This window comes from Cryptomeria japonica, chromosome 5 (genome assembly GCF_030272615.1).
Source record: "Cryptomeria japonica chromosome 5, Sugi_1.0, whole genome shotgun sequence".
NCBI classification, from domain to species: domain Eukaryota; kingdom Viridiplantae; phylum Streptophyta; class Pinopsida; order Cupressales; family Cupressaceae; genus Cryptomeria; species Cryptomeria japonica.
Window position 1 is genome coordinate 103,715,652 of NC_081409.1, and position 144,179 is coordinate 103,859,830.

General features: G+C 36.6%; 1 protein-coding gene across 2 annotated transcripts; it reads left to right on the forward strand.

The window, feature by feature from the left end:
- The first annotated feature begins 30,129 nt into the window (after positions 1 to 30,129).
- On the forward strand, positions 30,130 to 103,733 carry LOC131067525 (histone acetyltransferase HAC1). 2 transcript variants are annotated; one of them, XM_058002569.2, is made up of 18 exons: positions 30,130 to 30,498; positions 59,917 to 60,414; positions 60,857 to 60,962; positions 63,055 to 63,862; positions 64,003 to 65,870; positions 66,963 to 67,259; positions 67,342 to 67,620; positions 74,115 to 74,243; positions 74,368 to 74,568; positions 74,901 to 75,043; positions 75,351 to 75,657; positions 75,764 to 75,903; positions 101,117 to 101,195; positions 101,394 to 101,786; positions 102,486 to 102,703; positions 102,914 to 103,230; positions 103,319 to 103,433; positions 103,526 to 103,733. In XM_058002569.2, exons 2-16 carry the CDS (start codon positions 60,272 to 60,274, stop codon positions 103,014 to 103,016), a joined length of 5,214 nt encoding a protein of 1,737 aa, XP_057858552.2. In that variant the 5' UTR covers positions 30,130 to 30,498; positions 59,917 to 60,271; the 3' UTR covers positions 103,017 to 103,230; positions 103,319 to 103,433; positions 103,526 to 103,733. The 2 variants fall into 2 exon arrangements, with proteins under 2 accessions (XP_057858552.2, XP_057858545.2); XM_058002562.2 differs by having other exon boundaries at positions 102,914 to 103,433.
- The last annotated feature ends 40,446 nt before the right edge of the window (positions 103,734 to 144,179 follow it).

Below are 144,179 nucleotides of genomic sequence, written 5' to 3' on the forward strand. Positions count from 1 at the left end.
ATGATGGAGAAATCACTACAAGCAAAGACAAAGTTGGTATGTTAATAACCGACTCTCCTTCTCCTGATCAAATGAGCATTGAATTAGTCCCACATGATGAGGTTGAGTTGGATTTGGGTATGGATTTGATTTGCAAAGAGGTTGATTCAATAATGGATGATTTCTTGGACAAAGTGGTGAATGATAACCTTTTGTGTTTGGAAGTTGATAATGTTGATCTTTGTATGGACTTCATAAGCAAGGAATGTGATTTTAGGGCAGATTTGGAAGTGATTGAAAACAATGATGATGAGTTCACTTGTTTAGACAATGGTGATGTGTTTGAGAATGTTTTCATGACCAAGGATGATATGAGTTGCTTATTGGAATGTACAAGTTGTGTTGATTTGGTTGAAGAGAGTATTAGTGATGCAAGGCAATGCAATATATTCTTGGATAAAGTAATGGAATACCTCTTCCCTTTTCGTAACAATGACTCAGATGTTGAGACTTTTGATGCAAACGTAGAAATAAGTAAAAACTGCATTCAAATTTGCCAGAGACTTTTTGATGAATGTTTGGATAAAATTTATGCTAGTCATGAGAGAAAGTTAGAAGTTGTGATAAATAACAATGAAAATGCATACATACATGAGACTGACCTCTTATTGCAACAAAGTATTTGTGATATGTTTCAGGTTGAAGGAGTGTGAGGAAGTGCAAAGTGAACGCAAGAGACAAAGTCATAAATGGAAGTGATTCACCAAGACCAACAACATGAAATAGGGAAGTCTTCATTTGATTTCACACATCTAATGAACTTTCAAGAGAAATCTCTTATTCATTAGTTACTCATAACTCAGATAATGGAGTTCCTAATGTTGGTGACTATGTGCAGGGAATTGATGTCATACATCATGAAGAGGAGTTTCAAAATTTGCAAGGAAAAGATAGCATACAACTTGCCTCAGTAGAAGAAATGGAAAGGACAATGAATCTCGTGTTGGAACTGGTCATAGAGATGAGTAGTCATAGTTACTCGTGTAACATGTTGGATTTTGCAATATGTGATTCATGTAGGATTCATCCTTTGGAATCACATTTTGAGGTAAGTTGTTTGGATTTTGCAATGGCTTGGGATATTGCCATGGTAGGTAATGTTGAAGGTGAACATTTTGCTCTTAATAATCTAGAGAGTGATGAACTTAAAGCTTTTGATTTACTAAAAGAGAGGTTTGAAGTGAATAGTTCATTGAAAGTTAAGTGTCCCAATTCACCACTTGGGATTGTTCTTCATGATAATGATGTGTTAAAAATTAAAGTTAATATTGATGATAAGTTTGACACATCACTAATGAATGTTGTTTCTCTTGACTTGTATGAACTTGAGCGGGACGACAAGTTCTACCTCGAACCGAGACCTCGTAATGATGAAGTCACTATGCGAGAGCATGCACCTACAACACAATCAAACCAGGTGGCTTCCTTCCTTTTCCCTCCATGTGTTGATTACTTTATGTTTAAGTATGAGGTGGGGGAGATTAAAAATTGTTTGTGGGTAGATCATGGTCAAAATGAAAACCCACAATTACTGATCTTTAAAGTTTTGTGCTCTCAAAATGAATTAAAATTATTAAAACTTTACATTTCTAAGTACAAAAATAAATCTGCTAGACTTAGGACTTGGCCAACTAAGTTGTTATTACTGAACATAATGAAAAATTAGTCAAGAAGTGGTCAAAATTTGTGTTGTCCTATTTTGTTAAGATCGAGTCTTAGTATCTTATTGTTAGTTTAGGCTAGCTAGGTAGGATTAGTTTGGTTTTTTTTTTTTCATTGCTTTTCCTTATTGTTTGGTCTTCCTTGTCTTTTGGTCTTCTTGTTTGTCAGTGTTGTGTCTTCTTTTGTTTCTTGTGTTTTTGTTTTGTTCTCGTGTTTCCTCCTTTTTCCTTGTTCTTTCTTTTCGCTTGGTGTTGTTGTTCTCTTGTGTGTGGTTATTTCCTATTTCCTTGTTCGTTTCTTGTGTCCTTGTTCCTTCCCTTTCTTTTGGGGCTCCCAGTTCTAAGGTGAAAGCCTTTTGAATCTCTCACTTAGTTCTTTTATGGGATAAGGCCAAGGAAAAGAACGGAGATCATCATAAGTTTGAGAGGTTGTGGTTAGGTCTTATCAGATTGCAGAAATTTTAAGAGAGAGCACTTTTAGGTTGAGCTCCTTGACTGGATAACTTGTACCGTTGCTCGTCAATGGTCAGTTCCTCAAGCATTACTTCAATTAATCCTCAGTAGAGCTGGACCTTTTGTGCTATAATAGTTTAGTCATTTTATTTTGGTTTGTTTTTTTCTTGGGTTTGCCCGTTGTTTCTTTAGTTTTGTTTTGGTTGCTTGTTTGTTTTCCTTTTCGTTTCTTTGGTTTGTTTTTTTGTTCTGTTCATTTCGTTTTGTTGTGTTGGGCGTGTGTTTCTTTTCAAGGTTTCTAAGGAAAAGATGTTCTTTGCATAGAAAATTGAGAAAATACTGAGAGACTTCGACTCTTTTCTCTTTACAACTTCATTATCGTTTGGTTAATCTTGAAATCTTTGTCTACATTCGTCCAAAGTGATATATAATGGTTTAATTATGATTTGAGTTCTTGTCTCTCAATTGGAAAAAGGCTAACCTGATTTCTCAATGCCGCCATCACACTAAGTCACATCAGAAAATTTTGTAAGACATCAGAAGAACTTGTTTCCAAGTGAAAAATCAAAAGTCAGGATGTTTCATGTTGTCCACCATGGCTCCCAGCCCAATAATCAGATTTCAATGTTTGAAAGTTTCTTTAAGGTTATGAAGAAATAATTGTTCTCCGATGTGAAAAATGATCTAAAAAAAGAAAAAAAAATAGAAAAAGAAATAAATCACTTGCAACAACTGAATTTGGGTGTTGCAATTAATCTCCATCGGGGCTATGGACGCCTGGCTGGTAGTGGAGCACTGCTTGACGAGAGGCAGATGTATCTCTGTCGAGGTTATGGATGCTCAACTGGAAGCAGAGCTATGCCTAGGAGGACCTTGCATGAAACACGTTGATTGACTTCACCTATGTAGCTTGGGCCCAATTCCCTTTGTTTATCTTCATCATTGAGGAAGATGGAGTAAGGAATCATGCGCACACACTTAAGATTTGATCTTGTTCAGTTCTAGATTTGGTTGCTTGTTCATTATTTCACTCATCTTTTCGCTCTTATACATTGTTTTGAATGATAGTAGCCTTAGGCATCGGATAAACCAAATATTTTGAAGTTCTAAAATGCCTAGAGTCATTTTTCCCAGATAGCCGCCATTTGTTATGCCGTACATATCTAGTCCCATCATTTTCTATTGCAAAAAAATATGGGTCCCCTTTTTTTTGTTTTTGCTTTCTGCCTTTTTGTTTTATTTCCCTCAGTTTTTATGCTTTTGCTTTGGTCACTTCGGGAACTTCGAGTTCTCGAGGTACCCATTTCCTTGTTTGTTTGTTCAAGATCTAAAACTCGGGTTCCCGAGTTCCTGAATTGGTTGTTTGTTTTAGTTTTAGTTGCTTCATAAGTTGGGTTTTCCAATTTGTGATGTTTCTATTTTGTGTTTTTGAGTTCCACCTCGGAAACTAGGGTTCTCGAGTTTCCAGGTTGGTCTTTGTTTTTGTTTTTGGTCAGTTGTAATCTGAAAACTCAGGTTCCTGAGTTCCTGGGTTGTGGATGGCTTGTCAAGTTTGAGGAAGTGTTTGACTTTGGGAACCCGGGTCCTCAAGGTCGCATTAATTGTAGTTTGGGGGGGGGGGGGAGGGGGTATGTATAGTGGTCGGTGGCCCTTTTGGGTTCATTTGTGCACCCAGGCAATAGGATTTTGAGCTCTAACCCCACGATTTTGCTTTCCTATGCTTCCGGCTTCCCGTTTTTGCGTGTTCATTCTGCCAGGTTGGTAGAATTTCTCTTTCCTTATTTTTTGATTTTAGTGTTTTAGTTTTGTTAGCTTAGATTTCTTAGTTTTTCACAGATTAGGGCTTTTTCTGTTTGTTTCTTGTTTTGTGCCCTAATTCAGAAACCCTGCTTTGCTTGCCTCGTTACTTCAAAAACTTGGTTTCTCAAGTTCTTGAAGTAACGTTCCTTTTTGTTTATTTTGAAGTTCCTTTGTTTTTCATAGTTTTTCCTTCAATTCGGAAACTTGGGTTCTCGAGTTCCTAAGTTGAAGGTTTTTTTGTGTGTTTGGTCAATCCGAAAACTCGGGTTCCCAAGGATCCCTTTTTCTTTGTTTTTTGAGTTTTGGTTTCCCTTTTGTCAAACCCTGGAACTTGGGTTCCCAAGTACCTGGAGTTGATTGTTTTCTGAGTGGTTCCTCATCCCGGAAACTCGGGTTACTGAGTTCCCGGGGTGGGTGTCTTCTTTTGAGTTTTCTTGTTTTTTCTGTTTTGCCCAACTTCGGAAACCCGAGTTCTCGAGTTCCCAAAATTGGGGTCGTTGATTTGTTTTCCACCACTTCGGAAACTCGGGTTCCCGAGTTTCCAAAATGATGGTTTTGTTGGTTTTGGGTATTTGTTTGAACCAATTTGGAAACCCGGGTTCCCGACTTCCCAAATTGGTTTCTCTTTTGCCTGTCTGTTCCATTCGGAACCTCGTAGTCCCAAGGTCCCGAACCTTCTTTTATGCTTCGTCTTGGTAGTTTGTCAGGACTTCGGTTCTCTGAAGTTCCATGTTGCGTGTTAGAGTCCAACCCTGGAACTTCGGGACCCCGAAGTTCAGGTTTGTTTTCCTAGTCGGTAGTTTGACCACTTCGAAAACCTGGGTTCTCGAGTTCCCAAAGTGGTCCCCTTTTATTTTGTTTTCTCAACTTGGGACCTTGGGTTTCTGAACTACTGGGTTTTCTTTGTAGTTTATTTTGTTTTCTCACCTCGGGATCCCATTGTCCCGAAGTGAGTTGTTTTTATAGTGTTGTTTCTTTGAGTAGTTTTTGATGTTTGTTTAGTTTGTTTTGCAGGGTTAGTAGTGTTAATGGAATCTTCTCGAAAAGTGAAAAATCTTGAGAATATGCTGATCACAATGAAGTACCAATATCAAGGGCGAACATACACCTCAAAGCTGGAAGATGCAATTTAGTGGGTAACAGACATAGAGGTCAGGCATATTGAGCTCGAAGATATTGAAAAGAAAATTTTGAAGAAGTTTGAGTTCCAGATTCGTATGTTGTTGATCCTCTTGAAGACATAGTTGCATGTTACATTAGTAACTATAAGAGCTATAAAAGGAGTGGAGGATGAACATATAGTTGTTGCACATGCAATTTTGACTGCTTTTTGAAGATATTTTTTATTACCACAAAAGATGAGAGTTCAACTGTTGCACCATACCAACTTTAGTTTTTGGGTAAAATTTTACATGGCTGTGATGGTCAATTTCAGGAACGCATGTTTCATAGTAATAGTTAATTGGTAGTTTCGCTGGAGTTTAAGGCAGAGACTTGCATGTCAACTCCAGCTCCTAGTTTTTGTAGCATTTAGTTTGGATAGCGTTTAATTCCTAGAATTTAGGACTTGAGACTCTATAAATTAGACATTTTGATTCATTGTAATGGTCCGCGAATTGATGATTTGAGGTCCAATTTAGAGATTCTTTTAGAGATTTTGATGCATATTTTTATGAGTTTAGAAGATTTTGTGATACTCTTTGAATTTTAATAAAAAAAGCATCTTGTGGATTTCCTAATCTACTTGTGTGTTCTATATGGTTATGTTCTCTGTTATCTGGTAACTTTTATTATTTGAATCAACAACTAGTTCCTTTGGATACTTTTTTATTTTATGAATCATATTGTGCATGTAAATGGTATATGAGGATTAAATTGATAGAGTGATTATTGGTTTGATGATATTCATTTTCGTTGGTATGTGAAGTTGTCTGACTTTATATATTTTCTGGGGTTCGTGATTTGAATGCTGATTTAGTAATATTGATAATACTGGTTTATAAAATTCTAACCATGTGGATCATTCAGTTGTTATTGTGTTGATTTCATTGTTATTTCCTTGTTCCACTTATCTATCTTTTTTTGTTTATTTTTGAGAGAATCTAAATCAAAAAATACAAAAAAGAGAGTAGGTAATTTGAAATTGTTTCAACCAGCAAGTCCCTTGACAGGTACAATCACATCAACCATTGAGCTACCCATCACTGTCGAGACCTGACTATAGAGACCTTGGAGTAGTTATTTTCCCAAAACTCACTTCTTTTCAGGAGAGGTGGGGAGTGTTTACATAAACTACCTGACCGTTGGTGTGTGTGTCAAAACTCCCATCAACAAGTTGGTGCTTCCAATGGGTTGGTGCTCACAAACAAAGTTAGGGGTTGACGCCTCTAGTAGGTTGGTGCCTACAAACGTTGTAAAAGAAGAATTGTGTAAAAGTATTGAGTTTCCATGGTTTTCTCCTGTAAGGGTTTCCACGTATATATCTTGTGTTCTATTTGTGTTCATAATAGTTAGATCACATATGAATGTTGGTATGCAATAAATATGTTAATGAGATAAGTTATATACTTGTGACTGATGTTGAAAAAGTTTAAATTGATTGATATACTTATTCACACCTCCTCCTCTCAGTATAACTATGCGCTCTTCAATTGGTATCAAAGCGGGTTCCTTTGAATATAGCCTTACAACTTAAAGGAATATCCTAAAGAGCACTAATGACAGATAATTATGCATCAATCAGAAACCCAATCTTTGATCCATGAGACAAATTATGCATTTTGGAACATTAAGATGGAAGCCTATTTGAATGCACTTGGATACGATGTTTGATAATCTGTGGTAGATGGTTACACACCTCCATCAACTACTCTAACTAACCAAGCAGGAAAGAAGAAAAGTGAAAACCATGCCAAAGCTAAACATGCTCTTCTATGCAGTCTTGCAGATCCTAAGTTCACAAAAGTCATGCATTGCAAATAGGCCAAAGAGATATGAAACAAAGTAAAAAGTATTTATGAAGGAAATGAGAAAGTAAAAGAGGCTAAACTACAATCCCATAGAAAGAAATTTGAAATTCTTAAAATGAAGGAAGATGAAGATATAGCCACCTATTTTCTGTGTGTGGATGACATTGTAAATGCAATTAGAGGACTAGGTGAAGATCTTGATGAAAAATTAGTTGTTTGAAAATTGTTAAGGTCCTTGACAATGAAATTTGATTCCAAGATATCAATATTGGAAGAAATGAAGGATTTCGGCAATTTTATAAAATATTAATTGCATGGAATTCTTGCAGCCTACGAAATGAGAATAGAAGACCAATAACCACACAAATAAGTATCCTTCAAAGCATAAAAAAGGGGGAAATATAAAAAATATGAACCTAGTGAAAGTTCTTGGAGTGAAACTGATAAAGTTGATGACTACTTTATGAGGAAATTGAAAAAGGATAATGGGAAGTATAAAGGTAAATTTTCATTCAAATGTTTCAATTATGGTGAAATTGGACACTATGCTTCCAAATGTCCTCAAAATGAAAGTGAGAGTAGTATGGAAGAAAAGAAAACATATGTAAAGAAGAAAGGAAAGACAAGCTTGAAGAAGAGCTTTTATTCCAAGAAAAGTTCCAGCTCATCAGAAGACAACTATGAATAATGTTCTAGTAGCAATGGAGAGGAGATACTCTTTATGGCAATGAAAGTTGAAGATGATGGTAATGAAGAAGAAAACGAACAAGATGAGGCATGCAATGAAGAAGAGGATGTAGATCTCATGGAAGAACTGTTGGAATCGAGGAACACTGAGAGGGGGGGTGAATAAGTGTTCTATAAATTTTAACTTTATTAATTTGTTCTTTCAACCACCTAATACATTGAACCAAAAGAAAGATGCAAGAACACAAAATAATCAACCACGACACCATAACACAAAGATTTTATATGTGGAAAACCCAGTCAAGGGAAAAATCACAGTGGGGATGAGACCAACAAATGAGTGTACTCAAATATAAAGTTTTACAATGGAATGTACATGCATTCAGGCACACTGCCTAGATCTCATTGCTCCAACAAAGAAGGGATACAACCCTAGGAAGGCTCACTGTCTTACAAATCAATTACAATAGATCACTAAAGTGAATGAACTAAAAAGTAGTATCTACAAATGCTCAATTATAGTTCTGGTTAATCACATTACACAAACTTTTCATATTCCTCTTTATACTGCTCTATTCCACTGTTTTGCTCTGATTCAGAGCACAAATCTCTAATTTGTGCACATGCAACTATGCACAATCAATCACAAACACCTTTTATATTCACCACACACACTAAAATGATCAAATACATCACTTACATATATCCACAACAAGATATTAGATCAACCACATGTCGGCTTCAAGAACACTTAGCATATTATGAAATGTGTACATACTGTCAGCTAAATCCAAAATCAAAATACCTATGCAGATCAAAACAATTGTCCACACATTGCCACAACCATCAGAATAAACAATTGGACCACAAAAATAATCACCAAAATTGATCCACATGATCCACATAAGGATTATCCACACGCGTCGGTTGTCTTGTACTGATAAACTGAAAAATGATACACCGAAGCTTCTAACTCGAACACTAATCACCATCAGGGGCTAAAACTCTGGAATAAGGCTATCTAGACATCCATCAAGCTTCAACTAAATCCGCAACACAAGATGATAACCATAAAGGATTTTAACAACCAAAATGCACAACACTGTCAGATGCTCTGTTCTACCTTGCCAGACTTGAGTCAATCTTGAATCTAACTTCTAGTAGGATCACATACAAAAATGCAGATAGGTGCATTGACTTGGGTTGCCATCAATGAAAATACCAAATAACGTATGCAGTGTCTCTTGCAAACAATCTCCCCCTTTAGCATTGATAGCAACACTTCGTGAAAAATAACTAAATGTTGGACCAAATATGAACACACTACTAAACTCAAAAAATCAAAATTCCAAAACTCTCAAATCCCCCCCGAGATGAATATACCATTTTTCACTACCCTACACTCCCCCTTTGACATCAATGGAAAAGACAAGGATCTACATGCCAAAATTCATACAAAATTCCTATGAACAGACTACATATGTATAAACAGACTCTCCTAACTTACATATATTTAAATACATCTGCAAAAATGTTCTTTAATAAGACCAGATCATTGTCCCAACCTTTCTTGAGACTCTCCAGAATTGAAATTTGCCCATTGAAAAGAAATGTCTACATTTCTGTTGTCTAAAGGTCTGAGGGCTCGTTGAGTACCATGGCATCTTGGGCTTCTTTCCAAGCACTGAGTAAAGTTTCCAATTTGGGGCCAATTAGGCTCTGAATTTCATTAACTTTACCAACAATCCTATCCTTTTCATGCATCAGATTATTGATCTCATCAAGAAAGGAAATGACTTGACCTTCTTGACAAGCCACCAAAATAGTCAAGGGATCAAAGGATTGGGATATGCCTGCCAATAGCTTCTCATTCTCTTTAATTTGCTTCTCAATGTCCATAATAAACTTAGAAAATAGTAGACATGACTTGTAGACATTGCCTCCTTCTGATAAAGCATTTTGAATACTCTTCATGCAGGTGTCTAACAAGATTCTATCATTTGCAATCATATTCTTCAATGAACTAAACTTCTTGACATCAAATTCATTTCAGACCTTAACCTCAACTGACTTCTCAAGTGACTCAAAATGAGAACTTATCAAATTTATTAGGCTTTTTAGCTAACCAGAGGGAGTATCTGATTTGTCCTTGACATATGAAGGCATGATCTTCTCCAAGACATCGGATGCAAGAGTAAGTAGCTCATTGTCCTTAATATTAGACTTCAACATCTCCTCCCTTGCTTTGGCTTGAGCAAATGATGCTAGCTACAATTTCTTGATGGGAGAAAGAGTGGCCAGATCAATAAGCCCTTGGGTCAACTCAAGATCATCTAGTTCATGCTTATCCTTTTTAAAAATACCTTCATTGCCTCTGCAGTGTCTCTTGCTTCTGAGATTCATTCATTCTTAACTTCCACCACCTTCACTGCTTCCTCACTAGATGGGACTTCATTTTCACAGATGTCTTAACTGATTCTACCAGAGGATTTTGAGTATCCTCAACTACATCTTCTTTGACTGATTCCTCACCACTTTTGATAACAGAAGGAACATTCACCTCAACCTGTTCATCTTTAGATTGCATTTCATGATCTTCCGGAACATATGACTCATCACCAACAAGAGCTTCTTTTGAGACAACATCAAAATTGTTCCTTAGCATGACTGATTTTGAAATCTTCTATGATTCTCTAATTACTTCCTCAGTCTTCCCAATCATTAACTTATTTATCCTGGTCTTGCTTCTCAACTCGCTCTTGGTTTCTTTGAGGATTCTATTCACTTCTTCTATCAAAATCACAAGACAAAGATTTACCAAGGAATGCTCTCTAACTCTAATATCTTCTTCCTTAGCACTCAATCTTCTCATTTATAATACATCATATAGGCTTATAGGAATCTCAGACATAATCTCAACAAGATCCCTATTGAATATATTCAAGTACTTAATAGTGACTTCTTCTAGATTTCTCTGACCGACTTCATCAAATTTATCATAACATTCTGAGAGTGGCTTGAGTTTACCTAGAGCAGTGAGAGACTTTTCAACATCTTCAACAAACATATTGGATGGATCTAGCTTCATCTTCTTTCTTGCTTTCTCTCCACCAGAGGGCTTATCCTTAGAGACTTTTGATGCTTTGGTGCCCTTGGACTTTATCTCCTTCACAACCTCATCGGATTCAATCTCTTCATCATCCTTAACAGTAACATATACCCTTGTGCCCTTATCTTTCTTCCTCTTTTCTCCTTTGTCAGATGATTTGGCTTCTGATTTCACAGAGATGGATGGCTTTAGAGAACCAGAGGAGGGTATAGAGCTCCTGAATTGCCTTGATTTTGCAGAGGAGGCTTTCGAATTAGCTTTCTTAACCTTGACTGGCTCCTTTGTAGTTGTCATATTTCTCTTCCTTGCCTCCTTGTTCTCCTTCCCATCTGATATGCAACATATATAGCAGTACCAAACACTAAATTTTCCCAGCTGGAGTGATAAACTTTGTATCCGATAACCATTGAAGTTAATTTCACATCTGACTCAACAATATTATTTATTGTCATAGCCCTTTTGTGAAACTTGGAATCAGTTGAATTTGTGACCATCTGTTTCTTCACAAACCATAGCATGGGCAAACCATTGGATGAGCTTAAACTAGTTACAATTCTAATTGAATCCTTCATGATCTTGAATGACTAGCTCAACCATACGAATTTGGCTCAAAACATATCAGACCCACTCATTTTCGTCAAACATTGAAAACCTAACGACCTGCATAAATTTATTTTCCCTCAAAGCATTGTATTCGGGCTTGATCTTGAAATCCTCTCCTAATATATGATTGGTGTACAAATTTAGCAACCAGGAACCTCCTAACTCTTCAATATTTGCATGAATGTATGCATTGACATGTTCGACATGAAGAACATCGTACAAAACTGATGAAAATGTGTCGTGTGAATCATCTTCCACCGATTTGTATGGGTGCTTCTTGAACTTTGGGTGGGATCTCTTAGTTATATCAGCTACCAAAGGTGTATCCATTGTGGAGATATCAAATTTACAAACTTCATAGAGAAATACCTTACTTCGTCGAATTAGGGTTTTCATGGTGAATCACCTTCACACTTTGATCACTCAGAAATCTTCTCGCAAAGCTTGCTTCCACTCTTTGTTACAAAATGCAAAGTGAAAAATCAAAGGTAAAGGTTGCCTTTTATCATTTACACTTTTAACTTTTTGTTGTAATAAATGCACTTGCCCTATCCTTTCCGGACACACTTTTACCATAGACTATTCACAAAAGTTCTACTGCAGATCTCCAATTTCGCTAAAATACTTTCGGAAATCCTTCTAGATGATCTATAATACATCAATGCAACTACTAACAATCTGTCGCATTCCGGCACCAACTTTTGGCAGGGGAGGAAAATATTTTCTTGAAAACTCCCCTAAGCCAGATGCCTTAAACTAATTCTTGGAAGAATTTCCAACACCAGATTTAGGTGCCGATCCATTTCCTACATCAAAATTCTTCTTCTTTACCCATGTCTTCTTCATCTGATTCCTAATCTCATCCACTTTCTCTTTTCCTTTCTCCTTATCATCTTTCTGTACACTTTTGTTCTTGTCTCTCAAACCCTTCCTGTCCACATTTTTGCTTCTACAATTTTTTCGAATGTGATTGAATTTGTTGCAATTATAGCACATAATATTTCTTTGTCTAGGCTTGTAATTCCCTTGATTTCCTCTTGATCTGCACTGATTAGAAATGTGACCAAACCTACCACGTAAGCATAACATCTAACATTCCTTTTATTGAAAGAGTTATTTGTCATACTTCTGCATTCACTTGATCTATGACCATACTCATTGCAATTAAAACACTGACCGGAGAAAGATGGACCATTTTGATTCATCTGATTTCTGTATTGACTAGCATTATGACCAAATTTATTGCAAACAAAACAATTTCCATTGAACTTTTGAGAATTAGGTTGTCTTACCAGAGATCTTTTAGCTTTGTTCTTTTGATGTTCTAACTTAGGATTGCTTTGACCAAATCCAAAGCTTTCTCCTTTCTCATATCCAAGATCTCACTTGTCATCTTCATTCTTCTAACTATGCAACATCACATCAAGTTTAGCTGAGATAATCTTGAACTTTTCCTTGTACTCATTTGCAGTAACAAGTTCATCCCTAAGAATGACAATCTGCCTTTCAAGCTCTTCTTCATTGTTTTTGGATTGTTTCAATTCAATCTTCAGATGATCATTTCATAATTGATTCTGCAACATTCATCAGATCTTTCTTTCAAGGACTGATTAAGGTTCTCTTCATTCTTCTTTCTTCCCTCAATCTCCTTTGTCAACCTCATTACTATAGATTCCATCTCATTTTTCTGGATTACATTATCTCTAGAAAGCTTCTCACATTCTTCTATTTTCTCCTTCAAATCTTGATTCAATGGACCAACATCTATGCTTTGTCTTTCTTTCCGCTTTAGATGATCAACAAGTTCCTTTCTCTTTTACTTGGACTTATTTAGTTGCTCCTTCAATGATTGAATAAACTCTCAACATCCTTAAGATTCGGTTTCAATTCTCAGACTTCAACTTTGGAATGATCAAGATCATCAAGTGCAACAAAAAGATGATGTTGAAGACCACCAAAATTCATGGCACCACCTTCCCGAATCCTCCTCAAGCTATTAAATTTATTTCGAGGAACTAGGCTCTGATACCAATTGTTGGAATCAAGGAACACAGAGAGCGGGGTGAATTAGTGTTATGAAAATTTCAACTTTATTAATATGTTCTTTCAACCACCTAATATATTGAACCAAAAGAAAGATGCAAGAACACAAAGCAATCAACCATGACACCATAACATAAATATTTTATACATGGAAAATTCGGTCAAGGGATGAGACCCACAAATGAGTATACTAAAATATAAAGTTTTACAATGGAATGCACATGCATTTAGACACATTGCCTAGAGCCCATCGCTCAAACAAAGAAGGGCTATAACCCTAGGAAGACTTACTACCTTACAAATCAATTACAATAGATCACTGAAGTGAATGAACTAAAAAGTAGCATCTACAAATGCCTGATTATAGTTACAGTTAAGCACATTACACAAACTTTTCATATTCTGCCTTATACTGCTATGTTCCACTGTTATGCTCTTATTCAGAGCATAAATCTCTAATATGTGCACATGCAACTATGCACAATTGATTACCAACACCTTTTGCATACACCACACACACTAAACTAATCAAATGCATCGCTTATATATATCCACAATAAGATATTAGATCAACCACATGTCGGGTTCAAGAACACTTAGCATATTATGAAACGTGTACATATTGTCGGCTAAATCCGAAATCAAAATAGCAATGCAGACCAAAAAAATTGTCCACCTGTTGCCACAACCATCAAAATAAATATCTAGACCACAAAAATAAGTATCAAAATCGATCCACTTGATCCACATAATGATTATCCACAAAAGTCGGTTGTCCTGCACTAATAAACTGAAAAACGATACACCAGAGCTTCTAACTCGAACACTAATCATCACTGGGAGCTAAACTTTGGAATAAGGCTGTCTAGATATCCATCAACCTTCAACCAGATCCGTAACACAAGATGATAACCAAAAAGGATGTATCAACCAAAATGCACAACATTGTCAGATGCTTTGTTCTAGCTTGTCGGACTTGAATCAATATTGAATCTGACTTCTGGTAGGATCACATACAACAATGCGGATAGGTCCAATGACTTGGGTTGCCATCAATGACAACACCGGCTAACTTGTGCAATGTCTCTTTCCAACAATAACTTCATTATGCTTACAAGGAAAATGAAAATCTTAAGAAGAAAATTGCAAAATGAAAGGCACAAATTCAAGAATTGTGTAAAGCTCAAGAAGAATCAAATGAAATAATTGAAAATGTGAAAGCACAAATAGAAAAGGCCAAAAAAAATGAGGGTGTGATGAAAGATAAATTCAAGGAAAAGAAATCAGATTGTGGTAGATTAAAAATTGAAGTCGACTCCTTAAGAAAGGAATTGGAAAACTCAATGAAACAATTAGATCATTCAAAAGAGGCTACCAGCTCTAAGGATGTGAACTCTACACAAAGAGAACATGAAAAACCAAGAAACTACATGAAGAATCTTATGAAGGACAAAAAGGAGGAGATTAAGAAATAAATTAAAATCCTACCAAAGACCAATCCACCTTTAAAGGAAAACATTGGCAATTGGACAAAGCCTCTTCATCAAAGACAACCATATATGACTAGGTCTTAATATTATTTTAATGGATATTGTTTCTCATGTTACAAATTTGTGCACAAAGCAATAAATTGTAGAAGTCATAGAAGAAATGTTCTAAGCTTCACTCAAATGAATTATAATTCATTTTCTTCTTTAATGAATTATGATATTATGTGTTACAAATGCAACAACTTTGGACATACATCATGTTTTTGTAGAACCATCTTTGTTGAGCCTTCTAAACAAAGCAAGAAGGAGAATGTTTCTAACAAACAAAAGGGAAAACTTATTAAAGTTTGGAAAAAGAAGATAACAGGAAGAGAAGGAGAAAGCAATGCAAGTGCACACTTCATATACCTCCTAGTTCATTAGGAGAAGCATGATTTTAGGGGGAGCCTATAGCTGCACTATCATTTAGCCCTAGAGAAAAGACAAAAGAAGTATTCTTGTTGGCAAAGCATGTGTTGGAAAAAGAAAAAGAAATTGATAATGGAAGGTTGAATAATTGTGCTTAAGTTCAACTTCACATTAAAGGAGTTATGATTAATACAATGATGTCTTAGAAGACATGTATATGTGATTAGCATTTCTTCATGAAGAATATCAAGGAAGAAGAAGTAAAACAAAGATAGAATGATGAAATAGATAGTTGCAACAAAGAGGAAATGATTGCATTGATGTCAAGAACCATGAAAGGAACTTTCAAATAGAACTTAAAGCATTAAGAGAAGAATCCACTTGTACATTACAATAGAAACAAGTGAAGAATTGGTACATACAGATTCAAGATTCTAAATGATAAAAAAAAGGATTGCATGCTCTTAACCTATGCAATAAATTGAAGCTTTCAAAAGAATCAAATAAGTCATTACTTGAGAGAAAGAGGACCATTGAAGAATCCTTGACAGGGGGAGCACTAGATAATCTTCAATAAGGGGAGAAGTGTATTGTTTATGTATTTAATGTGAGTTTGCAAACAAGTTTTTTTTCTAATAATCCAATCACAGACATAAGTTTGATAGCCATCCCTTTGCCATTGATGTCGAAGGGGGAGAAAAATAAGATGGGGGAGAGTTAAAAGATTTTTATTGCCATCAATGACAAAGGGGGAGATTGTTGGAAATTTTATCATTGATGTCAAGAGGTTAGTCATCATCTTTATGAATGAAAGAATATGTTAGAATGTTGTTAATATTGTCATTGATGTCAAAGGTACTCAGTCGAGATTGTTAAGAGTCTATCATTGATGTCAAGGAATAAGCATTATAGTAAAGATATTAGCAATGTGAGAAGATAACTGAGCAATATACTAATTACCTCCATCCATTTAAATATGTTTGTTGATGCACATTGATCTAGAGCCCAATCAGGCAGACACGCTTGAGGGCAAGACACTTTGCCATTGATCACTGCATCACTCTTAGACACTTGATAGAAAAAATGGAACACTAAAGGTGAGGAAGCTTATAGTTGTTTTGTGGACTTTAAGAAATATTTTGACATGGTACCTAGAGATAAACTATGGCATGGAATGGAAGAGGTAGGCATACCAGATGTGTATAGAGCTGCAGTACATAGACTATATGAGAAGGTTAGAGCTAAAACTAGAACAAGTGAAGGCATGCTAGACATTTTTGGTAGTGACATTAGAGTTAAGAAGGGCTGCCCTCTATCTCCCACACTTTTTGGTCTATACATTGACAAGTTAGAAGCATGGTTAAGCAAGACTGAGGGAGATGGTGTTCAGTTGGAAGGTTATGTGGTGAAACTACTTTTATACATTGATGATCTTATCCTAATTTCAAAAACAACTCATGGGTTAAGAGATCATTAAAAAAATTAGAAGACTTTTGTCAAGAGGTTGGGATGCAAGTGAACATCACCAAGACCAAAATCATGATTTTGTCATTAAAAAGAAAAGATAAGAAAATTACCTTTGTTTTTTAAGGCAACCCATTGGAAATAGTGAAAGAATACAAGTACCTTGGGATTGACTTTCACTACAAGCTCAGTTGGGAGACTTTAGAACAAAAATGATACAAGGAGGTTGGAAAGCCTCATACTTACTTCAAAATAGGTGCAGAAAAGAAGAACTTTGGGATTAGAAAACCAAGAAAACCCTTTTTGGTTTACTAGTCACATCAATTGTCCTTTATGGTTGTGAAGTGTGGGGAAGCAGTATGTCAAACTATAGTTGGAGACAATTAGAAAGAATCTAGAAAAATTTAATAACAAGCAATCTCAAAGTTGAAAGCACAACCCTGTATGAAATTCTATTAGTTGAAGCAGGTACTTTTCCTTTGGAAGCATCGACATTAACCTGATTGATATGTTACTTAAAAAAAGTTGAGAACATGGATAAACATCACTGACCTAAAATGGTTGTGGAAGAGATGCTAAGATGAAGGAAGAAAACCTAGATGTAGCAGAACAACATTTGGTTGAACAAGTGGAACATAAATTTTCTTGAGTGTCCTAACTCGAACTATGAAATAAAACGTTATGTTATTGAAAATTTTCATTCTGCCATGTGGACAAAATAGATTGGGCGGAAAAAAAATACTAAATCAAAGAGTTTAACACAACAAAGGACCACGATGAAAAAACATATTTAGGGCCTATTAAAGGGAAATCAAGGATGCTAGTTGCACAATGAGAATTGGGTCACGCCACCTTAGATGTGAGAGCGGTAGGTGGAAGATACCCAAGGAAGCATGGTAGAAAAGAGCTTGCATATTCTGCAATAAAGGGGTCGTGGAAAAACAATGACACTTCACCATGGAGCGCATGACTTATGAGGACATTCGCACTCAGTATGAAAATGGGTTGAGGGTTAACAATATGCACCAATTAATTGAGGAAGATAGAATTAACCAGACTGCCAGCCTCCTAATCAAAATAAATAGTAGAAGATTTGACATCGAAAAGAATCTGTAGATTGATTAAGGATGCTATCTTTGGTCCCATAGACTGTTTAGTCTCATGGATGTCATTAAAATCATTCATTCATTAATTCATTCAAGGCCAAGCCTCTCCCCAAGCTACTGCGAGTGAGCCAACATGGATCTGTGTTAGTTCTATGAGAAAGTGGGAGCATGCCACATATCTATGGGACTTGACATAATGCAAAGAGATAGTCTCTTCTTGTTCCACAGGGGAGACCATGTGGGACTAGATGAAGCCAATGGGTTCACGGGTGGAGAAGAATGAAGTCATGTTGCATCCATCGTGTAAAGGAAATGCATAGTTGGAAAGTTAGTAAAATCCAAATCAAGTCAAGGCCGTTAGATTTGGAAGATCAATGACTCAAATTCAAAATCAAGCACGACTAACCAATTGAACTAATGTTTGCACGAGCTAATTAATTGCAAACATGACTCAATTAGGTGCTCTCCAAGGAAAACAAATGTCAATTGGTCACATCAAATCATTCATTTTGCATCCGAAAAAGAGAAATTTGAGATCTTTGTGACCAACAAAGCATTTTCTCCAACAAGTGAGGGTTTTTAGTAATCGATCAAATAATAAGTACCTTTAAGCTTTATACTTGGTATTTTGAAGCACTTAAAGTTTGTAGCTGAAAAAGATAACTAGAATTAGGTATATTTTGTGTCACATTGGCTGAGAGAGTGCCCTAGAAGTTTTAGTGTGTAAAACCTAAGTTCCCTTAGACCAGTCAGAATGAGTTAGATAAGCCAAACCTTGACCCCTGCTGGGAAGAAGTGAACCCTACATCAAGACCTTTTGGATCTCCTTCCTGAAATGAACATGAAGTTTCTTGTAGCTAAAAACCTATGGACATACTCTTGTTAGATGTGTTATGATGCATCGGTCCCCATCTCAAGGTGAAATTTGTTTCAATACTTCTTTGGCAACAATTTTTTAGAGGCCCTTGTTAACAATGTATAAAACTGTTCTAGGAAAGTTCATTGTGCCCAATGTGTTTATGAATGTTGATTCTATGAGAATATTGGATAGGGAATATGATCCAAATGTTAAGGTAATTAGGAGGAAAGATGGTGCACCATTAGTCACCCTTAGCAAGACAAGGATTTTAGATGCTTTAATGTTGAGCAGGGCAACCATTGTGAAAATTGATTTTGAGGACCTTAAGGAAAAATATAAAATGCAAAAAGGTAGTTTAAGATATGGAGAAGTCTTGTTACATAGGCTAAAGGGGCACAAGAATTGGCCTATGCTTATTCCCACTGAGGAGGAGGAACCTTTTCTAATTACAACTTTTGACAGATATTTTGTCAAAACCTATCAAACACTTTGCTAGGTCCTAGGAAGGGATGGTGAGAAAACAATGCCAGTGGATCTTGTGTACATGGCCACGCACATTCAAAACCTTTTATTAAATGTGAAATTTTAATATGCCTCCTACATTATTAAAGAAATCCATGAAGGATTGATCAGGATAAAAGAGAATGAGATAACAATAAATTTCAAATTCTACTCTCTTTTGTGTCACTTTCTACTGTATGAATGTAGGGATGGTTGGGATAAGAATTTTCAACTTCAAATGGTAGATGAAAACAATAGAAGATTTCCCATCCAATGTTGGACAAATATCTAGGATATACATTGTCCTAATGCTAATTATGCCATATTTCATAATTATTTTGTTGTGAGGATTTTTGGTTTTCTTGGAGCAATTTTGGGGAGATTTCTTACATAGATTAATACATTATTAATACAATTGGAAAGGAGGCCCAACTCCAATGATGCCCACAATTGAGGTGATTGGTTTATTCATTCTAATTATATTGTTTTTTAGATTTTATGGTTGCCCTATTGCAGCTCACAAATCAATCAATCTTGGTTGACAGTGGAATCCAATTGATAGGTATAGCCCACCATATTTTTCTTGTAAGTTTTCTTTTCTAAGTCCTAATGATAAACCTAGATCTTTTAGGGAGGCACCCTCTTTTGAGGAAAGTGAGTCTTGGATGTAGGCCATGCAGGTGGAGATGACAACTATGAATAGTTGTGACATTCAAGATCTTGTTAGTTTTCCCAAATGAAGAAAGCCTATTGGATGCAAGTGGGTATTTAAGAATTTTTGTGCAAATGGTTAGTTAGAGTGGTACAAGGCTAAACTAGTGGCCAAGGGCTATTCCTAGAGAGAGGGAGTTGGTTTCGGTGAAATATTATCTCACGTTTCTAAACTAACCCCTATTAGATTCCTATTATCTATTACTACTACTTGTGATTTTGAGATTGAAAAAATGGATGTTAAAATTAATTTCTTTCATGGGGATCTTTAAGTAGAGATTTCTATGCAACAACCTGACAATTTTGTTAAAAAAGGGAAAGAAAATTTGGTTTGCAAGTTAAAACAATCATTGTATGGTTTGAAATAGTCACCTAGGATGTGGTACTAGAAGTTTGATGCATTTTCATTAAAGCTGGGATATGTTAGAAGCAAAGAGGATCATTGTGTTTATATTAAGGTTATTATTGATTAGTTACTTAATAATGTCTTCTATGCTAATGACATTTTGTTTATTGGTAATAGCAAGGTGATGATTAGAGAGCTCAAAACTTAGCTTTTTGGCATGTTTGATATGAAGGATTTGGGGGCCGCTAGATATATTCTTGGAATGGAAATAAGGAGGAATCGGGTTCACTAATATCATTAATTAAGTCAGAGCAAGTATGTTAATACCATTTTGCAAAGATTTAACATGTAGGACTATAAATATGCAAGTATACCATTTCAGGTTGGTACTAATAGTCGAGTTTAGACATGTGTCCTAATTCTAATCACAATATTGAAGACATAAATAATGGTCCTTAAGCTAGTTTCATTGGTAGTTTAATGTTTGCAATGGTTTGTACTAGACCAAATATAGCCCAAGCAATGAGAACTTTCTAAGTAGGTTTATGTCTAATCGAGGTAAAGAGCATGTTGGACTTTTGTTAAAAAGGTACTAAGGTACTTCTGACTATTGTTTGGTTTATCATGGTATTGATGATGTGGAAAGTCATTGGGACATACATGGTTTTGTTTATGAAGATTGGGCAGGGGACTTAGTCGAAGGTCCACTAGTGGTTATGTGTTTACTTTGTTGGAAGTGCATTGAGCTGGATGAGTAAACGACAACCTACAATTGTGATATCCACCACTAAAGCAAAGTATATGGCTTCTACACATGCCTCCAAGGAGGCTATTTGTTTTGATTGTAGGATAGTGAGGATTGGATGTGACAATCAAAGTGCCATATGTTTGGCCAAATATCCTATGTATCATGCTCGTACTAAACATGTTGATGTCCAGTATCACTTTATGCAAGAGATGATTGAGAGTAGACATGTCTTGATTGAAAAAGATGACACTTTGGATATGTTGCAGATTCTCTCATGAACCCAGTAACCATGGATAAGCTCTCTTGGTGCAGGAAGGTTGTGGGCCTTGATCACTATACATAATTTGGTATCTCTATGGAGTAATTTACAATGTATGATGTCAAGTGGGAGAATGCTAGGATTTAAGTGCCATCAAGCTTATAAATTGTTTAATTAATTATTTCTTAATTTCATTTGTAATTTACCCATAAGAGGTTAAATTGCTTAACCAATAGTGGTGAAAGAGACCATGTAATGTTGGAGTTACTTTTACCATTTGTCCTTTGGGAAAAGGACAAAATAGCTAGGAATCCCTTTTGGAATCTCTTATTTTGAGGTGCTTGACACTTGCCAAGAGTTGTGAGTGCATGTATGACGATTATGATCGTCATCATGGGTTCTTGTGACAAGCATTTATGACAAAGACTCCTATATTGGTCCAAGGGTGCCCAAATTAGCTAGATGTCATATGATAGTTTTAAGAAGCATCTATAAGAGGCTATTCTAGGAGGCTGGCATGATTTTTTCCAAGTAGTTTTGCTGCCTATTGTTTGGTGATACCACAATGGTATTTATCCTCACAAGTTTCCATAAATTGGGGCTTTGAGCTAGAGTTCTTTAGTCAATCTTGGTTAGTTGTGTATGGTAACAGAGTGCTACTGAATTTTATAGGGGTTTACAAATAAGTGTATTCTGTTGTAACGTTCATTGGATTAGTAATATATTTGTCTCTCTTTTTGTAGTGGATTTTTTTTCCTCGAAAGGGTTTCTCCATGTAATTCTAGAGTTTCATGTGTAATGGTGTTCTTCTTCTTTCTTTTATTTTGCAATCACTTTATTTAGGGTTAACCTTTAGTTTTAGATTTGTAATAAATTTCACTTTAAGCTCATATTGTAAGCTTTCTTCACCTTTTTTTATAACAACTATTTGTAACAAAAACAATATTTTTACATTCTATCTTGATCATTTTTTCTATCTTCTTTTTCAATTGCCATAGGACAACTCTTTTGTTTTGTACTTTTCTCCTTGGGTTTTTCTTAGCAACCTTTGGTTTTTATTTTTCCTTTCTCAATTACTCTTCCTCCTCTCTATTCGGTATGAAATACCTATAAAATGATACTATGACTTTGAAAGCTTTTGATTTACCCTAAAAATATTCAAAGATCCTAATAATTAATATATTCCTTATGGGGATAGTTCCTCTTTTAGCCTCTACATAATCATAAAACATTAGAGAATCCTTTTCAACGTTATTTAGATTCTAGTATATTTCATACCATTTATTAATTCTACTTACATTGTTTGTTTTTAACCTTCTTTTACATAGAGACTTCTAAAAACTTCTCATGATACACACTTCACCCTGTAGGATGGAAATGTCTTGGCTCTAATATTACTATAATATTCCAAATTAAATATTTGCAATCATAAAAATATCTGAAAATAATATTTTATTGGCTCCCAGAACACTTGATTTTTCTTTATGTCGGTAAGCTCTGAAATTGATAATTTCTCCATAGATGCAATGGAAAACCCACACATTTTTAAAAAATAAAAATAAAACTATAATATAATTATAATAATGACATGTTCCAATGTTGCACTATATCAAGTTTGTACCAACTTTAATTCACCTCAAATATTTGCACATTAATTCCTCAAATTTTTATCACCCGATTTCATCGAAATGCATAGAAAAAGAGAAATTTTAAAGTACAACCTATAACATTTGATTTTCATTATAATTTTTAGCACAAAAGGTTTTTTCTATAGTCATTACATCATTCATAAATCTACACATAAATATGGCTATGATTGCACACCATTGCACAACAAAATGGGTAGTTTTCACTACATTGGCACTTACACCTAACAAAACTTCTCCTATTTATTCTAATCAATGTAAATTCAAAAGGGAGATAATTATGAAAACCCTTTGCAAATACACAATAAGCTACGACAAAAAGAGAGAGTTGATATTAGTTTTTGAATTTTTGTCCAAAGAAGAAAGACTGTTGAACACAAGTGCTCTAACAATATGCAAGAGAAAATTTGATTAACAAAAAGAACCCAATATTGTTTCTAGAAAATAATATAAATATGTGAGCATCAAATTTGGCATCCAATAATTCCCACACCAAAATGAAGGAAAAGTTTTGAAACTTTAAAATTGCATGTAACTCCCTCAACCTATGGTTGTCAAATAGCACCTAAAAGCTTGACCAACCAATCTTGTGAAATTGTTGTTACAAACACTCACAAAAAATGGACTATTATGTTCCAAGAGAATCCATTGCCTAACTTATGCTAATAGTAATTTCAGTCAATATTTAAATTTTCAATTAATAAATATTTTAAATTAGGTCAATAAGAAATATTAAATATAATAGTTTCTTGATGTTGTTTCATTAACTGGGATTTACTATTTTTTGGATAGTGGAATCTTCTTATTTTAGTAAGTGCTATTTTTGGAAAATGAGACATGACAAAAACCAATGAGCACAAAATAGTTTTGATTGTGTTAGTGGTCTATGAACCTTTTGGCCCCTAGCAATTATTTGATACTATAGGCACTCTCTTTGCTCTTGCAATGTGTTCAACATGTGAGATAATTTTCGATATATTGCCTCTACCTTGATTCTAATGTTAAGAATATTAAAATCTTAGTTTTCAAACTATAGAATAGAAAAATTCAAATTTTGAACTACAAAGTTTAATTTTGACCAAAATAAATATTTCAAGTTATTTGACATCACTTTAAAAGAGTGTTTAATGTGTAAATCTCTTCAAACTCTACAATATTAAAAAATGGCCACAATGGTCTTTTGGATCAAAAGTTATGACCTTTAAAAGTTTAGCCTCCCACATTAGAAATATAAAATTATATGTGACACGTAAATGAGTTGTAAGAAGGAGTTACACTTTTTGACCAACTTATGACATGTGTTATGAAACACCATAAGATGTATTTCAATAGATATAATAAATCCAAAATACAACATCCAAGTTGGTAAGTGGATAATAATGAACTAACATAGACAAGGAATATGGTATTTTTAGCTTTTGGATTGATTGTAGAATTTGGCTATTGGATTTCTATCTAGATATTTGGGCATCACATTTTATGTGATTTTAACTCTTGGCTTTGTAATTATCATTTGATAATTTTCTATGGATTATTTATTCTATTTATTAGGTGCTTACAATGGAAGTTTTAATAGTGAGTTTTGTAGGTATTGTTATGCTACCAAAAATACTCTAGATCTATTGTTGGTGTACTTGTGTGTTTTAACCCCCATTTACTTATAATACATTGATTTTATTTAGCATGGGTTTTTTCTCCATGTAATTAAATATTTCATGGTGCAGTATCGTTATGTTTATTTCCTTGTAACTATATGATTTATTTAGTTTTGTACTTACATCCTCTTATAGATTGGTGTAAGAAGAATATTTTGCACCTCTCCTTCAATTTTGTCTTTCTTTCGTTGGTGTTCAACAATTATATAATCTATTTAATTTTTCATTTTCACTGAATATTTCCATAACAATACAAACTTTATTACAACCATGATTTTATCTAGTTTAGTGTTTTATGTTTGTATTCATAGTTTCTATTATTGTATCACATATCAATTTTCTATAGTTATTCATATTTAAACAATCAATTTATTATATTTTCATTTTCATTGTTGAATTAATTTTCCTTTTATATAAATATAAAGAAGTAGCATACCTATTAAGTTGTCTTAATTGAATTGAAGTATTAAAAATAATCTAATTAAAACATTATAAGCATGAGAGGAAAATAATCTAAGAATCAATGCCATATTTCCTATTTATTTGTTGTGGTTCTTTTATCTTTACATAGTTAATTTCTTTACAACAAAATTTATTATCACTATCTTATTCTTGTTACTTAATGTATTGTGATTTGATTTAGTTTTACATTTAAAGAGATTTAAATTTTAAATTATAATACCACCTAAATTTAATTTAATATTCTTAATCATTAGAGGTGTCCAATACACACTATTATAAAGATAACTTTTGGCAATTTCCCTATTACCAAGGCAATATTAAGGGTTTATCAAGTATATTGATGGGAATATCAATTTATAAGAGATGGTTAATACTACTGATGCTCTGCGAAATGGACAATGTTAGACAAAAGCCTATGGTTGTATAACACACAAAAACACAAGAAACAAAGGCAAACGTTAGTGTTAATCAACCAAAAACTAGTCTAAGCAGGCATATCAAAAGAGATACTAAAAACATGATAAGATATTTAACTATGGAAGCAAATACAACAAGGCATCTCCAAATGCCTTCTACTATGCTCTTAGCTCCTTCTCCTTTGTTCCTCTCCTCTCCAAGTTCCAAATTAGTGTAGCTCTCAATAGATTTGTGCACTATGGATGCTTATGGAGGTTCAAGATTGTAGATGATTATGAAAAGTATGCAAATGCAAGCTTAATAACCAAATAAGGATGAGTTATCTAAATGCTATTTGTTAATTTTAACCAAAAGAGTGAATATGAGTAAAATATGCTAAATGCTCTCTAAATTTCTCTATAACTTAGATGCACACAAGTTTTCAGGATCTGGATTATGAAGAAATGGGCTCTATTTATAGGAAAAATGGAGCAATGGATGGTTGAGATTGAGTAATCTCAACAAGGGTCAGGATTGAATGATATCAAATCCATGTGAAGGCTTTCAACCCAATCCTAGGATGACAAGTGTCAATGTGAGATAGGTTGAGAGGAGAGGGAATAAGCATTAAATGCTTGACATGACCTGAGAGTTAACTTAGGAGTTAAGGTCAAGGTTGGGTTGAGTGAATAAATTCTTTATTCAATGTATAAAGCTTTTATCCAATGGATAAACTCTTGTGCAAAGGTTAAAGGGATAACCATGGTCAAAGCAATAAATGCTTGAGGATACACATGAGTCACATGAGGGTTGAGTTAGGGGTTAACCATAAATGGTCATGTAAGAGCCATAAGTGGTTTAGAAGACTTTAGAGGTTAAATTGTTGAACACACAAAGCATTAAATGCTTTTCAAAGACTTTGAAGTCTTTGAGAAGTGACTCCAAGTTGCTTAGGAATGTGACAATAATTAGGGGATGGATTAAGCTAATTAGAAAGGGGTTAGAAGAATCTAGAAGGGGGTTAGGATTGCAAGTGGGTTTGGTGGGTGAGGGAAAATAGGATTTTAATTAAAATAAAATTAATTTATTTCAACTTGTGGTTGCAACTTGCATTTGTAGGAAAATGCAAGTGGGGGGAATAATGATTTAAATAAATGTTTAATTTAATTTATTTAAAAGAGGAAAGAGGATTAAATTGAATAAATAGTATTTATTCATTTAATTGAGTGTGAATTTGGTTGAATGAATTAATAAAAATAAATTAAATAATTTATTTAATTAATAGGAGAATGCTTGAAGATGAATTAATTAAATATTAATTTAATTATCTGATGGCTAGTGGATTTTTAATCAAATAAATACTAAATATTCATTTAATTAAAATGGACATATTTATTTGACTACAACTACAAACCATTTTTTTTTGAGATACATGTCATGTGTTACCCTCTCACCATTACTTGAACCTAGTATTCTATGGTTAGGTTCTTGTGTGCCTTCATAAACTCAATCATTATTTGCAACAACTATGCAACTTTAGCTTGTTGGACTAGGCAACTTTAGAACAAAAAAATACACCTCGATAATGACCAACTTAATAGAGGCCCAATCTTAATAGAATATTAAAATTTATCATACAAATTTGGGTTCTATATACTCTAAAAATGCATATTATTTAATACAAGTGGGATTATCGAACAACTTTAGCTTATTACCTTCTTAATAGAGGCAACTTTAGCTTATTACCTTATTTAGCTTGTTGGACTAGGCAACTTTAGAACAAAAAAATACACCTCGTTAATGACCAACTTAATAGAGGCCCAATCTTAATAGAATATTAAAATTTATCATACAAATTTGGGTTCTATATACTCTAAAAATGCATATTATTTAATACAAGCGGGATTATCAACACAAGTACAGAATACAAAATTAAGATAATAAGCTAAAGATATACAACATGGATTAGCAACTCAATGAAAATGTATAGAAAAGTTGAAGTGTGTGTGTACATATATCTATATGTATAATCAATTTGATAAGGAGAAGAGTGAGTGTCGTTCAAGCATAGACTCATGTATGTGTATACATGCAATATAGTGAATGATCCATAAAGACAATAACATACCGAACATGTCTTTTCAATTTATGTTTTGTCTATTGATCATTTGACAAATTTATAGTTCATTAGTTTTATATTAGACACAAGAAAATGAAAGATCATCATAGATATCCACATATTCTAGGCTTATAGATTCACTTTACAAATTTAGTTTGTCCATTGTTAGGTAATTTTATTACACAATAGTATATAGTCGTCCACATACATATAATTTGATCATTAACTTAATAGATTTAGTTTGATTATTGTTTGATGATTTTACACATACTTTACATAGTGAAGGATTGATACAATCATTTACATATTCATTTTATTCATATAATTTATAGTTTTATTTTATCTAGGTTTAGTGATTTTATAAGACAACGATTTCATATACATGCAACAAATTGAATGATTAATATATAAATCGACATAAATATTAAAATTTATATTAAATGCACAATTTTAATTTGTGCTTGATTTGGTAATTTGTAGTCTATCGATCTTGTACACACACAATAAAGTTAAGAATCAATATAGGCTTCCATATATTTGATTTGATAGATGTTTTTCATTTGTAGTTTGTCTATGATTTGATGATTGTATAATACATCAATTTTATATACACTCAAAAGAGTGAATGATCAATTAGTATTTCACATATTTGATTATCAATTTTATTTATATTTTTAATATGTTTATCATTTAATAGATTTATTATATAGTGATTTGACTCACTCATTATTTAATTTATCCATTTAATATATATTTCAATTTATCCATCTTTTGTTGATTTTAAACTCTAATGGTCATAGCTACACACTCAACATACATAAGGAACAATATAGGTATCCACTCAAACATAGTTGAGAATGATCAAACAATAATAAATTTAAAATTTCAAGTTAAATAAAATATTATTAATTTTTTGAATTAAAATTATTGGTATAGAGTCATCACTTTAACATTTGTATGGGCTAAATGATGTATGGTCAAATGCTTTCTAAAAAAGTTGAACAATTATCTTTTCTCCTTTTTGTATTAGGATCAATGGATTGAAAAATATTTGAACAATAAATATAAGTGATTCATAAATGATATATGGGAGTATAGGTGACCATTATGGATACCCAATGCACTTTTTTTACAATTGTCCTAATTATAGTTGTAATTTACTATTTAGTTTTGTGTCTATCTTGAAGTGAGTGTCTTAAAGTAATTATAGATTGACAATCGACATGCTCTTGTTCTAGGCTTGGTTAATTCATACTTATTTCTCTCATGTTGCACAAATTTCCATACATTTGTTCCCTACATCAAGGACACCACTTTATCCTTTTAGTTCGGTTTCAAGAGATGTAGATTTACTGTAGAAACTCTACAATGCATCTAATTCAAATTTCAATTTTCTCACCCCCTTCCTTTTAAATATTATAAGAAAACATAACATATTATGTTTGATGCAACATGTTGCTATGTCATTGTATTTAAAGATATTTATTATTTACTTAAAATAATGCAAGGTGAATTGATAATGAAGATAATTGAAATACATTTTAATTGTAAATAGAAATAAATGAATCACATTTGCATAATCATATACACCATTTGTATATGTAGGAATACTATCTTTGATTTTCTTAGTGCCACTAAGTCCACTAAGGTGTTTGACCTAGGATAACCAATTCACCTATTGAGTTATCAAATTCCTCAAATGTATCTTTAAACATCAACTTAACATATCCAAATATTTGAAAGGTGAAGGTGAGTGAATTCTCAAGTATACTTTCTATCAAACCAGTTCCACATGTCAAATTAGGTCTAACAGTAGTGAATTGATCTAGCACATAGTTAACACCAATATTTTTATCATTGATCCTACAGTTGAGTCCCTAGTTGTTGATTTAATTCATGTTCTTTTATTTAAATTATATGTTTGAGCTCTTATGTCTAAGTTAATGTTTGCTAATTGATTGCATTTATCTAATCATCCTATACAATTATAAGGTGTATTATCTTGGGTGCCAATATAACTAGACTTTAGCATGACTCTCACAAATAAAATGATAATTGGTTCTTCCATCTCTAAAGGTACCCCTTAAAAAAATTTAAATCACATTAATGAAATTCATCAAAGATATACAAATGCTACTATTACGACATATAGAAGAGACACACAAAAATTTAGAAGTAAAACTATTTAAAAACTTATAAGTTGAAAGTACAACACTATTGTTTATGAAAGAAGTTTACTTAAAATATCTCGAAGAGTATATAAAAAAAATATATTCGAAATTTATTAAAAAATTATAATCTCGTAGATTTATAGCACTAACTAATATCAAAATAATATTTGAAAATTCTAAAAAGGAAAAATTATTAAATAATATTCTAATTTATTCTCCCTTCCATTTCTAAAATTTGTCGCTTCGTTGGAGTGAGGGCACTAACATTTTATTTTTTATTTTTTATTTTTGGATCACATCATTCCAAATCCTTTGGAGTGATTTTTTGCAAAAAGAACTAAACCCTTAATCATCCGTACTAATTCTGGCCAATTAGCCTTTAGATTATAATACTATCAATGGAGCACGTAAAATATCTGATTTTCCCGTTAGCACCCTGCATGCTCAAATCCTCTATCAGTTATTTTTGCAAGCAAACCAAAAATCTAACGACTTGCTGAAATGTTAACAATTAAGATTTTGTGAGTGAATGTTACTAATTTTCTGAGTGAATGCATTATCCTACCAATAGCTAATTTTGTGGGGACATTATATCAAATTTCCCATTCCGTCAACTCATTTTAATCTACTGAATGCTTCAATACCCTGTATATGAATCCCACAAAAGTTAAGATGTATTCTTCACTGTGTAGTAGTGCCACTGTTTTCTGTCCTCTGAGATATACTGCGGATTTAATTATTATAAATTTTTTTGGCGGGAGGCTTCGAGGTTGACGAAATACTTCAATAAAAGGTATTTATGGCTCTCAGTTTTTAGAAAGAATTAGGAATAAGAAGAACGTATTTTATTTGTCTTGGAGTTTAGTATGTGCTCTGAAAATTGAATGCTGCTGTTGGATTTTTTATAATTTTTCAGTCGTTATTATTCAATTGAAACCCTATCTTACAGCGGCCATTCATTTACAATGATGCCAGTCCTTTTTCATACGTTTGGAGTAAGTTATTGAAACCCTAGCCTACAGGCCCCAGCTTAATTGTTATAATATGGAGAGTGAATCGAAACCCAGCTTACAGATCTCGCATTAATGCTGTCAACCTATTCCCACATGTTTGGAGTAGTGTACAAGTCTCAACTTATTACCGCATTTTCCCTATCTTACAGCACATTAATGGTGCCAATTCCCAACATGTTTGGAGCAGCTAAGTGAGATTCAAGTTTACATTTTCTAACTTAAACTATAGAAAATAAAAACTTATTATACTTTAAGGTTTAATTATACTTTAAGACGACATTTGTATGTAATTGAACCCTGAGCTCATAGAGTATGCAAAATAGTACTTTTTCTGAACTCTAAATTGTATTGGTGATTCCTATCTATTGTACATGTTTGGAGCAGCTAATTGAAAATATGGTGGTTTATAATATCTGAATTATTATTTTTTAATGATTTAATTGTGGTTTTCATAGAGTTCCACGCCTACCGGAGGAAAACATATACATAAAGGCTTAAAGATGATATAATTGTGGTTTATAATATCTGATTTATTATATTTCAAAGGAATAGGGACACACATCTCAAGCTTAGAAGCAAAGTCTCCTGCTGTTTATGCCTTGTGTGCAAGGCACCAATGCTGCCTAATATGTCCATGCCATGAGTTTTTTGACAAAAGCCCTAGAATCACAATCATTAATCTGGAAAGTGCACTTCAGCCTGAGTTCAGACACAACACCACTGTATGGTAAATCCTGACCATGCTTCCCTTGTGGCATATTGATGAAAATTGTAGAGAGCAACGCCAACCAAAGAAATTTTTTGCAAATGGAAATGACACAACAAAGAGCTAAAGCCAAACTGATATACAAAGAAAACAAACCAACTCAGCTTATTTAATATTTGATTCACACAAACCACACACAGCAGTAGCATAATTATCCTATGTGGACTTTATATGAAGTACTATCGGTGTCCAAGTTTTCATAATACTTTCCCAATGCAATATAAGATATCAAAATGGAGTACGAAAGATAGGAGTGGGTGGGCAGAAAAATAACAGCACCTTGGCTGCAAGGTGGTCTCCAATTTGCCGTTTGCCATAATTGACACTAATGCTAGACGAGAAGGGAAAATGGCAAGCATCAGCATTTGCCAAAATATCTGCTATGTGGTTACTTTTTTCTAAAACAATGAAAAGTAACAACTTTACTGAATATCTTCAAAACTGTCTCCAATTAGCTTTGCTTCCTCAATTATACTTTTTGTTTAGGATGAAAATGGATCAAGGCAAAACTAGGACCGAGACCCACTTTCACTAAAACATTGGAATACAAAGCCACAAAATGGGTGATTGTATTTGACTAACTTTTGTCAAAGACAGTCAAATAATACCTTAGGGCTTCTATTCCTTCGCTGCTTTGGAAAGTGAATGAGTTTGGAATGATATCTAACTAGGATCTAAGTATGAGACAATGAAAGCTTGAAACACTATAGCAGATTGATGTATAAATAGAAACTTCACATCAGGTATAGAAATGAATAGAAAGAACAGAGGTGCACCAAGGTCTAGAATTTGGGCTGATTTCACTGGGCAGGGTAGCTCAAAGCATCTGTGTCTTCCAACTTCTACACATCAACCTAGATCTGAGCTCCTGAGACCTCGAACTGCATGCCTATCAAATCTGGAGCTGTTTCCTAAGGACAGGGTTGCCTAGGGCATCCTTGTTCAGAAAGGGTCATCCAGAGCATCCTTGTCTAGGGGTTTCTTGTCCAAATTTACTGTGGTGACCTGTCTCTGTGCCCTGAGCGTCTCCAGATCTTTTTGTCTCTGCTAGAAACTTGAACTGCACACAAGAGGGAAAAAAAATGGTGTTTGGGTAGTTTATATGGATTTACCTAAGTCAAACCCCGGGTTTGGAAATAACCGTTGAATAGAATTGAAATTGAATTGGAAATGCTTGAATTGAAATGATTGATTGAATTGATTATACCTTCAATTGATGAAGCAATGTCCTTAGGGTAAGTCCTCAATGTGTTGATGCAATAACATGATAAATCACATAAATCCATTATGAAATCTTTATTGAAATATAATTGAAGATGTCTTGATGTAGTTTGTTGCTCCTTGAATCAGATCTGCTCTTGAAGTGTTTCTCTTGAATTGGAATGATAGCATAATGATGAGATGCAATAATGAGATAAGAATGTGACGATGAAATGAATTGAGAGGGATGCCTTATATAAGGATTTCATAATAAAATCACCTTTAGATTGACTTAGAATTATTATTGTTTTGCATGGAGCTAGATTTGAATAGGATAGGACCACCTTATTATTCTCTTGGAATGCAGGGAACAAAGTGTCATACTAGGATACTTGGGGCAACCCAATCACCACAATTTCAGCTTGTTTTTTTAGGGATGTGAGATAATATGGTTTTAATGCAAAAAATTGTAATGTTCCCTTGCCAATGTACGGTGAGGGTGTGACTGTACGGTGTGTGACCGTACGGTGAGGGTGTGGGTGTGGGTGTACGGTGAGCGTTGTGAGGGTGTGTGACTGTATGGTGAGGGTGTGTGAATGTACGGTGAGGGTGATGGTGTGTGAATGTATGGTGAGGGTGATGGTGTGTGACCGTACGGTGAGGGTGTGGGTTGTACGGTGTGGGAACCGTATGGAGAGAGTGCAGGCCGTATAGTGAGAGAACTATACGGTAGTGGAGACTAGTCACCTGAGCCAGGCCATTCGAGGTGTGGTGTATTCAATGAAGTTGTAATAAGGTCTGATGCCAGATAAACAATGAACAAGAAGATTTATATTTCAAGAATTCGCACGAGCCAGAGAATAGTTAGATTAATGCACTTCAAATTACAACAATCTTGGACTGAGAGTAGGGCAGAGTAGGGTGGGGAGTTACTCCCACCAAAACTGCGAGTACCAAATAGGGAGGGTCTTTCACCTCCGAAATGGTGGATAACAAAAATCCAACAAGAATTCACACAACAGAGAAAAATACCAAATTCGCATACCAACACAAATGGGCCATAAATATGGGCTCTGGGAAATTTCCCGAAGGGTTACAAACGGGCCAACATGACCAAAATAAAACTTGACTAATCTAATTAAATAAAGGGCCCGAAAATTTGTTATTAAATTTGGGGCCTTGCAATAAGGTATTTAAATTTATTATTTAATTATATCGGGGACATCACAAAAATAGATTTGTATGAAAATATATAATGTTTAGATGGGGGAAACGTGTCTTGAGATTTGAAATGGGGCAGGATTTATAATAAATCAGGATAATAAAAGATAAAGGGCACACATAGAATTAAGGGCCCAAATAATAAGGCGTTGATGTGTTAAAGTGGAATATGACTCATAATATTGAATTTAATATTAATTAATTACAATGAAGGTCCTATAATGCATATATGAATGGGAAATAATTAAATGGGTGCTAGGATAGTGTGAAATTGGATACCCTAATTAAAGGTGTACAATTTACGATGCTACATTTAGCCCCCAATTTAGCCGAGTATGATCTTACGGTCATACTCACGGTAAAGTAGAAATGAGGGAGCGAGCATCTGAGAGTGAGCAAGACAAGCTAGGGATAGGAGAACACTAAATTTGAGGGATGAGCAAGACCCCGAGCATAGGATCCTATCAATCCATGCAAGTAACCTTCAAATATACACAAAAGCAAACAACGTTAGTACTTGAAACAATAGTTCCAAGTCAACTAGGTGAAGAGACCTTGATAATCAAAATGTCTCATCCGCTAATAACATTCTCGACATTTTATTGCAAGAGCACAAGTGGACTTATAGAAAAACACGAACGTACACCAATTGAAGGGAGAAGAGACCATGATCTAACGCTAGCAAAGTGTGTTTTGCTATGTGTTCATAGGAGATAGAGAAAGGAATATGGATTCCATGTGCTAGGTGATCCATGGAAAAGCACAGAGTCTACGAGACAAGAAGTTGTGTTATGTTGTGTGATTCGTGTGGAAAGGAAGAGTCAAAATAGTCTAGCAAGTCGTGTTATGCTAGTCAACTCATCCTAAAATATTATGCAAATTGAATAAGGAGAGTGTTATGATAGTCAACTCAATCCTATAAATTGAATAAGGAGAGTGCTATGATAGTCAAATCAATCCTATAAATTGAATAAGGAGATTGTTATTATAGTCAACTCAATCATGTTATATAATGGAAATTGTAAAAGGATAACCAAACACTTTGTAAGGAAACCCTATAACATTGAATTGCAAATTAGCAACAAGGAGGCGGTGTATATGCCCCCCCTTAAGATGTCAACATAGCACTATGTTGATATCTTAAGAAAGAAAGGACAATGATAAACACCTTTATCACCGAGGAGATATCCTCTAAGTAAGAATGTACATAACTCCAAGCTAAAGAGGCATAACTCTTACAAGCAAGGAGAATATAGTTGTAAAAGAGATATCTTACAACCAATGTAAAGGGATCCTTTTGAGGAATGCAAGGAGAAAGAGATCTTCACCTAAAGATATCTATCTCCGAAAAATAGAGATCTTTAATAAAGATGACATCTTCGAGAGGGAAGGAGACCAATAATGTACACCTTCCCTATTGCTAGGAAAAGTGGATTCTTAGTGAAGGATTATACACTTTCTATCACTAAGGATAAATTATGCATAAAAGGCATACTGTTTCAAGCGAGGAATAGGTCCTAACCAAGGGACATACATGTACTCACATGAAGGATAATTCTATGCTAGAAAGGACATCAAATTATGAAAGATGCAACTCAATAGAGGAAAAGTGAATCCTTAGAAAGGAGAAATGATTTGAGAAACTATTCTTGCCCTCCAAATGTGGAAACAAGAATACATATCTTATTATGTTGCTCACCGAGTATGATTGCAACTAAAATTGTACCACCACGAATGACAATGAGCCCCCAAAAGGAGCTTCCAATGTCATTTAGAATGGTCATGATAAAGATGCCACTCATTGTGATCTATTACTTGAATGATACCATTATGAATGAATTGTGGAATTTGACAATACAAAGCTTGACAATCATTAGTGGAGTTGTCATAGAGTTGACGACATGCACAAAAAGGAAGATTCTCAAGATCTTGTTTATGTTTTCTTCTTCGTTTGGGCAGAAGAGGAGTAATCAAGTTGGCTTGAAGAAGATCAGACAAAACACTATGTTGTTGTAATGAAACATTGAAGTAAGAAGACACGGATGCACTAGGAAATGGAGCAGAGGATGTTGACAAAGAAGAAGGTTGGAAACATAGACCTTTGTTGGAAGGGCGTGATTTCTTATGACCTTAAAAACTTTGTTGCACATATCCTAAACAATGTCAATTGTATCTATGTGTAGAATCAGATATTGGAATATCTAGAGGAGAGGGTTCATTCTTAGGTTGAATTGGATTGAAATTTAAAGAGCCCCAATCAACATCCAGACGTGTTAGGTTAAGAAGTTTGAGTTATAGATTTAGGTATTTTATTTTTTGCTACGAAAGGAGGGTGTGAAGTCTAAAGACCCATAATCATCCTCCAAGAGTTCCTCTTTAGGAACATCTTTAGTAGGAGGTGGTGTATTTGTTTGTATTGGAGAAAATATTGAAGAGATTGAAGAAGATCGAGATTTTATTTCCATTTGCAAATTTTTATCAGCTTCTAAAGTAATCTCGTCATTGTTATAGATGAACTTGATATTGCGATGAAGAGTAGAAGGAACGGCTTGCATAGCATGTGCCATGAATACAAGGTCTACCTAGAAGAAGGTTTAATGTGAGAGTATTAGGCATGACATGAATAGTTGTAAGTAAAATAATGAGACCCACCTTAATAGGCAAGGTGATTGTACCTAATGATGGTTTACCAACATTGTCAAAGCCACGAATAGGAAGAGAATCGGGTTGAATAAGAGAAGTATCCACTTTGATTTTATGCAACAAGTCAATGCTACACACATTAAGAGCTGAACCATTATCAACTAGGGTTCGTCTTATGGCATTACCAATGATAAGGACAACAATCATGAGAGGATCACATTGGTTTTGAATTTCTATAGGAGGCAACTTATGTTGATAGAACACAATGTTAGGTTGGGGATCTTGCTTATTGTTATAGGTGTGAGCTACCACATGGTAATAGAGTTGATGACTCACTCCACCTTTAACAACAATCATTGGTTTTTGTTGAGGTTGAGGGACATCTTGATGAAGGTGGATAACAATTTTAGGCTTCTTAGCAACGTGAAATGGCATTGATTTGATCTTGATTAGGTTCTCTATTCGTTATAGTTTCATTTTTGGGAGGGAAAACATTGAAATGGAAAGAAGGTAAGGTATTATTAGGAAAGATAGCCACAATATCATCCTCTTGCACCAAATGATCCTCATGGGGGAGATACATTCTAGGAGAAGCGTGAACATCATTCTTCAAAGCTTCATTGTTGGGAGGGAGACCTTTGAAAGAAGTGCTCGTAGGCTTTTCTTGCACCAAAGTGCCCTCATGGGTGGCACCAATTTTTGGAGAGGGTAAATCATAGCTATGGATGAAAGGAAGAGCTAAGTTATCATCATATGCACGAAAGGAAACATCATGAACATCTTGAATAAAACTTGCAAAAGAAGTAACGATTCCATTTAATCAAACGATCAAACAAGATGTTCATATGCCATACTAATCAATAAAGACGTAACCAAAGCAATGTTCACTCAATGTATGCAATGACATTATGCAAAATTAGATTTAAATCAAAAGATATGCAAGTGTAAGAATAGTTGGGTTCACCAAAATGTTTAGGATGAAAATGGAACAAAGTAAAACTAGGACCATGACCCACTTTAACTAAAACATTGGAATACAAAGCCACAAAAGGGGTGATTGTATTTGACTAACTCTTATCAAAGAGAGTCAAATAGTACCTTAGGGCTTCTATTCCTTCACCTCTTTGGAAAGTGAATGAGTTTGGAATGATATCAAACTAGGATCTAAGTATGAGACGATGAAAGCTTGAAACACTACAACAGACTGATGTATAAATAGAAACTTCACATCAGGTATAGAATTGAATAGAATGTATAGAGGTGCACTTGTGTCTGGAATTTGGGGCTGATTTCACTAGACAGGGTCGCTCAAAGCATTTTTGTCTTCCAACTTCACCAACCTAGATTTGAGCTCCTGAGACCCCAAACTGCATGCCTATCGGTTTTGGAGTTGTTTCCTAAGGACAAGGCCACCTAGGGTTCCCTTGTTCAGACAGAGTTTCCCAAAGCCCCCTTTTCTAGGTGTTTCTTGTCCAAATTTATTGTGGTGACCTGTCTTTGTGTCTTGAGCATCTCCAGATCTTTTTGTCTCGCTCGAAACTTGTAACTGCACACAAGAGGGGAAAAAATGGTTTTTGGGTGGTTTATAAGGGTTTGCCTAGGTCAAACCCCATGTTTGGAATTAACCCTTGAATTGAGTTGGAAATGCTTGAATTGAAATGATTGATTGAATTGATTATACCTTCAATTGATGAAACAATGTCCTTAGGATAAGTCCTCTATGTGTTGATGCAATAACATGATAAATCATTTAAAATCCATCATGAAATCATAATTGAAATATAATTGAAGATGCCTTGATGTAGTGTGCTGCACCTTGAGTTAGATCTACTCTTGAAGTGTTGCTCTTGAATTGGATTGATAGCATAATGATGAGATGCAATAATGAGATAAGAATGTAATGATGAAATGAATTGAGAGGGATGCCTTAATTTAGGGATTTCATAATAAAATCACCTTTAGGTTGACTTATATTTTTTTTCTGCACGGAGCTAGATTTGAATGGGATAGGACCGCCTTATTATTCTCCCAAAATTCAAGGAAAAAAGAATCAGACCGGGATGCTTGGGGCGACCTGGTCTCAACAATTTCAACTCGACTTTTTAGGGATGTGAGACAATAGGGTTCTAATGTCGAAAATAGATTTGTATGAAAATATATAATGTTTAGATGGGGGAAACGTGGCTCGAGATTTGAAATGGGGCAGGATTTATAATAAATTAGGATAATAAAAGATAGAGGGCACACCTAGAATTAAGGGTCCAAATAAATATTGATGTGTTTAAGTGGAATAGGACTCATAATATTGAATTAAATATTAATTAATTACAATTAAGGTCCTATATGTTAGTGTTTCAAGCAGATCCGAAGCAAATATGAACTAACAATTATATGAAGATTTAAATACAAAAGATAAAGAAATAAAACAAGACACAGATAACACAGAGATTTAACGTGGTTCACCCAGAATGGGTTACGTCCACCATACACAGCCGTCCAATCTTTCTTATTATCCAGCAAAAACAGTACATCAACTTTCCAATGCCTTAAGCATCCCAGCCGCTTATAACATGCGTTTTTAGGGCAACAAACAAAGTCGGCCTTTTTAGGGTTTTATTACAATGTCGGTTTTTATCAACAAAAAAACGGCAAATTTTTTTTTTTCTCGGGGGCTACTGCCCCCGAACCCCCGTAGCGGGCTTCGCCCGCTTTAGGGGCTGCCACCCCCAAACCTCCGCTCAGGGCTCGGCCCGGCCCCGGACCCCGGCAAGGATACGTGCTAAGTGTACAGTACTTTGCTGATCAGTTGCCACATTTCAACAATCTCCCACTTGGAGACTGATCAGGCTCCACACCAAACAATCTCCCACTGCATGTGCAATATCTGCCCTTGTGCATACCATTGCATACATCAGATTGCCAACAGCTGATGAATACGAGATGTTAGACATTTTCTTTACTTCTTCCTGTGCCTTTGGGCACATCTCCTTAGTCAATTTGAAATGACTAGCCAAAGGTGTACTAACTGCTTTTGCATCCTGCATGTTAAATCTTTTCAACACCTTCTTTATATATTCACTTTGGGACAAATTCAAGGTTCTATTTTTTCTATCCCGTGTAATCCTCATACCCAGAATTTGCTTAGCTGCACCCAAATCCTTCATAGCAAATGACCTGGCTAATTTCTGTTTAAGATCATTTATGTGTTCCATGTTAGAACCAGCAACAAGCATGCCATCAACATAAAGCAATAGGATAATATAACTGCCATTATCCAATCTCTTAAAATATACACAATGATCAGAATGACATCTATGATAACCGTGTTTAGCCATGAAACTATCAAATTTTAAATACCATTGTCGGGGTGCTTGCTTTAGGCCATACAGACTTTTCTTCAACCTGCACACCAAGTTCTCCTTACCTTTGACCTCATATCCCTGTGGTTGCAACATGTAAATTTTCTCCTCCAAATCTCCATGGAGAAAAGAGGTTTTCACATCTAATTGTTCAAGATGTAAATCATCTGCAGTCACAAGACTAAGTACAGTTCTAATTGAAGTCATTTTTACAACTGGAGAAAATATTTCATCATAATCTATACCCTTTTTCTGTGCAAAACTTTTTACCACAAGTCTGGCCTTATATCTTTTCTGACCTCCTTCCTCCTCCTTTAGCCGATAAACCCATTTGTTAGGCAAGGCTTTTTTTTCTGCAAGTACAAAGGAGAGGAAAACCCATAAAAATAAATCCAATCCATTTAATATTAATTCCTTATCTAATTTATTATTAAATCTTGTAATTCCCTTCCCTCTTTTGAATGTAAAGGGTTTTAAAGCGAAATTGATTTGGTGATTTCTCCCTTCTATGTTGTAAATTGCCAAATCATATTTTCCTCCTTATAGATGGTACTCACAGATAAGTCCCAAGTCTTATTTTTCATCAAGGAGTCCATCTCCTCTTTCATGCCTAGCTCCCACTGTTGTTTGGCATCCACCTGCATTGCTTCTTCATATTCTTCTGGTTCGCCAGAATCAGTTAATAATATAGAATACAAAGAAGGAGAAAATCTTTCAGGGGGTCTACTTGACCTCGTAGAACGTCTAACACTTGCAGGAGTTTGTGGGACATTCTGCTGTTGCTGAGCATCAGGTACCTGTGGCATTTCATTTTCAGGAATCTCATCCAACACCACATATTCTTGCTTGTCCTGTTCATGCTTCTTTTCCTGCATCTGTTCTTTATACATAACCTTCTCATTGAATATAACATCTCTACTTCTAGTTATTTTCTTATTTTCAAAATCCCATAATCGATAGCCATATTCATTTATCCCATATCCAATGAAGGTACATTTATGAGATTTAGCATCAAGCTTGGTTTTGTTTTCTTTATCAACATGGACAAAAGCTTCACAACCAAAGGTTTTCAGAAAAGAATAATTTACCTTTTTACCAGTCCATGCCTCCTCTGGAATACCACCATCCAAAGGGGTTGAAGGTCCTCTATTTATCAAATAGACAACAATATGTACAACATTTGCCCAAAAATGTAAGGGCAATCCAGCATGCAATCTCATGCTCCTCGCGCGTTCCATGATAGTCCTATTCATTCTCTCTGACACACAATTTTTCTGTGGAGTTCTTGGAACTGTCTTCTGCTTTCTAATCCCATTTAAGGAGCAGTAATTTTCAAATGCCTTGCTGCAATACTCACCTCCATAATCTGATTTGAGACACTTCAACCTTTTTCCTGTCTCATTCTCAACCAAAGCTTTCCATTTCTTAAAAGTTTCAAAAACATCTGATTTTTGCTTTAGGAAATATACCCATGTTTTTCTGGTTGAGTCATCAATAAAAATAACATAATAACAAGAGCCACCAAGAGATGATACCTGAGCTGGTCCCCATACATCTGAATGCATAAGCTCTAACTTCTCACTCTTCTTCTCATTCCCAACCTTGAGAAATCTGACTCTTTTTTGTTTGCCATAAACACAGTTTTCACAGAACTCTAAATCAATCTTCTTTAGTCCTGGCAATAGATTTTTGGAGTGAAGGATTTTCATCCCTTTCTCACTCATGTGCCCAAGCCTATGGTGCCACATTATCGAATCTGTTCTTGCAACATCTATTGTTGTTGTCCCTACAGTAACTTTATCTGTAGCAGCTAAGGTAGAGTAAGTGTTACCAGTACACAAATATAATGTGCCTACCTTCGCACCTTTAGCTACTACTAATGATCCTTTACTGACCTTCCAGATATTGTTTGAGAAGGTAACTATGCAACCTTCACTACCTAGTTGCCGTGCAGAAATTAAATTTCTTCTTAAGTTAGGAACATGTCTTACCTCCTGCAGAAACCAGTCATTACCATTCTGCAACTTGATCTTTATCTTTCCTTTTCCAACAATTTGACAGGGCTCATCATCACCCAAATATACTTGTCCAAAATCACCTTGAACATAATCTAGAAAATATTTTCTATGGGGTGTAGCATGAAATGAAGCCCCAGAATCTATTACCCAGGAATCATTAACATTATCCAAACATAAGATTAAAGCATCTTGTAAAGTATTACTTGCAATATTATCTTCCTTACTGTCATTTTCATTTTTGTCTCCTTCTTTGTTTTTCCGAGACCAACAATTTTTCTTTAGATGACCAGGCTTTCCGCAGTACCAGCAATCTTTCTTTCCTCTAGATTGAGAGCGTCCTTTCTTTGACTTCCCTCGTGACTTCTCATTCCAAGGGCCTTTTCCTCCTTCCTTTGATCTTCCTCTGTTCTCCACATTCAAAACACTACCCGATGATGTTGGAGTCTCACCTGTGCTTTTCCTTCGCATTTCCTCGCTTAGGATAACACCAACAATATCATCAAATACCAAAGTACTTTTACTAGAGATAGAGTTACTTACAGCCATAACCAAGCTCTTCCAGCTTTCTGGCAAAGAACATAAAATCAAGAGAGCCCTAACCTCTTTTGCAAAGGTAATTTTTCCAAAGACAATTGATTGGCAATTGTATTAAATTCATTTAAGTGCTCCGCTACAGATCCTCCCTCACTCATTTTCGAATTAAACAAATGCTTCATAAGAAATACCTTATTCGAAGTCGAGGGTTTCTCATACAGCTTAGCCAATGTCGCCATCAAATCTACAGCCGTTTTTGCTTCTGTTATATTGAAAGCTACAGACGGTGCAAGGCACAATCGAATGGATCCCAGTGCCTTTCTATCTAAAATGTCCCATTCTTCATCTGACATTGTGGTCGCTTTCTTTGCCTTTCCTTCTAATGGCCGCCACAAATCCTTTTGATACAGGTAATCCTCCATCTGCATTTTCCATAACTGATAATTTTGGCCGTTAAACTTTTCGACCTTGAATTTGGAATCCTCCATTTCTCCCACTCAAATCTGAAAGTCCTGCCAATTTACAGAAAACCTCGCTCTGATACCAATTGTTAGGGTTTCAAGCAAATCCGAAGCAAATATGAACTAACAATTATATGAAGATTTAAATACAAAAGATAAAGAAATAAAACAGGACACAGATAACACAAAGATTTAACGTGGTTCACCCAGAATGGGTTACGTCCACCATACACAGCCATCCAATCTTTCTTATTATCCAGCAAAAACAGTACATCAACCTTCCAATGCCTTAAGCATCCCAGCCGCTTATAACATGCGTTTTTAGGGCAACAAACAAAGTCGACCTTTTTAGGGTTTTATTACAATGTCGGTTTTTATCAACAAAAAAACGGCAATTTTTTTTTTTCTCGGGGGCTATCGCCCCCGAACCCCCATAGCGGGCTTCGCCTGCTTTGGGGGCTGCCGCCCCCAAACCTTGGCCCAAGGCCTGGGGCCCAGCCCAACCCAGCCCCGGACCCCGGCGAGGATACGTGCTAAGTGTACAGTACTTTGCTGATCAGTCGCCACATTTCAACACTATAATGCATAAAGGAGTGAGAACTACTAAAGTGAATGCTAGGAAAGCATGAAATTGGACACCCTAATTAAAGCTGTACAATTTACGACGCTACACTTTTAGTTATTGATCTTTTAAACCATCCTCAAGGAACTTGTTGATCAGTTTTTTTGATACTATGCTACACAAAATAAAATACCAAGTATTTTACCCTCTTTTGAACAAAATCTCCTCGGATGCTAAACTATGTGATCAACTGAGACGAATCCAAGGTTTCTACTGTCAAGTCTTGACGTGTGGATAACTCACCGGTTGATGCGATCTTGTTGGGTACACAAAGGGACTTATGTTCTGCTCTAGGATTGATCAATTCGAGGAAAACTAGCTTTAGGGATGCAATCCCACGATTTGATTAACTTGATTTGGCAATACGAGCACTTGATCCTAATTCTAACAAGGTTTTGAAATAAAAGGGCAAAAGAGGTAAAGGTTTAGAAATCTAATTCTAACACTATCAATCTAAGAAATTGATGACAACTTAGTGAAACCAAACCACACTTTGCTTCGCCATTAGGAACAATTATGCAAAGATGGTGCAAATCTTCTAAGGAATATGAATGATGTTTGAATCACCAACACACATTAATCCCAAAAGCACTGTAAATTAATGAGGAATAAGCAATCGAAGTTAAGTATTTAGGAGTTTAGGCCAACCATGTACTATAACTTGCAATCAACAAATTATAAATGGTATGAACTTGTAGGTTTCACCATCAATTATCAACAATATCATCCATGCAACTATGAAACTTTTACTTAAGCAAATCTACTTTAACTTGAGAAGAAAATAACCATACAAATACTCCAAGATCTCATATAGAATCACCCAACTTCAATGATTTATATCAATTTTGGTGGCATCAAAGTAACAATTCTCCAAATCTCTCTCTTTACAAATGAAATGAGGAGGTTTTATATAGAAGTCTTTATTACAAGCAACAGTCCAGATTGATTTGGAATCAATGGTCGAGATCATCCCAAAATTAGGGTTTATTGAAAATCACTAAATGTAATGCAACAAAAATGGAATATCATCCTCATCACCAACTACGATGAATAAGAGCCAATGAGAAAATTAGATGACACCTAATCATCTAACAAACTATCTTCTAGAATTTGGTTGCCCTTATCCCTTTTCTTGATGGTATATTCAATGAATCTGGTCATTACCAATTCAAGCTCCTCCATTGTGACACTTGGCAAGACATCATGTTGAAGCTCTATCACGTCTAAACTTTTTGTACAGGCATCAAAGGCGTTCTCCCAATCAGCTTCTTGTTTCTGAAGATTGCTTATGTAGATGATGAGAGAAAGAAGATTGTTGTCAGGTAATTACATATGTGTTAATTTGTGTGTTAAAGGTCGGCGGTTAACTTGACGGTTACCTGGTGCCAATTGCCGACAACTGTCAAGTTAACCGCCGACCTTTAACACACAAATTAACACATACGTAATTACACGACAACAAAGATCATCCAACCAGTTTCTTTTGATGGATTCCAACTCTCGAAAATAAATAACTTTCAGCCTCTCTATCAATTCTCCTAAGTTTAGACCATGTGTGGTAGTAACTTCTTGACCCAATAATTCTTCAATTGATATAAGGATCTTCGATTGTATTTCCCTAATCAATCCTTCCATTTCAATGCGATCTTCCTTGGCTCGATCAAATGCTGGTTTCTTCATCACCAAGGAACAATACCAATGATTAAAATCATACATATATCTCCTTCAACCACTCCTCCTTGGATAAATGTTGGCATAGGAATCCTTTTCAATAGGTGTGGAATTGTCTTTTCTTGAACCGTTTGGAAATATTCCCACAGTTCTTCCAAAACTCTGTATTTTGTTCATGAATATCACTGTCTTATCATATACTTGGATGAATTTAGTTAGGAATTCTTCCACTTGCTTTGAAATACTGTCAATCCATTCCCTCACTTCTTGATTTGTGCTCCTCATTGCTTCATAACTATCAATGATTCTTAGGAATGGAAATAGGTGGGGCAAATGTATCATCTTCTTGTCTCACTGGTTTTATTAACCATTTGATGAAATCTTTCAATCTCATGTTTTCCAATTCCAATCTTTTTTTCTTCTCTTCAACTTTGTCCAACCTTGCCTCAATTGCCTTGGCAGTATCATTGAGTTCCTGAAATTTTTGCTTCTTTGTTGATGGTCTAAGGTCAAGTGTCTTAACTTCATAGTCCATCGGAGTGATCTTATGTCTTGGCCTATCAACCATTGGAATTGCCATCTGCAAGATGCATGATCCTTCACTGTCTCTAGTGATTTGGGAGAATTTCTTAGCCTTCTTTTGTTCCTTAGCTTTACCAATTAGAGCTAGGAAATCATCTAAGTCTTGAATTGTTTGAATTTCCTCCATTGTCTTTTTCTTCAAGCTGTTCTTCAACCAATCAGGTATTGTGGATAATTCCATCCCATCCTCAAGTTGATTATCATCATTAACTCCCCTTAAGGCTGAAATGATTTTTTCATCTACTTCCTCATTAGGATTGGGGTTGTTGGATTCTCCCAAATCTTCTCCCATCTCTGTTTCAAAATGATGTATGGTTGGAGAAGTCGGACTTTGTTCCTGATCCTCATGTTGTCTTGATTGTGATATGTGTTCATCATGATCCCCTTGAGGTAGCATCTCTGTTTCAGATTCTTGTCTTGATTCATTTCCTGTATCATGCATATCAATCTCTTTAATGGATGAAGTGCTCAAGGTGGATTGAGTAGTATTGGACTTTTGCTTCTTACGTCTTGATTCCTAGTTGGCAACCTGTTGACGTGTATTTTGTACACTATCAAACACAGAATAAAATACCCAAGGGTACCTTATCCTCTCTTGAGTAAAGCCTCTGAATGCTGAAGATATCGCGAAAATGATCAATCAGGGTGACTTCAAGGTTCTTTGCTGTAGGATCTCTACGTGTGGATAAGCTCTTTGCGGTATGATGTGATTTGGTGGAATCACAAGGGGACTTACACTTGATGACTGAACTTCTGATTTGCTTTGAATATTTGCTGGAACATAGGATTTTACTAGCTTTGACTTGAAAAAAGGAAAAAAGATGAGGGCGAGGAAAGGATCTAATCGTAACACTTAGAATGTAAGAGCAATGAATGATCTTTGATGGAATTCTAACTAAGTCTTGTTTTGACATCCCAGGACCATCTCCACAAGGTTAGTGCGATCTTCGAAGGAAAGCTTTATGATGTTCAAATCATCACTGCAGGCATAGACACCATCAGGTTGATGCATATCAATGAAGAAGCGACAATTGAAGTTAAGCTTAAGCTGAATGATTCCAGTTGACTACACAAGGCAAGTCTGCAATCAACAAACTGCTAGTAGTATGGATTACAAATTTCACCATCAATCAAGCACATTTCTTCCACTCATCTAATAACACGAAATCAAATATGAGAAGTATAAAGACCATGCAAATTGTCGAATCGACCCATAAATTTCACCATTTCTTCAATGAAGTTACAAGTCTTTTACAACAACATCTTGGCAACAATCTTTGCCTTCTCTCTCTACTCTACTCTAATTGCTATTCTATCAACTAGCTAATCACCTTCTAACTATTCTCTATCCACTAACTCCTTTCTAACTGCTTTCTACTTACTCCTTTACAAAATGAAGAGCCGGGGCTTATATAGTGCCCACAATACAATTCGATGGCTAAGATCAATTTGAGATCAATGGCCAAGATTCAATAATGAAAACCCTAATTAGGGTTTGTTACAACCATTACATAACATTTAATGCTCGACCAATGAAATAATTGTATTGCTTGGACACATGTCCTCTCTGGAAAATTCCACCAATGGATAGCCGGGGTAGGTACATCGAAGTTTGTGCCACCTTCCATGAGTTAGGTACATTGAATCTGGACATGCTGAGGTGGAGCACACCGACTGGAGAAGTGATGACTAGGATGCCACCTCGTCTGACACTTGTATCTTGGTAGATATTCAACTTGATGTTGTTGAGAAGCTAGCTTTAATTAACTCTTCTGGAACTATCTGCTCCTTCAACGAACCCTTGCTCTAACTCCTTTTGTCTTTGATTTGCAGGATGATGATGTACCTTGCCTTGGAATGCTAGATTGGAAGAAGTTATTCCTGATGACGTTAGTCCAAAGAAGTCTGTCCTTGTCGATGCTAGACTGGAGGAGGTCGCCCATATCCTTGCTTGACCTTCCAACTCCGGGATCTCCATTTGATGCCTACACCAAATATTAAAGTTGGTCTTTTGAGCATCAAACCTCAAAGCATGAAATTTAAGATCTTTCAAAGGTAAAACTTAAGATATTAATTTGAAAAAAGTCATGATAAATCAAGAATTACACATTTTCAAATTAATAATAAATGGAATTTGGATCTTCAAGACTTAGACTTTACAAAATTGCAATGGGATCACAATAAATCTTGAATAAGAACTTCAAAAAAGTAATTCTTCATACCTTCCTTTGAGTATTTAAGTACAAAACCTTGAAAAATGAAGGAAGAGGACCGGATTTTGTTGGGCAAGATTTATAGCCTTCCCTTGGATGAAGTACGCCTCCTTTGGCCTTCAAAAGAGCTTCACCTTCCACTAGCTTCTCCAAAATCTGGAAATTCACCTTCAAACTTGCTTAATTTCACCTTCAATCTTCTGGATTTCGCTCCTCAAAATATGCTCTTCAAGGTCGCATGAGAGATAATGCAAGAATGATTTGAATTTGCTAAAGAACCTCTCCCATTATATAGAGCGCTTACCTTGATCCTTGTTGAGGCCGACCTAGCAATTAAGCCTTAAAATAAAATAAAAAACCACCAAGAAGAAGGCCGACTTGATAAATAAAGACAAAATAATGCCTTGTGCGCTCAACCTTTAATCTTTTAATTATTTAAATTAATTTTAATACCTCTAAGATGTTTATTTTGATTATTTCAAGGTACAAAATTAATTTATTAAATTGAAATGCCTTTAATTTAATGTGAATTTGATTTAATCTTCCAAAGGCTTCGAAGTGAGCAAATTTGGTGAATTTCAAGGAATGTCAACGTTCAATTAATGCAAAAAATGAAGGATATCATCAATTTCGCCCTGGACCCTTGGTGAAGGACAGGAGCGATTTTTACTTTTGCTTTTATTCCTTCGTCCTTTTAATTGCCAACTCTCATTGTGGGGTAAGTAATGATCTCTTTCATCCATTCCATACACGTTTACTTTGCTTTTTGCAAGGCAAAATAAGTTCTTCAAAGATTTTTGCCCTGGTCCTTCAGTGAAGGACAGGAGTGACTTTTGCATTTTAGCCTAGGATTAGCAAATTTTGAAGTCAAATTTTTGTTCACCATGCCTTAGAAGACTTTTTCATCGTTGCACAATCATGCCTTAGCGTAATCTTGGAGGGAAGTTGTTGATTTTGTAAAAATCGCCCTAGTCCTTCAGTGAAGGACAGGAGCGCTTTTGAGTCCTTTGTGCAAATTCTTGATCACATCAATCTTCAAATTACCTTCCAGGCGTAGAATATCACACTTCACTACCTCTTGAGTCTTGGGAACAAAAATAGCATCTTGAAATGTAAGGTAAATGGGCATACTTGGAAATTTCGCCTTGGTCCTTCAGTGAGGGACAGGAGTGCTTTTCTTTATTGTCATCAAAATTTGCAAATCTTGTATCTCAATTCCACCTCAAGGCGTTTTAAACACTCTTTTCAAACTTATGTCAAGGCTTAGATTTGTCCAAACTTGAAGAGAAAGGGTGGATATTAGGTTTTTCGCCCTGGTCCCTTGGAGAGGGACAGGAGCGATTTTGCAAATCCAAGCTTATCCGTCCTTTGTTAGGCTTCCAAACTATCTTCAACAGGCTAAACATGCCTTCTTTCATTCGTTTCAATCACAAAACTTGTTTTGTCCTTGCAAGAAAATTGCACTTTTGGAAAATCGCTCTGGACCCTTGGAGAGGGACAGGAGCACCTTTTGTCATCTTGGTATATTTCCTTGTTTGTGGACCACTCAAATTATATTCAACGCACAAATCATGTTTTCCTTGATCTCTTCAAATCATAAAATCATCTTGATCTTGCAAAAATAGTGCAAATTTGAAATTCAAGCTCCGGTCCTTCAGTGAGGGACAGGAGCGAATTTTGCCTTCTAGGCCAAAATGCTTCACCTTTCATCACAAAATGTCCTTGCTAGGGAAGATTTCACCTTGTTACATGCTATGAATAAAAGTTCAAGTCCAAGAAAGGTCTAAAAATGTGTATATAAAGAAAATCGCTCTGGTCCTTCAGTGAGGGACAGAAGCGAAATTACCCTTCTAGGCAAAACTCCATCATTTCATTGTCTTTAATCAAGTCTGGATGCTTTATCACGTTCATTTCGTCCTCCACCATGCCTTGGATGTTTCAATTTAACCAAACAAGGTCAGGAATGACTCCAATAGGTTTTTCGCCCTGGACCCTTGGAGAGGGACAGGAGCGATTCACCTTGGACCTCCTGAGAGGGTCAGGAGCGAAATTCGCTCTGGATCCTCAGTGAAGGACAGGAGCGAAATTTGACTTTTTGAACTCTCTATCAGGATAATTTTTATGGAATATAACATTTAAGTATAAGTGACATTTCCTTCTATCTTTCTTCTTTCTTATACTTTAAGTTATATTCTTATACTTTAAGTTATATTCCATATATACTTTCAGGATGTTTGAGAGTGGTTTCAGACCTTCAGGAGTTATATTGCAAAATCTAGTTTTTGGAGGTTTTTCAGTTTCCAGACTTAGTCAAATTTCAGGATCAGGACTTTCAGACTTAGCCAAATTTCAGGATCAGGACTTTCAGACAAGCAGGACTTGCTATCCATGTGATCCCCTTGGCGACACTCAAAATGCAAAGGCTAACGGACAAAACCCTAAAAAGCAAAAAAGCAGGGGTCCCCATTTGCAATGGGGCGATGTGTGAAAACGTCACAACACAACCTCCTTGTCTTTTACTTGTGAACCTTCAGCCATATCCTTGCTCTTTCTGGAAACCTGAATTTCTCTTTCATTGTTTACCACTTAATTACTTTTTATTATTTTATCTTCATCGGAGGAAGATTCATCATCTTCCATTCTTCCATATGTTAAAGGAGTACCTTGTTTTCTTAGTCTATTGATCTGTTGGTCCACCCATTCTCTTGAGTAATCAATCACTTCTCTCATCAATGTGTTTAAGTTTGTCTTTTCTGGTTTTGACCAACTTGGTGCTGGAACAGGTTTGTCTTTTTCTTACTCATATTGAGGATGTATGTGATTTCCATTATCTTTCACTTGGTCGGGAATTGAAAAGAGATTGCACTTTCTCATGAAGTCCACAGACATTCTTGACCACATCTTCCTTCTAACTCCAAATTCATCAGTGAGGTTTGCCCAGTAGTCCTCTAGATCAATTCTATGCTTGTATCTCTTTCCTTCAGCTATGAGGACCTTATGAAAAGGATCAAAATGAGTTTTGGACTTGTATGATCCAAGTTGATAGAATTGCAACTTTGTATTGGTTGTTTCTGCTACGAAGGCTGTAGGGCAAATCTCCAACATTTCCCCAAGTGTGATAGGGAAGTTTATACCGGGTCTATGTTTCTCCCTTTAGATGAAGTCAAACTCAGATAAATGTCTCACTACCTCAAGCAACACTAATTTGTCTGTTGGATACCTCGGAAGTTTATAAGGATGACATGTGCATCCTTGAATCCTTATGTATGTAAAGGTTGGGAACTAGATAAACCACAACCCATATTTCTCTATCAATGTCGTTGCTTCATTGGATAACCTTTTTTGCAATCAACCTTGTAGAAAACGAGTGAGATACATAGCGAATGTATCATTCACTCTTCTATAGTGCCCTTTTTCATGTAATTGCAACTAGGGGTAACAATCGTATACCTTGAGTTGACCTCTCCTATTTCCCACTTCACCCTTGCATATCAACCCTTTATACATTATATTCCTAGCCAACATGTATACCATGTAGGAACTCATATAAAATGTCTTTGTCCTTTCCAAGTTCCTTAATTGAATATCCAAGTTGTCACTTATCATCTTTGCTCAATTTATCATTATCAATCCAGCTGAAATCTCCTCTATGAAGTAGAACATTTATGTTTCAAATAGTGCACCTTGAGGAGTCCCATGATCCTATTCAATAGGAATATCATATCACTATATTCCTCCTTGAAATTTGTACTTATGAGCTTCTTGGATAGCTTGGAATGATGTCTCCTTGTTTCACTGACCCACTCATTGTTGATGAGAATCATACATGCATCTGGCTTCTTCTCAAACATTGCTTGAGATTCCTCCTTAGTCTGAGTCAGCATTCCTTGATAAGGAATTCCAAATGTTTCCCTTATTGAATCTTCATTGAGGAATGCAAGTACCACTCCTTTAGGTGTCGTTATTGTCCTTGATTGTGGGTCATAATGTCTTGCACATTCAACCATCAATTCATTGCATTGCACTGCCGGTGGGAAGCCTGCTGCTTGATATATTCCATTCTTCATTATGTTGACTGCCAAAGGGGATGGCATTTGATTCCGGGTTCCATACACCCTTTGTTTGATCTTGGCCATATCCAATTGCTTAAAGTTGGTATCTCCAACTTTCTTCCACTTTGATGACATTTGAGACTCCGGAAAGAATTTTTCAAGCACCTTCTTCATTTGTGTCTCTCTAGCAACTATCCCGGGCTTTGACCCTGACATGATCTTGTATGAAGCTTGAAATTAATGACCACAAAGAACAATTAAAATGCTAAGGATGATTAATCAATTCCAAAATTTCTCAAGTTCTGATTTTATTTGTGAATTTCAGACATTTTAACCTTCTAAAATCAGAATTTAAAACTATTGATGCTTAATTCTGGAAAAAGACATGATAACTCAGCGAAATTTTAAAGTGGCATCCTAGAAACCTGATTTTTCAATACTTCAATGTGGTCCGATTAATATTCAAAAACCTGGGATATGTCTTTCACTTCAAAAATTCAAGGATGAACAATTAAATCCTGTTAAATTTGCCTTAATTCTGAATGTTGCAATCTTGAATGGAAGGTCTGAAAATCCTTGCTTGCAAATGATAAAGGCTTTGATCTTCGATCAGCCTTTATTCCTTCTACCTTCTGCGATTTTCTTATGGAATTCCTCTCCAAATTCGCTGGTCTGCAAATTATGATTCGATTTGCCTTGAAGAAAATCGATTTTGAAATTGAATGATCATTTTGCTCTCCTTTGATCCTCCTTTATAGGTTGATGAATCATCTCCAATAAGGTCAGCTTATGTCTTTTGATTTCCCTCCAGCTGACTTGTAGTTGAACATCAGTTAATTTGCCTGTTTTGTTTGATCTTTGAATAGTCATGATTGGAAATTCGCATCCTATAGGGATTAGTTTGCCCCAACTTTTAACTGATCCACATAAAAGTTTGCACCCTTTGAAGGTAAGTCAGATTTCATAGGGATAAATTCGCTTTAAATTTACATTGCCTTGGTGGGAAATCGACATGTATAGGGACAACTCAGTCCTTATTAAATTTGCTCTAGTATTTTTATTACCTTCACCACACAAGGAGTGGAAATCTGATCCTTATAGGGACTCACTAGTCCTTATTGAATTCCACATTACCTTTGCACATTTAATTCCAAGTGGAAAATCGATGAGAGTAAGGACAACATTAGTCCTTATAGAATTCACTCTACCTTAGCAACTTTACCTCCAAGTGGATAATCGATGGTGATAGGGACAATTCAGTCCCTATGAATTTCATTGTTCCTTTGCAAACTTATTTCCTTGGTGGAGATCTGATTGGTATAGGGATAAAATCAGTCCCTACATTTTGTTCAATGCTTGCAAGGTATTTTCTCTAGTGGAGATTCGATCTCTATAGGGACAAATTAGTCCCTACTTTGCCCCAACTTTTGTCCTTACTTTTGATGTAATCCCCCTTAGGAAAGTTGATCTTTATGCTCTGAGTGGAAAATCGATCTGCATAGGGACCTTTTGTTCCTTACTTTTATCCCAACTTTTGATGTAACACCCCTTAGGAAAGTTGATTTTTGTGGGGAGGGTAGAAAATCGACCCTCGTAGGGACAAAATGATCCCCTATTTTTCTCATAAACTTGTTTCAAAATCTTTTCATCTCCCACTTAAATTGGAAATTCGATTTCGATAGGGACAAAATTGATCTTTGATTTAATTGCTTAGTGGAAATCTGATTTTCATATGGACTTAATGGATTCTCAACATCAATTTCTTCAATTCAAACCCTCATGAGTGGAAAATTGATCTCCATAGGGACAAATTCGTTCTTCTCGCTCAAATCCGAAGGAAGAGTAGAAATTTGATTTCCATAGGGACAAAAATTAAACTTTTGTATCCTTGACATTGTTGACCTCATAAACCCTAAGATCCATTTACACTACCAAAGGAGACTTGGTGGTTTGATCATACCATAAAGGCAAAATTCATGCGTGGAGCTCAAAATTGATACCTGGCCACCCTAACTCCATGAACCGACACGACCAAAAAGCCAAAAAAAAAGGGGTTCCCCATCTGCAATGGGGTGATGTGTGAAAAGGCCACAACAACACCCATTAATAATGACAAGACAATCTTCTTTGACATCCAAATGCTTACAATTCAAAGATTTCGCTAGTTTCAAACCATCATGAGTGCTAATGCCTCTGCTTCATTATTAGATTTATGGCCACGGAAGAAAGAGCTACCTTTCACAAATGATCCTAGAGGAGAACAAATAATCACCTTCACTCCTGCTTGCCTTTAGCAGCCTCATTGAAATTGGGTTTTTAGAAACCTTTTTTAGGGGGAATTCGATGGCTTGAAAGGCGATTTTTTGTTTTTTCTGATTACCCCATTAATGAGGGAATTTCTGTTTTATTATTATGCAAAATAATCATATGTAATTGGAAACCAAGTTACTGTACCTGCTAGAGAAGGTATTTTTTGTTTTACATTTGAAAATAGTAGTTTGAATATTTGTGAACCTCATTAATTCTTATTGATGGTGCCAATACATACCTTTATGTTTGGAGCAACCAATTGAAACTTAGTTTACAGTTTATAACTTATTTTTATGTACAATAATAATATGTAACTAAAACCCTAGGTCTTAGTGTTTTCAAGAGAAGTACTTTTATTTATTTTTGTTTTCTATATGAAAAGAGTGGTTTGAAAATTTCTAAAGCCAATAGATTCTATTGAAACTTTGATTTACAAAAATAGACATTAATGATGGCACCATTTCATTACATATTTTCTTGAATCGCCATAACAGCCATAGAGACATCCATTACAAAAGATATTAATTACAACATCCTTCCTACACTATGCTGAACACATTTTTTTGTTTACAGTTAGACATATAGCTTTTGATGACCTAGAATATATTTGGAGCTTGGCAGACCCACCTATGATACCTTGTTTTTAGACATCCACGTGTTTTGGTATACATCTCGAATCGTGTGAAAACTGCTCACAAAATGTTGATATCTGTGGGAGGGATGAATGAACACGCTGTAGATCTGTAAGTCACATTTTCATTCAATATGCCTTTGGATTTGATATGTTAAGGAATATACCTAAATCCATCCAGGCCTGACATTATTCATGCAATATGTTTGTTTGCAAGGTTTCAAGCCAATCCAAGATTGATTTTGATATTGGTAGTCGAACTGAGAAATTTGCTAAAACAATGCCATGGGATGACGTGGAATTATTGGGCCTGAAAACCCAAACCATTGCCATAAATGTAATATGGGCTGATTTTATCTTTTGTTCTCTTTGAATTTGCACCTTTTTTATTAAACAATTATTATTGGGGGCTTTTGAATCTAATTTGTTAGTTATAGAGCTTCATTGGATTAATTTTGGCGTTCTAGGGTGGTTTCGCCTTTACCATTGCAAGTTGTGTGTAAATTCATACCCTTTTGATGAACAATGGCTTTGGGTGGGAGAAACCCTAATTTGGAAAGTTTTGATGTCAGCCCTTATCATAAATGGTCTCCTAGGCATGTAGACAAGGTAGGTTAGAGTCATTGTGAAAAATAGTGGGAGTTTCGAAGTCTAGGGCCCAAGGAGGACTTATATTTCATGCCTTTGATTGGGGCTTTGGTAATCGGGGTCACAAGGAACTCATACCATTGAGGTATGCCGAATGGAGTAATTTGAACAGGCAATATCAATAGGGTAATAAATTTTGGAATGTATGGGGTTGGGAGTTGGGCATAACTTATGACAAATACTTGAGGAGAGGGAAGGTCGAAAGTTTGACATGAAAGAGCATTTAGTAGAAAGGTTCGGGAGTTGAGGGGTTGGACTTGGTGAAGGAATTATAGGAAGGGAAAGTCCGAAAGTCCAATAGATGTACTTAGGGAACTTTCTAAGGGAGGGTGTATTGTCGATGACATAGGTTAACTCTTAGGCAGTTTTGGCTCATAGAAGACCCATTGAGACTGTTTCATCAGTTATAAATAGTGGGCTTAAAGAGTGAAGACAAGTATAAGGATGAGACTCAAGAATCCCAATGGGGTCTATGATTACATAGGGGCTGTAGCTTTATAAACATGGGACCCAAATTAAAAGGGGTTTTACCCAACCATGCAAGCCCATAACAAAGAGGGTCTATGGGCTTATAATTTTGTGGACTTGAATAGTATGCGGCTTATACAAAGGTTGAGCCTTTGAAAAGAATGTGATTTATCAAAGTTGCCAAAGGTCATGCCTTAAATTTGCAAGGCCCACAACTAGAATGATGCCCCTCAATAATAGAAATTGTGCAATATATATTTTTATTTAAAAATGTAGAAACTAAATTGATACCTCCAAATATGGCACCAACAATGTAGATGCATGTTTGGATTAAAATGTCCAAGATGCCAATGAATGGACAAGCAATCCTAGGGTTTTGGGCATTTCAGATGTAATGATAGGGTTTGATTTGGCCCACAATCCACAAGATGTTGAGTGAATTGTGGATGTCCAACATAAAAGCCTTCTTTCAAACCCTTGTAGATCTCACCTCTGAAGCCCGAATTAGACAAAATGAAAGGCAAAATGAGCAATCATAGAGTCAAATTGGGTGCTACTCTGAGAGAAGTTGCTTATAAATTCAAATCAAGCTATTGAATGCAGCATTGAGGTCTTACAGGCCGAATTACGGAGAAGGGTTTTCTATTTTACTAAGCTTGTTTTGGAAAATATGTATTTTTGGATTTGCTTGATTGTTTGGAGAAACAGTTGCAAAGGATGGATCAGCAAGAGAATGCATGATGGCCATTGCAAAAAGGCTTGTGAGGAAGAATGCTAGGAAGATAACAATGGAGATAATGCAAGCATATGTACTTGTCTTCTAGCTCTCCTAAAGACAAGCCACCCAGCTTGAAAGCTTTGTTTTTGGAACAATGCAAGGAGAGGAGTGAAATGTTCTTATCTTTCATCCTATACCTTTCCATGCTAGCCCAACAGAGGCCCAAAATATCATGGAAGAAGTAGCTAACCCTACTTAGACTTTTGGGAATGTTTCTTCCAAATCATGCTTAGACCTATGTTGCAAGGTTTGGCCCTTGGGGTGCCGAATCCGAGTCTAATTCGAACGTAGTTTGGATCCGGGCTCAATTCTTTTGCAAGTTCGAGTAGTGTACGCCATTTTGGGGCCTGGTTCGTCTTGGGCAAACCTGGATGAACCCATACGCCTAGGTGCCATAAAAACAAAAAATTGCAACTTTTAAACCTTTTTTGGCATCCAATTTGACTTCAACGCCATGGGAACCCTAAAAGTGACCATTAAAACCATAGAAACGAAACTCGCATAAGCTCACCCAAAATATATACATGAAATATAGCATTTAAAATTCACTTCTTTAAGTTATATTTCATGTATATATTGGCAGGATGTTTGAGAGTGGTTTCAGATCTATAGGAATTATTAATCCAAATTCTAGGTTTTAGATCTTATAAATTTTCAGACTTAGTCAAACTGCAGAAATTAGTAGGCTCCTATTAGCATTTTCTTGCTCTCTCTATCACACTCACTTTATTTGCCTTGAACTCTAGACCTATCTCTCTCCCTATCACTCTTCCTCTATCCCCTCTCTCTACCTCCCTCTATCACACTCTCTTTTCTCTCCTCCAAGATCTAGACCTATCTTTCTACCTCTCTCTCCTCACCCTCAAACCCCCACAAGGGGTGTTACCCTCAACCTCATTTTGGTGTTGTGTTCCTTTTACACAAACAACATGACTACAAGCAAGGGGAGATGAAGATGTGGGATATAGAGCCAAAGCATACTAACTTGGATGCTTCCATTTCTTAGCATATCGCATTTGAGGATTTAGAAAGCAAGAATACTATTAGTGCAAGTGGAACTGGCATTGCTTGTGGTTCATCTAATGTTCCTACATCATCTAATGTTGATGATGATGTTGATGATTTAAACTTAAAAGTTCCAATTGTTGAAAGTGAGAAACAATGAAACTTGAACTCGATATTATTATTTTGATATTGAACTTGAAGTATATGATGGTATGATGCTGTGATTACAAGTTTATAGTGGTTTTGTTGTTTATATGATGCTATGTGATATATATATATACATACATACATACATATATGCATGCATAGATGGAATACTCGTAGAGTACTTGGTGAGTTTGTCAAAAATCATGAGTTTTTTTGCTCAGTAAGTATTTACACCATTGACTTATAGAAGAAACTCACTGAATTTTTGACAAAAACTCAGCTGCATAAGAAAAAGAGGCCCAAACATGTCAAAAAATTATCTATTTTTTTTTTCAAGACAGTTTCATTCTCTTCATTAGAATATATACATGAAATATAATATTTAAGTATAGGTCATATTTCTTATAAAGTTATATTTCATGTATATATTGGCAAGATGTTTGAGAGTGGTTTCAGATCTCTAGGAGTTATAATGCAAATTCTAGGTTTTAGAAGATCTTTTAAATTTTTAGATAGTCAAATTTCAGTAATCAATAGGCTCCTATCAACATTCTATCACTCTCTCTATCTCACTCACTTTATCTGCCTTGAATTTTAGACCTATCTATCTCCCTATCACTCTTCCTTTATCCCTCTCTGTACCACTCTCTATCTCACTCTTTCCTCTCTCCCCCAAGATCTAGACCTATCTCTCTACCCCTCTCTCTCTCACCCTCAGACCCCCACGAGTGGTGCTACCCTCAACCTAATTTTTGTGAGGTGGAGAAGCCACATTGGACTCCTAGGACTAGACCCTCTAGTTCTATCTCTCCCTTGGTTTTCTCTAGAGCTGGGAAGAGGAAGATGTCAAATGTTTTGATGTAGTATTTACTTTTAGTTTTACAAGTACAATTTGCTATTTCATTTTGTTTCAATCTATCAGCCATCGACATTCCACAAGAGGATGCCATTTTGTACCCAATTTGCATTTAAATCAATCAAATATATCTATACTCAGCTTGCTTCATATGTGTACTCATTTATTGACTCATTGGATGCATCTCCTCATTGAATTTTGCAAAAAAAATGCATTTCTAATTAAATTTAAGCAATTTAAGTTGCCAAGTTTTCGCCAAGTGTTTTTTTTTGGAGCCTTGGCAAGTTTTTGCTTTTGTTGAGTAGTTCAACTATGTACACACACACACACACACACACACACACACACACACACACATATTATATATATGATTTTTACATTATTTTTGTATTAACGAACCCAAAACCCATTTTCAAAGTTTTGCCAAACCAGGTCCTTGAACCTGAATCTGAGCCCCAACCCGAACCAGCAACTTAGGCTAAGACCTATGGTAGGCAGGTCCTTGTGAACCACTATTCATGTAATATGAATCAATGAAGACTGACTAGAAACTATGCAGTTGAACCCCAATAAGTAATCATGTTGCTTTTTAATTGGTCACTTAATAAGCAGCAACACAAGCAGTGGATTAAGAAAATAAACTTAAAATTGTCAGTGTCTTCTTTTCATTTCAGTTGTTTTGGTTTAAGGAAGAATAGGAAAGACATTTCTATAGTTCCTTTCAGATTTTTTTGCAAGATGATCGACATTGCTTATTTAATCCTTCTCTTCATTTCTTTATACCTTTTCGCAACAGATGCAAGTTTGTCTTACTCTCATGGTGTATTATTAATGTACTAAATCAGATTCACTCCTTTTTTGGGTGGGATTCTGTTTTTGTAAATTTATCCTTTACAGTAATATATTATCTTGAACTGTTCTTTTTTAAAATAAATGGAACATTTCCAAATTTTTAGAACTCACTCATATCTATTGATTTATTCCATATTGACATTATATGTTTCTGTCAGCAGGCATCATTCATTTTAGGAGAAAATATACTGAATTTGGTTGGAAAGACCTTACGCAAATTCTAGATGAGAACCAAGAGATTATTTAGTAGTGGAATGAGAAATACGGTCATAGGTGGTTCACCAAGGGGTGGCATTTTGTAAGCTTTGGGATTTTGGAAGCTAAGAGCAAACTTTTGTTCACTTAGCTTCAAGATGAAGAAGTTGCAGTTAAGAACATGGCAGTGATTTGGAAATGGATTGGTGTTGAAGAAGTGTTAAATGTGGGTTTTTGTAATTAGATACTGGTGGTAACATTGCGCTTTTTGACAGCCTTGGTTAGTACTTTGGTAGAATTCTAGTGGAAACGTATATCAGAATGCAGGCTCAATCACATATTCCCTGTCCTGGCTTGACACCACAGAATGGAAGCAATTTATCTTCACATATTGGAGGCTCTTGGAGGGCTTGGAAAGGGGTCAGTGATTTGCCCAACATGCGAAATTGTATGTTTGACAAAATGTAAGTAAACAATGGCCCAAAGACAAAAAATTTCATTAGTTAGAGCATGTGTGTGTAGAAACTAGGGCATGCATTTATCCTGGGTTATCCAAAGCTTTTAGTGTACTTCCAACTTGCCTTTGCTTTCTTAAGTGTTGAAATTCTCAATCACGTGTGCCAGACAGATGACACCTTACCAAGTGACCCATATGAGTTTGACTTGTGAAAGACAGTTTCAAGCAATAGACTATTGTGATAGTTTCAAATCCTGTTACATGTGCTAGTTGTTGTTGTTGTTGTTCATCTAAGTGTGGCACCAGAATGAACATATTTTTGAGCTTTCATATTTATCTATATCTGTAATAATGTGCAAATTTCATGAATAAATTTCTTCTTTTCAATGCTTCTCAACAAAATCCCTTTTGCCATTTAGAATACATTAATGGTGTCTTTTCTTGTCCAGAATTGAACTTTTGAAACGGCATAAAAATTCCCCTGGTTTGGAGAAACAACTCTATTATGTTGCAAGGCATTTGGAGGAAGGTTTATTTAAAGAAGCTACTACAAAGGTATATCTATGAAGACAATTATTAAATAATAGTTGCTTGTAAGATTGTTGACCAAAATTTCAGTTCAATGTGCCAATATAGTTCTATATGACATGGTTGCTTATGCATGAAAGAAACTATCTTCAAATACCCCATTCAAAATTTCCTTGTTTTTATTAAATCTCCATTATAATTTTAGATAAAATATGAACAGTTTGAATAGCATATTATCCATACGATGTGTCAACTGGTCAACTGCAATCAAATCTAATTTTCAATTATTTGATTGATACATAATTAACGTTGATACAATAGAGAAGAATTATTTGTTGCCTATACATAACGAAGCGTTGTGCCATACTTTTTTGTTGTGTGAATGATGCTTGATAGAAAGGAGCTACCAAGTTCTTCTTAGAGTAGTTTTGTCTAGTATTTCCTGTACAAGGTAATGCTCAAGGTTGCCAAAAGAAAAAGACATTTGGACTAATTAATTTAGGTGTAGTGCTTAAATTCGGCCCTTGAAAGGCATTGTTGCAACAACTCCTTTGCTTGTTTTGTTTATTGTTTAGAGATCTAACCCGGTTGGGTTGGTTTCCCTGCCACAAATGGAAATCATTTTTTTTAGGTGAATGTGAATTCTGCCTGAATTCAGGGTTTCTATAAGTTGACAGCTAACCATCAATGTGCGTGGTCAGTTGATCTCAGTATGAGTCTTTCAAGAGCATTTGTCAAAATTCCATAGGCTGTTCTCCATTTTTAGATATCTTGGAAGTGAAATTTGTTTCATTTGTTTGATTGCTCTCTCTCTCTCTCTCCTCCTCATAGTCACCCAATCCTTAAGGATCTGCCAAAAGATGGTACATCAGCAGGTGGAGTCATTTCTGAATTTTCAGTTGTAGAAATGCATGCTAGGAATCAGCAGTAAAAAAACTGCTGGATCCAATGGGGGTGGTTTCGAAACTGCTGGTTTCAAAGCACTATATCCCTGAAGGGGCAATTACAAAATTGCTGGTCTGGACGAAGGAGCAGTTTCCCCAACGGCAACAGAAATAAGAACATGAGGTGAACAATTTGATGTTCGCTCTTCCAATTCCCACTTTAGGGTATTTAAGTAACAAAGGAGGTTGGATTAGATCAATTGGAGACATTCCATAGCCAATGCACCGTCACTTGGAGTATTGGGAACAATCTACCAATCACAGCACATATAGAGTGAGAGTGCAATACATAAAGAAGGAATTCCAGGCAAGATACACAAGTTGTAAGGTTGCAAGTATTCAAAGCTAGAGAGCACTAGGAAAATAGGAAAGGCATGGAATAAGTTTTTCATACTTGTAATTGTTTTCAGTTTTAAGGAAATTCTTGGAAGATGTGCAAATGCCACTTTCAACTGGTTTTAGAGGGTAAAATCCATGTTTCTATATGGACTCATGTATTTCTGGTTTTCTTTCCACTTTGATTGTATACTTTTAACTATGTTTTGAGTAGCCTAGCATATATTAAAAATTGTTTGACTGTGAACATACACAAGCATTGTCTTCCATGTATTGCCATAAGTTTGACTTCTAAGTACAGGTTTTCCCATGGCTGGTACAAGGTGACTAGGAGTCTGCAGGACAGAAATATGACCTTAATGTAATGGAATTCATCAGTCAGTCTTCCATCTTATCTAGCTTAATGAAACATGAGCAGTTTTTGCCTGTGGAGTTTACCAAGCATGGTACAGGTTCGAGTCTTGGCCTGACTCCTAGTAGTCGCTTCCTCTCCTAGAGATTCCCAAAAAAGGGAAACACTCCTGCAAAAATGAAATATGAGTATTTTTTAGAGTACAATAGAAAAAATTTGCCATCTTTCTTTTGTAATATTTCTTATTAACATGCTACACTACAGTAGTTTTTTAATCAGAGCAGAAATTATAATCTGTAGTATCTTGTAATAATGCCCAGTTTTTTTTTACTCCTTAAGTGAGTCAGATGCATTGATTGTAATTACATATAAGCATATTTATTTATTCCAATCAGTGCAACTACATAAAAGAAAGTATGCTATCTGCTATGAGGTCCACTTATATTTGTACTGAGCATTTTGTATGCGTTCTATTTTCCCTTACCAGGAAGAGTACATGGACATTAGGACTCTGGAAACACGATTGCAAGCTTTTGCCAAGCGTTCCCAACATGGTAATTGTAACCAAAGGTTTGTCCCACATTCTGTTTCTTCCAATGGAACTGTGGGAACAATGATTCCAACTCCAGGTATGTCAAATACTGGATTTGGACATTCAGTGATGGCAACTTCCAGTGGCAACATTTCCATGATGCCAGTTCCTAGTTCAAAAACTTTGATTTCTAATCCTTCTGGCATGGGATGTATGTTACCCGCTGGTAGTGGGTTTGATCATGTACATTCTAATAAAATGAATGTTTTGGCTAATTCTGGAGACAATTTGGCATCTGTTCCGGGACCCCTAGGCAACATGCCTCAATGTCAGCAAGTAGTTGGAGGCATGTCCATGGGTGCAGCAAAGCAGATAATGTCTACAATAGGTTTCAGGAGTCGGATGATTCCAACCTCTAGGTTAGGAAAATCTCCTTCTGGTGGAATGGGTTATTCGAGTGTTAACTACATAAGAACTTATCCACAGAAAATTAGTGGGGGTGCAAATGGGCACTTCTATCAGAATATGAGTGGTCAAATGGGCGGTAATAGCATGCAGCAGAAAAATTCTTCCTATGATTTAGTAAATGGAAGCATGAATTGTGGGATATATATGGCAGAAAATAATCAGAATTTGATGAATGGTACCACAGAATTATCCAATTCAGGAGGCTACTCAAATGCTTTGCAGTATGGTAATGTGCAACTGCATGCTTCCTCAGACCAGAATACCACTCAGCAGCATCGACAAGGTCTTATGCAGTGTAAGTTGTATATTGCTTTCTTCAAATTTTTTATGACTTCTGGTGATTGAAATTTTTGCATGTTTTCGAGGATCATTATAATTGTCTTGAACATTTTGATTTTACTTGGTTTTAATTCATTCTAAACATCGGCATTGCAGCTGCAATGACCAATCTAGTGGTTCCAGTATCTGGTGATGGTTATGCAATGAACGCAGCTGATCTTGAAGGTTCTGGAAACTTATATGCACCTGTATCATCCAGTGTACTTTCAGTAGCATCTAGCTTGAATGGGAAATCCTTAGGGTTACAATCAACACAAATGATACCTGTCCCTGGATTGCCTTCACAGCAACAAATATTGCCATCACTACAGCAATGCCAACAGAATCAATCACAGAAAATGAGTAGTCCGCATGGGTTATCTTTCTTGCCAAAGGGTCAATCAATTCAGTCAAAGCAGCAGAAGCTAAGGTATCAGCAACACCAGAGTCACCATCAGCAACAGCTACATACATATCAACAGACACACATGCATCAACAAATACAGCGTGGCCAACAACAACAGCAACTACCTGTAGAAAGAAGAGGTGCACTTCACAATCAACCTGAATTTATGGTCTCTGGTCAGAAACAGGCAGGTACTAAAACACATCAGAATGGAGCACTAAAGAACGAATTGGAAGAAATAAAAACTCTTTCACTACCAACAAGCCAACAACAGCAGCGTACTGTAAACTTTAAAAATTCTCAGCATCTCAGTCAAGTACAATCTCAGAAATTGCACAAGCGACAGGTCTCATCAAGTCAAGATCAACAAGAAGAGTCCAATAATGTTTATAATGATGTTGCAGCTCAAGTTATGCCAGAAGTTTTGTTGCAAGGGGAGCAGGAGTTGCAAGCACAGGAGAAGCATCATCTTCCACAGCAATTTTCTAGTATAATATTGCAGCAACAACCATCCCAGGAAAAATCGCGACAGATAATGGATCAAGATATGGTACAAGAACAGAAACCATCACAAGAAGTTTCAGGTATTGCTATTACTTCAACTACAACATCCCAACCAAGGCCTGGGACTGCTGGATCCGCTTCTGGTAATATGCAGCCCAGTGTTAGTTCTGAACGACAGAAAATGAAATACTATAAGCAACAAATGTGGCTACTCTATTTGCATCATGTCAGTAGATGTAGAGTTCCAGAATGCCAAACTCCTAATTGCATTGTAGGGCAAGAGCTGTGGGCACATGTTACCACATGCCGTGACACACAGTGTAGTTATCCATGTTGTCGTGGATCTCGAAAGCTACTAATTCATTGTCAACAATGCAAGAATAAAAGTTGTCCTATTTGTGGACCTCTTCGCCATTCTATTATGAAACAACGTGCACATGGTTGTGCTCAGTCATCAAATCTTGGGGCAATAGATTGTGTTCCAGCAAGTTCTGTAGTTTCTATACGAGACTCAACACAGGAAGAACAACGTCCAAGTAAAAGAAGAAAGTTTGAACCTTCCTCTCCATGTTATGCACATCAGGAAGCTGAAAGTGCAATGGTATCTGTGACAAGTCCAAGTGCGGTGCAAGCAATTATCCAAGTGGATACTCAAGATTTTCATCCAAGTGGACATGATGCAGGTATGATGAAATCTCATGTATTAAAGTCATCCAAAGTAGAACCAATATCTGTGAAGATAGAGCAGGCTGCAAGTCCACAACAAGGATCTAGCCAAAAATCTTGGGAATCCAAGAATGATATTTGTCAGAATCCACATGCTGAACATGGGCATATACAAGGGCAACAGGTTAAGGCAGAACCTGCAATGCCTTCTTCTGGAAATGTCCCTGTGCAAGTTAAGCTAGAAGCTGTGCAGGTTAAACAGGAAACTAGAATTGATATACCCCCCATTGATAATTCAGCTTCCGAAAAATTTGATAAGTCAAAAATCAAAGGTGTTTCTTTAACAGAGCTTTTCACCCTTGAGCAGATACGGGAACATGTTGAAGGGCTACGACAGTGGGGTTGGCAGGTCAGTATAAAAGCTTCTTGTTAGGATGATATTTGCTTCTTGTTCATTGGTGTATAATGTTGGCTATTTAATATAGGTCTTCTCTAATGCTACTCTCAACCCATACATAAAAAAATTGTTATATTCAATTTTGAGGGAAAGTGCTGAAGCTGGTTTGGTGAAAGTTTTGGATGCCCAGTTCCTCCTCTATATGCATATTATTTTCCATAATATTGAAAAATGCAGGTGAGTGTTCCAATGTCTGTGGTTGTAAGCTTCATATGCTAAATCTTTGGAATCTTGGAAAATGATAGTATCCTGATTAAGTTTGGTAGTGATAATCTGTGAGTCAATATCGACCTTTGGATTATTGAGGTTTGACTTTGTAGTCACCAAGAGATCTTACCATTTGCCCACAACTTCCACAAAGTTAGTGGATGTGGATAGGAGTTCCAATTGTAGCAGGAACCAAATCAGCATCACCATATGCACATTTTGCCAAATGACACCCACTCCTTGTCTGGGCTACCTGTAGGATTCCCATTATGTTTAATTTAAACCAGCTGGGGTTTTGAGTGGATTACATTTAACATTACTCTTATCTGTTTTGGCAAATCCTGTCATGGGTAACACTAGAAACTTTGTTATGCAGAAAATGTTCAATTTTAGGCGAGTCCCGTAGGAGAATGTTTTAAGTCCAGCAATTGCTTAATTGTCTGAAATTATTTTGTTTTGACAATTTATATTACCTACACAATAAGCATAAGATATCTGAGGGAATAGCAGATGAAATTTTATTTTTAACACAAGAAAATGTGGATTTCCTTCTCAGCCTGTCTTCTCTTTTACTTAGTTATTCTTAATGATAATTGCATCCATATTAACTTATGTTAATATAAATGCCAAAAGTTGATAGTGGAAATCTAGAGAATGCTTTTTCTTAAATTTATTAATTACAGAATTTAGTTAATTTTTTAAAAAGGGCCACTTGAGTTTTAGAATAGAATCTTTGTGTGCCATGGAGCTTCATTTTCTACTTTGGATATATATTTTTGTAAATTTTGTTTCTGTTTTGTAACATTTTACTAAGATTTTGTTGTTTTTCTATCACAGAGCAAAGCAAAGGTTGAAAAATATCAGAATATGGAGCTCCGAATGACTGGTGAAACATGCCAGTTATGTAATTTAGATACAATTACATTTGATCCATCCCCTATTTATTGTTCACCATGTGGGGTCCGCATCAAGCACAATGCATTTTATTACCTTTTGGAAGCTGGTGATACAAGACATTGTTTTTGTATAGCATGTCATAGTGAAAGTCGAGGTGATTCAGTCAAGATAGATGGAAACACATATGCAAAGTTGAAGCTTGAGAAGAAGAAAAATATGGATGAAATTGAAGAATCGGTGAGCATCTATACACATTCATATTTTTAGTTTTGGAATAGTTAATATAATTTTGCTGAACCTAGCTACATTTATTTTGCAGTGGGTTTGTTGTGACATTTGTGAAAAATGGCAACATCAAGTATGTACACTATTCAATGGTAAAAGGAATGAAAATGAGCAGGCAGATTATACATGCCCAAACTGTTACATGGAGCAGATAAAGAGAGGTGTACGGAAACCATTACCGCAGAGTGCTGTTCTTGGTGCAAAGGATTTACCAAGGACTTGCCTGAGTGATCACATTGAGCAAAGACTTTTTAGACGTTTAAAAGAGGAGAGACAGGAAAGAGCAAAAGCCCTAGGCAAGAATTTTGAGGAGGTAATAATTCAATTGTTATCTATATTGAATATTAGACGAATTTGACCTGAAGCTAAAATGATGAAATGTTTCATTTTGTTAAACTAAACCTTGCTTGGAATTTGATGGTGTGACATGATTATATTAGTTTATTGCTAAATACTTAACATATGGTCTGGATAATATTTTTATGTAATTCAATGTGCAATTACAATGCCCAATGTCATTGACCATCCAATTCTATTGTATATGTCAAACTCAATTATGGGAGCTGGATTAATTTTGAGAGAGCCATATAATTTCTTTGTATGAGTCATTTTCAGCACTGTCTTATGGGCTTTTTTTATTATACAATGTAATTAGATCTCACATTAGAAGTGGCATTAAAAGTGGTTTGAGCTGTTATCTGTATCTTATTTATTTCAGGAATAACTGATTAAGAATGTAATGTCCCCTTTTGGGATTTACCGTCCTGAAACAACATTTTTAACTTAAAGTGAGAGTTGTAATATATTAATAAACAAAACTTTATCAAAATTAAGTATATTTTCTTATAATTTTTAGCTTAAAATTATGAGAATAGTTTATAGGATAGACTTATCTTGATAGCTTCTTATGAGTAGATGATACATAATCCGAATCTCTTGCTGTTACTTCTGATATTTTATTGACAACCCTTTTACCATTAGATGTAAATAATGACTATCCTCCCACACATACACCACCCATTTTGTACCTTTTGATTGTTTAGAGTGGCACTGTCTTATGGGCTTGTGTGATTATACAATGTAATTAGATCTCACATTAGAACTGGCATTAAAAGTTGTTTGAGCTGTTATCTGTATCTTATTTATTTCAGGAATAATTGATTAAGAAGCACACATTTTTTTTTTATATTCTTCTTGTTGACATGTTTGTCATTGATGTCACTGTCACCCTGCAAGCACAGTTTGATAAAAATCAGACCATTACACACAAAAATCTATACACAGAAATTCGTTCAGATTGATATTTGTAAATTGGGATCAGTACTAAACCATTATGTCATTCCCTGTGTATGCTACGCTCAACTTTGTTGTGTTCTCTTCATATTTTGATGAAGGAACTGAATGCATCAAAGTTCCTAGACTCGGACTCGGCTCGGACACGGCAAGGCCGACTCAACTCGTGACTCGGCTATGACTCGGCAAAATAAAAAACCCTTGAAATTTAGAGATTTTTAATGATTTAAAACTTGTTTCATGCACCCATTATTGAATAAAGCTTAAAGACACTATAACATCATCAAATAGAAGCTAATTTGATCACATACATCCATCACATGCGTATAAATGTAAATTGTAGCTGAAGGAAATAGAAAACATAGATATATAGAGTTATAAATGTTGTCAAATGTATATAAAATCCATGACATCAAATGTTCCCAAACATATATATAACTGTAAACAAAAACAAGTCTATGGCTCAGGCTCTAGCTCATCCTCAGCCTCAGAGTAGTCTGTCTGCCTCCTACAAATGCGTCTAAGGTAGGTCCTGGATGACTGAGAAGCCATAGTCTCCGCTTGTGAGGTGCCTGTGCCGGATCGTGCTCTATCCTCCTCCTCTGCCATAGCCACAGCCTCAGCTTCTCTGTCTGCCTAGTCAACCCACTCATGGTCCTCCTCAGTGAAGACGGGATCGGTAGACTTAGTGATCCACTCAGACTCTGGATTGATCTCCGCTAAAGTGATCGGAGAGGAGTCAGTGTCCAAAATCTGTCTGGTCCTAAGAGGGAGGTTGTAATGAACAAAAACAAGATCATTCAACCTCTCCACAGACAATCTATTACGCCTCTTTGAGTGGATGTGCTCGAACATGGACCAATTGCGCTCACATCCAGAAGCGCTGCATGGCTGACTCAAAATACGGATGGCAATTTTTTGAAGGTTTGGGGTTGAGGGCCCAAACATTTGCCACCATCTATTTGAAATAACGAAAAAGAAAAAAAAATCAAACTCATTTCCAACTTTAAGGCTAGACTATAAAATCAAAAATTAAAATGCATAAGCCATAAACTTAAGAATCTTAAGTTTACATATATTTCTACTTGGCTGCAATTGTGTTCGAGCCTCTATGCACATGCTGCTTGCGAAGATTGCCCCTTCTTGATTATTATATTTATCCAGCTGGAGCGTTGTGCTTGAGGCTGTGCCATCAGTACACAACTTCTGAACCACTGTATACAGGCCACTAAGAACCTCCTCATCCACCTTGAAGTCATCACGGAATTGAAATGCTGGATTGAGGTAATAGGCTGCTGCATGGATGGGCCTGTGAAGCTGGTTCTGCCATCTCCTATCAATAATCTCCCAAATGAGGCCATACTTATCCTCATCTCCTGCATATATGGACCTAATGGCCTCCTTGGCCCTATCCATACCCTCATATATATAGCCCATAAAGGGCTTCTCCCCATCAACAACTCGTAGGAGAACTACGAGGGGCTCAGTGACCTACACATAATGTTAAACAAAAACAATTAAGTCACAAATTAAATAAAAAGAAAAATAAAAATTGCAAAGTTAAATTGTTAATAAATTAAAATTAAATTACTAAATAGTAGATACTAGATAGTAGATACTAAATGTTAAATTGTAATAAATTTACCTACACGGTTTCTCCACAGGGGGTCCAAAAACCTGGCTCATCAAAAATGCAATTTACCACATCTATCCCTGCAGTGGTTGTAGCATAGGATGAGGAAGTCCACTCCTCACCAACAAACATACGCCTCAAAGCCGCCTTTGATTTTATCAAGGATTTCAGTGTGAGGAAGTTTGAGGCAAACTTCGTGATACTAGGACGAGCCAACTCCTTTTGCCCCATGTATTGCCTCATAATGCTAAGGACCAATGCATGATTGTAGACAAACTTGCTGATATTTTTGGCCCTTTCAACTATTGATTCCACCCATTCAAGCTTACCAATATCCTCCAACATGAGGTCAAGGCAATGGGCCGCACAAGGAGACCAAAAAATTTTCGGGTGCCTCTCCATCAAAAGTTTACCTGCAGCAATTTTAAGTTAATTAGAAATTTTGCTGTGTTAAGAAAATTTTAAATAATCATAGATGCCTCTCCATCAAGACTTGAAAAGTTCAAAATTTACCTGCAGCAACATAACTTGCTGCATTATCTGTCACCACCTGCACCACATTTTCTTCCCCCACCTCTTGTATGACTTCCTCAACAGCCTCACATAAGTATGTGGCATTTTTCACATGTGAGGAAGCATCAATAGACTTCAAGAACATGGTGGATCCTGAAAATAGAGTTTCAAACTTTCAACAAATCAAAATTTAATTTATTCAATGCATTTAGGGAAGTACAAATTAGAATGAATCATGATCAATCACCTCCGCAGGAAACAAGAAAATTTAGGAGTGCCTCTTCGTCCAACCATCTGTCATGATGGTGCAACCCTTTTGGCTCCAAGACTGTCGGTGGTCCTCTAGCTCAACTTTCTTATCCTCAACCATTTGTAACAAGAGGGGGCCACTTAACTTAGCATCAGTAGGGGCTTTAAACCCCGCACCACAAATGGTTATGGAATACCATGCCTTGCCAATAAGGAGACCTGTCACAAATAGATTATGATTAGACAAAGTAGAGTTCAATTTCAAACTATAAATTTACTTTTAAACTTAAAGCAATCAAATCAAAAAGAATTACCTGGCTGCAATAAATGGAATGTTGCAAAAGTACCAAAACTTGCAAATTTGTTTTCTTGCAGCATCATGAACCTCCTTGTTCCAACCCATACTCTCCAGCGAGGGTTGTGCCCCAGGAGTACTATGCAGCATAAAATAACTATCCAACCTGGATTTTCGAACTCTAGGGCCAAAGTTAATAGTGCCACTAGGAGTAGAAGTAGAAGCACTAGCACTAGCAGAAGCACTAGGGCGAAAGGGAGGCATGGAAGAACCCTCTCCAACACAGCCTGCGGATGTGGATGCGGATGCAGATGCAGATGCGGATGCGGATGCGGGTGCTTGGGAGCCAATAGCACTTAACTCTTCCAATTGCCTCTTCTTAGTTAACTTTTCTTGTTCATGTGTTTCTAATTGGACATAACAGAAACGTTTTGCCTCAAGAGTTTGTAATTTGCATACCTCAATATCATGGCCAGGTATGCCGGCAAAATGGTATTTAAATCTATTGATGCCACCAAAATTAATTTCTTTACAAAAAAAATATTTAGTTTGATTTTATTGTCTGCCAATAAAGTCTTCAGTATATTTCCAAGCCTCATCCGTTTTAGGCATTGTGAAAAATGATTGTTTTTTAAACGTGAAGGCTGCTGCAATAAGAAAATTTAATAAAGTTATAAACTAATAGAAAAAAATCAGCAAACCCTAATTTAAAAAAAAATAAAATTGTAAATACATGTTTACAAACTTTTTCTAAAAAAATGTAGGGTTTGCACTTTGCTATTATTCTGCTTCGCTCATTGAAATTAAGCTAAAAAATAAAAACATTCAAGATTTGGAAAGTTAACTGTTAAACTAAAAAAAATTAACAAACAAATGAAAAAAATCCATTAACATACCTAAAAAAACCAGCAAAATCTACAAAGTTTAACACTTACCTTCTTTCAAATGAGTTGAGAAGTCTTGCTTTGGACTCCTTGATGCTCTCAATGCAAGCCTATGGCCTCCCCAATGTGATTTGTGGTCTCCTTGATGCTCTTCTTCCCTGCTGGTTGCAAACCTATGGCCTCTTGTTTTCCTTCCTCTCTCTCACTTTTCCTCTCTTCTTCTCACAACTAACAATTAGAAGACCTTTTAGGGTTATATGAAAGAGAAAGTAAAAAAAAAAAAAGTGAAAAAGCTTTTCTTTTTTTTGTTTTTTAAAATCGAAGTTAACCATTGCTGCAGCCGAGTCTTGGGGCTCGGACTTGGCGAGTTTTGCCCAAAACCTGCTGAGCCCAAGCCCCGAGTCAGCAAAACTCGCCGAGCTTGGCTCGACTCGCCAACTCGGCGAACTCGCCTGACTCGCAGCGAGTCTGGGAACTCTGGAATGCATACATGGTGGTCATCTTTTATTGATAATGCTATTTGAAAAAGTTTAGTTGATCTTAGTATGGCGTTACACTCATTGAATCGGTTTTGGTATTTATAAATCATGTGGCAGTTATAACTTAGTTACAACTGATTTTTACCAACTGATATATATTTCTCCTCTAACAAGTTCACATACATACTTGTTTCTTAAACACAAACTTCACTGAACATGATATATGCTTCTTGGACAGAAAAGTAAATAAGATTTTTCTAAAATGAGTTCTAACTGTTACAACTTACAGGTAGTTTTCAGTTTCTTCAAACTGTATGTAACCAAATCATAACCTCCGCCTTACCTGGAAATATTATAAGGTAGTTCGAACAGGCATGTTGGTGATGGGTTGTGTGAAATGTGCTGAAAAAGAATACGTATTTTCTGTTCTGAGGATTGTTTAGTAAATCTCTGTCCATGTGATATAAGAGAAAGAAATATGTATTGAGACTGATACAAAGAGACAACAGCAATTATGAAGATGGTGTAACACGTCAGATGTCTGTATGTTATGCATTCTGCAGAATCTTGGTGAGACTGAATCATATTATTATTTTGGATTAATTCTTTTTGATTCAGAATTGCTACAAATTCTTATTCACGAGTGACAGAATTATATAGTGCAGATTGACATCTTTCTGAGTGTGTTGAGACGGGAGTTACTGAAAGTTGTGTTGAAACAGGGTTTCTAGAATTTGTATGGAGACAGGGTTGCTGAAATTTGTTTTGAGAACAGGGGTTACAGGATTTTGATAACTAGTCTCAGATCGTTATTCTTTTTCTGAGTTGATTTGCAGAGATTCAGAATTTTTTATTCTCATTTTCAGTCTATAACTTTGCAAATATACAGAGACATTGAGTATCTTTCAAATACTTAAACAGTTTCTATTATCAGTGTGCCTCTATTTTCAGATTATTCAAAGAGTGTATTGAGGTTTCAAAATTGTAAAATGTATCTGTATACTTGATTCTAAAAGTGGAAGCTTGTTATGTGACCTAGAATTGGTGCTCTTGGTTGATTGAGTTGGTGCTCTCTTAAGATAGGGGTTTGGTGACTCCTTAGGGTTGGTGCCCTTAAAGATTGTAATTGATTTTAGCTGTGAGGCTGGATTAGGACTGTAGATCCTAAAAGCGTTATTCATCGTGGTTTTTCCCATCTCGGGTTTCCACGTCAAATCTTGTGCAGTTGTTCATGTGTGATTGCTTTGCTTGTTATTTCAGTTTCAGTTTAAAAGCAATCTTACAAAAGGATTTAATTGACTAAAAAGTTTTAAGATTCATTTACTACTGTAGTAAACCTGTGTTCTACACTTCTGATCCCAGTTTTGAAAGCTATAAATGAATCTTTGATCACATCTTACCAATATTAATGCTTTGGTTAATAGTTTACTAAGATATAAATTTTCTTTTGATCTTTGTCAGGTGCCAGGAGCTGAGGCTCTTGTTGTGAGAGTTGTATCATCTGTTGATAAAGTACTAGAGGTGAAACAGCAGTTCTTTAATATGTTTCAACACCAAAATTATTCAAGTGAATTTCCATACAAGTCAAAGGTGCAGAACATGGGTTGTTGATTCATCTTTGTTTCTCTTTCCTTTATGTTTTAGGATAGACAACTATTAGCTGTATTGAAACAAAATATTTTTTTATGTAACAGTCCTTGACACATGGCTACAGGTCCTCATGTTATTTCAAAAAATTGAAGGTGTAGAGGTTTGTCTTTTTGGTATGTACGTGCAAGAATTTGGATCAGATTGCTCCCATCCAAATCAGAGACACATCTATCTCTCCTACTTGGATTCTGTGAAGTATTTTAGGCCGGATGTGAAAACTATGAATGGTGAAGCTCTTCGTACCTTTGTATATCATGAAATTCTGGTAAGTCTGGTTAAAGCTAGCAAGAACATCCTATTACATATGTCAAAAGTTGAGTTATTTTTCAAGTTCATTAAAGATAATAATATATGGGGAACACCTATGCCTATAATGATCAATAATTGCAAGGATGCTCGTAACTCTATGTGATATTTTTATGTATCTTTATGGTTTCTTGCCTTATTCATTTGTATCTGCATTTTTAAGATAAATTGAATTTTTAGAGAGAAAGGTGGAGATACGAACACTTCTATAAGTCCTTAAGATAGTTGAGATCAAATTTGCCATTTAGCTTTGTACAATGAGGATTTCTGAATTATTTGATTCTTGGACAGATTGGATATTTGGATTACTGTAAAAGATGGGGTTTGACTAGCTGTTATATTTGGGCCTGTCCTCCGCTGAGGGGAGATGATTATATTCTCTATTATCACCCTGAAACACAGAAGACACCAAAATCAGATAAACTCCGTGAATGGTGAGTGATGATTCTCTTGAGTGACAATGTATGCAAATTACAAACACAGAAACCCTTATTTCTGATTAATAGAAGTTATGCTTTCAGAAGATGAATTCCTTTTCAGAAATGTTGTGCTTCTATATGTCTATGCTTAACATGTTCCAAGAGGTTCATGGCTATGTTGTATCTTGCTGTGTGTATTGTATTGCCACCATCTGATCGGAGATGAAACTTTATCAATACATAATGTGAATTCCAAATAATTTATGATTATATATGCTGCCAAAATTATATAAAGATTAATTGGAAGAAGTGTATGGGCTAGGTATCTTATGATGCTACGTAAGGCCAGCAAGGAGGACATTGTGGTGGATGTAACAAATATGTATGATTACTTTTTTGTGTCTACTGGTGAACAAAAGGCTATAATCACTGCAGCTCGCTTGCCATACTTTGATGGGGACTACTGGCCTGGGGCTGCTGAGGAAATGATAATGCAGATTCAGAGAGAGGAAGCAGATGGTCACAAATATCAGAAGAACAAAAAAAATATGACAAAGAGGTCCTTGAAAGCTGCTGCTCAAACTGATTTTGCTAGCAACACTTCAAAGGATGCTCTGTTAATGAAGAAAGTAATTTATTAAAGGCTTTTTTTTTTAGAGTTATAGCATTGAAGTAATTGCTTTTTTCCCCAGGAATATGCAAATTCATGATGTCTCTCTGTGCTGTATATTTCAGCTTGGAGATTCCATCCATCCAATGAAAGAAGATTTCATTATGGTTCACTTGCAGCACGCATGTACCCATTGTTGTTTGTTTATTGTTTCCAGCAAGCGCTGGGTTTGCAAGCAATGCAAAAAATTTCAACTTTGTGAGAAGTAAGTATTTTTTTTCCGCTATTCTAAAGCTATAGGAGCAATTTGACATGGTGGGGTTAAATTAAATGTTCATTGTGATGTTGGTTATTTGAAGTACATTAGATTTATTTGAAGTTATTTAATTAAAAAGAATTAAGTTGGTTATTAAGTGTTAATTCGAGTTGTTTGCGTGCATATAAGCAGGGGAAATTCATTATATGAGATTGATAATGGATTGGATTCTCTTTAAAATATAGTTGGAGATAACTAGGAATACTATTGCATTTAATTGTATTTTGTTTGAGTCATGTCAAAGGCTTATGAAAATTAGAAGAGTACATTGCAGCACGCATGTACCCATTGTTGTTAGTTTATTGCTTCTGGCAAGTGCTGGATTTGCAAGCAATACAAAAATGAAAGAAGATTTCATTATGGCTCACTTGCAGCACACATGTACCCATTGTTGTTTCTTTATTGTTTCTGGCAAGTGCTGGGTTTGCAAGTAATGCAAAAAATTTCAACTTTGTGAGAAGTAAGCATTTTTTTCTGCTATTCTAAAGCTATAGGAGCAATTTGACATGGTGGGGTTAAATTAAATGTTCATTGTGATGTTGGTTATTTGAAGTACATTAGATTTTTTGAAATTATTTAATTAAAAAGAATTAAGTTGGTTATTAAGTGTTAATTTGAGTTGTTTGCATGCTTAGCAGCAGGGGTAATTCATTATATCAGATTGATAATGGATTGGATTCTCTTTAAAATATAGTTGGAGATAGCTAGGAATACTATTGCATTTAATTTCATTTTGTTTGAGTCATGTCAAAGGCTTATGAAGATTAGAAGAGTACATTGCCTAAAGTATTCTTTTACCTATCCATTGTCAGCTTCTCATACCGTTACCAACGTATCCTATCATTCACAAGTTTTCCAATGAATCACAATTTAGAAACAAACAAAAAAACTATTCCTTTGCAAAAACCATTATTATTTGAATTTTTATTAATCATGAAAATGTCTCTGATTTCATTGATTTTGTGGGTTTTTGGTTGCTAATCCTTTGGGTTCCATGTGGAATAAATGCCAAGTACAATTTGGTAACAACATTGATGTAAATGCTTCTTCCCATCCATTACATATAACATGTAGCAAGTTGTTGAATTCAATAGTTATTGATTGCCTTGCAGACTCTTTTGTTGTTGATTGTTAAGCATGACTTAGATTGGTACAGATTTGTTTGTTTTGGTATATGGCTATATTTCATCTGTGCCTATATCAAACATGCACAAGTTGCAGCAGCCATAATAGCCTAACATAATATATGTACCTTTTTGCTGAATGTGATGAGCATGATGAGGCAACATACATGGAAAATTGTTAAAAATATTGCCTTTTAGTTTTTTTATATTTAAAGGGCCAATGGGATTATTGGATTAGTGTATTTTGTGTTGATGTCTGCAATGGAACATTGACGATCAAAAAAGCTCTATGCATTGCTCTTAACAAGGTATGGTTAATTAATCTCTCCTTTGCTACAATTTGCACATCTGTTATGGGCAATTTTCAGCCCTGGCCACTGCACTTTGCACTCATTTAATGAGTCGTAGAAGAACTTTGACCTTTAACATATCAAAGATGTTCTTGGAAAATGTGAAAAATGACAATTGATGGAAGTACATCAAATTATCAATTAATGAAATGAAAGTAGCAGCAAATTATAAATGCTATAGGATCGGACAGTTAAAAATGACCAATAAAATCTGCTATATGTTTGAAAAAATAGAAATAAGCATATTTTGATATAGTTCAAAAAAACAAAACTGAAAACTACTAATTGTTCCATTAAACTTGAGAAAATCATATTAATTCAGTCATATGATTCTGCTGAAAATATTGCTTCATCAATCATAAGTAGCCCTCTTCAATCTATTGCAAATTTGAAAATTATATCTAGTAGAAACAAAGAACAAAGCTCAAGCTTTCTCCCAATTACAATTGATAGTAGCTCCTAGTAGGACCAAGCTGGCATTGAAAACAAGAGCTCTAGACAATGCCATACCATTCTCATCCAAGCCATTATCAAACCCTGAAACTATTTGGTAGCAAACAACATGCCAGAATGGCCTTGAGATCCTTGTTAATGTTGAGACATGGACCAGCTAGGACTCGAACCTAGGACCTTCCATACGATGTTGGAGTGCTCTACCACTGAGCTACTGGCCCTTCTTGGACCAATCCATTGTCGGTCCAGGTGTGGCTTATTTCCAACACCAACAGTTAATGGTACTAATAATAATATATATTAACTTTTAAGTGTTCCATATTTGCAGAGCTTGAAATTGTTCTCTTAAAAATAATATTGAGAAAACATACACTTTGCCTCTCTCCATCTTTACAAGAGGTGTTTCTATTCCTTGTATTTTGTTGTCATTGTTCCTTACAGAGTCCTCCATCTCAATTCACAGTTAGCCAATAGTTACCTTGCCTTTGTTAAAGTTGTGAAATACAACCTCACAGAACCCAGTGAACACGTGTATGCAAATAACCTATCACAACAATGGAAGATTTATAAAACACAAAGATTGCTTTGAAAACCTAGAGAAAAAAGAATGCAATTATAATAATCAGATAATGAATTACAAAAAGGATCAATCCTTATAAAAGGAGATCAAACCTATAAGGAAAAACCCTAAAAGCAATTAATAATTAATAATGAATTAATTATTAATATTCCTAAGTTTAGCGTAAGTGAAATAGAGAAAAGATGACTTAATTAATAAATCAATATGATTTAATTAATTAAGTAAACTAATACCTTTTACTCTAACACCCCCCCTTAAGATGAAGTTAGGGAGAAGCTAAAAAAAACTAAGGACTAGATGATAGAAAGCTAAAATGGGTCCCGACAACAAGGTCTGATGATGTACCCAAGTACAATGAAATCTCTGTAAAATGGAGAAAAAAGGAGAAAACCTAGTGAAAAAAAACTCCTCTCCTAAAAGAGATGAAAGCATGCTAAAAATAACATGAAGGCAGGCCTCACAAAGACCCCCCAAGGACAACTTCCTTCACCTCGAACATAGAGCACAACTGAAGATAACGTGGCAATGCCAAAGGTTTTGTGAAGATGTCAGTAACCTGCTCCTCTATAGGAATGTACTCCAAGGTGAGCGAACCATTCTGAATCAATTTTTTGATGAAGTGCATGTTGATCTCAATGTGCTTCATCCGCTGATGCTCCACAGGATTGCAGGAAATGTGTATAGCACTCTGATTGTCACACCAAAGAAGTGTGGGACTATTAGGAGAAAAACTGAACTCTGTCAACAACTGTTGAAGCCATAAAATCTCTTGGTTGGCTAACACCGCTGTGCGGTACTCAGCCTCTGTAGATGATAATGCAATAGCAGATTGCTTCTTGCAAGATCATGTGATCGGACCAGAACCAAGACAACAAACAAAACCAGAAGTAGACTTCCAATCATCGACATCACCAGCCCAATCTAAGTCAGTGAAGCCAACTATGTGAGGAGCCCCTGAGGTGTAGTGAATGCCATACTGTAAAGTGCCCTGAATGTACCTCAAAATACGTTTGGCAGCTTGCCAATGGTTCTCATGTGGATCGTGTGAGAACCTAGAGACAAGGCCAATTGCAAAGGAAAGATCAGGACGCAAATGCGCTAGGTACAACAAAATGCCAACCAACTGCTTGTATAATGTAGAATCTATTGAAGGAGTAGAGAAAGTGGAGGACAGAACAACACCCGATTGAAATGGTGTGGCAAGCTTGCAATCAAGCATGCCAAATCTCTGAAGCATGTCAAGAGCATACTTCTGCTGATATATGGAAATCCCATCCAAAGGTTGAACAACTTGTAGATCAAGAAAATAGTGCAGAAGACCGAGATCTGTCATCTCAAACTGCTCCATCAAAGCTCTCTGAACACTCTGAATCATATAGGATGAGCTATCTGTAATAATGAGATCATCAACATATAGTACAAGAATCAGAAGATCACCCTCTAGACGTTGAATGTATATTGTGGGATCAGAATGACAACGAGTGAAGTGAGAGGAGAGCAAAAAAGAGTCCATCTTCTCATACCAAGCCCTAGGGGCTTGTTTGAGACCATATAATGAATGCCTAAGTCTGCAAACCAAAGAAGTGTCCTGCACAAACCCCTAAGGCTGCTCCATATAGATCTCCTCATGTAAGTCTCCATGCAAGAAAGCACTCTTCACATCCATCTGAAAAACTGGCTATCCCTGTGAAGCTGCAAGTGATAGTACAAAGCAAATAGAATTCATCTTGGCAACAGGAGCAAAGGTCTCGGAGTAATCAATACCCTCAACTTGTGAAAACCCCTTTGCAACAAGACGTGCTTTGTACTTATCTATCAAACCATCTGCATCATACTTGGTGCGGTACACCCACTTGCACCGAACCAACTTTCTTCTCTTAGGAAGAGAACAAAGATCACAAGTATGATTCTTCATCAAAGAAGAATACTCGTCATCCATAGCTCTATCCCACTCAGGCTGACCTATCGCCTCTGAAAACCTCTAAGGATCATCCAAAATGGCATGACTCAAGAGACTAGCACCTAAAGTATGTGATCGTGTACGACGGGTATCTGAAGGGTCACCTTCCATAGATCCAGTTGTCTCTACAGTAAAGAGGGCCCACTTGGGCAAATGTTGTGGATCTGGTGGTGGTGGGGGTGGTGGATCGACATCTGCATCATTCTCAAGAGATAAACAATCCTCAAGAGATGAAGAGGGAGGAGTAGGTAGTGAGGGAGAAGCTGGTGTAGGAGAATCTGTCGGAGTAAGGCGCTCATCAAACTGGATAAATTCTGTTGACGTGTATTTTGTACACAATCATACACAGAATAAAATACCCAAAGGCATCTTATCCTCTCTTGAATAAAGTCGCTAACTGCTGAAGATATCGCAAGAAGGATCAGTTAGGATGACTCCAATGTTCTTTTTAGTAGGGTCTCTACGTGTGGATAAGCACCAGTGGTCGTTGTGATTGCTGTGTCATCAAGGGGCCTTACGTCGCCGAAGATTTTGCTAGACTAAACAAGCTTTTCAAAGAAATATCAAAAGGATAGGGTTTGCAAGAGGTCTAATCTAGTCTAACCCTAAGAATGACTTGATGTGGACTAGACTTGGTGAGATTCAACCAACTTCAATATTGCCATAAATTAACAACTCAATTGAAATTGATGCGATCTTCTAAGGTAACAAATGATTTTTCAATACATCAAAGATCAAGAACACTACCACGAAGGTACATATCCAAGATACAATAACGATTGAAGATTTAAGCGATTCAAATATCTCCAGTCGACCACGCAAGGCGTTCCTACAATCAGCAAGAAGCTAGTGGTTTGGAAAACGAATCCTACCAAAGATCAAGTCCAACACTTTGTCCTTCGAATTAACACACTACTTCGATTGAGAATGATTCAAGGAAAATGAACAACCATGAAGATAACCAAAAGAATTGCAACAAAACACCATAACTTCAATATTTCATTGATCTCAAAGCCATCATGTACAACAATTGCTTGAATTCCTTTCTCAAAACTCAATCTTGCTACAAAAGTAAATTGCTTCTAAACTCTAATCTCTAATGCATCAATAATTTCTAACTCTCTCTCTTTCTAGTTTCTAATTTCTAATGACAAAATGAAATGAAATGAGGGTATAAATAGCATCCTCAATTACAATGAACGGTCCAGATCAAAAGCAGATCAACGGTCAAGTTCATGACACCTAAACCCTAATTAGGGTTTGTTACAAATAGCCTCCTTTTTACTGAACAATATTAAATGCATAGCCAAATATTAAATTTGGCACAAAAACCTAGGAGACATAGACCAATGACAATTAAGATGCCACGTCATCTATAACAACCTTTCATCTAGAATCTTATTCCCTTTCCAATGCTCCTTTTTAGCATATGCAATGAATCTTGATACAATTCCTTCGATCTCAGCAATTGGAATCTCGGGAAGATTCTTCATTCTTTCTTCCAAGTGGATGACCTGATCAAATGCCTCGAGAAGAGCAGCGTCCCATCCAGGTTCAAGTTCCTTAGTCTTTTCAATCAGGAGCATGGTAGCAAACATCTGGTCCTGCTGCTCATCTGTGATATTAGCGTCCTTGCAAAAGGTGACCTTGATTCTATCCTCCAATTCCTGCAAATCCACATCTGTCTCAACTTCGATTCTCCTACCAAGAATGGTACGTAGTACCTCAAATAGTCTGTCCTGGATCGGGTTGATAACCTCCTCAGCATGATTGCACCTAGTACTGATGTCCTCGAAGAGAACTTCCTTCATCTGGAGTAAGGTTGACCACTGAAGCAAACTGTGAGGTCCTCCATCCATGATCTTTTCCTGTGCTAAGACCTTCCTCGATGTTTGTCTGATTACTCGCAAGACAGGAATGATAACCTCTTTGGTATGGGCAAAAGCAGCTACTGTTATCATCAAGTTGTGGATGATCTCAAGAACCTGAATAGCTCGGTGAATGGTCTGCATCATCCTTGTTGCAAATTCCATGGCGACTGTATGAGATTTGTCCATCCAAGTACTCATACGCTGGACCATACTCCTGAATCTCTCTGCCTCACCAATTGATTGAAGGGGAAGTGCCTGTACGGGTGATCTTGCTGGATCCTGACGTCCCAAAGGCTGATTGAGATGACTGAAATATGCTCTCCATGCACCGACCTCTCTCTCAAGCTTTCTATTCTTCTCCATTTCCTCTCTAAGCTTGTCTTTCAAGGCCTCAAATGAATCGGTGGCATCATCCATCGTCTGTTCAGCTGTGGATGGACCTAGCTCAAATGTCTCTATATCATATTCCTCTGCTAGGATCTCACCTTCATACTTGTCCACGGCCGGTGTAGCTATTTGTAATTTTCTGGATCCAGTCTCATCTCTAATCATCTTGGACATCTTGGTAGCCTTCCTCTTCTCTGTCACTTCCTGGGAATGTCCAACAAGGCTCTCTAAATCAATTACGTTGTCTTCGTCCTCGATCACAATCACCTTCGTTAATCTTTCCTTCAACCAATCTGGGATGGCAGATCTTGTCTCTTTAACCTGTATCTCCTTATGCAATGTTTCTTCTTCTCTGGGAGGAGATGTTACTTCGTCATTGTTCTTGTCTTCATGTAACTCATAATCTTGGAGAGATCCACTTGGTGACCCTCGAGGTGCCTGTCCTTCTTTATCATTCTGTACCATTGACTCCATAGACTCTTCTACTTCAAGTGTCCTCTTCTCTTGTCGAGAAGATGTGCCGGATGAGCGATCTCGGTTGGCCCCTTGCTTCTTCTTGGAAGATTCTTTCTTCTCAGGTCTCTCTTTTCTCTTTGAACCTCTTGGATGGAGATCGCCTTCACTTGCACTTCGAAGGTTGCCTTCACTTGCATTTCTGGGATTAGGATTACCTTCGCTTACACTAGCTCCACCTTCGGCTGGTTTCTCTTCCAAAGTGAAAGTCATAGCTATGCCTTGCTCTCTCAACTTCTGATGCTGCACATCAACCCATCTGCGAGTACAAGACAAGACTGGAGCCATCAAAGCATCTAGATCCACAACCTCGGGCTCATTCCAATCTAACCTTACTGATTTGCTTTCTCGATCATAGGATGACTGGAGATGTCTGCCACTGTCCTGAGCTTGGTCGGCCACTCTGTAAATCTTGCATTTCCTGATGAAATCTAAAGGCAATCTAGAATGCATCTTTCTTTTCACTTCAAGATCGTCTAAGAGATTCATCATAAAATCCTCTATCTGAAACTCATGCTTAAACTTCCTACCGACTGTCTCCTCTATATATCCATGTGGATCAAAGCTTTCCCTCAAAGCAAAGAATGAAAAAGAATACAAAGCTAACTCCTTCTCTGCGTCATCCATGGCTAAAGCATTAGGACATACCTCAACTGAATTGCCCAATATGATAGGTACCGGAACTCCATTCCCATGCCTGTGTCTGAACGCCTTCGCATAAGCTGCCAATTGTCTTGTTACCTCAAGTAACACTACTCTGTCTGTCGGATATCTCGGCAACATGTATGGAGGTGAAGGACATCCATGAACTCTAATATAAGTAAACTTCGGAAATTGGATAAACCAAGCACCGTACCTCTTTACTAGTTCTTGTGCATCCTGTGATAGCCTATTGTGAATCCCACCTTGCAACGTCCTGGTGATGTTCATCGTGAAGGTATCATTAACTAACTTGTAGTTACTTCCTGGCGGATGATGCAAGTGAACATAGGAATCACAAACTCTGACCTCGCCGGGTCCTCTTCCAATCACTCCTCTGTGAGGTAGTCCTGCGTACTCGAAGCTCCTGATCAAGGCATAGATGACGTATGAACTCATGTGGAAGGACTTGGTAGCCTTGAGTCTCCTCAACTGTACGTCCAAGCAATGGCTAATCATTCTAGCCCAATGTATTGTTCCTTTTCCCTGAACTATCACTTGGATGAAGTAAAACATCCACTTCTCAAAGTAGAAGGCTTGAGGGGCTCCTGTGACTCGGTTGAGCATTGTAATCAAATCTCTGTACTCCTCCTGGAAATCGATCCTATGTGGTGTGTTCGGGATCTTGCTCAGGCGAGGACGACTCTTAAGCAACCAGTTCTTGTTGATGATGCTTAGGCAAGCATCTGGATCATCTTCGTACATGGACCTGGCTCCTTCTATGCTCTTGTAGACCATATCTCTGTGCTCTGGAAGATGGAAAGCCTCACTTATAGCCTCTTCTGAAAGATAAGCTAAAGTGTTTCCCTCCTTGGACACGATCGTTCTGGACTGTGGATCATAATGACGAGCACACTCGATCATCAACTCATGGCACTGCACTGCTGGAGGGAAGCCGGCCGCCTTAATGATGCCACTTTCGATTATCCTCCTGGCGACAGGTGATGGCTTGCCAATATAGGGGACCTCTCGAAACTTCTTCGTACTGAAGTTACCCAAGTTGGTATCTCCGATGTTGCTCCACTTAGACACGATCTTGGTTTCCACTTCTTCGGTCTTTTGATCTTCCTTCATGAGAGCTGGACGATTGGTGGATGCTCCCGCCTTCGGGGTCGCCATACCTACACAACATTTCATAATAAGCAATAGATTTTGCAATGTATAACATAGATTAGATCAAAGATTAATTTTAGGAAACTTCATGATAAGTCCTTGAGTTATCATTTCCTAAACAACGATTGAGCTATTGAAATTCAAAATTGCAAAATTCAAAATTTAAGGTAATGACGATCAAAATTCAAAATCAAAACAAAGGATTACATCGTCATACCTTACTTGAGATCTAACTGTAAAATGCAAAATAAAGAGATTCGCCTAGGCAAAATCAAAATTTGAAGCTTCCCCACGTGATCTTCCTCAAGCGAATGTCCTTCCTTGCAATTTCGCCACCTTTGGGGGTCCTCAACGTCTTGATGGCAAATTCGCTCAACTCAAACTCGCACTCCTTCCTTTGCTAAATTCGCTCCTTGCTTGGAATGGAAATTCGCCCCACTTTGAGCACAATTCGCACCTCTCCAAATCGCATGTGAAGGATGTTTGAATAATGATTTGAAAACGAAATAAACACCCCCCCCTTTATAGGCGCTTACCTCATGCATTACCTTAGGCCGACTTGGTAATTAAAAGATAATTAAAAGCAATTTTAATAAAAAACCAATGGCCGACTTTGTAAGAATTTAAATCCAAGCGCTTAATTTGATTTTTTATTTGAATTAATAATTAATTAATTAATGCCTTCGTTTTTTATTAATTCGATTTTTTAATAGGCAAAAAATTAATTAATAAATGTCATGCTCTATTTTTAAATGCTATTTAATTGAATTTTTTTTAGCATTTAATAAAAATTCAAAAAAAAAGTTTTAGCGCCAAAATTTGAAGTTGAGAAATACGAACCATATCGCTCTGGTCCCTGACTGAGGGACAGGAGCGAACTTATTATTTTAGCCTGGATTCTCGCCTTCGACGTTCAAAATCACAATCTTCACGTTGAAACTGGCATTTTTGCAAGGAATCTCGAGCTTGATCGACTTGATTTTGTGGATGAGTGCCTCCTGAGGTTGATATCGCCCTGGTCCCTTGGTGAGGGACAGGAGCGAACCTTATGTTTTCTCCTTGACCTTAGCTTCTTCGATCACCGATTTTCATCATGAGGAAGAAACAACGTTAGTCTTTCACTCCACGCTTGCTTCACTTGGCTTTTACGAGGCACATTTGAAGTTTGAAGGATTTTCGCCCTGGTCCCTTGGTGAGGGACAGGAGCGAACCTGGTGCTCTAGTCTAAATTTGCCGTCTTTCAACCTTTGCCTCTTGTCCATCGCCTTCCAAATGATATCTTCGACCTTGTGTACCCTGGCTTGATGTGATCTTGTGGAACGAATGATAGATTTAGTGAAAATCGCTCTGGTCCTTGCCTGAAGGACAGGAGCGATTTTGTCTCCTTGTTCAAATTGATCACCATTTGACGTTTGGTTTCTTTGCACATCATCCTCTCAAGATCACCTTGACCCTGTGTAACCTTGTACATCCTTTACTTAGCGTGATTTTTGAAGGAAAAGGCCAATATAGTGAATATCGCCCTGGTCCCTGACTGAGGGACAGGAGCGAATTTTGGTGTTTTGGGCTCACCTTTGTTCTCATCAACTTGCAATTGCCTTCACAATGTAAAACGAGGTCCTTTGATCCTTATTGAACACTTGAAACGTGATCAGCATTCAAAACTTAAGCCTTCATGAAGATTTCGCTCTGGTCCCTGACTGAGGGACAGGAGCGAACTTGGGCATTTGGTGCAAATCGTTCATCATATTAACTTGTAATTGTCTTCAAAGTGCAAAACGACGTTCTTCACTCCCTTTCAAACATTTAAAATGTGAATGGCAACTTAAATTTGGCCTCATTTGAACATTTCGCTCTGGTCCCTGACTGAGGGACAGGAGCGAACTTAAGCATATAGTGCAATTCCTTCATCTTTGGCGGTCCTTGCAACTTCGTTCTTCGTCGATACACCTCAAAATGTCCTTGCCAGCTTGTATCCTAACTTAGAGTGGTTTAGACTTGGGAGGAAGGCAAGATAAATACCATTTCGCCCTGGTCCCTGGCTGAGGGACAGGAGCGAATTTTCATTTGCAAGCTCAATTACACTTTGCCAACTTCCAAATTTATCTTCAATGGGCTCGTTGTGCACCCTTTCATCCATCCTTGGCCTGGAGTTTGCTCTAACTTGGTGAGAAATTGGCCTAAGGGAGAAATCGCTCTGGTCCCTGATTGAGGGACAGGAGCGCCTAGGCAAATATGGGGTTCACTTTGGTGTCTTGCACTCTTCAATTTGTCTTCAACAGGTTCGTTACGCCTTCTTTGTTTGCCTCAAACTCAAAACTTGCTTGATCTTTGCCCAAATTTTGCCCTATGAGGAAATTCGCTCTGGTCCCTGGGAGAGGGACGAGAGCTACCACTGAATTTCACCCTGGTCCCTGGCTGAGGGACAGGAGCAAATTAGCTTCAAAGTCATGTTTTCCTCATGTTTGCGCTTCCAACCTATATTCAACTGATGAAACATATTTCCTTTGATCTTCTCAAATCGTCAAATTGTTCAAATCCTGCAAGGACAAGGCAATGTTTGATTTTGAGCTCCGGTCCTCCACTGAGGGACAGGAGTGATTTTGCTCCTACAGGCCAAAATATCAAGATTTTGGGAGTTTAATCACTTCACAAGGCAAAAACAAGTCTTTTCCAATGCCCGGGATCAATCATCAAAATTTTCAAAATTTGGTCAAAATTACTCAATCGGACAAAATATCAAAATCCCATCATTCACTCTTAGACAAACTTTGGAGTTGCACTCAAAATTCCGACTGAACTTAGACAAATTCACTTAGCCTCTGGCGAATTCACTTCATTCAAAATTGCATCCTACGGGAGGAAGCTCTCAAAGCTCTCAAGATTGACTGGACTCTGGCCTGAAAATGCAGTAACGGAAACCCTAAGGCTTGACCCTGGTCCAGACAACTAACAAACTAAACCAAAACCCTAAAAAGCAAAGCGAAAGGCGAGCAAAAACGAGCAAAAAGAGGGGGTCCCCATTTAAATGGGGCGATGTGTGAAATGGTCACAACAGATATCCCATCAAAACAAGACCTCTCTGGAATCAGGATCAAACAACCTGTATGCCTTCACATCCTCACAGTAGCCAACAAAAATGAGTGGTCGGCTCTTCCTCTCCATGGCTTTCCTCTGAGCATCAGGAATTAGCCAAATACTTGAAATGTAGAAACATCGGGCTTAACATGGGTCCAAGCCTCCTCAGGAGTTATATGTTGTAATGCCTTATGAGGCATCCGATTCTGAATATAAGAGGCACAATTGAGTGCCTTAGCCCAAAAAGAAGAATCCATAGACCGTGACTCAATCATACAATTGGCCATCTCTCGTAAAGTCTTGTTCTTTCTCTTAGCAACATCATTCTGCTGAGGGGTATAGGGAACTGTAAACTGATGCCGCAAACCATGCTCAGTGCAAAAATCGCTGAAAGCTTGATTCACATACTCCCCCTCGTCATCTGTGTGTATTCGCTTGATAGAAAGTCCAGATTGCTTCTCCACAAATATCTTAAAGATTCGAAATGAATCAAAGACATCAGACTTGTATGTAAGAAAGTACAACCATGTACGTCTGGAGAAGTGATCAATAAATGTCAGCACATATCTAGCCCCTGAAAAAGGAGTCGGAAATGACATGAGGTCACTATGTTCCAACTCCAAGGGAGCCATAGCACGTGGAGATCTACTCAGAGGAAAATAATCCCGGTGATGTTTGCCAAGTACACAACCTCGACAAACACCATCAGTACAGGAAATCTGTGGGAGCCCAATCACTAGTCCCTGTGTACTCATCTGCTGTAGATATCTGTAATTGACATGACCAAAACGCTCATGCCAAAGTCTGCTCACTATGTCTGCATGTGCAATAAGAGGTGATCCTGTACCATTTGTCATGTAAAAGCCATCAAATCTGTATAAGCGAGATGCAGGATCAACACTCCCAGTAGCCACAACCAAATCAGGATCATGAAGGTCTCGAATAACCACATCATGTGGTGAGAACTCAACTGTCTTACCAATGCCAGAGTGGCAAATCTGATAGATGGAAAGGAGGTTTTTCAAAATATCAGGAACAACAAGGACTTCCTGAAGACAACCACCATCCAATAGAACAGGACTTGAACCCATAACGGAAAGCTGTGTAGAGTCACCAACTGCAATTTGTGAAGTGCCACAATGGGCAAGGGCGGTGACAAACTCCTGAGTGTGTGTCATATGGTGAGAAGCACCAAAATCTCGGATCCAAGTGGATCCCAAAGGCAATGCTCGTGCAAAAAGAGAATGACCTTTCCTTGTGGGTGGGGAAGGTGTCTGAGGTGAGGTGATGTGATGTTGCTGCATGGCCTCTTCTAAAGCCTCTAATCATTTCCAACACCTGGATATTGGATGTCCTTCCTTGCCACAAAAACTGCAAGGTTCACCTAATTTCTTCTTAGTCTTGGAGGAAGACTCACCAAACTTAGAAGAATTACCCTACTTAGGGTTGGATTGTGGTTTAGAAGAAGGCTTGGGGTGGAGGCCTAGAGGAACTCTCACTGCCTACTAAATTTGTCTTCGGCTTCTATTTATGCTTCTGCTTCCCCTTAGATGGCTGAGCTACCAATGCTTGGTTCTTAAAACCAAGGAGAGTATCCAACTGTGTGAGATGGGACTGCTCTCGTGTCAACCTATCATAGAATACCTCAAATTAAGGCATGGTAAATTGTGCACCCAAAGCATCCATGGTGGAATAGAAGGTAGAAGAGAATATCTGAAAGGAACCTCGAAGCCTAGATAGAATCAGGTATATACACTCGGTGTCTGTCTTAGTTTTACCACAACCCTATAACAATGATCGCGGTGATTTGAATTTCATCAAGAAATCCTCAATAGATGGAAAAGAATCAGGTGCCAAGGTGGTCAATTCTGCCTCAATGTGAAGTGCCTTGAACTGATTAATGGTGCCAAAAAGATCATGAAACTTAGTACATATAGCCCGAGGAGTTATGCAACCCTCCAGGTGAAAAAGAAGACTATCTGTAACATGCAAGGATATCAAACCCATGGCCTCATCCATTCTGTTCCTATGTTGTAGAACCTCAAAGGGTCTTGTCAAGAGAGGTTAAACCTCATCCAAACAGGACCATAACCCCTTAGACATGAGAAGTCTTGTCATATGTGCTTTCCAGGTATGATAATTGTGTGGTGTAAGACGGCCACATGAAGAAGTATTCGCCATGATGTTTATGGTTTTGAAATGTGTTTAAAGAGAGGATTTTGATTTCTGATATGATAATATAGAAAGCAAGAAAAATACACCCCCCAACAGCACAAAAACCAAACCCCAGTACAATTTTGGAAGCTGGAAAGTTGAAAAAACATAAATAACTTATGACAATTTTCTGTGTACCTGATGAATTTTCTGATAAAATAAGCTACAGATCTGGATAGAGCATTCCAACACCTTTCCAATGCCTATTTGTTTGCAAAAAATGGAGTTCGTATGCAAAAGATATGCCCCCAGAAGTGCCAAAAAGAATTTTTGACTTTGACTGGCAATAAATGTAGCAAAATTTCAAAATCTGAAAAAAAATCCTCCAAAATGGGTCCGGCTCAAAAAGAGCTTTCCAACGATATATGGTTTGTCGAAAAAACGCCTCTGTTTGCTCCTGATATCGCAAAAAAACCAACCCCCTATTTTTTACAAAATCTTTTAAAAAAATACCACCCTTGGTGGTTCCTGGGCGGAGCTGAGGTGGCGCCTAGGCGGAGCGGGGCGGGAGCGACAGTGGGGAGGCAGCCTGTCGGCAGTGGGGGCAACGATTTAAAAAATCGCTCGCGGTTGCAATTAAAGGAAACTGCAGACATTCCATTGGTGGTTTTGTGCCTAGCGGAACCGCTAGCAGTTAAACCATAGTTGAAAAACTCGGACTCGCCACGGACTCCGCAAACCAAAAATTTGGACTCGGACTCGGACTCGTGAAAGACTCGGCAAGGACTCGGCAAAAAAAAAAAACCATAGTTTTACAAAAAAACATAAAGAAATTAATGCATTTAGAGAACATAAGAGCCATAATTGAAACATTACACGTCACATACTCATAGTTTCAAACTTTCAACTCTAAAATGTATAATACCAAGATTTCTTCAATGCTAATTATGCTTTTATATGGAGCCTAATCAGAATCAGAGGTTAAATTTTCCCTACTTCCATCGGCGCAATTTCCCCCTATATTTTTCGACGGGGGTTTGGGGGCAGCGCCCCCAAGTTGGGGTCAAGGGGCATCGCCGAAGGATCTTGAAATTTGACTAAGTCTGGAAAATTGAAGAATCCTCCAAAAACTAGATTTTGCATTATAACTCATGGAGGTCCGAAACCACTCTCAAACATCCTGACAGTATATATGGAATATAACTTAAAGTAGGAAATGTCACTTATACTTAAATGTTATATTCCATACATGAATCCTGACGGAGAGACCAAATTTTTTCACATGTTAAACTCAATTTTAAAGCTTGCATGGCTTTTTTTCTGGGTCGCGCGAGTCCATCTGAAAGACTCGCGAGTCCATGCAAAAGACTCGCGAGTCTTTCAGATGGACTCGCCAGGACTCGCCTTGCGAGTCCTTGGCGAGTCGACTCGTGGCTCCCATGGACTCACGAGTCCGTGGCAAGTCCACGAGTTTTAAAACTATGAGTTAAACCACCGGGACAAAAAAGAAAATTTAAAAAATCCGCCCACACAGTTCTGTACAGAGGGTCGTACGGCCCAGAAAACAATTTTTTTTTGCCTCTGATGCTGAAGTATATCGAATTATATATTAAAATTCGTGGAATCGGCCTCTGAAAGCCAACCGTGATGTTCTTTTTTGCCCAAATTGCTCCAAAAAATAGGTGCCCCCCTGGATCACAAAAAAAGCTGAATTTTCAAACCCTCACAGATCTGGCCCCGTGAATCAAAAATTGACAAACAAAAGGTCAATCTTGACTATTTGACACATGCCGGATTCAATGGTGAGGTCCAAATCAACCCAAATTGCACATAAGACCTGCTATAGGTAGAATCTCCCAATTTGAAAAACAGGAAAGTCTCAGGTCTAAAGCTCTGATACCATGTTAAAGTTGTGAAATACAACCTCATAGAACCCAGTGAACACCTGTATGCAAATAACCTATCACAACAATGGAAGATTTACAAAACACAAAGATTGCTTTGAAAACCTAGAGCAAAAATAATGCAATAATAATAATCAGATAATGAATTACAAAAGGGATCAATCTTTATAAAAGGAGATCAAAACTAAAAGGAAAAACCCTAAAAGCAATTAATAATTAATAATGAATTAATTATTAATATTCCTAAGTTTAGCTTCCTAAATTTAGCTTAAGTGAAATAGAGAAAAGGTGACTTAATTTATAAATCAATATGATTTAATTAATTAAGTAAACTAATACCTTTTACTCTAACAGCCTTAAGAAAACCAAGGTCCTCATTTTATGTCAGTAATTTACAGGCCTATCATTGGGTTTGGATTCATTAGGACTAGTGAAAAACTCAGACTCCGAACTGACAAAAAAACACCCTTGAATCGTGGTGCAAAGAAAACCCACGAAAAAAATCACGTGTTGCAAAAAAAAAAAAACTCGCAATCAGCCCGCGATTTCTCTTCCAAAACAGACGCTATTCCACCTAAAAAATTCACATGATTCTGTAGATGGCACAGGAAAATAATTCTCCTTCACACAACAAACGCCATGATCTTAACAAAAACCCTCAAGTCTACAAAAACACTGAGCCGCAATTCTTGCAGCAAGAAAACCCTTGATTTTAGAAAAAACCCTTCTGCGATGTTTAGGTACAAAACCCTACCCATGAAAAAAAGCTTCGAACTTGAAAACCACATTGATTCATTAAAAAACGATTAAAAAAAAATTCTAGAAAAAAAATCTAGGTAGCCCACAAATTTTTTTTAAGAAAATTCGTCAAAAAACTTAACCCGCTCTAATAACATGTGTCTGTAATATCCCTTGGCTAATCTGACCCTGTTTCGCTTATTTGAACCCCAAGGAATATTGCCAAACACTTGGCATACAATGTTTGAAGCCGCTGTAGTGAATTCTCTATTTGTCGTCTTTGGGTTTGTAGGCTGCAAATGAAGTTATGGAAAGCTTCTAACAATGCAAAGTTGTTATAGAAATGATATGCTAGCTGTTTTAGACCTTACACACACATGGAATGACTGAAATTAACTAGTACAGCTAGTAGACATTAAGACAATCACTTGTCATGCATCCCAAAGTACACCTACAGCCATTAGGCATTTAAGCAAACAGTTGGCATGAAAGCTAAGTGGCTGATCAATGTTGAATGTCACCTAGAATATCAATCGACCCCACTTAGTAGGTGATGAAGGTGGCTACAGGGGTTTGCAGAATGTAGAAGAAGCAGCCAAAGACTCCTTATTCAATCTTCATCATAAATCTGAACAAACATCTCCAATTTGGTCTCCACAAAGACCACAAAATTGGCAAGGTATTGTAGTGTTTATTGTAGCGCAACACTGTAGCAGCAAATAAACCCTCTGTATGATGTTCTCAGTCTGCCATATACATATGCCCTCAGCTATGCCAATAAATCTGAAAATAAATCTCCAATCAGCACAATGTCAACTTCTGGATGAAGCCAACCCTAGGAGCAACTTCTGAGGAATATCTCACCCTCAGATTGCTGATGGAATGAAGTCTTCGCGTTTTCCAATGTTGATACTTTGGACAAGCTGTAGAAACCCCAGCTTCTTCTCCAAAGCCAAGAGACAAGTCTTCTCATAAAAAATAACAATGATCAATCACCTTTCTCTTCTTTTCAAAAGCCTTATATATATTTCCCATGAAGGTTTGATTTTCTCCAATAAGGCATTAAATCAATTAATGATATTAAATGACATTTAGTGATATAATATTTTCACTTTGTCATTTAATATTTCACCTTGGTAAAAGAGCCACAATTAATTAATTAAATGGTCCCCTTTAATGATACTTGGACCCTTACTTAAGTTATAATATAAAATTATATTATAACTTAATAATATAAGCTCAAAACATTAATGTTTATTTAAACTAAATAAACATTAATATCTTCATTAATACTCGACATTCTTGAACGTCGTCTGAGCTGGGCGCTGACACGATGAAGCTGCATATGACCATACCCCTTTACTAAAAATAGAAGGGGTCCATCTCTAACATCTCAAACTTACTATAAATAGTAAGTATAGCAAATGAAGTCCAAATGATACCAAACGAAAGCCAAATCGAAACGCACTGAACTCTGGAGACGATACCAGCCTCGAGAGACCCTTTATCCATACTCATTAGCCTACGAGGGTCAGAATGATAGGCTAATCACCCAAAAACCATGTCTGCTAAAAATGGGGACATTACAGTGTCAATTTAGTCAATAATATTTACATATTAAAATAACTTTGGAATAATGATATAATGGTCATCTTAGTCATTTAATTAGTATTTAGAAACTTCCATTTATGTCTTTCGTCTTTAGTTAGTTTTAGGAAGTTTCCTTTTTGTCTTTCATGTTTCTATTCTCGATCATTTCCATTATGGAAAGATCATATTGTAATTTTCTCTATAAGGAGTATTCCTTTCCTTAATTAATTACAATAACAAATTATCATTTCATGGTATTAGAGCTTAGGTTCTTTTTTGGCAAAAAAATTTAATAAAAAAATTTGTGGGTTTTCTAATGTTTTTCCACAAAAAATCTTGGAAGGGTTTTGCTTGATTTTTTCCACAAAAATTAGGGAGTTTTTATTTCTATTTACTACTCGTGATGGTCGTGAGTAAATTTTTTGAGTAGGCTAGGGGGGTTTTGTACGATTTTTTTCCTCAAAAATCGTGGATGGTTTTTTTAATTTTTCTCCACAAAATCATGGAGGGTTTTGCACGAGTTTCTCTTCAAAAATCGTGGTTTCTCTATTTGATTTTTGCATGATTTTTTCACACAAAAAACATGGGGTTTTTTTTTCTGCTAGAGGGTTTTCTGATTTTCTCCACAAAAATTCATGAAGGGTGTTTTGTTTTTTGAGTTTTTTGACCTTTTTCCAAAAAAAAATCATAATGGGTTTTTTGCACAAGTTTTGAGAAGATGATCTCGGTGTCTTTGGATAAAGGGAGGGATGGCGTTGTTACCCAACATCATATTGAAAAGATTGTGGTAGAAGGTTTATGGTAAACTTGGTCATACCCTGGAATTCTGCAGAACCAAGGAGGGTCTTAGCAGCAGACTCATGTTGCGGAGCATTCTAAAGAGGAGGCAGCCTTCTATGCATTTGTGACCAAATAACTTGCAAATTATGACACATCTTTTGTAGGGTAAATTAGTAGAATGACCATTAAGGGAGGGTATTAAAATAATATTGTAATAATGATATAATGGTCATCTTAGTCATTTAGTTAGTATTTAGAAACTTCCATTTATGTCTTTTGTCTTTAGTTAGTTTTAGGAAGTTTCCGTTTTTGTCTTTCATGTTTCTATTCTCAATCATTTCCGTTATGGAAAGATTGTTTTGTAATTTTCTATGTAAGGAGTATTCCTCTCCTTAATTAATTACAACAACGAATTATCATTTCAAGTGAAAAGATCCCAAACAAATTTTGAGAGAAGGGAGATTGAGGGGTAGAAGAAAACTATAATGGCTTACCTCAAGTCGTACATCTTTGGGGGCAATGACAATAGTTCATCCTTAAGTCGCACTTTCCACATAGCAAAGGAAATCGCATTATCCTTATGTTGCACTTTCAAGGTAGCAATGACAATAGCTGATCTTTAATTCGCACTTTCAGGGGGTCAAAGGAAATTGCCCAACTCTTATGTCGCACTTTTCACATGTCAAAGGAGGTGATTCATCTCTTAAGTTGCACTTTCAAGGGGTCAAAGGAAATTACCTTATCCTTAAGTCACTGATCTAGGCAATCAAAGGAAGTAATCAAAGGCTTCCTAGCAAAGCACTTGTCCAAAACAAATGATCTCAATCAAAGCAATGCAATATAAGACTTAGGTTCGTTGATTGAAGAGGCAAAGGAATACCTGAAATGCTTAAGTCGCACTTTTGAGGGGTCAATGACAGTGATTGAAATGCTTACTTAGAATGTTTGACCTCCAAAATCAACTTGCCTTAGTGTTGACGTGTATTTTGTACACTATCAAACACAGAATAAAATACCCAAGGGTACCTTATCCTCTCTTGAGTAAAGCCTCTGAATGCTGAAGATATCGCGAAAAGGACCAATCAGGGTGACTTCAAGGTTCTTTGCTGTAGGATCTCTACGTGTGGATAAGCTCTCTGTGGTATGATGTGATTTGCTAGAATCACAAGGGGACTTACACTTGATGACTGAACTTCTGATTTGCTTTGAATATTGTTGGAACACAGGATTTTACTGCCTTAGATTTGAAAAAAAAGGAAAAAAGACGAGGGCAAGGAAAGGATCTAATCCTAACACTAAGAATGTAAGAGCAATGAATGATCTTTGATGAAATTCTAACCAAGTCTTGTTTTGACATCCCAGGACCATCTCCACAAGGTTAGTGCGATCTTCGAAGGAAAGCTTTATGATGTTCAAATCATCACTAAGGCATAGACACCATCAGGCTGATGCATATCAATGAAGAAGCGACAATTGAAGTTAAGCTTAAGCTGAATGATTCCAGTTGACTACACAAGGCAAGTCTGCAATCAACAAACTGCTAGTAGTATGGATATACGAATTTCACCATCAATCAAGCGCATTTCTTCCACTCATCTAATAACATGAAATCAAATATGAGAAGTATAGAGACCATGCAAATTGTCGAATTGACCCATAAATTTCACCATTTCTTCAATGAAGTTTTACAAGTCTTTTACAACATCATCTTGGCAACAATCTTTGCCTTCTCTCTCTACTCTACTCTAATTGCTATTCTATCAACTAGCTAATCACCTTCTAACTATTCTCTATCTGTCTTCTATTAACTGCTTCTAACTACCTTCTATTGCCTTTACAAAATGAAGAGTCGGGGCTTATATAGTGCCCACAATACAATTCGATGGCTAAGATCAATTTGAGATCAATGGCCAAGATTTTACAATGAAAACCCTAATTGGGGTTTATTACAAAAAATTTAATGTTGACCAATGAAATAATTGTATTGCTTGGACACATGTCCTCTCCGGAAAATTCGACCAATGGATAGCCGGGGTAGGTACATTGGAGTTTGTGCCACCTCCCATGAGTTAGGTACATTGAATCTGGACATGCGGAGGTGGACCAATCCGACTGGAGGAGTGATGACTGGGATGCCAACTCATCTGACACTTGGTTGATGTCAATTTGATGTTGCTGGGAAGCTAGCTTTAATTGACTCTTCTGGAACTATCTGCTTCTCCAACGAACCCTTGCTCTGACTTCTTGTGTCCTTGATTTGCAGGATGATGATGTACCTCGCCTTGGAATGCTGGATTGGAAGAAGTCATTCCTGATGATGTTAGTCCGAAGAAGGTCGTCTTTGTCAATGCTAGACCGGAGGAGGTCGCCCTTGTCCTTGCTTGATCTTCTTGGAGGAAACCGTCCTTGATCTGGCTTGATTTTCCAACTCTGGGATCTCCATTTGATGCCTACACAAAATATTAAAGTTAGTCTTTTGAGCATCAAACCTCAAAGCATGAAATTTAAGACCTTTCAAAGGTAAAACTTAAGATATTAATTTGAAAAAAGTCATGATAAATCAAGAATTATACATTTTCAAATTAATCATGAATGGAAATTGGATTTTCAAGACTTAGATTTTACAAAATTGCAATGGGATCACAATAAGTCTTGAATAAGAACTTCAAAAATGATTCTTCATACCTCCTCCTTTGAGTGCTTAACTACAAAACCTTGAAAAAAATGATGAGAGAAGACTGGATTTTGATGGACAAGGCTTAGTTTATAGTCCTCCTTTGGATGAATTACGCCTCCATTAGTCTTCAAAAGAATTTCACCCTCCTTAGTCTTCAACACTTAGTAGAAATTCGCTCCAAACAAGCTATATTTCGCACCTCCAATTTGCTCTCCAATTTCGCACTTAAAGGAATGATTGAATGATTTGAAATTTGAAGCAACACTCCTCCAATATATAGAGCGCTCACCTTCCACTTACCCATGAGGCCGACCTAGCAAATAAAAGGTGAAATAATAAATAAAACCTCAAAAGGAGTAGGCCGACTTGTCAAATAAAGGCAAAATAATGCCCTCTGTGCTCAACTTTTAATTTTTTAATTATTTAAATTAATTTCAATACCTCTAAGATGTTTATTTTGATTATTTCAAGGTACAAAATTAATTTATTAAATTGAAATGCCTTTAATATAATGCGAATTTGATTCAATATCTCCAAAGGCCTCAAAGTTAGCAAATTTGGTGAATTTTTTAAGAATATCACGCTCAAATAATGTAAAAATGAAGGATATCACTAATTCCGCCCTGGAAGCTTGGTGAAGGCCAGAAGCGATTTTTCAATTTTTTGCTCAAGATTAGCATTTTTCAACATCCAAAACCTCTTCAAGGCATTCCAACTAGGCCTTCTCACTGACTCGCAAACTTGGTTTTATCAAATTTTGAGAAAAAAGTATGATTTTGAAGTTTCTTGCCCTGGACCCTTAGCAAAGGTCAGGAGCGATTTTTTCTTTTGTGACTAAAATCCTCAATTTTCAAAGGCAATATAATATTCATCAAGTTTCTTGGGGTCCTTTTGCCTTATCTCATCCTTGCCTTAGCACAATTTTGAAGAAAAGTTGTAGTTTTTTGCAAAAATCGCTCTGGGCCTTCAGTGAGGGTCAGGAGCGCTTTTGCAAATTTAAGCTTGTCCATGCCTTGTTGTTTCTCCAAATTATCTTCAACGGATAGAACACACCCTCTTCCATTTATTTTAATCACAAAACTTGTTTTGTCCTTGCAAGAAAATTGTACTTTTAGAATCTAGCTCCGGACCTTCAGTGAGGGTCAGGAGCGCTTTTGCAAATTTAAGCTATTTTCTCTCACCTTTCCCTTTGAAATCACCTTGATAAGGAAGAACTTTCCTTTTTCATGCTATGAATAAATCTTTAAGCCCAACAAGTGATAAAATAATGTGTCTTTCAAGAAAATCGCTCTGGACCTTCAGTGAGGGTCAGGTGTGCCTTTTGTTTTTTTGGGTTGATTTCCTCCTTTGTTGACCACTCAAATTATATTCAACGGATAGAACATGCTTTCCTTGATCTCTTCCAATCATAAAATCACTTTGATCCTGCAAGAACAGTGCAAATTTGAAAATCAAGCTCCGGACCTTCAGTGAGGGTCAGGAGCGCTTTTGCCATCATGATCAAATTGTTTCACTTTTCATCTCGAAATTCCTTGGCTAAGGAAGATGTTATCTTGTTTTGTGTTATGAATAGGTTTTCATGTCCAACAAAGGATAAAATAGTTTGTCCACAAGAAATTCACCCTGGGCCCTCAGAGAGGGTCAGGAGCGATTTTGATTTGTTGCCCAAAATTCATCATCTTTAATGCTTTCCAACCTTCAATTTGCATCAAGTGATGTCTAATCTTCTCTCCGGGAGACCTTGCACAAAACAAGTTAGCCAAAATTAGTGCTAAAATAAACTTAAATAAGATTTTCGCCCTGGAACCTCAGTGAGGGTCAGGAGCGAAATTTACAATCTAGGCTAAATTGCTCAATCTTTTAGTTTCAAACCACTTCACAGGGCAAGGTAAGATCATTTTCAAAGCCAGGAACAAGATTTCAAGCTTAAACAAGGTGGCAAATGAAGTCTACAATGAATTTCGCTCTGGACCCTCAGCAAGGGTCAGGAGCGAAATTCCCAATCTTGGCCAAAATTCTTCATTTACTCATTTTTCATCCAAACAAGTGTTTTGTCCTCAAAGATGCCTTGCAAGTCAAAATTTGGTCAAATAAGGCCAGGAATGAGTCCTAGGTTGATTTTCGCCTTGGACCCTCTGGAAGGCTCAGGGGCGAGATTCGCTTTGGACCTCCTGAGAGGGTCAGGAGCGAAATTTGACTTTTTGAACTCTCCGTTAGGATAATTTTATGGAATATAACATTTAAGTATACTTTAAGTTATATTCCATATATACTTTCAGGATGTTTGAGAGTGGTTTCAGACCTCCAGGAGCTATATTGCAAAATCTAATTTTTGGAGGTTTTTTAGTTTCCAGACTTAGTCAAATTTCAGGATCAGGACATTCCAGACTTAGCCAAATTTCAGGATCAGGACTTTCAGACTTAGCCAAATTTCAGGATCAGGACTTTCAGACTTAGCCAAATTTCAGGATCAGGACTTTCAAACCAACTTGACCTAACTCAAGCAGAACCTGCTATCCAGGTGATCCCCTTGGCGATACTCAAAATGCAAAGGCTAATGGACAAAACCCTAAAAGACCTAAAAACAAACCCTAGAAAGCAAAAAAAAAGCAGGGGTCCCCATTTGCAATGGGGCGATGTGTGAAAACGTCACAACACTTAGCCAAATTTGTACCTCATTTCCATCAAAGCCAGCGAAAAGGTGTGAATCATTGACTCTCAAAATACTGGATGCAAGATCAATTCAAACCCATTCACCCTAAAAGGATCCCTCCTAGCAACTTAACCTAACAAACCCCTAGAACTGAAAGCAAAAGAGGGGGTCCCCATTTGTGATGGGGCAATATGTGAAATGGTCACAACACTACACAGGTTCGATTACGTGTTTTCTTCTAGAATATGCTTTACATGTCTGACATTTGTGTGCTTGCAAAACATTTGAGTTTGTGATAAAAAGGATGTATCGTTGTAACTTCTTCCAAACAAACGAGAGAAAAACTACTGCCAATAGTATATATTTATAAGTTGAGTTGTTTTTCTATCTTCTTTTACTTGTTCAAATATTTATTTACTATTGTCAACTATGGGCACTGGCTTTAATTTTTTACCATTAGACAATCTTGTGTGCTATCATTGTGGAAGGAACTTTATATTTTGCAATTAGGTTTGAGTGACTATTGCCATCATTGTAGGTGTTACAAGGCAGAGCAAAAGCTTGACGGAAGGGAAAGGCATCCTGTTAACAATAGGGAAAAGCACCTGTTTTTTCCAGTATGTATTCACTAGCACATAGTTTATTATGTTGGCTAGTACATAGTTCAGAATGTTGGTCCTTATTCATTACCTTTAAATTAGCTAGGAAATTCTTTATGTTGGTATTTTCATTCATTCCATTTTCTTTTTTTGTATTTTTAGATTTTTTATCTTAACATCAAATGAACCAAGTATCTTTCTATCATGAATATGCAGATTGAGGTGTCGAATGTTCCAGCAGACACAAAGGATAAAGATGAAATCATGGAAAGTGAGTTCTTTGACACTCGTCAGGCATTCCTACGCCTTTGTAAAGGAAATCACTACCAATATGACACATTGCGTCGTGCAAAACATTCTTCTATGATGGTACTCTACCATCTTCATAATCCTACTGAACCTGCTTTTGTGAGTACTTGCAACATTTGCCAGCATGATATTGAGACAGGACAGGGATGGTGCTGTGAAATTTGCCCTGATTATGATCTTTGCAACGCTTGCTATCAAAAACATGATTCTGTGAAACATCCCCATAGATTGACAGCTCACCCATTCCTAGCTGATCAGGATGCACAAAATCAAGAAGCAAGGCAACATTGGGTTCTGCAGGTATGTGATGCAAAAGGTGGCATATTGAAACAAGTTTGCACTTCTTCTAGGTTAATGTCACTTTTCTTATGACGATTGATTATAATTAGAAAACATATGTAAAAACTAAAAATTGTATGTCAATTTGGCCAAGTTGAAAACACAAAATGCATATATTTACAAGAACTAACAAGACAACGAGATTAAATATAACACATTTTGACTGCATAAATGAGAATTAGTAAATATTGAAATACATCATCTTCTTTGTTATTCTTGCTTTTCAAAATTTCAATCTCTGTACCATAGTTCCATTTTGATTCATCCTGATGATGATTTAATGATTATATGCGGCTACTTCTAGAAAATTATTATATTATTATTATGGTCTGTTAAAGCATATAATAAGTAAATGTTTTGTGTAATTCCAATAACTACCAAACCATTTTTGATATCATGTGGAAGGGGATACTGGAAAATTGCATTGAACTCTATTTTATCCTTATTGAGCTGTATACAATTTGTTGCTGTTGACAAAATAATTGTTTAGACTGTTATTGTGTTTCTAAATATAATAAGTCTGTTCTATCTTACTCTTCAGAGAAGACTGAGAGGACAATTATAGATGAAATATTAATATGACTTATTGGAACCTATTTTTCTTTTCTTCTCCACATTGCTAGGTGTGGAACTGATCAGTGTATTGTTTCTTTTGTGTAGCAACGGAAGATGCTTGATCTTCTTATACATGCTTCTCAGTGCATCTCTTCTCCATGTGCATATCAAAATTGTCGGAAAGTTAATGGCCTCTTTCGCCATGGCACAAACTGCAAAATCCGTGCTGCACAGGGCTGCAGCCTTTGCAAGAGGATGTGGTATATTTTACAGTTACATGCCCAAGCTTGCAAGGAATCAGAATGTCGTGTTCCTCGTTGCAAGTATGCTCATGACAACTTTTACTTCTAATTACTTTTCTTGCATATAGTATTCTAGGATTCTGTTTATGAATTCCACTGAAATGTCATACCTTGTCACAATCAATGCGATCTGCTTTAACTTTAACGTGAACATGCTACATAAGTTGTGGGATAACTTTGTATGACAGATAAATTGTTTCAATTCCTTGTTTGTATTTGCTTATTTTTCAGGGATTTGAAACAGCACATCCGAAGGTCTCAAAATCAAATGGAATCACGGCGCAGAGCTGATGTTATGGAAATGATGAGAAATCGTGCAGCAGAGATTGCTTGAGATACCCATTCATCACATATACGCTAGGCTTGAGTGGACTTTACAAACAAGATGCATCAATTAAATAAAATTAATTTAAAAAAAAAAAGATTTCAAGACACTCTTTAGAACTTGTACACTTATTGCTGTCATCCTTATATAGTGCGTTTAGGATGTGGGTCCTCAAAATGTTATCCAGGTATTAATGAACAATGCAAAGACTGTAGAGCTGCAGGTATGTTGGTTGAGATGCGGTTTTCACATATATTTTGGACACCTTGTGCTGTCCACTCTCTTAACCTCATGTTACAAAATTTGGGTAGGAAAATGAATTGGATCAAGCAAATTTATATTGAGGCTGAAGAGATCAAATGCTGATCAAAAACCACATGTTGTAGTTCATTTTTAGATCATTTTTCACACCTGGAGTTGTTGAAGGTAATTATTACTAACATTTCACTTTAATTTTTACTAAAGTACTAATTTATTTTTAAAATTTGAGCATGTTATCTTATTTTCTTTTTGAATAGGTTGCTAAGACCTGATTTGCATGCAATGAAATCATCTCGGGACAACTTTTGAAGGTGCGGGAACCATTTTCTAGCGTGGTTATTAGTCAATGTTAGTCCCTATGGAGGCAATTCGATACTGAGAGGGCAGCAAATGTAAAGTAGATGATCCTAGGTTACACTTGGTGGGCACAAGTAGTGGAGTATCTTCTTAATTTTTATTGCACCCTCTAAACGTGTATTGTTTATCATTTTTAAAATAATAAAATTATTAATTTCAAATTTAAAGTTTGATTTACAATTTTATAATTATAACTCTCTCACTTTGTTTGAATAGGTTGCTAGTTCCACTTCATCTAGGCAAAAGGCCAAATAAATAGTAGATGTGCATAACAACTTGCACCTTCTTACTCTTAGAAAGAATGAGTACAATGAAGGAGGCACAAAGTTGTGGGATACAAATCTAGAGCAAACTAATTTGTATTTTTCAGTTGCCACACAATCTTTACTTTGTTTGGAGTTAAATACCCTAAATGCTTCTACTGCAAGTGGTAGTGGGGTTTTCTGTTGTTTTTCTTATCTACCTACATCATATAATGTCAATGATGATGTTGATTTTCTTGATGACCCATATGATGCTGATTATTAGTCCTTTTGTTTTAATATTGAACGAATGAACAATAAATTAAAAATATCCATCATATCATTCAATTTTTGACAAATTGATATCAAATTGTAATATTTATGGTAGTTTTGTTTAACATGATTTTGGGTTTTCTAAATTTAATCCTTGTTTTTAGGCCGTATATATATATGTTTTTGATACAAATTTTATTTTGCCACCATGTCATATTGTACCCATGGTCCCATACCTAATTAGACAATTTTAATGACACTAACTTATGAGAAAGGTCAACTTCTCTCTAAATATATATGAAGCAAAATACAATACAAATTATCATGCATATAAAATCCCTAACCAAGGTGAAGCATTTCAAGCACTTTAAACATTAAGAATTTAAGACATTAGAATAAGTCCTAAGAAACTTTGAAGGCTGAAACTAAAAAATAACTTTAGTTGAAACACTATTCTTCTAAGAAACTTTGAAATTAAAAAATAAATCCAATTCAAACACTATTCTTCTTCGTAGGATATCAATTCAATTCATACAATTTTTTTTATTTTAGAAAATAATTGTGACTATGTTACCAACTTGCTATGCTAGCAAATTTGTACCTAATGGTGACTTATTGCTTGTCAGTTGCGACTTCTCCCTTTGGTGGCACCTTGTTGCAAGTGACTTTTGAAAGTGATATATATTATGCATTGGCATGGCATTTGATATAAGTTTAATAATGGTGTTAGGGCTTTAAAGTAATTTATGTTTTTTTACAATTTGAGGGATTTGTTGTCATGTCCCCTCCTTGATCATTATATATATCTCGAATAAAGAAATTATTATTATTAATTAGTATAATAATTACCAACAAATGATTATTTGAAATTTATTCACTTATTAAATATTACTATTTCATTAATTTTTATTACTAATAATATTTTTTGAAATAACCAAATAAAAATAAATAAAAATTATATTACATATTTTCAAACACAATTTATATATTTAAAATAATAAAGATATAACATACATATATAAATAACATTGAACAAGCTAGCAAATAAGGAATAGCAATGAAAGAGATATCGATTAATCATAAGATAGAAATTGTATTGGTGAATGCCTTGACTACTACCGCTCATCAAGTGAATTATGTAAAAAGGGGATGTGATTACTATAATGCCTTATTATCTCTTTTAAGGTCTGAGGGTTATGATTAAGCAAATCTCTCACTATTCCCGAAAGTCACGATTATGATGATGGCGCACTCTTAATTGACTGAAGAGTAACAACTCTTAACAAGAGGCATATGGAAGTTATATAAGGTCCAGGGGATAGAAAAGAAAGAAAGGGTAAGTACGATGGGAATAGAAGGAAGGAAACTCATAAGCATCGAATTATTTCATCAGCAATTCCCATTGAATCGATCTATACCAGTCAGACATTGGACACATTCTTGTGAGCATTAAACAAGGACCTGACATCACAACACATTACAGGTAATATCTATTTCACCATACTAACTTCATAGCCATTTAATCTTGGGTTCGAAGTAATTATTCTATGTACAACTACCACGAATCAGGTCAGGACATAATTAATACTAAGTTACACACAATAACACTCTTGTTCTTGGTGGTATGCATAGGAATGTCTTTAATACGAATGCTTACTTTATGAAGCTTGAATAATGTTAATGAAGAATTAAATAGTAATATTAATTTAGCTTGCAATAAGTGTGACAGTCATATTTAATACATAGTGGCAAACCAGATCTGACCTACAACCACCAATATACTAAGTACTAACAATTTATGTTTTTAGGTAGTGGTGGTATTAGTGAATTATACCAACGGTAATTAACTAATGTATCAATAGTTGGTATTTTGTAAATACGTAATTAATAAATATATAAATGATTTATAATACAATATAATGTATTTATGTGTTTTTATATTCATATCAGAATAAATACTATATATATATATATATATATAATGCCTTAATCAAACAAATGAAAATATTAGATTATAAATAAAAAAGGATAGCTGCATAGGCAGAGACAAGAGAAAGGGGGAAGATAGCAGAGACATCGAAGGTACGTATATGTGTGTGGATGTGTGTGCCACACCCACATATAAATATACTTGCAGTTTTGATAATTATGTCATGATTATTATAATGTGTAGGTTTCAGAATTATGTCATGATTATTATAATGTGTATGTTACAGAATTATGTCATCATTATTACAATGTTCTATGTTACAAAATTATATCACAATGAGTATGTCACAAGATTATAAGTTAAATAATAATGATAATATGAATTATAAATTAGATGATATTGATAATATGAATGGTTATGAAATGTTGGATATCAATGAATGACAATAATGTGATTATATGATGGAGGCTATTGGGAGGAAATCCCAGTAGTCTAATTCAGGGATTATGATAATCCCTGGTAGGCAGTATATACTGAATATCTATATGCATATATGTTATGGCTTGGTTGACAAAGTTCATCCAAGAAGAGACGGATCTGGCCGGTCCTCTCTGGTAGACTTGGATGATAAGATGCATCATCCAAGACAAGGAATTGATCATATCTGATGGTCTTCCTCGGTATGGCTTGGGTGTAAGAAATTACATCCAAGACAGGAATCGAATTAACCTTCGATTTCCTAGATGGCTTGGGTGTAAGAAATTACATCCAAGACAGGAATCAAATTAACCTTCGATTTCCTGGATGGCTTGGGTGTAAGATATCTTGCACATGATGATAATTCTTGGACATAAAAATACTATCCGTCTTTCAGTAAGCCCAAATCTTGGACAAAGAAATTTACCTTGCGTAACTAATGTCTTTTGTTTTCCTTCTAGCAAGACCTTAGCATTGTGATATATGTTGTTCTCGATACCTTTTGTTTAGTGGTCCTATCCTTGACACAATACTAAACATGTGGGGAGCTAGTGTATCTTTCATTTTCTTCTCAAATTAAATCTCTTTTGTAGACCTCCACTGAGCAACATCTTTGCAGCTTGAACTTGTAAGGTTCTACCCGTGTAGTTACTGTAGAAAATTTGTCAAGGGATTGTCTTAGCTTGCTACACCCTTATAAATTTTGATCAAGAAAGGAACCTTAGAATGGACGAAGGCTAGCCATGAAACCTTTGAAAAACTTAAAGGGGGTAGTGAGCTCATACTTGGTAGTTGTCATACCTAATTTCTCTCTTCCACTCATGGTAGAATGTGATGCCTCAACAAGAGAAATAGGAGCCATCCTCACCTAGAGAAGGCACTTGATAGCCTTTTAGAGAGAGAATTTAAATGACTAAGAAAAGACTTATTCCATATATATACAAGGAAATGCTAGTTTTTATGCATGTGTTGGAGAAATTAGGTAGTACCTAGTCTATGAGAAGTTTATTTAAAAATGATCATTTTAATCTAAAACACTTCTTGAATTAGTAGAATTTAAATGATCACCAAACAAAAGTGCATTAATGAGATACACGTATATAATTTTGATATAGAATATGTGAAAGGGAAGAAAGATATTATTGTTGATGCGCTTTCTATAAAGCTTGTTCTACACTCCTTTCCACAATTTTAGCTAAATAGAAGGTTCTATTTAGTATAATATGCTAAAAGCATGTTTACTAATAGTATTGTTGATGAAGTGGCTAAGGATAACAAACACATAGTAGTAAATGACCTCATTCTATATAAGAACAAATTTTTATTGGTCTTCAAATATGAAATGAAGGAGAAGATATGAAGAGTAACTCATGAGATGTCATTTTACTAGGTAATCATAAGTACTTCAAGACATGTGCGAATTAGAGAAATATTTTCATGGGAGTACACTACATGCCAACAAAACAATAGGGTTATATTAGCCTCTACTGTAATGTTGCAAATTGTATATCTTGCAATTACACGTCATATAAACCTCCCCTTAGCTCAACAAAAGACAATTTTGCAATTAAATAATAAAATTATTAAATATACTCATTTATATCAAAGTTGGACCAATCTCTAACCTTTGAGTCCAACTCTTCTAGGATGAATGTGCTACATGTGGACGTCTGCATGACGTGATAGCATCTCGTGAAAATGTATGACTTGGCTGATTGTTGGAGCATTATGCTTCTTGCATTTTGCCAATGTGACACCCTTATCAACTGGACTAGGGACAATAGGTAAATTTAGGCCTTCTAATTTAGCATTTGAAATTCCATTTGAAACATGAAGCTCTCTCTTAGACTCCCTCTAGTTATTCACTCACCCTTGCATGCATGCACAACTAACAATGTTCTTTTGATGCTCTCAAAACTACATTTATGACAAAATTTGAAGCTTCAAAGCATATCCCTCTCTTTTGTGGTATCTATTCGTGGAGGTGGAAACACCAATTGGATGTTTGACTAAGGTAGCCCCTAAAAAACCACCCCCAACCTTCTCTTTGTCTTCTATGTGCAGGTTCTTGAAGAAACCCTCTTTGTAGAAGCTCTCATGGACATTCAATCTTTTGGGCAACTTCTCTTTTTATCTTTCCATTATTATTTTAGTTTATATATTTTAATATACAATCACTAGTATAATTCATTTCATCGCATTTGATACTTTTTCTTCTCAATATTAGTGTAAGGTTCAAATTGTTGCTTTCTATGGCAATCACTTTCTATCTATACATGACAACAACATGTCATGTTGTAGTCTATGCACTGCACCAACAGCCGTGGCAGAAATTTGGTCTAGGTTCCAAGAAGGTCTTTGTCATCTATGTATTTCATTCATAAGGTCATTTCAATTTAATAATGCCAAAAAACAAGGCATTGTAAATTGTTACTTTCAAAATTATTACTTTGTGTAGACACCTAAAATTATTTAAATTTTAATTATCCCTTGTAACATGATTAATTTTAATGATCACTCTTTATTCTTTTAAAATAATTAATTATGCCCCTTTCATATAATCAATTTATTAATTAATTATATACCCCATTTTCTCTAAGGTTTATTTAATTAATTACTAGTCACTAAAATCCTTGATTCCTAAAAATCTTCTCACTAAATCAATTAATTAATACTTAATTAATTGATTCAGGGTAATAAACCCTCATTAACATTTCCTCCAATTTTAAATTCCTCACACCTACCCAAGTCCACATGTGACACCCCTCTTAAATGAACTTGCATGCACAAGTCACCTTTCCACTTCCAACTCACCCTTCAACCAAATAAAAAATAGGTGCTCACGCGTGTGAAATGCTCTTCCCAATAGAGTCATCCTATAGTTTCCCCTTTCATCCATTTGTCATCTCTCCCCTCTTACACCTCTTCCAATTTGCCACTTTTGTTTTCATTTGTCATCCTCATGTTCTTCCCAAGATGTGGTCACACATGCGTGAGCACAACTTGCCCTCTTCCCCATGACAAGCATTTTTTCCAATGCCTCCACCTTCTGACACTTTTCACAACACTAAGCCTTCAATCCAACTCATATCCTCTCATTCAATCTTAGCCCATCATCAACTGTAAATCGCAACTATCCATTTTTCCTTCCAAAAATCTATAAATTGGAGCCTCCTCCCCGACATCCATAACACAATTTCATTCTATCCTTATGTTGCTAAAATCATCCATCATTGTTGTGCAACAAAGAGAGCAATCCACATTCAAATCATCAAAAGAAAAAATCAAGTGGAGAAGGGTGACTTCACTTCTAGCTCTATCTATGGAGTAGTAAAGGTATAGGCTTTTGGTTTTGCATTTAATTTTAATGTTAAAACTCTTGTCAAGTCTTACTTTTATTTGCTTTCATTTTGGCACGCCTGATGAGACCCACATCCCTAGCTACTAATCAATTTGTGTTAGTTTTTGTGAAGCTTGTTGTAGCAATTTGTGAATTGGCGCCTGCGTTCTCAATTCAGCATTTGCACCTTTTGACATCTATTATTTTGAATTGTTGTCTTTGCATTAACTAATCTTTTTGAACAAGATTTTTGCAGGTTTTTGCTAACTATATTTTTTTGCAGGTTTTGGTTTAGTGTCTGCACCTATCAAATGTCATCTCCGCCTTTCAACATTTGTGTCGAAAAACTGCTGTCTCTATTGGCAAGTATAAATTTAGTTTTTGCTCTATCTTTTTTTTTTGTTTTCTTTCAAAAATCAGAAAGCAAAAAAAAATCTAAATATTGAAAAAGAAATAGATTAATTTTTGTTTTGCTAGACTAGGGAGTTTTCTATTCCTCATACTTCATCGTTTCCGTTGTTCAACGTCTATGTCTACACTTCAACATCTCTGCTTGTGCAATAAGTTTTCTATTTTTTTTGGTTTTTTTCTAACCCTAACTAGTTTGTGTAGCTTGTTTCGATTGTCGAAGACCTGATTTTGATAACTATTAACGGGTTATGTTGCCGTTTTTCAATATTTTGCCATTGCATTTGTTAAAGTAGTTGCACATAGTTTAATTAGGAGGGTCAACCGAATCTTGTTTTTTGTGTTTTGAGGTAGTAGGCATATGCTCTCCCCTTGTGAAAACTTGCGGATCAAAAGATAGACCTACCTCCTTTTTGTTTAGTTTAGGAACCCTCAAAGGGTGGCGAAGGTATCCTCTCCCCTCGCCTTCGCGGACCTTGGGTGCAAGAGAATTCACCATTAGACTTTGCTTCTTGTTTAGAGGGCCTACCCTTGGAGAGTGCACTCCTCCAAAGAGGAATGACACAAAGCGGTATTTCTTTTAGGCTATCATACAGATGGTAAAGGTGAAAACTGGAGCCTAACGCAGGAGTATATGTCGTTGGTGTCAATTTGGGGGTGGACTTAGAGCCACATAGGGTTAACTAAAGCCTTGAATGGCTTACTAGTGAGGGAAAGTATGTGTGTCCCCCAAAGTGACTAGACACCTTTGTAATTAGAAGCCAACCTATTGATTGACCAAACATTGTGTTGGTGTTGGTGCAAAGGTTTAGCATTGCACTTTGAAGCTACTCGCCATAAGGCTCCCTTAAGATGAGACATAAATCATAGGCTTAGCATAAGCTACTTGTAGCTTTCCAAGGAGAGGGTGATTGGGTTGTCCTCTCTTGAAAGACAACAGTGCACAACACCCCTTAAGGTGATTGCACATTTGAGTTGATGGAGATTCTAGGTTTTGCAAGCTTGACACCATCACAATGAAGCTTTGACCTTAGGATGTGAAAAAGTGCTTGAAGTGTTTTATTTGTGTTAAGACCAGTGGAGATTGGCTTCGAGGAGCCTTGTGTATCTTACCCTCATCATTAAAAACTTGGCCAATGTGTATTATTATTTGACATTTCTTGCCAAGAGTTTGACAAACTTAACGTTGCCTTTCAACATCTTTGCCTCTGTTTTGGCATCTACACCTACAAAACATTGTCTCTTCCTTTTGGTGTGTGGGCCTAAGAAACGTTGTCTCCGATTGGCCTTCACCATTTGCATTATCACAAAACTTGAAACATCACTACCTAACACAACAACTGACAAACACATTTTGGACATTTCGCACGACAAATTTGCGACCCTAGGGAATCCTAATAGACTTGCAAACCAAACCCCTCATTGACCTAGTCACCTTCCATGTTGTTATCCTAGTCATCCTCTTTCATTTCACCCTCTTCCAAAATCAACTTTCCCTTACCCCTTTGGACTTAGTGAATCAATCTTAATCAGTCATTTGATCTAATCCATTATCCCCAATCTTTAATCCTTATCCAAGGTCAAACTAAACAAAAGTTTATCTAGATTCTTAATCCTATGTGATCCTTAATTAGTGTAGTGCTTAAGAACTTGCTTATCTTAAGTATTGCACTTAATTAAACCTAATCATTGGGTTGAAATCCATAATCCCTATCTAATCTCGCTTGGGAAATTTGTGTATCCTAAGTAAGAGAGGATATAATCCTAATCAAAGTCCTTCACTAAGGATCTAGGTTTTACCTAGTTTTGTCTTGACCCTATCCCATTCAAATCAAATCCAACCTAAATCCAACTTAATCCAAACCGAATCGGGTCCAATCCTAATCCAAATCAAAATCCAATACTAATCCAATCCAAACCTTAATCCAAACATTTATTCCAAATTGACCTAATCCAATTTGATCCAACCTAATTCAATTCAATCTTAAACATCAATCCAATCCGATCAAAATCTAAGTCTAGAGTTCATCCATATCCTAAGTCCAAACATTTGATTCTTGTTCAAACTCTAATCCATCCTTTTTCAATCTTCCAACCTTCGTTACCTAGTCCACTTTCATTTCTCACACCTTAAAAGTTTGCCTTTGTATGGTCTACATGTGAGCTCAAAATAAGAAATTAACAAACACCAATACTAGTGAGCTCTTCGACTCGAACCTAACCTATGTGATGCCTCCCAAAAACCAAGAGGAAGAGGTATAGTTGATCAACCCGATGTGTCCCCATGATTGTTGTCTTTCCTAAATGTAATGTCCCCTATTTATAGGCTATTAATTCCCAAGAGCAACATCTATGTTCCTACCTTCTATCACAATTAATTGAACATAACTAATTAATTCTCTGTAATATAACATATGATGCCATTAAAAACCATGCCTAAACCCAAACCAATCTGACCTTATTCCCAAAACAGGGCTTGGATGTCTAGGGCGCTTGACACCTCCTCCTTAATGTAGCTCAGATTACCGGAACTTAGTCTATTCACCCTTGGGGCTTCTATTGAAGTGGTTTTACTCTTCCCTTCCCTAGCAGCACCCATCTCCCTTGGGGAATAGAAAATACAAAACTGATTATGGTTTAGGACAGTTTTAAAACATTATGTTTATTTTAAGGAATTATCAATTATTTATTTAGTCCTTAATTATCTGTTATGTAAATTGTCAATATATATACGCACATTACCATTGCCTAAACACTAAGCATTAATCTATCTATAGACTGTAAAGACAGACAGATCCGACATGTGTCAGATCTAATCTGCCACTTTATATGAAATTAAGTATGACAATATTATATGATTGTCCTACATATTGCAATCTATATTAATATTACTATTAATATTACTTCTAAATTTTGCATAGGAATACTATTAGGGTGCATATATTAAGCATACGTATTAAGCAGATCCTCATGCATACCACCAAGAACATGGATGTCACTTCTTGTAACTTAATAACAGTTATAATCTGAACGATCCTTCCTTTTCCTCTTCCTATGATTGGAGTGCCTGATTTACACATAATATTTAATTGCTTGAGAAAGAGATCGTTGCAGACTTATAATATTCAATTGCTTTGTCATGGAGTGATTATTCTTCCCATCAATGGCCCTTTCCAAATGAATCACTTTTTCCTTTAATACCTCATCATGTGCCATTATGAATGAAGGTGTTGATCCTATGGAGGGACGACTTCTCACCAAGGGTAATGTCCCTTGATTAATCCTCCTTAACAACTAAATGCATATCGTTTCTTCTTTTGTCATTAATCTCCTTGGTTGACGACGATTAATGCCTGCTAGAATATATTAACCTCTTTTAGAGATAATGAGATCACAACCTTGATAACAATATCACTGCTTCCTTTAATTCTCGGGTCTATACCAGCGATAACATTCCACGTTATAATCTATGTTTATCCTTATAGCTTGTGCCCAGTTATAGGTAGAAATGATGACTTCGATTTAATATTGGATTCCTATATGTCCAACAACCAACATGATAGCTTCAGATGCCCAATTATAGTTCACTCTCCCAACATGGCATTCGTGCCTAAAAAGATCGAGCATCATGATAACTCTAAAGCCCATGTTTATCTTCAAATTGTTTATATCAACCTTCAATTATTTTGTGATATTGATCTGTTATCATAGATAATGATAGGATGATTGCAAGTCTTTATCCTTTGACGGATAACATATCTGTTTGGTCTATTGTAAAGTCTTATAGAATAAGACTATTATAATTTGCAACTAAAAGTATCATGTACAATGTACTTATTTCCCAACTCTTAACTATTTATTATTGCTATAAATGCTATCAAGATTGTTTATTTGTTGTTAATTTCTAGATTAGATATGGGGACATTACACTAAATGATGCATATAACCAAAATATATTGGAAAAGCTAATTAAGGCTAATCCAAATGTCTTTTTGATGGACCTTGTTCGACATTGTGCTAGACTCCCCCCAAAATTTGACACATCTATCCTCACCACTCCAACAATAGATGAGTTCCTTCATAGTGCCCAACCAATTCCCAATTGCGTTCTTAACCCACCGCCACATAATTTCATCCCCTCAACCACCACTAATCCACCCGTTACCTCCACATCCTTGAACAACATGGCTAATTCAATCCACACACGTCTTCCACCTCCAACAATCACTCAAATATCCCAACCCTCTAACACCATTTCCACTACTAGCACGCATGCTCCTACATCCTCATACCAATACATAAGTTCTAGCATTCCCCCCATGACTAGCTACCATCCATCTACCTCCAATCAACACCATCAATATCATCCTCTTCACCATCAACAACCTAATGATCGTCAACTTAATGATTTGGCTAGGGAATTCTAAGACATGAAAAATTTACTCAAAAATCTAAAGCATGGACACCAAAAGAAAGCCTATGCATTTGAAGAAATATGTCCATATACTTTTGACAAATCGATCTCTATAGCTCCCTATCCTCTCAGCTTTGAAATTCCAAAATTTGACAAATATAAAAGAAAGGGAAACCCAATAGAACATGTCAAGGAGTTCTTTATAGTTTTTCAAGAGGTCTCTTATAGTGACGTCTACCTAAGAAGACTCTCCCCAAAGAGCCTAGGAGACATTGCCCTTGCATGGTTTTCTAACTTGCCACATGGATCTATGACTTCATTCACCGACCTCACTAAAAAAATTGTGGCCCATTATAGGTACAACATTGAAAGTGATGCATCCATGATGGAATTGTGTAATACCAAGCAAAGATGGCGTCACCTTATTCAGAGATTTCCTTGGGACATCCCTGAATCACACCAAATACAAATGTTTGTGCAAAACGTTGTACCCGAAATGCCCTTCTGATTACATGTACTATGCCTTGAAGACTTTGAAGAAGTTACCAAGAAATGTCTAGCCTTCGAAAGGGTACTATTAGAACAAGGTGTCATTAAACATTATCAAAAGGAGTCCCAAGGTTCATCCTCTAATGACAAGCCCAAGTTTTGGGCCAAAAACAAGAATGTGGTAAATGATGGTGTTACAAATGCCAAGCATGTCCAAACAATTCATGTATCATCCAATCCACCATATAATCCTTCACCTCAACAACATCAAACCAAACCCAACACTAACATTTACGTCACTCATAAACCACCCCAATCTAACAATCAAGCAAAGAATGAGTACACACCTCTCACTCAACCTATTGATGTTGTTTTTCAACAACTAGTCAAGGCTAACATGGTTCAATATCCCATCACCCTGTCCTATGATGAGAATCAACCAAAACCCTTGTGGTACAATGACAACTAATATTGTGAATACCACCATATTAAAGGTTATGACACTAAAAAGTGTATGAAGCTAAAGAATTATATGCAAGACCTTATTGATAGGGGCAAAGATGAGGTTGAAGGGGCCAAATCAAATACTTCCAATGAAAAGCTTGAGATCTATAAGGATCCCTTCCCTAAGCACAATAAAGGAAAAGCCTCATCATCTCACTCCATACCCTATGATTTCACCAACACCATCTCATCCTTTGACTCCCTTTTTGTCCGTATAGAGGCGGTCGACGACCACATTAACACCATCACCATTAAAGGAACCACTAATCCCACCACACCCCAAAGGGGAAGAGTAATTATCCAAGCAACTTCTTCTCCTTTCGTCAATTGCAATGTAATTGTACACATCTAAAATCAATTAAATTAATATTTAATTAATTTAAGCCTTTCCACAATTAATTAATTTAATTGGGTTGGTCTTGTTCTTCTTAAAATTAATTAAATCAAATTTAATTAATTTAGCACTATATCCTTTCATCATTAATTTATCAAAATTAATTATTTCTCCATTCTTCTAAAGTCACTCCAATCATTATTTCTTCTAAACCTCCACCAGTTAATTAATTTTAATTAATTAACCTATGTGATTCCTACAAATCACTTTCTCTAATCTTCATCTAGCCTAATTAATTCTTCCTTAATCATGCTTATCACTATTCTCTAATTGTATATTCCCCCCTTCATTCTCTCTGTCACATCCTCCTAACTTTCCCACTTGCATTATAATCCCTCATTAATCCACCTAATCAATACCTTTAATCATTTACACATCCCTATTCACCTTGATTAGAGATGAGTCAAATCTTTTCCATAAATGGCTTTCCCATCTCATCATCCAACCTTAAATGCTACCCACTTTGATCCTTTCAAGGAAATTCAAATTCTTTGAATCTCCCCATGCATCCTCTTCCCAAGGAATTTTTAATTCCCTTTCTCATTTAGTCTTCCCACACATCCTCTTATTTTGGAATTTTTAATTCCTCTCCCCTTTCTCCAAGGAATTTTTAATCCCTTTTTCTCTTCTCAATGTACTTGGGGAACTCTTCCCCATGTACTTGAGAGGTGTGGAGACAATAAATGCCTTTATGGCATATCTCTTGGATCCCAAACCTTGTCCTCTCAATCCTCTCCCACTCTTTCTTTCAATCTCAACCCTTCATTCCAAATCAATCTTGGCCCTCCATTTTGGCCTCCTCCAATCTATAAATTGGATTCTCTTCTCTTCACAAATCACCCACTTCCAACATATTCTCATGTTGTCCATTTGAGGATGAAAATCCTCCATCACACCATCATAATGCCAAAATTTTATCCCATCTAAGACATATCTATCTATCATTCAATCATCCAATCCAATCCAATCTTGTTGTGTAGTGGAGAGAAATCCACAATCTCTCATCCAAGGAGAAAATCAAGTGGAGGAACAAGGGTGCCTCTACTTCATCAAGCCCACTCCGAGGAACGAGAGAGTATCTTATGAAGGTATAATAGTTCTTTTGTGTTTAATTGTGGGTTTTATGCTTATTTGGATTGAAACTAACCATTAACCTTTGTATTGATTTTCCCTTGGTTCAGTAACCACCCGCAAAGGAAGGGTGACTATCCAAGGAGCTCCTCCTCCTCCTCCTTCATCTTCCACTCCATCCACATCTCACTATAACATCCTTAATCACCTCGACAAGAATCCTGCACAAATCTCCATCCTTGAATTCCTCAAGACATCACCCGTCCATAAGGAAATCCTTGAAAAGGCTTTACTTGAGTCATGTATTCTTGATAATATGAATGACTCAATTTTAAGCCTTGATAGGAAACCTTTCCGCCCAACACCACCTTGTTTTCACCTCCAAAGGCGTCCCATCCACTGATCCCTCTCACAATGAACCTCTTCATATTGAAGCCCTTGTAAATAAGCATTAAATCAAAAGGGTCCTTATAGATGGTGGATTTGGTCTAAATTTGTATACATATAAGTTAATAAAACAATTGGGATACCCTGAGGATATCATTGATTCAACAGGAAAAAACACAATAAAAGCATATGATGATGCAGAAAGAGTCTTCAAAGGCACGATCACATTACCTCTCCAAGTGGGTCCAACAATAGTGGAAATGACTTGTCAAGTCTTAGATCTTGATCTCCCATACAACATTCTCCTTGGCCACCCTTTCATTAATTCCATCCAATTCGTTCCCTCCACCTACCATCAATTCCTTATATTCCCATATAATGGTACCGAAATCACAATCCTTGTCAATCCCCGACCCTTCCAGTATTGCAAACTACTTGAAAGAAAACATATCCAACATTGCCCTCTCAATACCCCTGCTTGCACAACACCTATTGATGATTCCAATATCACCTCAACCTCCAATCCCACCCAACCCAAGATCAAGGATAAGATTGTTTACAATGGATGTGGAGAGTATAGTCTTCACAATGCACTTTACATGGGGCACCTCCCTACATCTCCTAAGTCTTATGGATGACCTAAAAAGATTGAACTTCAAAAGAAACCTACCATACAATGGAAGAAGACTACCTTTCAGCAGTGGGGTCTGTTAGATGAATAAAATCTTGAAGAAGATGTCACTTCATGGGTCTATAGAGAGGAAGATGAAGAACTTGTCATTATCCCAAAAGAAAAGTATCATAAGGCATCCGCTATGGTTGAAAAAATGGGATATCAAGGACATGGCCTAAGGCCTAAATAACAAGGGAGAGAAGAGACAATTTCACCTATCTCTTATAAATACAATAGAGGCTTGGGTTACTTCCCAAAACCTAAGATAACTATCGCAGGTGCTCAACCATCCCCTCTTTTAGGTGTCGACGACTTCAATGAAAAGGAATTCTAGGAAGTTCCCTTCGAATACCTTGGCGACCTCTTCTTTGAGAACCATATTTACACCATCACTTCATCCCCTTCACCCAATCTCCCCCTCTTATACCCTAAGCTAATCAATTAGGACCAACAAGGACCGCCTACCCTTGACGAGTGTTGACGATGATGCCCTCTTAGCACTTTTGCAAATGCAAAACCTTGAAGATTACACCATAGTTTATGGAATCCAACTCAATGAAAATGCATACTCTGGTAGCCAAGTCAATTCCCTTAGTCCAAAAATTGAAAATAAAAATAAAGTCCCCTAGTGAAAACCTCAATGGGGCACTTTTAGACAAAGAAAAAGTAAAAATAAATGACATATCCGCTAGTGAAAACCTAGATCGGGCACTAAAGAATGGGAGAATTGAATTGCCTATCATAGTACCCCCTCAACAAGAGAAATCATCCCTCTTTATTGAAGATACAAAGACAGACAATCTTGGAACAAGTGAGGATGTAAAGAATACCTTAATTGCCAAAACTCTTAGCAATTAGGAAAAGGAGAATACCATAGCATTTCTCAAAGAAACAAAACAAAATTTTGCATGGTCATATGTCAATATGTTAGGATTGGATCCTGATCTTGGGGTTCATCACCTTGCAGTACATCCTAATGCAAAACCAACATAGAGTTACAATGAATACCTTTGAACCATCAAGCCCTCCAATGCATTCCCATGTGTCCAAAAAAGAATCCACACATCCCATGCCATGCTTCACAAATGCAATCCTCCAAAGGACTCAATACAATGACAACCCAAAACCACCAACCAACCTTAACCACTAAACATGTTGTTGCTTATATAGACCCAAGCTCACACAAAAACAACTAGTGATAAAGTAAAACCATGTGCCACAAAAACATGTGATAAGACCATGTGCTAACTACCCCTTGATCCCACATTTAATATTGGGTATTATGTTTTCTCTTTTTAAATATTTTTTACCAATATTAAATAATTACAATATAATATTACAATGTTACAATACAACTCATCAAGTGGCCCCGAGAATATTCCCAAGAAATCTCTACATGTTACACGTCCATGTGCAACATCAAATGAATAAATATTACATTACATGTCCATGGGAAACTACATAATAAATAAATATTATAATTACAACATTATTATGCAAGGTGTACAAAACCTATTTTCGCAACATTCTCCTACTTGTTGTATGCATTGCATAATGGCCAATCAATGAAATACATCGTCATAGCCATACATGTAACCACATGAATCTCCAACATGCTCTCGTGCTCCATCAAGATACCTACAATAAAACCAAGTGACCACCATCGCAAGCAAGAACTCCTCTCATCCTCCAACATGTCACCTATGGAAGAAAAGGAATAAGCCAAGGTGAAGATGCATCAATCCATAAGCATAAAATCCAATGTGATAACAAAGGCTTGCAACTGCTATCATAAAGTAAAAACCCACATGATTGGAAATGAAAGCCACAACACATGTCGATACATCCAACCATCCATACCTCCTAGGTATAAATAAAATTAGTAAACTCATGCCAATATCATATCAACCCATAAACCGCAATCAAGCTCCCTATATCAAAACTTGTCAATGAAGTACATACATATCCAGGAACTCCCACTACATGGGTAATGCCAAATATGAAATGAAGCTCAAAGAATATCAAGTCTACCAATAACCACTCATATCAAGGTGGTGATAAGTAAATCAAACACGTAGTACCAAGAACAATAACAATGATCGACACATGCAACCCAACTGCTGCATACTCTCCCACAATATGTCACCAACCTCCAAAAAACATGAGAGGAAACATAGAATGAAAAGAGACAACTTGTAAACTATAACATGTCCTGCCAACACCTCAAATAAGCAATGTTGTGTCAAGTATGATCCTCTCCAAAATACCCCAAAAGAGAAGCCAAAACAACACCCAAACCCTCGTTCAATATCTTAGATCAAACCAACATCAATGTCATGTAATGATACCATGGATGTAAGCCTCCCATAACCAAGAAGATAAAACTCATAATAACCATTCCCAATGAAGTAAATCAGCCCACTAAACCATCTCCTAATATCCTCAAAATGATATCATAATATCAAACCATATGCACAAGGAGAAACCAATACTACACATTGTTAAGAAATATCTTCATTTGGATTGAAGCAATTACCAAAGACACACACACACACACACAGTTAACAAACAGTGATCATTGGAACGAAGGGCCATGTCCCCATAGGGACATGACTCTACGTGGCATAAGCCACATAGAGGTCATGCCCCTACACGGACATGACCCTCTGTTGGTCTACATATATGTCCATCGACACTTGCTAGGAATGAACCAATTACCGTGGCAGTTCAAAGACCAGCAACACTGTTGATATAACATTTAACGTTGATTATTACATATGCTCATCAGAATTAACACATACTCATTGTAGTAATTATATTAAAATTTGTCTTCACTTCGTATTACCATATTGTTGTATTCTCTATCTATGATTTATATTCCTTAACATGGTATCAGAGCTACGTTGGAAGAGAAACAATTAAAAAAAAAAAAAAAAAAAACTCTTTTCTGACTTGCATTAAGAATCAAAGGAAAGAAATCATGGTGAAAAGCGTTAGAGTGGAGGATAGACTTGAAGGCGCATCCAACTTTGTCTCTTGGAGAATTTGAATAACAACAATTCTTCAAGAACTCAAATTAGATACATACATAGAAGAAGACACTAAGATGCCTGAAGACGAGCCAGAGAAAACAACTTGGAAAAGACACAATAACAAAGCTAAGAAAATCATAATTGATGTTGTTAAAGATCACATTCTTCCCACCATCTCAAAACTTACTACAGCTTATGATATGTTCAAGACCATTTCAAACTCACATGAAATAAATAATGCAAGCAGGTTGCTCACCTTAAAGCAGCAATTAATGCATATCTACATGAACAAAGGAGAATCAATTACTTCCTATTTCATGAGGATTTCAGAGTTAAAAGACCAATTATCAACTATTGGAAATAATGTAGATGACTTGGAGCTATTGTTGTTTGTAACTAGGAAAGAGGGTTCGGATTGCCTCAAGGCAACATCCAAACCCATATCGGGCTGGGACCTTTCCTAAAAGGGTAATGTGCCCCTAAAACAGGACCAACCCTATATCTACCACACCACACTAAATATCTACCACGCCACACTAAATTAAATTGGCGCCAAAATGCATTAAGGTCGACTTGGGGTTATATGGGTTAAATGCTCATATAAATAAAGGTCAATTGCAAAACTCAAATCACTCATTCATTTCCTCATGCAACTAGCGAAATTCTTCTGCAACTAAGTGTGCGAAATATAGAAGGGAATTGGGCAAATTTATTCAAGAAGATCAAAGGCATTTGGTGTTCCTAATTTCGGTGATAGAGAAGACCTGATGCAGACTTGTTAGAAGGACAGATCTGATATGTTAAAAGGAGTAGATCTGAAGTGTCTAGCTAAGTAATTGTATTGGTACAATTAAGATTGAATACATAATCTGACCTGTGGGTCTTTAGTGCTGGGTTTTTCCTCCTTGGAGGTTTTCCTAGGGTATTTGTGTTGGTCTCTTGTGTACTTGCTTTCATTCTTTCATTTACTTGTTTATAGTTTACTTAATTTTAACAAACAATTAAATGTTGAAAATCTGATTACTGATCTGGGTCACAAAATTTAACATGGTATTAGAGCTAAGGTGTTACTAACTTCAGATTTTAGTAAATCATTTGTTGCATCTAGTTGTTGTTTGTTTTCAGATTAAAATGTCAGGTTTGAGGGCTGAAGATAGACTTGATGGAGCCCTTGATTTTGTTGCTTGGAAAGTCTGTATTCTATTGATCCTTGAAGAGAATGAACTGCTTAAATTTGTAGAAGAAGAAAGGTTGTCCCCTCCTGAAGATGCTAAAGAACTGAAGCAGTTCAAGAAAGACTCCCTCAAGGCTAGGAAGATCATAATTGAATATGTCAAGAATCATCTTGTCACTGTCATATCAAAATTTGCTTCTGCTAGGGAAATGATCAAACACTTGGAAGGGATGTATGGAGTCAACAACCTCAACAGGGCTCTCACATCAAAATGAAAGAAGAAGACTCAATCATGGCCTACTTCATGAAGATCAATGAACTAAAGGACAAGCTAAGTACTCTTGATTGCCAAATTTTGGATAAAGATCTTGTCATGATTGCATTAAATGGTCTACCTGATGAATGGGAACCATTCATTCATAGCATTGGTGGAAGAGCTGATCGTCCCAACTTTGAGCGTCTTCAATCTGATTGCATTGAAGAGGAATCTTGAATTGAGGTAAGAGGAAAACTCAAGAACTCTCACAAAGATGATAATCATGTTCTCATAGCTAAGTCTAGGAAAGGTAGGCATTGGAAAAAAGAAAAGAGAAGAAAAGATTTTAGATCCTCCTCCTATGATCCAAGGAAGAAGTCAAGAGATTCCTCCCACATTCGTTGTTTCAGATGTGATAAGTATGGTCACTATGCCAAAGATTGTCAGAATGATCCTAAGGAAAGGGAAGTCAATTTAAATGAAGTTGTTGAACAAAATGAGGACTATCTTCTTATCTCTGCTCTATCAAGCAATGTTCCTACGAACAATGATACTTGGATAATTGACAGTGGTGCCTCCAGACACATCTCAGGTTTTCATGAGCATCTTTCAGATCTGATAGAAAAGGATACCAACCTTCATGTGGTAATCCATGATGATGCTCGATACTCGGTAAAAGGTTCTGGTACTACCTCTTTAAAACTAGATTCTGGTATTTCCTTACAACTCTGTGATATCCTTTTTGTACCTGGTATTAAAATAAATCTCATTTCCATTTCTGCTTTAGAAGATAAGGGTTTACAAACAACATTTTCTGAAGGGAAAGTACTTGCTTGGTCTAAGCAATCTAATTTCAAAACTGCTCATGTTATTGGAAATAGATGTGATAGTTTATATAAGCTTGTAGCTAATTCAATTCAAGCTCTCATCCATGAGGCCCCTGAATCATGTGAGCTATGGCATAGAAGACTTGGACATCTACACTTTCAAGCTCTTCCCACTCTTGGTAAAATGGTTAGAGGTATGCCTAAACTTAGTTTATCTCATGATGATGCTTGTAAAGGTTGTGTAATAGGTAATAATGTGAACAACACTTTTCATAAAAGTGATAGTAGGGCTAAAGAAAAGCTAGAACTTATTCATTCAGATTTATGTGGCCCTATGTATGTAGCATCTCCTAGTGGCTTACTTTATTATGTTATCTTCATAGATGATTTCTCTAGGAAAACATGGATTTACTTTCTTAAATCTAAAGAGTCTCAAGAAGTCCTAAACAGATTTAAAGAATTCAAAACCTTGGTTGAAAATACTACTGGAAATTGAATTAAATGTTTAAGGTCTGACAATGGAGGTGAGTACACCTCAGGTAGTTTTTATGATTTATGTATTAAGGCAGGAATTAAGAGGGAGTTTTGTGTTCCCTACAATCCTCAGCAAAATGGAGTTGCTGAAAGAAAGAACAGGACCATTGTTGAAGCTGCAAGAGCCATGATTCACGATCAAGACCTGCAACCTTTCCTATGGGCGGAGGCATCCAAAACAACAATTTACATTCAGAATAGATGTCCTCATCATGCTATAAAGAATGTAACCCCTGAAGAAGCCTTTATAGGAATCAAACCTGACATCAACCACCTAACGATATTCGGGAGCCTTATGTATGTTCATGTGCCTAAAGAAAAACGAACCAAGTTGGATCCCTCTGGAAAGAAAGGCATTTTATTGGGATACAGTGAATCTTCCAAAGCCTTCAGGATCTACATTTCAAGTCAAAGGTATGTTGAGGTAAGTAGAGATATAACTTTTGAAGAAGATATTGCTTTCAAAATATCTAAAGGTTCACTATCTAATAATGATGATATGGTGATTGAAAATCAAGATTCAAATGTTGATGCTAACCCTGAGATATAGAAGGAGTCCATTGACCTTCCGGATCAAGAAGTATAGGATGATCCAGCAGAACCCATGGACTCTACAGATATACCTAAGGATATTGTGGTCAGCAAGAAGAGACCACTTTGGGTTAGAAACACTATTCAAGATGCTGAAGGATTTGCTGCTCCCAGAGGAACCTTTAAAGATAGCAAGAGACCCCAAAACCACGCCTACATTTCTGTAATGTGTAATATCATTGAGTCTGAACCTCACGATGTTGAAGAAGTTATGTCTCATCATGCTTGGAAATTAGCCATGGATGAAGAGTATGGGTCTATCATCAAGAATGGTGTTTGGGACATTGTACCCAGACCCAAAGGTAAGTCTGTTGTTTCTTCTAAATGGTTGTTTAAAATTAAGCATAATGTTGATGGTAGTATTGAAAAATATAAAGATAGATTTGGAGCTCGTGGTTTTTCTCAATAGGAAGGAATAGATTATGAGGAAAAATTTACTTCTGTTGCTAGATATACTTCTATTAGATCTATAATAGCTATTCTTGCAGCCAAAGGTTGGGAGCTGCATCAAATGAACGTTAAGACAACCTTCCTCAATGGTGTCATTGAGGAAGAAGTCTATATGGAGAAACCAAAAGGTTATGTAATCCATAAAAGAGATTCTCATGTTTGCAGGTTGAAGAAAGCCTTATATGGGCTCAAACGGGCTCCTCGTGCTTGGTATGAAAGAATTGATAAATACTTACTAAGCTTAGGATTTTGTAAGAATGATGTTGATGCTAACATTTACTTGAAGATATATAATAATCATATGCTTATTTTGGTTTTGTATGTGGATGATTTATTTCTCACTGGTGAAAATAAATTAATCATAAGATGCAAGAAAGAATTAGCCTCAGAATTTGAAATGAAGGATTTAGGCCTAATGCATTACTTCCTAGGGTTAGAAGTGTGGCAAAAACCCAATGAATTTTTTCTAAGTCAAGGAAAGTACACTATTGATATTCTGAAAAGATTTAGAATGATGGACTGTAAACCCATGTCTACTCCTATGGAATCTAACTTAAAGAAGTTAAGTGTTTCTGCGGCTAACTTTGACTTTGCAGATCCATCTAAGTACAGGTAGCTGATTGGATCCTTGATGTATCTAATCAATACTAGACAAGATATTTGTTATGTTGTGAATGCCCTCAGTCAATTCCTAAGCTTGCCTAAACTGGTTCACCTGGTTGCTACCAAACACATTCTAAGATACCTACGTGACACTATTGGTTATGGGCTGGAGTATTCATTCAATACCTCAATCTCCTTGGAAGGCTATTCTGATTCAGATTGGGTAGGAAGTGTCAAGGACAAGAAAAGTACTTCGGGTATCTGCTTCAATTTGGGTTCTGCAGTAATCTCTTGGGCATGCAGAAAGCAATCTTCGGTAGCATTGAGCACTGCAGAAGCTGAGTACATTGCAACATCTGTCGCATCTAGAGAAGCAGTGTGGCTTTGCAAACTTCTGGTTGGATTATTTGGTCAATCTAGTTGTCCTACCACCATTCATTGTGATAATGAAAGATGTATAAAGATGTCAGTAAATCATGTGTTCCGTGACCGGTCCAAACATGTGGAAACGCATTATCACTTCATTCGGGATATGGTGCAAAGAGGCACCATTCAGCTAAAGTATATTAGCACAGATGAACAGGTTGTAGATATTCTTACCAAACCCTTATCCAGAGTGAAGTTTGAATACTTCAGAAACAGACTTGGTATTGTGGAAAATGAAACCCTGGTTGAGAGGGAGTTTCAATCTCAGTGACTCTATCTGCAGCATTTTGATCTTTCTTTGCTTGTGTGCAAGAATGAAAGGATCCAATCTATGCTTGTGTGCTAGATGGAAAATTGTAATTATGTAAAGACCCACTTGTGTATTACACTTTCTATGCTTGTGTGCTAGAACCATCCTATGCTCGTGTGCTAGGTGGAAGATGTAATTCTATGCTTGTGTGCTAGATGGAACTCTAAAGGTTTAGATTATGTATTCTCTTCTTCCCTAGTTAAGAGGGAGTGTTGTTTGTAATGAGGAAAGAGGGTTCGGATTTCCTTAAGGCAACATCCGAACCCATATCGGGCTAGGACCTTTCCTAAAAGGGTAACGTGCCCCTAAAACAGGACCAACCCTATATCTACCACGCCACACTAAATTAAATTGGTGCCAAAATGCATTAAGGCCGACTTGGGGTTATATGGGTTAAATGCTCATATAAATAAAGATCAATTGCAAAACTCAAATCACTCATTCATTTCCTCACGCAACTAGCAAAATTCTTCTGCAACTAAGTGTGTGAAATCTAGAAGGGAATTGGGCAAATTTATTCAAGAAGATCAAAGGCATTTGGTGTTCCTAATTTCGGTGATAGAGTAGACCTGATGCAAACTTGTTAGAAGGGCAAATCTGGTATGTTAAAAGGAGTATATTTGAAGTGTCTAGCTAAGTAATTGTATTGGTACAATTAAGTGAATACATAATCTGACCTGTAGGTCTTTAGTGTTGGGTTTTTCCTCCTTGGAGGTTTTCCCAGGGTATTTGTGTTGGTCTCTTGTGTAATTGCTTTCATTCTTTCATTTACTTGTTTATAGTTTACTTAATTTTAACAAACAATTAAATACTAAAAAATCTGATTACTGATCTGGGTCACAAAATTTAACAACTATCTCTAATAGCACTTAAGGGATTACCATCCAATTGGGAATCTTTTATTCAAGGCATTAGTGCTTGTCCGACACTACCAAAATTCGATCAACTCAAGAATGATTGCACTCAAGAAGAATCTCGGCTAATCACAAGAGGATTGGGTCCAAACAAAGAGGGAGAAATACAAGAACTACATGCTAACACAAGCAACAAAGAAAAGAAAAGGAAGTTCAAATGGAAGAGAGGAAATAACCACAAAAGCAGAGATTTATCCAAGATTCAATGCTACAAGTGTGATAAATTTGGACACACTCATAGATTCTATCCAGAAAGAAAGAAATCTCAATCAACCATAGCTGAAGTCAAGGAAGTAGAGAATCCTCTATTTTTCCTAGCCTTATCAAGTGAACTAAACTCAAACAAGCATATGTGGATCATCGATAGTGGAGCCTCTCGACACATAACCAGATTCAAGATCAATTCGAAACCTTTGAAGGCCACTCAACTGAAGAAGTTACAATAGGAGACAATTCTACCTATGCAGTGAAAGGAATTGGGACCTGCTCAATTCAATTAAGAACAAGAGTTACCCTTCAATTGAAAGATGTTCTTTTTTGTACTAGGTATCAAAAGGAATTTGGTCTCCATTTCAGGACTAGCTAATCAAGGATGTTGTGTTACCTTCCATGAAGATAAAGTCCTACTCTGGCCTAAAAATTCTAATATAAAGAATGTTATTCCTATAGGATCTAGAGATGGTAGTTTATACAAACTATGTAATATTAAAAAACAAGCACTAAATCTAGAAGTATCAAACTCTAATGAAATTTGGCATAGAAGACTAGGACATCTTCGATTTAGTGCCCTACCTTCTATAGGAAATATTACCATAGGATTACCAAATCTAAAATCTGATCATGTTGGAACTTGTAAAGGATGTGCTTGATGGGATGGGGTATGGGATAGACTAGCCTAGTCTATGCTCTTGGATCCTTCCCTTGGATCACCTGGTGTTCACTTCACACCCTAGGGTCTTTAGGACTTCCCTTTCTTGAGGAATCCCCTGACCTTGCCCAATCCACCCACCTATGAGTTGCAATGTTGCTCCTAAGGTCTCACCTTCTCATGAAACTCAAAAACCCCTTACTATGGCTAATAAGGGCTTGGCTTGTTCCACACCTTCCAAGGTCTTGGCAAGGATAGGTCAGGTCTCTAACAAGGTTTTTCCACCCATCCATGTGCCCCCAAGAGGTTTCAAGCTTTCAACCTCTTACCGATTTCACAGTTTTGTGTTTTTGCCTTCAAAATAGGGCTACAAGGATTTTGACCAATTAGGCCTCCTACCCGGTCCTTTAGGGCTCCCTCTCACAAACGATGCACAAAAAACCTAAACTCCCAAAATGGACTACCATTCATTTTGCAAGGGCTCAAGGATTTCTCTAGTTTTGGGCCTCCAAGTGGCCGTACAGTGCCTAGGGCGAATTTTGGGGTTTTTAAGGGTTTTGTGAGGGTTTTTAAGGTCTGCCTGGGTCATAGTGAATGTTTTGTGTTTTAGCAACCTTGTCTAGATTGGTGGAGGATCCTCCTTCACACTAGTGGTTCTTCACACACTCCTCTACACCTCCTCCAAAGGGTGCACTCTCCTCTGACCAACCTTTCTCTCCAAGACCTTTGCAATTTAACCCTTCCTAGTCGGGCACTATTCAGTCTCGCCTAGGATTGGGTCTTTTGATGGCCTCCCTGCATTTTCAAGGGCCCTTCTTGTTTTTTAGTATAGTACAGGGTCTACACTCTCATTCCCCATGGTTTCATGGTGGTTCCACAATGGGGAATGGAGTTATGATTCCATTTGCACAAACCAGTCCAAAACTGGACAGAGAAAAGACAGTTTACAAAATATTTACAAACACACCTCACTTACAAATCAAAACCTATTCTAAATGCTCACAATGAAAGTAGATATACCATACAAGACACTCCACACAACTTTGTACGAAAATCAATCCATTAATTTGCTTGGTTGCTTCATTCAAACTAACTAGTAACCAACAAAACAGTCACAGTCAAGCTTTCCTTACTTGGGTCGTAAAACAATGATTAACCCCCTCATATTTTAGGGTTTGAAACATCTTATACTACCCATACCTCGATCAGTGTGCCAAAATTAGGGCTCTCCATTCTCAATAAGGGTCTTTGACCATTTGGGTGGAAAAGTTGCTTGACAACTTTTAAAAGTTGTCATGCAACTTTTGCATCTTTTAAGCAACTTTGCCATTGTTGCTTTTCATGACTCCTAAGCCTATTTTGGGCTATCCTAAGGACAGTAACATGCCAATAAGTCCTAACACACATCCAAGGCACACTCAACCTCTCCTGCACAAGAAATCACAACAAAACACTAAGGACCTAGTCAAGAACAAATGAGCTCATGGCTCTTATTCATATACAATGGCTTCAAAAGAAGCATAACACCAACAAAACAAAGAAGGAGGAAGAGCTTCGAAGGGTGCTCCTACACCATACTCCCCCTCTATACACAACTAAGAAAAAGAAGAAGAGATGAGAGTCAGGTCTATTCCAAGTGTCTTGAACCTGCTCTCTTCAACCCAGGTAGCTTCAGACTCAGGCTGTCCTGCCCACTTCACCAAGTGTTCCATGTAGACCTGGTGTCTGGTGGACTTCTTTACTCTGGATTCCAATATCTCCTCTGCTATAGGCTTCTTCACCTTTGGTAAGACATTAACATCTAGGTCCTGCAGTACCTTGGCTTGGCTCTCAGTCTACCCTTCTATCTCACCCCATATTTTGACAAGATTCTACAAGGTCCTACCCTCCTCATTTGCAGTTTGGTAGGCTTACCACTTTGCATTCTAGCTTTTCTCAAATGGACCATCACATAGTCACCCACCTTGAACTGAACCTCTCTCCTTTTCTCATCCATTTTTGCTTTCAGTTTTTGAGTGGATTCAAGGATGGCTTTCTTGACTTGCTCTTGAACTTCCTTAATGGTTTGAGTGAAGTCCTCTGCTTGCCCACTCTTCATCTCCAAAGTACCAAGGTCTCTCAACTCACATACTCCCCTTGGATGTCTGCCATATACAACCTCAAAAGGACTTCTACCGGTGGTCCTATTCACATTGTCATTGTATGCATACTCTGCTTGAGGAATGATTAGGTCCCATGTTTGTCCATATTCTTTAGTTAAACACCTCAACAAGTTGCCTAACACCCTATTGATAACTTCAGTTTGACCATCAATTTGAGGATGGTAAGATGAGCTAAATGACAAGTTTGTTCCTAGTCTCCTCCATAATGTTTGCCAAAAATGGCCCATGAACTTGTTGTCCCTATCTGAAACAATGCTTAAAGGGAGTCCATGAATCCTAACAATCTCCTTAAAGAAGAGATGTGCAACATAGCTAGCATCATGTGTAGTCCTACATGGTATGAAGTGGCTCATCTTGGAAAATCTATCTACTACCACATAGAGGCTATCCATACCTGTCTTTGTCTTGGGAAGTCCTACTACAAAGTCCATGCTTATGCATTCCCAAGGCCTATTTGGGACCAGCAATGGTTGATAGAGTCCAACATTGCTTGATCTTCCCTTTTCTCTTTGACATACACCACATTGCTCTACATACCTCTTCACATCTCTTGGCAAGTTTGGCCAATAGTAGTACCTCTGTACTAAATCCAAGGTTTTGTTGAGTCCAAAGTGTCCACTCAAACTGCCATTGTGTTTCTCTTGGATGAGGTTTTCCCTCATGGATCCTCTTGGCACACACAACTGATTACCCTTGAACAAGAGACCATTTTGGAGAGTGTAATCTGCATACTCACCATGGAAATGGTTCTCAAACTCCTTGCAAACCTTGAAAGCTGATGAGAAGTCTTCATATCCTTCATAGAGGTCCTTGAAACCTTCTATTCCCATGCTCTGCAACTGTAGTTCTTGAACTGTCAACAACTTCCTGCTTAATGCATCTGCCACCTTGTTGAGTTGCCCCTTCTTATGCTTGATGGTGAAGGTGAAGGATTGGAGGTATTCCATCCATTTCAAATGCCTATTGCTAAGCTTCTCTTGAGTGTTAATGTAACTCAATGCCTGGTTGTCTGTGAACACCACAAATTCCTTTGGAAGTAGGTAATGCCTCCATTTCTTTAGAGACTACACTAATGCATACAACTCTAGGTCATAGGCTGAGTACTTCTTCTTTGCCTCATTAAGCTTCTCACTAAAAAATGCCACAGGTCTTCCCTCTTGACTCAATACACCCCCTACTACAATTCCACTTGCATCACACTCCAATGTGAATAGCTTATCAAAGGTAGGTAGGAGAAGGATAGGTTTTGTGGCTACTTCTTGCTTCAACAATTGAAATGCTTTGTCAGCCTGCTCTGTCCATTTAAACTTAGTTTTAAGGCCTCCTTTTATGGTGTCAAGGACTGGTGCACATATGCCACTGAAGTTCCTCACAAACTTCCTATAGAACTGGGCTAAACCATGGAAACTCCTAACTTCAGTCCCTGTTCTAGGTGCAGGCCAATTCAAGATTGCCTCCACTTTGCTTGGATCCATCTTCAAGGTTCCTTTAGACACCACAAATCCTAAGTAGACCAGCTCTTGCTTTAGGAAGTCACACTTCTCTAGGTTGATGGATAACTTCTCCTCATGCAACCTCTCTAAGACTAACCTCAAATGCTCAACGTGCTCTTCTTTAGTTCTGCTATAGATGAGAATGTCATCTAAGAACACCACCACAAATCTGCTTGTGAAGTCTTTTAACACCTCATTCATCAACCTCATGAAGGTGCTTAGGGAATTGGTGAGTCCAAATGGCATCACAAGCCATTCATACAACCCTTCTGTGGTCTTGAAAGCAGTCTTCCACTCATCACCCTCCTTGATTCTAATCTGGTTATAACCACTTTTAAGGTCCAACTTGGTAAAATACATGGTACCTCCTAAACAGTCCATTAAATCCTCTATTCTAGGAATAGGAAACCTATACCTTATGGTGATCCTATTGATTGCCCTTGAATCAGTGCAAAGTCTCCACTTACCTCCTTTTTTGGATGCTAGCACTACCGGGACTGCACATGGGCTGATGCTCTTCTTAATCAGTTCTTGTTCCAATAACTCTTGCACTTGCCTTTCTACTTCCTTATTCTGATCAGGTGTGAGCTTATATGCAGCTTTGTTAGGTAGGGATGCTCCAGGAACAAATTCTATTTGATGACTTATAGACCTTCTTGGTGGGAGTGTTGTAGGTGCTCCATCACTCACTATATCCTTATACTCTTGCAACATTTGCTTCACCTCCTTGGGTACCTCTGCCTGCAACTTGTCTTCTTCCTCCTTTGGTTTCACAAAGATGGCACACTTCACTATCTCCTTCTCATGTAATAAGTTTAAGAACTCTTTACCAGTAGCCAATAAGACACTAGGTGTTCTTGAAGTGCCCTCTTCATTCTTTGTCAAAGACTGAATCTTAAAGGTCTTGTTGTCCTTCTTGAATGAAATGGAGTTCTCCTCTCCATCATAGATCACCTTCCTGTCAAATTGCCAAGGTCTACCTAGTAATAGGTGACAGGCATCCATAGGTAACACATCACAAAGGATCTTATCCGTGTATCCTCCAATAGAAAACTCTACCCAAGTCTGTTCATTGACTAGCACACTCTGCTCATGGTTCAACCATGTCACCTTGTATGGGTTAGTGTGGGGTATCCTTGTAAGTTTCAACTTCTTGGTTGCCTCCTCTGATATTATGTTATCAGTTGACCCTGAATCAACTATCACCTTGCAAACTTTACCAAGGATCTTGCATCTCACCCTAAACAATGCTCTCCTATGCTTAGGTTCATTCTTGATTGGTTGTCTTATCAAGACCCTATTGAACATCAGATTCTCTCCAATCTCTAATTCAATATGGTCCACCTCAGGTGTCTTACTGCTTGAAGAGTCTTCATGTGCATAAGCAACCCTCTTTCCACTGTTTGATGATGTAGGCTTTTCAAGGCATCTATATGTCGGGTGTCCCAATTGACCACAATTGTAACATTTCATAGTTGCAAAGTAGGAGTTACCTCTACCGGTACCTCTACCCCTACTTGGACCACCTTGTGCACCTCTTCCTCTAGAATGGCCCCTCTGAGATTGGTTTCACTGCCATGTTCAGTCAACTTGGCTTCTCCTTGGTTCCTCTGCTCATTTTCCTTTCTTTGCTAACCACCCCGGTGGTTCATTTGTTCTCTACCTCTGCCTCTACCCCTGGTATTGGAGTCTCCTTTCCTTTTGTTCCTCTCTTCCACCTTGACAGCAAGCTAATGATATTTTTGAATAGTGGTAGGAGTCCATAGGCTTATCTCCTCTTGTATGTTCCACTTTAGGCCGCTTAGATACCTAGCCACCTTAATAGATTCATCTTCTTGGACTTTGGATCTAAGACAAAGTTTTTGAAATTCTTCGGTGTAGGAGGTCACATCAAGGTCTTTTTGCTTCAAACCTTGTCTCTTCTTATGAAGTTGGACCTCATAATCCTCTGGTAAGTAGTTCTCTTTTATCTTGCTCACCATAGCCTTCCAATTGGCAATAGGTAGCTTCCCCATGTTAACTCTCTCTTCTTGCAGGTACTTCCATCATGTCAAAGCTGCTCCCCTTAATCTTGATTTGGTAACCTTAACCTTTTGAGCCTCTGTCACTCCTTCACACTCAAAGTTTTTTTCCATGCCCTCAATCCATTCCATGACAGTGTCAATGTCCATCCTTCCACTGAAATGTGGCAATCCTTCAAAGGCTTTGGTGTTCAAAGCCTTAATAGCTTTTACAAATGGTTCTTCATTAAACAAGGGATCTGGTTCAGGTATAATGTCATCTATGTCTATAGTTTTCTTGCCTTTATCCTTGGTGTCTTCTCCCCAAGGTCCTTGTGTCCTCTGATCCACCACTTCCTACAGTTTATCTCTTATCTCACTCATAGCTTCTTCAAGGAGTCTATTCTTCTCCTTCTGTTCTTCTACCTCCCTAGCCAGCTCTGCATTAGTGACCATTCTACTCTCCCCTACTAATTCACCAGTATATAGAGACATACATAGTCCAACAAATCTTTAACTTGCTTTGATACCAATCTGATGGGATGGGGTATGGGATAGACTAGCCTAGTCTATGCTCTTGGATCCTTCCGTTGGATCACCTAGTGTTCACTTCACACCCTAGGGTCTCTAGGACTTCCCTTGCTTGAAGAATCCCTTGACCTTTCCCAATCCACCCACCTATGAGTTGCAATGCTACTCCTAAGGTCTCACCTACTCATGAGACTCAAAAACCCCTTACTATGGCTAATAAGGGCTTGGCTTGTTCCACACCTTCCAAGGTCTTGGCAAGGATAGGTCAGGTCTCTAACAAGGTTTTTCCACCCATCCATGTTCCCCCAAGAGGTTTCAAGCTTTCAACCTCTTACCGATTTCACAGTTTTGTGTTTTTGCCTTCAAAATAGGGCTACAAGGATTTTGACCAATTAGGCCTCCTACCCGGTCCTTTAGGGCTCCCTCTCACAAACGATGCACAAACAACCCAAACTCCCAAAATGGACTACCATTCATTTTGCAAGGGCTCAAGGATTTCTCTAGTTTTGGGCCTCCAAGTGGTAGTACAGTGCCTAGAGCAAATTTTGGGGTTTTTAAGGGTTTTGTGAGGGTTTTTAAGGTCTGCCTGGGTCACAATGAATGTTTTGTGTTTTAGCCACCTTGTCTGGATTGGTGGAGGCTCCTCCTTCACACTAGTGGTGCTTCACACACTCCTCTACACCTCCTCCAAAGGGTGCACTCTCCTCTGACCAACCTTTCTCTCCAAGACCTCTGCAATTTAACCCTTCCTAGCCGGGCATTGTTCAGTCTCGCCTAGGATTGGGTCTTTTGATGGCCTCCCTGCATTTTCAAGGGCCCTTCTTGTTTTTTAGTATAGTACAGGTCTACACTCTCATTCCCCATGGTTTCATGGTGGTTCCACAATGGGAAATGGAGTTATGATTCCATTTGCACAGACCAGTCCAAAACTGGACAGAGAAAAGACAGTTTACAAAATATTTACAAACATACCTCACTTACAAATCAAAACTTATTCTAAATGCTCACAATGAAAGTAGATATACCATACAAGACACTCCACATATCTTTGTACGAAAATCAATCCATTAATTTTCTTGGTTGCTTCATTCAAACTAACTGGTAACCAACAAAACAGTCACAGTCAAGCTTTCCTTATTTGGGTCGTACAACAATGATTAACCCCCTCATATTTTAGGGTTTGAAACATATTATACTACCCATACCTTGGTTTTTGTGCCAAAATTAGGGCTCTCCATGCTCAATAAGGGTCTTTGACCATTTGGGTGGAAAAGTTGCTTGACAACTTTTAAAAGTTGTCATGCAACTTTTGCATCTTTTAAGCAACTTTGTCATTGTTGCTTTTCATGACTCCTAAGCCTATTTTGGGCTATCCTAAGGACAGTGACATGCCAATAAGGCCTAACACACATCCAAGGCACACTCAACCTCTCCTGCACAAGAAATCACAACAAAACACTAAGGACCTAAAACTAGGACCTAGTCAAGATCAAATGAGCTCATGGCTCTTATTCATATACAATGGCTTCAAAAGAAGCATAACACCAACAAAACAAAGAACGAGGAAGATCTTGGAAGGGTGCTCCTAGACCAATGCTCTAGGGAAGAACTCAAAAGGGTCCTTTCCCTCAAGTGAGCACAAATCAAAAGTTGTACTAGAACTTGTCCACACTGATTTGTGTGGTCCAATGTCATTACCGTCACTATGGGGTTTCTTGTATTACATAATATTTGTTGATGACAACTCTAGAAAAACTTGGATCTATTTCATAAAACTCAAGGAATCAAATGAAGTATTATCAAAATTCAAAGAATTTAAAGCCTTAGTGGAAAATCAAATTGGGAAGAAAATAAAGACTCTAAGATCAAATAATAGGGGTGAATACATCTCTGAAAATTTTTAAATAATTCTGCATTTCTGTTGGGATTAAGAGGGAGTGTACTATACCTTATAATCCTCAATAGAATGGAGTCGCAGAAAGAAAAAATAGAACCATCATCGAATCCGCTAAAGCAATGATGCATGATCAAAATCTACATATCTCATTTTGGGTTGAAGCCTCAAATATTGTTGTATATATTCAAAACAGATGCCTTCATTCAATCCTAGAGAATATAACACCTGAAGAAGCATTTATAGGAAATAAACTAGATTTAAGCCATCTAAGAATTTTTGGTTGTCAAGTGTATATTCACATTCCTAAGGAAAAGAGAACCAAACTAGAACCCTCCAGGAAGAAAGGCATATTTGTTGGCTACAGTGAAACCACTAAAGGATACAAAGTTTACATTCCAAGATGAAGATCTATTGAAATCAGTAGAGATGTCAAATTTTAAGAAGATGTTGCTTATAAACTATCTCTAAGTGTAGAAGATGATCTAATCGCAGAATCAGATGAAAATTCTACAATTGAAAATCAAAGGGAGAATAACATAGAAAATCATGAACTTCAATCACCTAATTTCGAGAATGCTGGAAATCCTAACAACAAGATCAAAAGACCACTATGGGAAAGGAAGATGATTGAAGAAAATAATGTGGAACCCGATGAAATCTTCAAAGAGAATAAGAAAACAAGAAGTCAATCATGCTATGTTGCCCTCATGACTGAACTCACAAAATCCGAACCATCAAATGTTGAAGAAGCCTTAACCTATCAAGCTTGGAAAGATGCAATGATTGAAGAATGCCAATCTATCTTAAAAAATGATGTCTGGGACATTGTACCTAGACCAAGAGACAAAACAGTTGTCTCATCAAGGTGGTTATTCAAAATCAAATATGCACCAGGTTGTAGTATTGAAAAACACAAAGCCAGATTCGTTGTCAGGGGGTTCTCTCAAAAGGCAGGAATTAATTACGAAGGGACTTTTGCTTCAGTTGCCCGATATACTTCTGTAAGAACCGTCATTGCCATTGCAGCTTCCAAAGGGTGGAATATACACCAAATGGACATGAAGACCTCTTTTTTGAATCTTGAGGAAGAATTTCATATAGAACAACCTGAAGGCTTTGCTACACATGATAAAAATCTCTATGTGTGTAGACTAAAAAAGGCTCTCTACGGCCTTAAGCAAGCTCCCAGGGCATGGTACGGAAGAATAGATAGTTATTTATCCAAACTAGGATATTCAAAAAATACTTCAAAATATCGGATGGTGACATGTTAATACTTGTCCTTTATGTTGATGACTTATTAATAATAGGAGAAGATCACCTCATTGCAAAATGCAAACAAGATCTTGTGGCTGAATTCAATATGAAGGATCTAGGTCTACTACACTATTTTTTGGGCCTAGAAGTATGGAAAAAAGAGAACTACATTTTCCTAAATCAAGGAAAATACACCACTAATATCTTGACCAGATTTGGTATGATAGATTGTAAGCCTCTATCTATCTCAATGGAAACAAATCTTTGTAAGCTCAAAAGTGAAGCACTAGACTCAGAACCTACGGATCCTACATATTATAGGCAGATTATTGGATCTCTCATGTATATGGTAAATACTCGCTCTGATATTTGTTACACTACCAATGTGTTGAGTCAATTCATGTGTGAACCTAAGAAAATTCAACTAATGGCTGCTAAACATATTCTGAGATCTTGCGTCGCACATTTGGACTTGGCCTGAAGTATAAAAACATTGAGCTACAACTCCAAGGGTCTTTTGATTCTGACTGGGCAGGAAGTTCCATTGATCGTAAAAGTACAACAGGGTGTTGCTTTAGTCTTGGATCAGCTATGATATCCTGGTTTAGCAGAAAACAGTCAGCAGTTGCTCAAAGTTCCATTGAAGCCGAATATATAGCTTCTTCCTTGGGAGCACGTGAGGCAGTATGGTTAAGGAAATTACTAGTTGGACTATTTGGGAAGCCCCTAAAACCCACTGTGATTCACTGTGATAATCAAAGCTGCATCAAACTTTCTATAAATCCAGTTTTTCACAATCGATCCAAGCATATAGAAATCCCATATCACTACATAAGAGATATGGTAGACAGAGATGTCATCAAATTGACCTACATCAGCACTAAAGAGAAAAGTGTCGACATATTCACCAAACCTCTCGCAAAGTTGAAAGTAGAGTACTTTAGAGGTAAACTTGGTATGACTAAATTATAATGGAAATTTCTAAACATTAATTTTAAATTATATGTAATTGATATATTCATGAATATCTTGAACGCAATATTGCATGTATGTGTTATGGAAGGTGATGATCTTCCATTTGATGTAATGATCACTATTGTAAGGTGACGACCTTCACAATAGCCTAATCGGTTATCAAGATTGACTACATTAAATTGTTGTCCCGGAATGTGCCGAAAATCCTGATACTAAATTTGTTGTGATTGAATTCCTATCATATGTCATAAATTATGATAACAATCGTGTCATGATTGACTACATTAAATTGTTGTCCTAGAATGTGTCGGATATCATGATACTAAAATTATTTCACCTGTGATTATGACAAATGTTACAATTGTCAATAGAATCAAGGTTGTAATTGTAATACCCTAAAATTGGTCATCTAAACCATGGACCCCTAATCTCGACAACATCACCAAGGTCCTAACCAAAGGCAATTAAATCAATCTTGAGCACATTATTAATTCTTTAATTATCAAAAATCACATGGCAAATCAATCACTCAATATTAATTAAATATTTATTTAATTAATTGAATTATTTCAAGAATAATCATTTTGATCAATTATCCCATTTTAATTTATTAAATATCTTTGCATATTTAATTAATTAATAAATTTGCCATTCAATCATGCGAAAGGATTAATTTATTACAAAGAGTTGAATTGAAACAAAACAAAAGTCAAAAAAAAAAAGAATTGAATTGAGAGAGAAATCAAACTTGAGATATTATTTCTTTTTTCTAAATTTAGAACTTGAAATCAGAAAAGCAATTTAATTGAATTGTTGAATTATTCTCTAAAATTGGAACTCAAAGCTTTTCAGAAAAAGAAGTTCAGTCGCATTAAGAAAACTCTTTTCTTGATTAAATTGAAGAATTATCTATTTTTATCAGATATGCATGGAACTAATTTATTATTATTTTCCAATGCAACTTGGACTTCTAATTTGAATGCATTTCAATTAAACTATAATTGGAATCTATCTCAAGGTTAACTCAACCTGATTTCTCAATTATTTTCAATTAATCCTAAATTGAGTTTTTTGGTAATTCTCTATAAATTCAGTCTTCAGCTCTCATTCCAATTCACCCCAGAGATTTTTGAGAACACGCTTGGAAATTATTATCATGCTAATTTCACTCTGGAGTCATTGAAATCATTGTGCTTTTTTAGATTACTTGCATCCATTTTACATTCAGTATTGCTTGCATGCATTGTTGTTTGAATTTGCTTGAATTACTCATCCATCTTGCATCCATATAGCTTAATATCATATAGATTAAATCCTTCATCTTGGTGTAGTCTAGTCACTAGTATTGCTTATAAAAATCTGAGAGCAATCTTATATTCGCATCTTTTAGAAGGCAATTAGTCGCTTTGCTATGGTTTATTTCTTATTGATTATTGATTACTAACCATGCATATAATGACTTAATTGAAGTGTTGTGCTTGCAGCTACAGGTTCACTTTTCACACACACAGTAATCTGATAAGACTTCAAGTAGTTGTTGTCCCAGTGTGCTGGATATCAAATATCCCATATCTCCTTAAGATATGAAGCATTTCACTAGTAAGTGTTACTAAGTGAATGTTCATGTCAAACGAATATGTATATCTAGAATTTGTTGCTTCTTAAACTTAATCATAAATTCAATCCTCTTTTGCTAAGAGGGAATGTTAAGAAATAGATTCATTCGGATTGAAGCAATTACCATATATATATATAATTGACATGATTCAAAGAATAATAAAACAGGATAATCTCGATACTTATTGGGTGGTTAGCAAGTCGAAGCATCATCGTTGTTAATAAACAGTGATCATTGGAACAAAGGGCCATGTCCCCGTAGGGACATGACTCTACGTGGCATAGGGTCATACCCCTACGTGGACATGACCCTCCGTTGGTCTATATATTTGTCCATCGACACTTGCTGGGAATGAGCCAATTACCATGGCAGTTCAAAGACCAGCAACATTGTCGATATAACATTGAATGTTGATTATTATATATGCTCATCAGAATTAACACATACTCACTACAGTAATTATATTAAAATTTGTCTTCACTGTGTATTACCAGACTATTGTATTCTCTATCTATGATTTATATTCCTTAACACACATCTCTCAAATGAACCCTCCAAAACTAAACATCTCCATAGCTCAAGATCCATATCTGTGAAAGAGAAGCATAAACATAATGCATCTGAAAAGAACAATGGGAAATACCTCTCAAATAGTAAACCGCCAAGTAGACCAAGAGTGCGGAATGAGAATGCTCATCAAGCTATCCAAGTCATCATGACTCAAACTAAGAACAATCTCCTCTCAATTCTATACCAAGTGAATGCTCCTCGGACTTCCTGCTGAAACAAACGTCCCAACACATATCTCTAATCAAAATAAAATACCAACATCACCAACATCTCAAAGTATCCATGAGCACCTATAATCGATCAATCTATGCCAAACTCCAAATGCAATATAGCACCATCATGAAGTAATCAATCAAAGAATCATACACTCAATACAAAGAGAATCACCAAGATCAATGTCAAAGCTCCAATAGCTGAATCAAGAACATAAACATGACATCATGATCTAACCATACCCTCATAGGAGATAACATGCTCCATTTGAACATATCAAATAACTGTAAGATGCCATAACTCTAATGTGAAATCAAGAGAGTATCATGACATAACAACAACCATCCTATCAAACAAGGATAACATGTCAAATGAAAGCATAAAACCACACCTCAACCAAGGACTCCATGAGTCCTCCAAGATGTTCACATCTTGAAATATCTTGAAGATCACATACTCCAAGTGAACATAACATGGTCTCAAGAGAAATGTATCATGTCGAACTCTAAACCAGTAATCAAGAGTAAACCATGACATAATAACAACATACTCTAAACCAAATATCACTTGTAACCATCTCCAATCAACATGAAGATAACCAGCTCCTATTAGTGCACCTACAAATGTGAAAGAACCTCTACAACAACACGATCAAGATCTCCTCCAACATCTGCACACTAAGAAGATCATCCACCATCCAATGGTGAATACACATCACTGCCAACAACTCCCACTGAATCGTGATACCGAGTCACACATGGCATCACGATAATCATCTCCTCAATGAAGAACATCTAGGTCTACACACATACAGTTTAAAAGTCAATAACATCAAGTGTAACCATGAACTCCAATCCAAGAAGATATATACAACTGCTAACAAAACCACCAATCAGGAATCAACCCTACACCACCAATACATCACAGTCAAAAGATCCCATTGAAAGTGTAACCAATGAATAACCAAGCTATCATGACATCATGATAAGCCACATGCTACAAGTTCCAAATCCAACTATCTAGGTACCAAAAACACCATCCATCATCTCATCCCAAAGAAAACATACTAACAGACAAGGCCAGCTAACAAGTATGCACCACAATGAATCAATTGCATGGATATAGACAGTCCACATCCAAGTCATCCCACTCAAAGTGAATGTGTAGCTAATCCAAAACCTGCATAATTTGAAGATCCAATCACTGAATATGTAAACTCACCATCACATTATTAAACTACAAACTAAGATATCAAAAAGAATAATCCCGTAGACCACATGACTCAAACACCAAATCAACATCTGATCTTTGATTTGCCAAACATGTCCATAACCCAAGTACCATAGTCAAGGAACCAAATAAGCATCAGGGAGATAATCACCAACCTCCTAACATCAAACTAAATTACCACAAACATGACTATGTCATGTCAATGCAAAACATGTACCTGCATACCCATGAAACCATAATCATAACCATCGTTGTACCTCAACTCAACTATCACCCACATGAAACTCCAAGTCTCAAACCATGTCCAATCATGTCCTCAAATTGAGAACAACCTATGTACCTGTCACCATCAAATTACAACTCTAAAAAATACATGTAAACTTGTACCAAGGAGCACCAAATCTGATAATCAGCTATAGCATCATAAAAATAAATAAAAAACATGTACTCCCTCAAGGTTTCACCTCATGACTCGTTCGGATGCACTCACACTCACACCCCAAATCTCAAGCACCTACAAGTGGTCAAACAAGTACACACCTCTCCAAACTCATCAAAATAATAAAATAATAGCACCACATAGTAATATACTGAACATTCTCTCCAACACCTATTCAAAATCCAAAATCTGATTCTGTATGTAAAAGTTATGACCAAAATTGTGTAAAAGAGAACATCTAGATTCTAAGCTCCAAAAACGTGTCAAAATGGAAAAATTAGGGAACCAAACCTATTTCAAACTATATTTCTCATAATTATCTTTCCAACGAGTATAAGAAGTCAAAAAACGGACTCCCCAGGTGAAAGTTATGTTTCGCTGAGTAAAATCAGCCCATTTCCTTTTATAGAAATAATTTGTTGATTTCAAAATTTCCCTTTTCAAAACCATTTTTTGGACCCAAAATATTATACATCTTGATTTAACTCTTCAAAACCAACAATTTAATTAAATTTTTTTCCCATAAAAATTGGTGATTTAAAAACCGGTGGGGTCCATTGCTAATCGAGGCCAAAAACCTCATCAGTCGACACTCCACACACATTTCTCGATAGTTAATTTATTTTTAATGCAGCATTTTTTTTTGTTTAACGACCAAAGGGCGGGGCCACGGTGGTGGGGACCACCAGAAGTGGGCCGACATGGATGGTACGCACCGTTGGTGGGAGCCCCAGCCACTAGCGACAACGCTGACAGGGCCCAGCCCTATCAATACCTACGAGTACTGACAGGGTCGACCCTTATCAGTACCACTATCTGCGTCAAGGTTACGGGAGGGGGTCGTGACCCCCCACCCAAATAAAATTTAATATTTTTTTTCATTCGCCCTTTTGAAACAAGAAAGGCCCCCCAACATAATATTCGCCATTTTTTTTATTATTTCAGTAGGTTTCGGATTTTTTTAATCCGATGGGGTAAATAATACATTTTTAAAATTTTGTAGAGTGATTTTCACAAATTTGATGGCTGTCACAACCATCAATCACAAAAGTTTTGCCTTTTTTGAACTGTGACCAAACCAAGGCAAATTTTATATCAATTTTTGTTTCTCGACCAACTTGGATCCAATAATGAGGTTTGTTTTTGTCCAGGAAGACATTTCTACAAACTCCCTAAAAAAACCCTCAATTAAATGCACATCCAAAGGAAACACTTTTGAACAAATATTTTCCAAACCCCAAATCCGCAAACAACCCATCATAACAACAAACCTACAAGTGTGTTCCATACCTTGTAATGTCCCAATTTTTTCAAGATAGGGTTATCATTCCAAATCAACCATGAAAGATCTGATACCACTTATTAGGAAAGAATGTTGTAAACCCACATTCAAATAATCTATTTCCTACATAACCCACGAGAGAAAACCATGCATACAAGCTTACAGAATCACCATAATGCAAAGATCAAAATAGACAAGCCACAAGATGACATAAGATATATCCTAGGAAAACCCTCATAAAGGAAAAACCCAGCCTCCAAAAGCACCCATACTCCATTATATTATTCAACCATAAAGCAA

What these genes read in the sequence shown, in the direction of transcription:
- LOC131067525 (XM_058002562.2), top strand. Translation starts at nt 60,272, where the DNA reads ATGCAGGCTCAATCACATATTCCCTGTCCTGGCTTGACACCACAGAAT. An exon ending in TTAAAGAAGCTACTACAAAG is followed by an intron (nt 60,963 to 63,054) that starts GTATATCTATGA and finishes TTCCCTTACCAG; the next exon opens with GAAGAGTACATGGACATTAG. An exon ending in TTGTATATCATGAAATTCTG is followed by an intron (nt 74,569 to 74,900) that starts GTAAGTCTGGTT and finishes ATTCTTGGACAG; the next exon opens with ATTGGATATTTGGATTACTG.